General features: G+C 44.7%; 1 protein-coding gene across 1 annotated transcript; it reads right to left on the bottom strand.

The window, feature by feature from the left end:
- Positions 1 to 11,097: 11,097 nt before the first annotated feature.
- LOC135223737 (ras-related protein Rab-18-like) lies at positions 11,098 to 119,746 on the bottom strand. The gene is made up of 4 exons (XM_064262496.1): positions 119,570 to 119,746; positions 49,640 to 49,831; positions 40,549 to 40,674; positions 11,098 to 11,604 (listed from the first exon to the last, which is right to left on the bottom strand). The coding sequence occupies exons 1-4, from the start codon at positions 119,729 to 119,731 to the stop codon at positions 11,491 to 11,493; spliced, it is 594 nt and encodes a 197-aa protein (XP_064118566.1). The 5' UTR covers positions 119,732 to 119,746; the 3' UTR covers positions 11,098 to 11,490.
- Between the last annotated feature and the right edge of the window lie 2,280 nt (positions 119,747 to 122,026).

Here is a 122,026-nt window from a genome sequence, read left to right as displayed (position 1 = left end):
GTCGATAAGAAATTTCTCTGATCATGGGCGCGAACCATCAACACCAACAAATCCAGGACACACAGTGAAACCTTAGACCACTGTGTGTCTTGGATTTGTTGGTGGCTGTGTGGTCTAAGGCTTCACAGTGCATCCTGGATTTGTTGGTGTCGATGGTTTGCACCCATGAGGTGAGAAATCTCTTACCGGCTAAAAAATTCTCCTTCAGTTAAACATACATGAAAATATATTAATTCCGAGGTAGAGCGAATTTGATAACAAAGGACATTTGTAGCTTGATGTATATATATGTTAATATTTAAGTTTATATATATATATATGTATGTATATATATAATATTGTGTGTACCATAATCTGGAGTTGAAGACTATATTTTCTAAAATGAGCCTCAGAAATTTACACAAAAAAGGCCAAAGGTCATATTTTTAAAGGCTTCCCTAACACCAGAGGAAGGGTATATTTTGCTAAACAGTTGTGTGAATTACTCTAAAGAGCCCTGAATGAAATTGCAATGGTAAAAAGAAGTGAAGGTGGTCTGGCACAAGGACACCCCTGTGCAATACCCACTGAACCGACAGGTTTTTAGGAAATGCAAAAGTCAGGGGGATACCCCTGACTATGTGAGTGCTTGCCTAGACTGTTTACCTTCTTCCTGGGTAGAGGTACTTCTATGTAGACCAATGGATAGGAATTTGAAAATACGCATTCTTGAGGTCTACCAAAAGCATGAAGTCGCCTTTTCTGCTGAAATATAATACCAAGCCAATGTTTTCCATCTTGAACCAGGTCTGACAAATGAACTGGTTCAATGGAGAAATGTCGATGACCAGCCTCCACTAAAGACAGGTAGCTGTAAAACCCAAAAGAATAATCTTGCATGATTTCCTCTGCACCCTCCCTCAGCCCATAAGCCGATCACACTCACCCAATTTGACTTCCTATCCTGGTGGAATAAGAAATAACAATCATACATTCGAAAGTATGTTAACAATGAGTGCTTCCCTTTTCAAATTACTCAAACGTAAAAGGTATCCTTTACAGTACCCTTTTTTTTAACAAGGTAATACTATGCTGTAGTGAGTCGAAAGTGAGACTCAAAGTTATCTGAATTTTTTATTTTGTTAATTGATTTTCTGTTTAAAAATTTGGTTTTTGTTGTACTTGATGTGTGTCAGTATTTCATTCCAATACTAACTGTCAATTGGTTCTTCCCCACAGGTGTAGAACCTTGCCATTCAGGTGAGCTTCCTATTCAAGAGCTATAAACTTGAAACTTGGACACCGAATATTTCGTCTAAATTGATATGAAACTAACCTGAGTCATTTAGTTTTAAATGTTCTGGACGAGAGTTCTTGGGAAAGTAATGTTTATATAAATATTGTGCACCAGTGTTCCTTTTCGTTGATTATTGGAACTTAAGAGTATTGTTTCCTTTGTTTAATAAAGAAATATTCTTATACAGAAGGATTTCACTTGTATAATAATGCTCTCCTTGATTTAAAATAAGTCCTTTTTTATTTTTTTTTTTTAGAGAAAATAAGTTACTTTTCCACTCTGGTTTTCATGGCATAACATACAATAACAGACCATATTTTACCAAAACTACCATTTATGATCATACTGAAAATTCTAGAGGACTCTTGGGCCAGTTTAATCCTGAAATCTAACTCAAAATATTGGGGCTCTTCAAGCTGGTGCCCAGAAAACTGAAAACCGTGACAAGTATGCTGTGACCAGAAGAACCTGTAGGAACTAGGTAACAGCACTATACGGCATCTTGTTACTTCATTGGTGCCCAGACCAGGGACACCTTGAATGTTCGAATTTGTTATGCACTAAGGTGGACGAATCTTGGAAAAAATGGAGTCCCAAGAGTCCACGGATCCTGTTGCAAATATGAGCCAGGAGGAATTGCTAACAAAGCTATCAGAGCATGTTGAGATAATTGTACTCCTCCAAGGAAGGCTCCTCCGATTAGAAGAGGAACTTCAACCTCTGAAGTGGGAGCATTCCCTGGAGAGTAGTGGTGCCTGTGCCACCCATATGGCACAGTGCACAAGTACTACCTTGACATGGGGTCAACCTGTGTCTATGGTGGCAACGGACACCTCCAGTACCTGGTTCTTAGGTGAGGGTTTGATGTCGTGTCTGTCTGTGTGGTGCTTTTACGTTGCATGGTACCACTGGTTATTCAGCAATGGGACCAACGGCTTTACATGACTTCCGAACCACGTCGAGAGTGAACTTCTATCACCATAAATACACATCTCTCACTCCTCAATGGAATGGCTGAGAATCGAACCCGCGACCACCGAGGTGGGACGCTAATACCATACCAACCACGCCGCTGAGGCACTTTGATGTCCTGTCATGATAGTCCTGCTTGTGTCTCTGACCCTCCTGAAATGAATGGCAAAGTTCCACAGCCGACAAGGATTCCCTCTACCTATGCACCAGTAGATGTTTCTTTTAGTGTCCGTCCGAAGACAATGCATAGGAGACAAGTCCCTCTTCAAGATGCTTCACCAGAACCTTCTTAGTCCTCCTCATCTTCATCTTCATCTGAGGTATCAAATACTGTACTAGTATAAACCATGGAGATTGGTCATCTTGTTCAGGCTTTGGACAGGAAGGGATGTCCTAGACCAGCAGTTCACAACTGGGATTCTGGACACTTTCTCCCGTTTCCTCACCTCCTTTGAAGCATACTGTTCAGCCCGGTACTCCCAGGGCAGTACACACTTATGGACAGCTGAGTTTGGCAGGTATTTGGTGGGGGAAATTCGTTCAATGTTTGAAAGAGTAGGAGGAACAGAGGTAGACTACCATGAGATGAAGAAGGAGCTCAAGGCCTGGTACAGCAGGGCGAAAGAGCAGATTGGAACCAGACGGAAGGTTCAGTTCAAGGAGGCCCGATTGACAGAAGGTGAGTCCCTGTCAATATTTGCTACTCATCTTGAGCATTTGTACCAGGTTGCTCACCCTAACCAGTCATTAGATGGGGCAGAGCTTAAGAGACAGCTGCTCAAGTCCATACCTGTAAATGCTAAGGAGCAGGTACTGAGGGACCTGGCAGTCATCAAGAACATCTCTGGTTGTAAGAACACAAGGCAGGATGTGTTAGACCTCTTGGAAATTCAGGACCGTACCAAGAAGGAGTGCCGAATGAAGCCTGAAGAATTCTTCCATTTTAAGATGGGTCAGTCCTGGCAAGGTGCTAGCCCTGTTCATGTTGCTTTGACAGCCCAGCGATCCCCTCATTGTCCTCCCAGTGCACTACGACAACCTAGACCCTCTCGGAGCCCGAGAATTCTGGCAATCTCAGCAGTGTGCTTGGTGTAAGCGACCTGGACACCATTTTGAAAACTCGTTGTCGGCTCTATCTTTGTCTTAGGCGTGGGTCAGACAGCCATCTGTTGGCTCTCTGTCCAAGTGCCTCCTGTAACAAGGACACCAGAAAGAAAGCATCTAAAGTCTTTAAAAACCTGCTAAGACTTGTGTGGTATCTCCCGTTCCCACAGCCAGGCAGCATCATGTATCGCTTGCTCGGTCGTTATCCCAGAAAACATCTCATCGGAGGGTGAAGACAACTAAAACAGTTAGACCAAAAGACCGGAAACAACGCTTGGTTTCGATAACACCAGCTACAGGGTCTGACAGCAGTGAGAGCAAGCAGGGATATCAGAACCCAGCTGCTCATTCAAGAAGAAAGTCCCGGAGGAACAGAAAGGGAAGCTATGAGACAAGGACTGTCTATAGCACCAGTTCAAGGTCCTCAAGAACTGATAGTGAAAATGAGGGGTTAAACCTCAGACCTCTAATGTAGATGTTGGGGTTACGTTAGAGGATTTCTTGGGTGGTGAAGACTGTGTTAGCCCACTGATAGCTTCAGTAGCCGGTAGTGCTGAAGCAACCCCACACTTGCTCCAAGCAGTCTAATCGGAGCAAACAGACTTTCCTGTAGTACAAGAACCTGGAGTGGTTTTCCGTACCCTCCGGAGGGTGAACCTAGCTCAGCTTGACCCTGCTAGCCTAATGGTAGTCCCTGTTGCTGTCGCTGACAACCGGGTTCTGGATGCTTTGTTGGATTCAGGAGCAGACTTAGACCTGGAAGTCTTACCTACCACAGTGGGACTCAAAGGTCTAGGTAACTCAGGACATAGGACGTTGGGTACTGTTGAGCTTACCCTCAAGGTGCATAGGATGAGGTTTTTGCCAACAGTGTATTTCGTCGTTCCCCAAGGCTCAATGACGGAGCACGTTGTTCTCGGTGTTCCATTCCTGAGAAGAAATAGGGTGCTTGTAGAGTGTGCCAGAAATCTAATCAGTGTCACTGATCCATACACTGACTCTTTATGGGAGTATTACTTCCCCAAGAAAGGAGAACCCTGCAGGCAAGTATTATATAGTGTTCCAATGCAGGCAGCAGAGCCGGTAAAGTTGCCAGAAGATGAGACTGTCATGGTGCCGACTTCCCTGGTTTTTCCTGAAGGACTTGATGCGAGTTTTAAGTGCCCTTCATGTTTTGGTAGAGATCTTCCTGTTTTCTTTTATGATGGCAACATCATAAAGGATGGTTTGACTAGGAAGGCTACATGACTAACAGGTGCCCTATATCTTAAGGATGATGCGGCATTAGTTCTGGTGAAAGGACCGGGAGGTAAAAGCTCCTGGATAAAGACTGGTGATACCCTGTAGAGTTTTCACTGTCGTAGAGATAGACTTTCCATCATCTTGTATGCCAGTCCAGATAGGTGAACCCACCAGTAATGAAGGTATGCTTGAGGCTATCCGTACTTTTTCCTGTTGCGGCAGACCTGGATCCCTTGCAGAAAGAGCAGTTCCAGGAAATACTTCAGTATCTCCTTCCTGTCATCAGCACTGGAGATGATGATGTAGGAGAGTGTGCAGCTTTACGATGAAACTCCCATCTTCCAGCGACTCCGGAGGTTCTCTCAGCCCATAACAGATGCTATTGAACAACAGTGCAAGGAACTGTGTGCCCTGGGGATAATTGAACCCCATATGTCCCCATGGTCTTCTCCTGTTGTTCCAGTCCTCAAGAAAGATGGTAATATTAGGCTGTGTGTGGACTACCATCAGCTTAATAGTGACAGGACCTGAAAAGTTCCCAATGCCTAATATGGATAGCGGTGGATAGCAAGGAATACACTGCATTCTCTACTGCCTTTGGTCACTGGCAGTTCAAAATGGCTGTCCTTTGGACTTAAAAATGCTCCAGCCGTTTTCCAGCGTGAAATGCAGCGTATCCTACAAAAATTCCCAAAAGCCAAAGTAATTGTTTATATTGATGATATCCTTATTTTGGGAACCTCTTTCAAGGAGCACCTTGAACTAGTTGACCGTGTCCTGACAACCTTACAGAATCATGGGCTGAAGATTAACCTTCAGAAGTGTTCATTGGTTCAGTCTGAAGTACAGCATCTGGGACACCTAGTGGGCTGTTCTGGTATGAAGCAGCTGCCAGATTATATCAAGAAGGTGGAAACCTTCCCAAAGCCCATTACCGTGCACAAATTGCGAAGTATGTACCCATGCGTTCTGTGGTTGCTAAACCATTATCTTACCTTACTGGAGGCTGTAAGAGACTTGGGTCCAGGAAATTGACTTGGACACCTGAGATGGATTGTACCTTTAATTGCTTGAAGGAGCTAATTAAACAAAAATTACCCTGTCATACCCCGACTACTCTCCTGAAGCTAAGCCCCTTAAACTATACTATGTGGATGCATCTGGTGAGGGGCTGGAGCCTGTTTGTGTCAGGAGCAGAATGGATCACGGTTACAATCGCTTATGACTCAATGTCCTTCCTTAATTGTGAGACCCGTTACTCCACTATAGAGAGGGAGCTAGCTGTTCTTAGGTGGGGTGTAAAGACATTCAGGTCATTTTTAAATGGCCAGTTCTTTGTAATTGATTCAGATCATCATCCACTTGTTTACCACCAGGACATGAAAATGGTAGATCGTCGATTAGCTAGAACACTGGATGAACTGTCAGAGTTCAAATTTCATTGTGAAGTATTGTCCTGGTGGCCTGAACACTGCAGCTGACTATTTATCCCGACTTTCTGGTATCATAAGTTCTCATGACCCTAGCCCAAGTATGACACTACTTCCTGCTGGCCTGAAAGTATACACCAAAGTCGGTGGTGGTCCAGATTCTATGACAGAGTCTCTTGAAATCGCACTGGAATTGTTGCATGAGGAACAAGGCTTGCCTGATAACTCCTTGCTGAAGGGAGAAAAGCTTCATGAAGCTTTGATGCAGCAATTCCTTAAAGGCGCAGATCGTCAAGGTTTCAAACTCAACAAGGCCAGTAGAAACCGGATCAAGGCCATGAAGTATCCAGACACTGTTCCTGCTCTAGAATTATTATTAGCATTCTCCAAAATATTCAGCCTGGAAATTCGGGTTCATTTTGGACCAAATCATCCTGTGGTATATTGCAATCCCTTGGTCAAGGATCTCCTTAGGATTCATCTTCAGTGTCTGGCTGGAATACATTTTAACCCAGTCATTGAATGAAATAACTTTGTCTGCCCTACCACTGAAATTGAAGGGTGTTAGGTGAGAAGTTCAAAACCTGAAGATGGACCAGAGGTTTTCACTGCTGAAGAGGTTGAGTTGTATCCAGAGTGCCCTGAAGTGTTGTATGCCATTGAAACTGTTCCTTTGGTGTCTTACTGTCAACATAATACCTGTCATCCTGCAGTAGGTATTGTGACCCTGGGAAGTTTTCATTGTTGTGCTCTTATAGACACAGGAGCTCAAGTATGCCTGGTGAATGAGTCTGTGCTTTACCAAGGCTAATATTTCATATGACACTTCAACTGTTGATGTAGTTGAGGGGTTCACTGCACAGAATAGTAGAGTTCTGGGAACAGTCCAACTAGCTATGGAAAGATCAAGCGAGCAAAGGTGACCGCCTTTCCCCCTTGCCGTTGTCTCAGCTGGGGATAGGGATTTTTGTGTTATCCTTGGCAAGAATTTGCTGATCAAAGCTAACTGTAGTTGTTATCCAGTTGACCACTCACATACAACCTGTCACATCAACCAGTTCTGTCATGATGGTGACAAACTCGACACTGGATGGCAGGAATCATCCTGACTTCTCGCCCTTATTTCCCATGATGAGTTGAGAGAAATAGAGAGAACACAGTCAACTCTAGGCCATTAAAAGGATGGTGCACTCTGGAGTACCTGCCTCTCAACTGCCTCGCTCCTTTAAGAGATTGAAGAGCAAGTGGTCGGAATTTAGGGTACATCAAGATCTCCTGTTCAAGAAATTGAGTGATGGTCACTTCGTTCCAGTTATATCATTTAAGGTTCTAATAGAATTGCCGAGACCCATTTACAGAATGCTTACTTGGGAATAGGCAAAATGATGTCCAAGCTAAGGTGGTTAGTTTGGCATCACTCCCTTACTAAAGTCATTAGGGATTTGTGCCGCACTTGTAAGGAGTGCCAGATGTGTAAGATGTCAAGGGAAGTAGTCATTCCTCCAACCCTTCACATCTCCACTCGACTCCATTCGAGTTGATTGCTATGGACCTCATCAGCCTTCCTACTTCACCTACTGGTTAGGTTGGTTGCCTCATGATAGTCAACCACTACTCCAAGTGGGTTACTGCAATTTCCATTCGGAATAAGCAAACTCAAACAATCTGCCAGGCTATTGAAGAATGTGTTTTCCCGTCTATTCCTAGAGTGCCAGTCCAATTTTTGACAGACAATGGTCCAGAATTCATTTTCCGGGAATTCAGTGCTCTGATGGAGAGGTATAATATTATTCATGTTAAAACAACACCACAAACCTTCCAGTAATGGAGCTATCGAACGTGTACATTGCACCATTGGTGAATTATTACGGGTCCTAGTTGATGATGCTCGTAAATGGGATAAGCATTTGCCAAGAGCCCTCCTCAATTACAAACACTTTGCATTTCGAGTTAGGTTGTACACATGCTGAAAAGATTCTGAAAACACCCCATGACATGGAGTCTCCCTCTCTTGTCTGCTGAAACCAGGAATCCTTGGGCTGAAGGTCACCCGCACTACCAGCCTTTCAGGAAGGGTACCCTAGTCCTGAGGAAAGTTGTCCTTATGGGTCATCTCACGACCAATAAACTGTGTCCAAGGTTTGATGGTCCCTATGAAGTGATACAGTTCCGAAAAAATAGGGTAACCCATAAATTGAGACACCTAGACAGTGGAGAGATAGTCAAGGCACACCATATTCAGCTGAAGTCTTGGTTGGAGCCACCAGTCTATGTAAAGGGGCATTTCCAATGCCCAAAATCATTCCGTTTTGCTGGAGAGTCCCAGCATATTCCAGGCCGTGATGGATACTCTTCAGTTTTTGTTCCTAGAGCTATTAATAATGATGATGATTCTAGCTCTAGTTCAGAGGATGATTTTTAAGAAGTGGTTGATGTAGTTCTTGCAGGTCTGCTAAATAAATTATCTACCATGACATACCAAAGAAAAATGCCTAAGTCTATTTCAAAAGCTCCCAGGACTTATGAAAGGAGACTAGTAGCTCTAAATAGTTGGGAAGATACTCCCGAAATCCTGGATCTGACCATTCCTTTATCTGCTACCAAATTATCAACTATGACAGCTGATATACCTGATACATATGTAACTTTATCTCCTACAGTACTTGAATTGTGGGAAGCAAACCCTGCAACTCTTGACATGACTGGTATCCTCACTCCTGAGCCAGTAGCAACCTCTTGTTTAGTCAAGCATGGAAGTATTGCTCTTGCTGTGGATGATCTGATCTCTATGCCTGTAATGTTTGAGTCAACTGTTGAAACCTTAGTAGACCCTAGTATCCAGGTCTCACCATTGTTAGAAGGATCACCACAGCCATGTTAGAAGGGTCGCCTCAGCCAGTTTTGACTGTCATTTAGAAATGGAGAGTTAGATTAACCATTGGACACTATGGATGTCTGTGATGTTTTGCTATCTAGTCAAGAAGAGCATAAAGGTTCTACTCCTTGTGCTGACTTGGCTAAGTACCTAGAACCAGACATTTCAGTTTGTGATAGCTCTGTAGCTGATTTTTATGGTTTTGAAACCCAAGAGGAAAGTATTACCCGGAAGCAAGAATTACTTAAGCAAACATTAAAACCTGAACAACCTAAGCCTAGTTCATCCCAGATAGCTAAAAGACGCTAGAGTCTTTTTCCTGTTTTGCAGGAGCTCAGTGAGGCACGCTCTACCACTCAGCAGAAAAGAGCAGAATCTCAAGCTAAAACTTTAACATTTAGGAGAAGAGTGGAAAGAGGTCCACCTGCTACACAGTCTAGGGGCTCAGTTCCCCAACTAACCCATGTTATGCCTGAAAGTTTGGAAATGGAAAGTAATTGAAATCAGTTAATAATCCCTTTCATAAATTATTTGAATTAAGAGTGAAGTCCCTTGGAAAAAACTGAAACAATTTTTGCTCATTACTTGTAAGTCTGATATAGTATTAGGTCTTAGCCTATTATGTACCGTATAGTGAACAGTAGTAGTAGTGCCTCAGGTTATGAAATTAATCAGTTCCGAAGCGGCCTTCGTAACCTGATTTTTTCGTATCCAGAACTACGTTTTACATGTAAATTGCCTAATTTGTTCCAAGCCCTACAAAAACACCACAGTAAATTTTATAATAAAGCTAAATTGACCAATAAACAATGAAATATAACAATTTGGACCATTCAATACCTAGTGAACGAACGAATTCCACGTGTATACAATAACGCTGCCGAAACAAAATGGTCGAGGGACTAGGGGAATGTAGCGACTCGAAAGTGAGACTCAAAGTTATCTGAATTTTTTATTTTGTTAATTGATTTTCTGTTTAAAAATTTGGTTTTTGTTTTACTTGATGTGTGTCAGTATTTCATTCCAATACTAACTGTCAATTGGTTCTTCCCCACAGGTGTAGAACCTTGCCATTCAGGTGAGCTTCCTATTCAAGAGCTATAAACTTGAAACTTGGACACCGAATATTTTGTCTAATTTGATATGAAACTAACCCGAGTCATTTAGTTTTAAGTGTTCTGGATGAAAGTTCTTGGGAAAGTAATGTTTGTACAAATATTATGCACCAATTTTCCTTTTCGTTGATTATTGGAACTTAGAGTACTGTTTCCTTTGTTAAATAAAGAACTATTTTTATACAGAAGGATTTCACTTGTATAATAATACTCTCCTTGATTTAAAATAAGTCCTTTTTTATTTATTATTTTGTTTGTTTGTTTAGAGAAAATAAATTACTTTTCCACTCTGGTTTTCATGGCATAACACACAATAACAGGCCATATTTTACCAAAACTACCATTTATGATCAGACAGATAATTCTAGGGCTATTGGGCCAGTTTAATCCTGAAATCTAACCCAAAATATTGGGGCTCTTCAAGCTGGTGCCCAGAAAACTGAAAACCGTGACAAGTATGCTGTGACCAGAAGAACCTGTAGGAACTAGGTAACAGTATTACACGGCATCTTGTTACTTCAGTGCTGCAAGCCCAGAATTAAGCTTGTATGTTTCACAGCAATTCAGTATCTTCACAATGGAAAAATATATAAAAATTCAAGCAACTTTTAAAAAAATATGTAACCAGAGATGAGACAGAACTTTTTAGTGTACTACTCTCAACTTGATATATTGCAATAGAAATCCAGTTTTTTCTTAAGAAACCCAATTAACGCATATTAAGTGCTTAGATAATATCATCATGTAACTGATGAGAAATTGCTTGTTCTCTAATCAACAAACTACATAACTTGGCTATTCATCACCACCACAAAAAAAAAAAAAAAAAAAATATCACTAAAATCATAAAAATCTGACAGTCTTTGACAACAATTAAATGAGTTAATTTTAAGAATAAAAATAGTTACAACCATTAGTCTAATGTACTTTTTCTTTAAATAATATTTTCATATTTATGAAATCTTAATACAAAATAATTTGCTACACCAATTACATGCTAAACAAGAATCTCAGATGGTAAAATACAAGATTCAAGTTCAAAGGCTTCAAGAAAAAAATAGGAATATCACTGACAAGTCTTAATAATCAAATTAATTTTATTAATACAATTATGATGAGCTATAAATATTAAAAACTCATGGAAAAATCAAATGATTAATGTTATTATGAACATAAGGACAATGTATTCTGTACATATTCAATTTCCTTAAAGGTACCATTATTACTATTATTATTATTATTATTATTAGCAGTAGTAGCACTAGTAGTAGTGGAAGTAGTAGCAGCAGTATTATCAGTATTATTATCAACATGATTTAATGAGACCTTTTAAAGTGTCTATGTACGTAGTATGTGCATAATATCTTTGAAAATAGAATATCCAACACTGACACATTATTTCTATTTTGGGAATAAAAAAACAGACTTCCTTTAAAACTATCATAATCATGACATCACATTACAAAACCTATAATTCTACAGTACTGCACAGTAACCACAATAACTCGGTTCTTCATTCTGCTGACTGGAAACACTAAAGCCACCCTGTGATCTCTGATCCATCTCCCAAAGCCCTGGAGTTTGAATGATCTGTGTGAGAAATGAAAATAAAATGATAACATCCTATTTTTAATCAAGAAAAATCATCTGCATCTCCACTAAAGTTACATTTTATTACTTATTTGTCTTGTCCTCAGCAGCAACTACCCCTGCTCTGTTCTAATATGAATTTTATTGACTCCTGAATCACAATTCCACCAAAAGCTGTTTTTAACTTGTATATCTGTTCTCATCTCTTGTAACAGGATTTTTGCACACAATGAAGTTAGAACATTTAAAAAAATAATAATTGAAACAATTAGTTTTGTCAAGATTTTAACACCAGAAACACTTTAGAAACATCATTTCACATGAAGATACAATGCAATGTATGATTATGGAAGAAAGTCTTGAAAAAACTGCAAACATCTTTAAGTTTTAACAAACATCGTGGCTTTCACAAAATAAACATTTCTTTATTCCTGGAGGGCAGCTAAAACTGAAAATAGAGGAAGGTGATCTTCATTACACTGATTGGGGGAAGAATGAATGAATCACTGGAATTATCTAGCATCTTAGCATCAAAAGTCACTGATGCCACATCCATACTGTGGACCCCCTTATTCGCGGGGATGTGTACCAGACCCCTGAACCCCCGACCCCCGAGAGAGAGAGAGAGAGAGAGAGAGAGAGAGAGAGAGAGAGAGAGAGAGAGAGAGAGAGAGAGAGAGAGAGAGAGAGAGATTTTATTATTATTTTATCTCATTATTAAACTTAATTTTATTTGAAAATTAGTACTGTAAATAATTATTCTATAAAATGAAGTATAGTACCCTTAAAGATATTTACATACACTTCTAACACTTCCAGCCGAAACAGAGGGAGAGAGTTACCACTATGACATGATGGCAAACATTAACACACTGAGAGGAGGTGAGCATGATCCCAACCTCTTGATGCAGGACATTGCAGTCGTGTTGTCTAGGACCAACAGAATGTATCTCTTCTGGAGGTTTGAGTTACTTGAGAGACAAAAAGACAGCCATCAGCTCCAGGAAATTGATATGACAATTTTTTTTAGGGTAGATGACCATCTCCCTGCAACCTGACGATCCTCCCAATGTCCTCCCCAACCAATCAACGAGGCATCTGTGTGTATCGTCACTTTTACAGATGAAGGAGTCAGAGTGACCTGTTTTGCCAGGGATTCCTTCCGGGTCAATGGCTGAAGTATCTCCCCAACTCTGCTTCATTTTGTGAGATTTGTCTCACCTTTTCCTTGCATGTAAGAGCCAAAATCTGGTCACATTTTTCAGTTACAATCTGAGTGTTGTTGGATTTGTTACTGATGCAAACTGCAGCAGACCATCACACGTTCCAACTGCCATCTGGAAACAATGGGCTGCGTCAGGAACCTTTTGAGGTTTTCCTTATTCTGTTCTGTGTTTTGAAAAGCTGTAAACAGCATCCCAACTCATCCCCAGCCACTAAGACTGTCTGCTGGTTGTGACACAGGATTTTCTCCAATTTTTTATAAAACATTTTGATTGGAATCTGTTGACCACTGCTCTTAGGTTTTTCAAGCACTTTTTTCTTATGGCCCCCCAAATTCACCATTCATCTAAATACGCTATTAGATATATTCCTCCTTTCCCGTGTTCCCGGACAACTACCATCACCAATTTTGTAAAGACTCCTGAGGCAATGATTAGCCCAAAAGGCATGAACTTGAAGCTATACATATTTTTCCCTATCCGGAACCCTAGGCAGGAGCGGAAGGGAACGGCAATAGGGACATGCCAGTATGCATCTTTCAGATCTATAGAAACTGTTAGGTCTCTTTTGGAATGACTGAATGTACTTGGGCAATGGTAGTTATTCGAAACTTCTGGCAAACAATGTGTTTGTTGAAGAATGTCGATAGATCAAGGATCTCTCTTTGTTTGGAAGAATCCTTTTTGGGAACACTGAAGAGACGTGCTTGGCGACGAATATAAGAATGTTTTTCTATGGCTCCTTTTTAGCAGGGCCTTCAGCAATTAATCTTCCAGAGAGGGGTCTGGTTTTTGAAAGAACCCTTTCAAAGGGGGGGAGGGATGAGACCATTGCCACCCCCATTTAGGATAATGTTGTGGCCCCAAATGAGAAGACTTCCATTCCTTGTGATATCTTTGAAGCCGGCCCCCAACCAAACAGTTCCTGTTGGTATTCCCCTTTCCCCTACCTTTGCCCTTGATGGGCATGCCAGGTGTTGCTTTTCCTATTCCTTTGATGATGGTTTTTGGACCTTGTGAAAAGGATGTACCTTTGGCCGAGTAGATTGCTGTCTCTTTTGAGGGAGTTGTCCCTTCTGACCACCTTCCTCCTTATAAGGAGAACTATTGGAGGTGACTGAAGGCCTATATGATTTTTTATCAAAGCGAGCCTTTCTTGAATTGGATAAGGGAAAATTTCTGGTTTTTTGTTTCCTGAAATATTTTCCCAGGAGAGCATACACAGTACAATTTCGTTGACGTGATGCTCTTTGACTTGAGTCACAATAAAAACCTCAAACAGGTCCTGACAGAAGGCCTTAGACTGTAATAAAGTATAGTCACATTGGGAACTAACTGTTGGAGTTTTCCAATACAGTGGTACCTCGAAATTAATCCGTTCTGAGGCGGCCTTAGTAACATGAGCTTTTCGTATCTTGAACCACATTTTACATGTAAAATGCCTAATCCATTCCAAGCCCTACAAAAACACCCCAGTAAATTTTATAATATAGCTAAATTGACCAATAAACAATGAAATACTACAACAATTTGGACCATTCAATACCTAACTTAATACGTACTAGTACTAATATGTACCTGTAAATAAAGTGTATTAATGTACATGGTATACAAGAAATACTGCACGTACATGCGTACATATGTAGTAAAATGTGGAACCTTACCTTTCGAGTGAGGCTATCTCCAAAAGTGGCAACAGAGGAGGAGGACAAACAGCAGAAAATTCTTATAGTATGTACACTTGACTTTACGAAACACATTAAAAAATGTAGGGAAACATACTAAACTTTACGAAACACATTAATAAAACTGTAACACTTAACTTTACAAAAAACTTAATATTATATATTTATTTTGTCTTTTTTTGATTTTTACATCACCACTTTTAACTTTCTGTTTTTTTGTAGTATCAATTGGATCTTCCCTTTTTGCTTACTCCTACTAAAGGCCTCTTTAAAAAATAACTATCTAAGGAAGATTGGATCTGCCTACTTTTCACAATGTTCCTGAAACGATTCAGGCAAACGTCATCAAACTGTGCAAGCATACGACCTGTGTAAGCCTTTTCGGGGTGTCTCTTTTCTACAGATGATTGCACCTTATGAAAAGCTGCTAGAGCATCCTTAATTTCTGCCGTTGTCATACGGTCGTCCTCCTCCTCCTCGCCGCTGCTAGAGAACTCTTCTTGAACGACGTTATGTTGCATGGCCTCCAACTCCTTCAGGTCATCCATCTTAAGCTCCTCTTGGTGCTCCTCGAGAAGGTCATTGATGTCGTCCTTGTCGACGACCAGCCCCATGGACTTGTCGAGTGCAACGATCTTGTCAAGATCTGGTTGTGAAACAGTTTCAGGATTGTCAACTGTTCCTAAATCTGCAGCACCAGCTTCGCCCACATCGAATCCCTCGAAGTCTCGGGCAGTTACGGCATCAGGCCAGAGTTTCCTCCACGAACAATTCAAGGTTCGCCTCGAAACCTCCTGCCAAGCTTGATTGATGAGTCGGATGCATATCACAACATCAAAATGCTCCTTCCAAAATTCACGCAAGGTGAGGTTTGTGGTATCGGTGATGTCGAAACATCTCTTAAACAAAAGATGTTTCGTATAGCTTCTTGAAGTTCGATATCACTTGCTGGTCCATGGGCTGGAGGAGAGGGGTGGTGTTAGACGGAAGATAAAGAACCTTGATAAGAGAATACTCCGCTAGGATATCTTCCTCGAGGCCAGTAGGGTGAGGAGGGGCATTGTCCAACAACAGCAGACATTTCAGAGGGAAGCGCTTCTCTTCCAAGAATTTCTTCACTGTCAGGCCGAAACACAGATTTACCCACTTCGTGAACAAAAGTCTTGTTACCCAAGCTTTTGCATTAGCCCTCCACACCACTGGAAGCTTCTCCTTTAGCACTTTGTGGGCCTTGAAGGCTCGAGGAGTCTCCGAATGATAGACAAGTAGAGGCTTCACCTTGCAATCCCCACTGGCGATCGAACAAGTGCGAGCGTAAGCCTGTCTTTCATATATGCCTGGGTAGCTTCTTCTCTTCCTGCGTGATGTACGTCCGACAAGGCATTTTTTTCCAAAAAAGGCTAGTCTCATTACAGTTGAAGACTTGCTCAGAACTGTAGCCTTCGTTGATCGTCATCTCGTCGAACGTCTTAATAAAGGCTTTGGCCGCTTTCGTGTCCGAGCTGGCTGCCTCCCCATGCCGCACCACACCGAATGGATGCCAGTCCATTTACGGAATTTCGCACCACCCACAAGAAGCCTTGAAGTCTGGGGTTGGTGTCGATGTCCCTTCTCCTCCGTCGTCTTCGGCTGCTGAGTGGCCAAAAAAGCACGCCGCTACGTAGATGCATGATGGGATCATGGGAGAGATGCAGACCAATAGGAGAGCAGGATCTTATGGCTGTGACTAGCATCAGGAACCAATGGGAGAGCGGGAGGATGGTGGCAAGTCTACTCAGTTGGCGGCGAGCGAGTTTTAAAATTATTATCGTTGGTCCGGGCGATTCTCGGGACTTTACAGCAACAACCTTTCATATCCTGAACTATTTTCGTATGTAGAGCCAAAAAAAATCTTCGTATTTGCTTTCGTAACTCAAATTTTTTGTAAGTTGAGCCTTTCGTATGTCAAGCTACCACTGTACCTCCATGCATGCTTTTATGTGCCAGTCTAAAAAGTCACAGAGTGCTTCCCATAATGTTCTCATAAGGCTTTTAGCAATATCTGCAAAAATTGTCCTGGATTCTTCTGGAGGCCTTTTTGTGGCAACTTTTAGGAAGGAGGAAGTGGTTAAGATACTCAGGAAGTGGGTCCTAGCACGAAACGCTGATGCTGATGTCCCCTGATATCCTTCTCATTAGGGTACCAAATTGCTGAGTTGCAATATCTAGGGGGAGCTTTTTCCTATCAAAAGGGAGTTGAAGCACTGCCCATTCTTCAGTGGAGTTTTTTGAAACTGGGATAACCAAAGCAAATAGTTTTAGTTCTGCCAATGATTCCTGCTTTCTAGTTATTACATAATTTTAAAAGTGTACCTTCACATGATGAGCAACCTGAGTTTTATTCATAATATAAGTATATTAGATCCATTTTCCATTCACCTGGTAAAGAGGGTCGTGTACAGCTTTCAATGCTATATTCCCTGGTAAGAGAATAGTTTCCTTTTGAGGTTTCTCTATGTCTAGTGAAGGTGGTATCAGGTGCTATTCTGCGTTAGGAAATGCTGCCCTGTCTCTAAACTCAACTTGTACAACTTCTATCATGGTCTTTCTCTCATTGATGAGATACTTACCATCTGTAGAGAAAATGCATGTTGAGGCATCTAACGCAAGGATTATCAGTATCAGAGTAGGATTTTGAAGTCTCTTATGTTTTGATCTAAGACTCATAATCTGAACTGGCCACTTTGTTGGTTCCAGTTGGGATTGTATTCTTAGCTCTTGTTTGGGCAGATTTGGTTTCCACTCCCCCTATTCTGTTGCAAGATGTAGGGTGTTTACATTTTGGTGTATACATTTCTGACTTGATTTCTTTAATTCCATGTTCAGAATAGTGTGGCATGTTCATCATCTGTTTATGTTCAGTGGCAAAAGCATCTTTAACGTTACTCATTATTTCCTTACAGAATTGATCAAACGCTGCAAACTGTGTATCCCTTTTGGGGGAGCTTATGTAACCTGACTGAGTATCTATAGCTGAGCTGCAGCTGCCTGTTCCCGAGGGGGCAAAGGTCTTGGGAGAATTACTAAAACCCTCTGAAATTGTTGTCATTTCCATTGGGTTCAGGTGGATCCTTGTATCCCTTTAGGGGGAAGGATCCTGACCAGTTTCTGAAAGCTGCAAGGGGGATTGACTTACTTCTATAATGTTTCCCCAATGGCTAGTTGAAATTTATCCCTGTCCTTCTGGGTTCAGCAAGGTTCTTTTGGTATCAATAGCTACCTCAAATTCCTTTAAGCAATTCCCCTCCAAGTGAGGATTCCTCTATTTCCTCCACAGGATGCACCTGGGGAGTAGTGGGGACTGATGTTACTGGGTTTTGACCTGAATATGGATCTTCAGAGAAGGGGTTAAGTATATGCTGCCGGAGTTCTGCTGGATAGGTATAATCTTCCCACTTCCCGAACCCTAGGACCCATCAAGACAGCCTAAACGGGCAGTTTCATCCTTAAAGCTTGCTGCTGAGAGCATGCTACAAATTTTGCACATATCTGGCAACCAAACAAATTTGTCCTGATTATGACAAGGACTATGTTTATGGCAGGTAGTATGGACTGTGTCCACTTGCAAAAAATGCACTGAGCAACCTGCTGTGGAGCATTTCAACTGTGGGTCATGTCTCAAGATGGCCCCGTAGTGAAAAAATCAAGTTGTTATTAGAAATTTTATTTAGTATAAATTATTTTCTAATCAAGGACACCTGTAAATATTTACTAACTGTAAATCTCATTACAGGTCAATTTGACTATAATTGTACATTTTTAGTACTCCGCTCGGACTGCAAGAAATGGGCCCACGAATACAAAAGCCAATGGGGATTGGGGCATCAAATGTATTTCGTTGTGTATGGTACTGGTCCCTGGGGGTTAATTACTATCGACCCCTAAAAAACAAAGGTGAATTCTCAATAAGCAACCCACATACTAAAGGAAACTGTAATTTCCAAAGAAATACCCAACGCAGGATTATTACCTAGATCTACCAATATCTCTGTTAACTTAAGCCTTTTAAGTCTGTATTACTTAAACTTAGCCCTTTTGTAATGGTTATGTCAAGTTTTAATTTAAATTATAATACTAACAAGTTAGTTTATGATTAACCTGTTCATCTAATCCAAGCCACTTTTTCATATGGCTTAGGTTAATATCCCTATATAATAATGTATGCTAAGCTAATCATAAAGGATTTTTTAGGGGTTCTCAGTTAATAAGATTCCACTTACATTATGGTTAAGCAAAACCTTTGTTTTATTATATATCCCAGTCTACCCTCTTGTTTGATACTCAGCCATATTGTTTCTAGGCTAATAGAAGGATATTCACCTTAAAAGGTGATTCCTACTTAATCTGGTTAGGCTACTACTTATTCTAGACAAGATTTTAATAAGTAGCCTTATCAATTAGGTAAACTCACAGTCATAAACCAAGTTACTTATTACTGAGCCCAGTAATTTTTTCATCTTTAATATACTGGTTTGTAGTCTTACATACAGTCTAGGCTGTTAATCAGCTCAGTGGTCTGGTAAAACTAAGATATATTTTTTTTTGGGGGGGCTGACAATTGACAGTTGGTCCCCCCCATATTTGCGTTCTCCTAATTCGCGGACTCACAGATTCGCAGATTTCTCTCTGGACCATATCTACCCATTATTTGCAGGAAATTCGCCTATTCGCTGGGTTTTCCGACAAAAATCATCACTAATTAGTGTATTTTTATGTTATTTTCATGAATAAATACATTTTTATGATACAATAATGATTTACTAATTTTCAAATAGTAATATTGATTAATAGTGTATTACTAAGTTTAATAAGATTAAATGATATTACAATAAAAATAATAATTCTCTTTCTCTCTCTCCTTACAGAGATGTATGTTTTTTATATGATAAATAAATGATTTACTATTTTCAAATATTAATATTAATGAAAACAGCAATAATATAAATTCATTAAAGAAAATAGTACTGTGAATTAGTAAGATTTTAGTTTATAAAAAAAGTATATAAGAATGAAGGAAATCCCAGTCCTCTCTCTCCAACTCCAAGTACTAGAGCTGTCAAATATTTCAAGTAATGTGAAGGAGGGAGCAGAGCTGTTGTGTTGTTGTCACGAAGTGTTCATGTAATTTCTCTCTCTCTCTCTCTCTCTTTCTTAATGAGACGAGAGAATTTTTATAGTACATGTTTATTAAAACTTTCAAATAATAATAATAATAGACCAGAAAACGAGGAAACATAGGACAATACACAAAGCACTACGCCCAAGAGCAAATACGGACAGACTATACATAACACGAAAGGAAGGAGGGAGAGGACTACTAAGTATAGAGGACTGCGTCTAACATCGAGAATAGAGGGGAGAGCTCCAGAAGGAAACGAGGAGTGATAACTGTGGCACAAGATCAGGCCCTAAGAACCAGATATGTCTAAAGAACGATAGATGGAAATAACATCTCTCCCATATGTAGGAAGTGCAATACAAAAAATTAAACCATAAACCACATAGCAAGCGAATGTCCGGCACTTGCACAGAACCACTACAAAAAGAGGTATGATTCAGTAGCAAAAGCCCTCCACTGGAGCCTGTGCAAGAAACACCAGCTACCTTGCAGTAAATAAGTGTACGAACACCAACCTGAAGGAGTGATAGAAAACGATCAGGCAAAGATCCTCTGGGACTATGGTATCAGAACAGATAGGGTGATACGTGCAAATCGACCAGACGTGATGTTGATTGACAAAATCAAGAAGAAAGTATCACTCATAGATGTCGCAATACCATGGGACACCAGAGTGTAAGAGAAAGAAAGGGAAAAAATGGATAAGTATCAAGACCTGAAAATAGAAATAAGAGGATAGGGGATATGCCAGTGGAAATTGTACCCATAATCATAGGAACACTAGGCACGATCCAAAGATCCCTGAAAAGGAATCTGGAAAAACTAGAGGCTGAAGTAGCTCCAGGACTCATGCAGAAGAGTGTGATCCTAGAAACGGCGCATAGTAAGAAAAGTGATGGACTCCTAAGGAGGCAGGATGCACCCCGGAACCCCCACACTATAAAAGGGATTTTGACGGAGGAAAAATCTATTTCTGGGCAATGACCTGTGTCGTCCATTGAAATGGATCCTTGATCCTCATTTCTAAGGCATAAATATTGCTAATATATACCAGAGAAAAAAGAGAAACGATAGTGCCTGAATATTCTGGCTCGCTCACCTTTTAATAAAGGTGTCGGCATAGTAAAAAAGCGAGTGGAAACCACTACCAGAGATCCCTTGCCAATTAGCTTCTTCCTCCGCCAAAATCCCCCATCTACAGAGGAGCCGAACTAAAGCCCCGCTACCCGCTACTACTACAGTGAGCGTCTCTGGCGTCATTCCTGAAGATAGCACCCAAGCTTGGGCCAGACAGGGTGAGGAATGTGAGAAGAGGGTGGGATTTTACTGGGCGACACAGGTCATTGCCCAGAAATAGATTTTTTCCTCCATCAAAATCCCTTTTCTGGGCTCAGCCTGTGTCGCTCCAGTGAAATGTGAGGTTGAGTGGTGGGGTGGGGGAGGGAGTGAAAGGTGGGGGGGTGGGGGGGCGGCCCCCCCGCCCGCCAAGAGCCCACCACCTCCAAATATGCGTGGCGGGTGGGGTGGGATGTGACCCCCCCCCCCCCCCCCCCCGCACCCCCCACCAGAGAATTGCCCCACCAAGCTTGGAAAGTTATGCATTAAATATTGTAAAATACTGTAAAAAAAATTAGGCAAATTAAAACACAAGTCAGGTTAGTTGCTATAATATAGAACTTAAGATTACAACAAAGTGATAAAAATATAAAGAAACAATGCGTTTTAATAGACCTTAACGTAACTTAATGATAAGAACATAAAACCATAGCAACAGATATGGTAAGGATATACAAAATAAACAAGGGAACTAAGTCCAAACATAAAGCAACAATATCCATTATATGTAAAACTACATCCAAGGTAAAATATACAGAGACGACCGAGCTAAGTAAGGGTGCTAGTGAGGCAGGCAGAAGAGAAAGAGCTACAGAGATAAGGTTAAGAAAGTATATATCAAGCAGTATCAGGGGAAACTGTGTTTCCAGCTGCCACTGCAGAGAATTTAAGGGCTTCTAAAGACTTCAAATAGTGGCGTTTAAATACTGTCGGAGATTTCCAGCCTGTGTATTTCTTGAGATCGTCAAGTTCATATGTTGAAAGTAATTGATGGAGGTGGCAACTGCCCTAACATCATGAGCCTTGGGAAAGCCTCCACGGAGGTTGGCCTGTTTTATGAAATACAAAATTTGTTTGATTTTCCTATTCCTTTTAAGGAAATTGACCACCTTTCTCCCTAACAAAAAATAATGAGCCTAAGGATATCAGGGTAGTCCTACTCAAGTAGGCTTTTAGGGAGTTGACTGGACACAATGACTGGTCCTGTGGAAGTGGTATGATTTTCCAAGGGGCCCACCTTTCTTGTGGATCTTCGTTTTTGGCTAAAAATTGACGATCTGGAGAAAGGAGAAGTTCTCCTGAGGGAAGGAATTCAATCCTTTGGGAGAAACAATGACCTGGATCCCTCGAAAGAGCCGACAGTTCTGAAATTCCTAGCTCCTGAGGCCAAACTTATTAGGAATAACGTTTTTCCTTAAAAGAGCTATATATTCACGAAGTCATTATTGATTTGTGAGGCCAGTTTAAGGACATCATTTAAAAACCATGAGACTGACTTAGGTCTCTCAGAGGGTCTGAGTCTAGTGCAAGCCTTTGGAATAGAAGAGAAATAAGAATCTGTCAGATCTATATTAAAACCAAATTGAAAGATCTTTTTAAGAGCCGATTTGGTAGTAGTAATTGTGCTTGCTGCTAGGCCTTTCTCGAACAATGTCCTGAAGAAAGTTATGGCCAAATTTGTGGTCATGGTTTGTGCATTTGAACCCTTGAGGAACAAAGCCAGTTTCTTAATGGCTGAGTCATACTGACACAATGTGGATTCCCTTTTATCAGATTCTAAGAATTTCATATTTTGGGGATCGATGTCAGCATCCCTTTGTGCCGCAAACTTCATAAAATCCATAAAGTTAGGGCTTTCTGAATTCTCGAGGAAGCGGACACAGTCCGCGTTTGTACTAACTGACTCATTTGGGATTGGGAATCTGCTGAGGCTGGAGTCCCAATTCTAGGAGTAGGGGAAACCAATTGCTTTTGGGCCAATTGGGGGCTACTAAAGCAATGCGTCCTTTGAACGTTCTGAGCTTGTCCAGTACTTTCAGAAGAAGATTCACTGGAGGAACAGATAAATCTTCTTCACGTTCCAATCCAGAGCCATAGCGTCCGTGGCAATAGGCCAGAGGGTCCAGGTTGGGAGCCACATAGCAAGGGAGTTGGTGATTTGACTCCATGGCGAAGAGGTCTACCTGAAGCCCCAGGACCTTGTGACAGATCCATTTGAATGACTCCTTGTCTAAGGTCCACTCCGACTCCAGCGGGGTAGAGCATGATAGAGCATCTGCTACCACGTTTCTTACCCCAGCTAGGTGGGTGGCTGACAGGTGCCATTTGTTCTTGTCCGCCAAGGTAAAAATGGCTATCAGTACATGATTCAGGTGACTTGACTTGGATCCGCCCCTGTTTATGCAGTGGACTACTACTGCGCTGTCTAGAACTAGCTTGACATGTATTTTCTTGGGAGGCCGGAGCCTCTTCAGAGTGAGAATACTGCCATGGCTTCCAGTACATTGATATGCAGCTGGCGAAATGTTAAGGACCAGGTTCCCTGGACCTTTTTGTACTGTGAGTACCCGGCCCAGCCGCTTAGTGAAGCGTCCCTGTGGGAATCACTAATGATGGCAGGGGAAACTGGAGAGGTACTCCTCTTGACAAGTTCTTGACTTCCGTCCATGGACGGAGACGTTTCCGTAGAATCGCCGGGATGGAAGCTAGTTTGTCCCGAGACCTGCGGTTTGCCCCTTGAACGCCAGACCCGGTTTTATGTCCTTCAGCCTGGCTTTCAGAAGGATGTCCGTGACTGAAGCATATTGGAGTGAGCCTAAGATTCTCTCTTGGTTCCTCCGGGAAGTCTGGACGTGTTTGAGAAACTGCCTTGTCGGACTTGGCTATTTTCTTTCTTTTCAAACAGTGGGATTGATAGAGTATGGGATCTCAAAGTCCCACTGCAGGCCTATGGAACCCTAAGTGTTCCAGGAATTTGATTACTTTGACCGTCGCTTTTTGGCATTCCTCGGGGTTCCTTGTCCATATAAGCCAATCGTTCAGATAGGCCACTAACATTATTCCTTTCTTCCTCAATTCTTGGACAACTGCTGACTGCTTCCGCCAACTTTGTGAAAATTCTGGGTGCAATGTTGAGCCCGAATGGCATCACCTTGAAGGAATAGCTATCCTTCCCAGTTTGAAGCCTAGATAGGGGGTGGAAGTGTCTGGCTATTGGAACATGATAGTAGGCATCTGTAAGACCTATAGTAGTTGTGACGGCCCCACGGGGAAGTAAGGTCTGTACCTGCGAAAACGGTCAGCATCCTAACTTGTCCGCAAAGAATGAATGAGTTTTAGATGGGACAAGTCTAGTATAATTCTTCGCTTTTCTGAGCCTTTCTTTTGGCACGCTGAACAAGCGTCCTTGAAACTTTAAATTCTTGACCCTTGATACTACACCTTTGAGAAGAAGATCTTGGGTATACTCTATCAATTCTGCTGTTGGTTTTTGATAGAAGCTGTTGGATGGAGGAGGACTTTGAAGCCAACTCCGTCCCAGACCTTTGGTCACAATGCTCTGAGCCCAAGGGCTGAACCCCCACCTTTGACGGAAAAGGTACAGCCTCCCTCCTACCTTGGGACTCTCACTGCTGGTTTGCCGATGGGTGGCCTCCACGTGCTCCTCGGAAACCCCTGCCCCTGTTGGCGGCCCTTCCAGCTCCTCTTTGGCGGAAGGCACCTTTGGCCCGGCTACCTCTGGCGAACCTATTGAACGGCTGAAAGGACTGAGCCTCAAAAGCTGCGTTATAGTGTGGCGAGACAGCGAAGGAGGTTGATGGCTGGGGCTGTTGTGGAGGTTGCGTCAGAAGCACATACTGCTGTTGCGGTTGTGTCTTTGACGCAGCCTGTTGCGGTACTTGAGATACCTGTACCGTTTGGACCAGAGCTTGCTGAGGTGCCTGGAAGGACTGGAACTTCTCCTAGGTTTTTTCTGCCTGGGCGTTGGATCCGGTGGATTCGGGTTTCCATTTCGCAACAAGACCCCACCTGACCCTCGAGCTCTGATTAACTTTAGAGGCCTCATACAGAACCTCATTCACGACCGGAGTGGGGAAGAGGTCTGTGCCCCATATGGATGAGGTGATAAGCTTATTGGGTTTCGTGGCGGATCATGGCCTCCGCCAGAATGTGCTTTCTACAATTACGCCTCGCGATGACAAAGTCATAGAAGTCGCACTGCATTGTATGCAGAAGCGACTTAGCCATAACCTTAAATAACGGCTCTTGTTCATAAACAAGGGCTGTCATCTTCGCCATCATCAAGGAGTTGAGGGACCAGCTGAGCCTAGTCCGGGCATCATACTCTGTCTGGATTAGCATATCCGAGAGCCTAGGTAGTCTCTCGCTAAACAATCTTGTGGCACAGTCAGGCTTGAGCTTTCCTACAGTGAAAGTAGGAGCTGCCCCTTCAAAATAATTTTCTGAGCCGGGAATTAGGAGAGAGGTCGGCTCTGTCTCCCAAGAGCTGGGGCATAGGCTCGTCCTTTAGAGCTGCCTGGTAGGTGGCTTCCACTACTTTTCAGAGTGAGTGGAAGTGGCGTACCTTCCACCGTAGTGAAAATGGTGAAGGGGCTCCTAAAGGCAGTGAGGCGAGTATTCTCGCACTCCCACTCCGCTAAACTCCGTAGCCAAGCTTGCTGAGCCTGTTCCCGGGGGAGAATGACTGTCCTCCTTAAGGACCTTGTCTTCTCTCATCATGCTGTCGGTTAAAACGAAAAACGTAGCCCATGAATGGTGGTTGCAAGGTTCTCGGGGTAGAACTCGAAGTCCCTCGAGTCTCCGAGTTCCACAACCCTCAATAGAGAGCATCCCTTCTGAGAAGGGAGCGTGTAAAGCCACCCTCCAAGGGTTGTTGGGCTTAAATGGAGGGAGGTTAGAAGAGTCCGGCATAAGCAAGGGTAAGATCGCTTGACCGGCACTGGGAATGCCCTGCCGCCAAAGTATCCTGGATGCCCGTCATTGCACTCTCCTGGGCCGCGACCCTCTCCATCAGGGATTGGATCGACTGACCCGAAGCCTCGACTGAATTGGAGAGTTTGCGAAAACATCTGGAATTTGGACTGCACCAAATTCCCGATGACGTTGCCTACTTGTTCCAAAATGTTGGAAGAGAAGGCTTCGGAGTCGAAGGAGGAAGCATGAGCTTTCTCCTTGCGAGGCTTGTGTCTAGGGGACTTGGCCGAAAGAGACCAGCCTTCGTCTTGTCAGCCCGGGATGGTGAGCCGATGGCTTAAGGACAAGAGAAGGGATCAACTTCTTTGGCAGGGACTTAGCCTTTGGTTTGAAGCCTGAATGACCGACTTCACTTTGGGGATTGTCAGAGAAGAACTTTGGCCTAACATGACCTCTGCTTCTCCGAGAACCCCCGGAAAGAAGTAGAAGTGGAAGGAAAGTGAAAGGGAAGGGCTCAAGGAAAGCCCTTGAGCCCCTACAGGACCTGCTCACTCACACCTTACCGTTGCCCATGACGTCGACAGTCATGAGCTCCAGGTCCAAATCAAGGGCCACAACTTCTTCCTGTTGACCTCCACCGTTGTCCGGGGGTGCTACCATGGCCTGGATGTCGGCTATGAGGGGGGGCAGCTATGTCCAGCTCTACCACTGACCCCTTCTTGGCACTGGGGAAGATCAGGTCCGCCATGTCCTGGGCCAGAATGTAGGGACGTCCCTTGGGAAAGTTCCTCCCGAACCCTTCGACCCAGGCTTTCAGGGAGGCCAGTGCTGCTGTCCGGACTTCTTCCAAGCCCTGAAAAGGAGGGTTAGTGTTAGTACTTACAACTAGTATAGAAAGTAAAATTAACAAGAATGAAACTCATTGTATCAAAACAAGGGTGGTCTAAAATGAGACGTATCTCGGCGGAGGCTTCGTTTACTAGGATGTAGCACATGGAGCAGTTTTCATGGTGCCACACAGTGAAGTCCTCCACCCTCACAGCACACCCCGCGTGAGACCGGCATACCTCGTGGCCGCAGGGGTCTTGAAGAACTGCGTTGCAGCCCTTCTCTTGACAACAGGTAACCTGTAAGTCAATGATACATGAGTATCATTGAAAACCTCTGGAGAGGTTTAATGATTAATTATAAGACGCTGCCGGAGTGTCCGGCATGCACCGAATGTTCTGTATACATATAGATATATATGTATGTGGTATATATCTAATAAATTTATACATGAAGGGTAAGTAAGTGTCACCTTGTCACAACTAACTCCGGGGCTTGTATTATAACACCTGATGTCACGAGCGGAACGTGGGGAGCATGACTTTAAAACAACTCCAGCGGAGCCGGAGTAAAACTTCATAGAATAATGAACTCAAGGCATACCGGTGCCGGAAAGTAACATTCAAGCAATCAGGGAGAGGAGTGATGAGACCGGGAGACAAATACCTGGCGGAGTAGGAACTCCGTTGTAAAAAGATATAATATGTGTGTGTGCTATGGAAAAGGATATAATATATATATATATATATATATATATATATATATATATATATATATATATATATATATATATATATATATATATATATATATATATATATATGATGGAGGAGGGGGAGGGACGAGTCCCTGAACCCTGTAGTAAGGCGGCTGGGTACGGTACGCCTGAGCACCAAGTGTGTCCCCCTCCCTCTCAAGGACTCTCCCCCCTTCACCTAGGTAGACTCGGATAGGCTAGCTAGGTAGCGAGCGAGTCGTCACTCCACCGAGGTGGGTGAGCGTGTAGGTCTGGGGGGGAGAGAGGGGGAGGATGGTGGGAGGTCGGTAACAGGGTGGCTCGTACGCAATCAACTGGAAACCTTCTCAGCCGGTGAACAGACACGCACGGTGTGAAAGACCAGTCGATCGAGGGGAGGCCTATAGGCCAACCCAAAGCCGCAAAGCATAGCAACACAAAAATAAATTCAATATAGTAATAATGAGAGCGGTACTAGCCTAACATGGGGGTGGAAAGATGAAGTAACAATAAAAGGATGAGAGAAAGGTATTGTCCTGGAATGCTAGTGCTAATCGCAAACCTAACGATTTGGGTGTGTTAGCCTCGGCATTCATGCAGCTAGTCAGTTAATGCCGTACCGAAGGAATAGGGGGCAGGCAACTAAGGGAGCGGAAGGACAAGAATAAGAAGGGACAAGGTCCCAACGTAAGGTATGAGGGACATAACTCCTAATAACCCTCGTGAAGGCTAGGATGTATAAAACCAAGCTAACTGCATTAAACATGAATGAATTGTATAAATAAAGAAAAATCTGCTAAACATCGGTTGTTCCCAGATGGTTATATGGGGACCAAATGAAGCACGATGAAACCGTCAATTGCGGTCCGGAACGAAGTCGGTTAGAAAAGGCAGCGCGGGAACAATGATGCTCCCGCTACCTCACTTCTAAGACTCAAAAAAACGATGGAGATCTTCATAAATGAGATCTAAAAACTTGAAAGCAGTACTTAACTTGGATGCAGAAGCTTGAGCCATCTTGGATCAGGAAAAAATCCAAACGAGAATGAAAAGACACAGCACAGAACAAAAATGCGTGTGACGCTGACAATGCTATCGAAAGGAATGTCGCCAGAGATGCTCACTGTAGTAGTAGCGGGTAGCGGGGCTTTAGTTCGGCTCCTCTGTAGATGGGGGATTTTGGCGGAGGAAGAAGCTAATTGGCAAGGGATCTCTGGTAGTGGTTTCCACTCGCTCTTTTATTATACCGACACCTTTATTAAAGGTGAGTGAGCCAGAAATTATTCTGTCACTAATCATTTCTCTTTTTTTCTCTGGTATATATAGCAATATTTATGCCTTAGAATTGAGGATCAAGGATGCATTTCACGGAGCAACACAGGCTGAGCCCAGAAATACCACTCAGTCAAATTAGAGGACTGTGATAGTGCAAAAAAAAAAAAAAAAAATAAAAAAAATAAAAAAAAATAATAATAATGATAATGATAATAATAATAATAATATAACAGTAATTACAAACTTCATATGTGATAGTATTTAAAAAAAATATAATAATCTATCCATTTCACTATTTTAAATAGGATAACTCACTCACTCTCTCTTTCTCTCTCTCTCTCTCTCTCTCTCTCTCTTTTTTGCCACACAAGATATGTATGTCATAGTGGTAACTCTCTCCCTCTGTTTTGCTGGAATTAGAAGTGTATCTACATCAATTAACATTTCTGAGAGAACAGAGATAAACACTCTCTCTCTCTTTTTACTGAGATGAAAGAATTTTTATGGTACGAGTATGTAATATGTTTATTGACATTTTCAGTTAATAATAATAACAACAACAATAACAATAATAATAATAAAATAAAGAATAGTAATAATAATATAACAAATTTTTTTTGCAAAATTTTTTTTACGTGGTAGTATTGTTTTACCTCAATATTACGCCCGACTGGTAGGCGTATTTTAACGTCGACTTACAAAAGTTTTTTTTTAATTCGCGGAAAAATACTTATATGCCTACCAGCCTAAAACTTTTGAATCATACGCCTTGTGGGATGCTGGGAGTTCACGGATCAAGGTGTTGTTTTGTTTACAATCGTTACGCAGGCGCGCAAGCGCAAATTTCTTTCTTGCCGCACTAAAAAGTTATCTGTACTACATCTTGGAAATTATTTCGTCACTTTGACATAATTTTTGTACCATTGTAAATTAGCCGTTACATGAAGTAATATATATGAAATGTGCAAATTTTTTATGTGGAATACAACAATAAAATACTCATGATTGTAGCTTTTATCAGTTTTGAGATATTTTCATATAAATAACGATAATTGCCAAAATTTCACCTCGGTCAACTTTGACTCTACCGAAATGGTCGAAAAACGCAATTGTAAGCTAAAACTCTTATATTTTAGTAATATTCAATCATTTAATTTAATTTTGCAACTAATTGGAAGTCTCTAGCAGAATATTTCGATTTATGGTGAATTTATGAAAAAACTTTTTCCTTATGTCTGCGCGGTAACTCTTCCGAAAAAAATCATACATGCGATTGTGGTGATGTTTGCACCATTTTAAAATTAACCGTTATATAGTTTTATATATGGAAATGTGCACAATTTCATGCACAATACAACTAAAAATAACCCATGGTTGTAGTTTTATCGTTTTGAGAATTTTCATCAGTTTTGAGATATTTTCATCGTTTTGAGATATTTTCATATAATAACGATAATTGCCAAAATTTCAAACCTTCGTCAACTTTGACTCTACCGAAATGGTCGAAAAAACGCAATTGTAAGCTAAAACGCTTATATTCTAGTAATATTCAAGCATTTACCTTCATTTTGCAACTAATTGGAAGTCTCTAGCACAATATTTCGAGTTTATGGTGAATTTATGAAAAAAATATATTTGTGTAATGTTTTGCCAGAACCCATTTTAATTAGCCGTTACTAAAGTTTTATATATGAAATGTGTGCAATTTCATGTAGAACACAACAAAAAAAATAATTGAAGGTTGTAGCTTTTTCTCATTTTTGAAATATTTTGCATATAAATCACGATAAATAGAAAAAAAAACCACGTTTCGGTCAACTTTGGACTCTACCGAAACTGGTCGAAAAACGCATGTGTAACTTAAAACTCTTACAGTCTAGTAATATTCAGTCATTTATCTTCATCTTGAAATAAATTTGAAGTCTCTAGCAAAATATTTAAATTTATGTTGAATTTAAAAAAAAATCTTTCCTTACCTCCGCAGCGCAGATCTCTGCCACAAATCTCCGAAATACGTACGTCCCATTCTCGGAATATTTGCTCCGTTTCATATTAGGCATTTCATAGAGTTTTATATATGAAAATGTGCGCAATTTCATGTAGAATACAAAAAATATATTTGAAGGTTGTAGCTTTTCTTATTCCGAAATAATTGCATACAAAAATATATATACAAAAAAATTCGACATTTGGTCAACTTTAACTCGTCAGATATGGTCAAAAACTGCAATTGTAAGCTAATACTCTTACAGTATAGTAATATTCAATCATGTTTTCTTCATTTTGAAAGAAATTGGAAGTCTCTAGGACAATATTTAGATTTATAGTGAATTTTTGAAAAAAATATGTTTACGTCCGAGCGTTACGAATTCATGCATTATTTTGTGATAATATTTTCTCTGTGTTGCTTTTATCGTTTTACAATGTGTTATATACCAAAATGATTGCAATTTAGTGTACATTACAATGAAACAAAAAGTAACTTGTTACCTTTAACCGTTTTGCGCACAGCGTGATTTGAATACAATTATATATGAAATTTCGTTTTTGCGCTATCTTATATCGCATTATTTATATAATGATAATGATAATTTTTTTTCATTTCTGATGGTTGCATACTAAACTTCAGCCAATGTCAAAAAAAGGAGCCAAAAATGAACTCTTAATCTTGAAACTAAGCGCGCTGTGATTTTTTGAAAAAAATATTTTTTCCGCTTCCACGCTCACTCTGAAACACCTCCGGCACACAGGGAGACAATTTTTTTTTTACCGCTTCGGCGTAAGAGGGTTAAAGAGATAAAAATAACCTTTCATTTCACTTACATAAGGATAACTCCCTCTCTCTTACTGAGGTGAGAGAATTTTTATGGTAGATGTATGTGTTTATGTATTAATATTTCAAATAATAATAATAACATAACTGTAATTTCAAAAGAAAATTCTTCCCTTCTCTTATTTCTTTGTATCCATTTCCTTCCTTCTCTCAACTCCAGAGAAGCTCGGACTGGGAAGCTGTCAAATATGTCAAGTAATGTGACAGGGGAGGGGAGCAGTGCCATATAATGGTAAAACAATTTTAATGGTTTTTATCTCTCTCTCTCTCTCTCTCTCTCTCTTACTGAGATGAGATCATATGGTGCATGTAATAAGTTTATTATTAATATTTTCCAATAATAATACTATAACTGTAACTACAACATTCATATGTGAGTATTCTAAATACAATAATCTTTCCATTTCAGTCTTTTAAATACTGTAAGGACAACTCTCTCTCTCTCTCTCTCTCTCTTCTCTCTCTCTCTCTCTCTCTCTCTCTCTCTCACAAGATACATATGTTGGGTAACCTCTCTCTTCTCTCTTGGCTGCAAGTGTTAGAAACATACATGTACGTATATACCTTTAAGGTTACTAATGTTTTTAGATTACTTTGAAATTATATTAATACAATCTCTAAGATTGATATAGTAATATGATAATAATTTAAGGTAAATTTGATGTACATCGGCGCAAAAAAAAAGCGAACGACTCCCTATATTATTATGTAATAAGCGTTCGGACTTTTCTTGCGATTTCCGCCCGAGAAGTATATATTTTCCCCAATTTATCGTTCGTCTGGCAGCCTCTATTGTCTCGCTGTTCGGTACCATGAGTTACTAATGCACTTCAGTGATACTCAAGCTGTCCCGAAGGTCGGATGTCATTGTATGCGCTCCTGCCCCATTCACGCTTTCGTCACCGCTATTTGCTCTTGCGCTAGCTAATGAATTATGGCTTAAACTTCCTTATCCTTGGTTAAGAAAGCAGAAATTGTGACCCTATGGAAAACTGGCAAGTCAATGTCAGCTATTGCAAGAGAGCTCGGGAATCTCTAAAAGCACCGTCTCATTGTGGTGCAACGCTCCAAGACAGGAGACCTTGATTCATCACTGAAGCGGAAGAAAGGCTCAGGGATGGCCACGAAAAACTACAAAAAGAACGGATAACATTTTAAAAGGATTGTTATGGAACATCCATCAATGCCAGCCAAAATTTTGAAGTCTCAAAACCCTGATCTGCTTAGGAACGTATCTGAACGGACTGTGCAACATCGATTGCAGAAAGACCTTGGTCTCCCATGTCGTGTTTGCAGCAAAGAAGCCACTCCTCACTAAGCCTATGAAAAAAAAAAGGATGGCTTTTTGCAGAAAATATTTGAAGTGGACTGAAAAGGATTGGGAAAGGGTAGTTTTTTAGCGATGAATCTAACTTCCACATTATTCATAGCGCTGGCAAAAAAGTAAGGAGGCCCCAAGGATCTAACCGCTATGCATCAAAATACACAGTCAAGACTGTGAAACATCCAGCTTATGTGATGGTATGGGGATGTTTTCAGCGGATATGGGGGTAGTGGGGGATTATATTTTCTCCCAGAGAGCACGACAATGAATGGAGAGATTTATGAAAATGTCTTAGAAAATGAATTAGTCCCTTACAAGGAAACTTTTGGGCATGCATGTATTTTATGCAAGATGAGCACCTTGCCACCGATTTCACAAGGTCACAAACCTTCTTAAGGAATTTAATATTCAGAAATTGGACTGGCCAGGCAATTCACCAGATTTAAACCCAATTGAAAATTGCTGGGCATACATGAAACGGAAAACTGAAGGCACTAGCAGATGAGAAAACGTCCCTCCCCAAATTGAAGGATGCCATCCGTAAATTTTGGTTTGAAGACATGGATGCACCAATATTTCAAAGATTTAGCACATTCAATGCCAAGAAGGTTAAAGCTGTACTCAAAAATAATGGAGAAATGTCTAAGTATTGAAAAAAATATAAGTGAACTAAAAATTTTTCCCTTTTATTTTCCTTTTTTTATATCATTGCTATGATCTGTTTTACAAATGTAGTGGGCGTTCGTTTTTTTTTTGCGCCGACTGTAGGGTGATACATAAGGTATGCATTTGGTGTCTCTCTCTCTCAGCAAAAGAACTGATAGACGACATATATAACTTGTTCAGCCCTCTTACTCTCTTCTCTGGAAAAGATATACAGGCAGTCCCTGGGTTACAATGGGTCCGTTCTTGAGACGCGTCGTAGCCCAAAAATAGTCGTAAGCCGGAACGACGTTGGAAATATGTCTTAAAACTAATAAAAAGTTATAAAAACCTACTTGTAATCCTTTGGTTACACTACATGTTGTTTCCTGTAGTTTTATGTACAACCTGGAGTTATTTTTTCATCAAAAAATGCTGGTTCTTGAAGGTAAAAACTATTGTAATCCTCTGGTGACACTACATTCTTGAAGTTTTATGTACAACCTGCAGTGATTTTGCCAAATCTTGAGGGCTACAAGAACAGTTGATTACTATTTACGTATCATATAGACTAATTAAAGTAAACGTATCTTTAAATAGGCTTATATATTAGTATCAACAAAACATTTCACCTGGCATGAGTCAGAGGCTTGTGTTTAATGAAACGAACACTTCTCTGTCCTATCTGTTCAGAAAAATAAAACGTTACGTCAATCCCCAAGACCATTGTTGCCAAGCCACCTCTCTCTCTCTCTCTCTCTCGAATCTCTCTGCTCTCTCTCCTCCGTCTCTCTCGTCTCATTCTCTCTCTCTCTCTCTCTCTCTCGATCAAATTACACTGGAACCTTGACATACAATTGCCCTAATATACGAATGTTTTTGAGATACAACAGAAAATTTGCGAAAATACATGCTTTGATATACAACGAAATATTTGAGATACGATTTTACAATGTGATAGTTGTATAGGCGACCGATAAATGGCATTCAGTCTGTTTGTTGGTGCTGCATCGTAAAAAAACACGTTCACGTCGTTGTTTAATTTTCGGGTGTTGTATTTGTGCCTATTTTTCGTGTTATTTTGTCTATTTTATTATTAACCATGGGTCCCAAGCTAAATACATAGCAGTGATAAGAAAAAACCCAGAAAAATTATTTCGATGGAAGCAAAACATGAAATTATAGCAAAGCATGAACGTGGCGTTCGTATCATCGATTTGGCAAACGAGTATGGTCGAAATCCTTCTACAATATCCACGATCATCAAGCAGAAGGAAGCTATAAAAACCTTCCAAAGGCATCACCATTATTTCTAAACTATGAACTGATTAAAAAATATAAATAAAAATTAGTTTAGCAATGTTATTTCATTTGGTGTTTTTACGTAGTTATTAGTGTACATACGTAAATAAAAAAGAGAGCAAAATCGTTCCCTGCCACCCTTCCCTACCTCCTCGCCCTGCTGGCCTCACGTCATCTTTCATTGTGATTAAGTAAAATTCCTTCTTTCTTTTTTTTATTGTGTGTGTTATTACTCGTTTATTTGTGTACAATTGTGTATATTATATGTAATATAGCGTGTTTTTAGGTGTGGTTTCATAGCGCTCGAACGGATTAATACATATTACATTATTTTTAAAATGGGGAAAAATGCTTTAAAATACAAGTGTTTTGATATACGACGATGGTAACAGAACAAATTAAATTCGTATGTATGTCAAAGATTCCAGTGTACTGGATAATGTCTCTCTTGGATACTTCGATTTTGCCAAATCTTGAGGGCTACAAGAACAGTTTGATTACTATTTACGTATCATATAGACTAATAAAGTAAACGTATCTTTAAATAGGCTTATATTATTAGTATCAACAAAACATTTACTGGCACGAGTCAGAGGCCAATTTAACGAAACGAAACACTTTTCTGTCCTTAACTCGGAGCGTCGGAAGACGCCTCTCTCTCTCTCTCTCTCTCTCTCTCTCTCTTCTCTCTTCTCTCTCTCTCTCTCTCTCTCTCTGATCAAATTACTGGATAATGTCTCTCTTTGGATACGGTTGAATTTGCGTTGTAATCTAACCAGAAACTTCGTTTTTGTTATTATTACTGGAAACAAGCAATGATTTTTTCATTATTTGCGCTTTTGGACTGTTATATGTAAACTTTGCGCACCGCAAGCTAGTATATATTCATTCGCTCGAAACTAGTTTCCGCATATGAGGCGTCACTAAAAAACAGAAAAATACGACATAAAAGTGTCGAAAATCATCATAACCTCAAAATTTTTGTTGTAATCTAACCAGAAAACTTATTATTAATATACTGTGCTAAACTATTAAGGATTTTTATCTTAGTATGCGTTTTTTTTAAAAGCGTCGTTCACGTCGGAGCGTCGGAAGCATGTCAGCGTCGTAACCTCGGAAACAAGCGTCGTAACCCAGGACAGATTTTTCCATTGAATATTTAAGAAAAAGCGTCGTAACCTCGGAACGTCGTAAGCCGGACCGTCGTAACCCGGGGACCGCCTGTATGTATTTATGGGAGGGGAAGAAGTGTTGCCTACAGAAGTTATTTCAATCTTTTGATATCGTAAGAAGTCTCTCTCTCTCTCTCTCATCTCTCTCTCATCTCTCTCTCTCTCTCTCTCTCTCTCTCTCTCTGTTATTGGCTGTTATATATATTTCTAACGGTAAAATGTTTCATGACTTTGAAATTATATAAATAATACCAATTCATGATATATGATTTTTTGTAGATATAACTTTAAGTATTTGAACTTTCAAGATAGGAAGGTATAAGCATTTTTTTAGGAGAGTTCTAACTATTCGTGGGTTCGAGCTATTCGTGGGAGTGTCTGCGGTAGGAGTGTCTGGTACCCATCCCCTGCAAATACGGAGAATACTGTAGTCTGATATGGTCATTCATAAAAGTTTACCTCTTGACATAAGGAATTACCCAGTCTTGGGTTTTATTTAGGTCATGCTAGATATGTAGGCTATATAAAAACAAAATAGTGTAGCCAGTTTACTGACTTCTAGGACTTATCACTGAAACATTTGGTAACTACCTGTTTTAGGTAGATATATAATCTTAGGATATGGACTACAAACAATAGCAAACATAACCTCAAACCATTGTTCTACAGTTTTTAATCTTAAAAATATGCACTTAACTTTCAAATTTTGGAGATTTCATGATCCCTAAAGAAAAAAATTAACTGAAACGTCTTAAAATGAGGAGCACTGGCTGGAGACTCCTTAGTCTGTGTTGACTACAGAGGTAATGGTTCTTGGTTTTTTAACCAGCCAAATAATAAAACAAGATGGCCAATGCATATGCACAATAGTCACCTTCTTCTGCATTTGATGTAGGAAACTGGATACAGCTTCACTCAAGACAAGACAAAATGCTTTCTTGTCTTTGAGTTCATTATACTGTATCACTGTCATAGTGTTGATCATTATGGATCATATCTGGCTACAAGACCAGGCTAAAAGATATTTCTTTGATATTAACCCTTAAACAACGAGCCGGTATTTCCGAAAGTGTCTCTCGTATGCCGGCAGCGTTCGCGAGGGAGCGCCGAAGCGGGGAAAAAAAAGTTTTTTTTTTAAAAATCACAGCACACTTAATTTTCAAGATTAAGAATTTCATTTTTTGGCTCCTTTTTTTGTCATTGCCTGAAGTTTAGTATGCAACCATCAGAAATGAAAAAAATATTATCATATACAAATATTGGAATACGTATATGACAATGCGGAAAAAAAATTTCATATATAATTGTATACAAATCGCGCTGTGAGCAAAACTGTTAAAGCTAATGAGTTAATTATTTTTTCGTTGTATTGTACACTAAATTGCGATGATTTTGGTATACAACAAATTGTAAAACGATCAAAGCAACACAAAGAAAATATTATCACAATATGATGAATGAATTCGTAACGAGCGTACGTAAAAAAAAAAGCTGTTTTCAAAAATTCACCATAAATCGAAATATTGTGCTAGAGACTTCCTGCTAAATAAAGTAATTGTTTGAATACTACTAGACTGTAAGTGTTGGTAGCTTACAATTACAATTTTTTTGACCATTTCGGTCGAGTTAAAGTTGACCGAAAGACAAATTTTTTCTATTTAGCGTTTATTTATATGAAAATATTTCAAATTGATAAAAGCTACAACCATGGGTTGCTTTTGTTGTATTCTACATGAAATTGCGCACATTTTCATATATAAAACTTTATGTAACTGCTAATTTAAAATGGTGCATCGGACGAGAAAATTCATGATTTTTTTGGAAGAGTTACCGCGCGGACGTAAGGAAAAAGTTTATTTCATAAATTCACAATAAATCGAAATAATGTTCTAAAGACTTCCAATTTGTTGCAAAATAAAGGTAAATGATTGAATATTACTAGAATGTAATAGTTTTAGCTTACAATTGCGATTTATTACTATTTCAGTCGAGTCAAAGTTGACCGAAGGTTGAAATTTTAGCACTTATCGTTATTTATATGAAAATATTTCAAAAATGATAAAAGGTACAACCATGGATTGATTTTACTTGCATTCTATATGAAATTGCACACATTTTCATATATAAAACTTTATGTAATGGCTAATTTAAAATGGTGCAAACATTACGACAATCGGACAAAAAAATTTCTGATTTTTTTCGGAAGAGTTACTGCGCGGACATAAGAAAACTTTTTTTTTTATAAATTCACCATAAATCGAAATATTGTGCTAGAGACTTCCAATTTGTTGCAAAATTAAGGTAAGTGATTGAATATTACTAGAATGTAAGAGTTTTAGCTTACAATTGCGTTTTTTGACCATTTTGGTGGAGTCAAAGTTGACTGAAGGTTGGTATTTTGGCACTTATTATTTATATAAAAATATTTCAAAACTGATAAAAGCTACAACCATGGGTTTTTTTTGTTGTATTCTGCATGAAATTGCGCACATTTTCATATATAAAACTTTATGTAATGGCTAATTTAAAATGGTGCAAACATTACGACAATCAGACGAAAAAATTTAGGATTTTTTCGCAAGTTACTGCGCTGACGTAAGGAAAAAGTTTTTTTCATAAATTCACCATAAATCGAAATATTGTGCTAGAGACTTCCAATTTGTTGTAAAATGAAGGGAAATGATTGAATATTACTGGAATATAAGAGTTTTAGCTTACAATTGCGTTTTTCGACCATTTCGGTAGAGTCAAAGTTGACCGAAGGTTGAAATTTTGGCACTCATCGTTATTTATATGAAAATATTTCAAAACTGATAAAAGCTACAACCATGAGTTGTTTTTAGTTGTATTCTACATGAAATTGCACACATTTTCATATATAACACACTATGTAACGGCTAATATGAAATGGTGCAAAAATTATGTCAATTATGTCAAAGTGACGAAATAATTTCCGAAATGTGTCGCTGATGCTTTTTAGTGCGAGAAGAAAGAAATTTGCGCTTGCGCGCCTGGGTAACGATTGAAACAAAACAACAGCTTGATCCGTGAACTCCCAGCCTCCCCCAAGGTGCGTGATTCAAAAGTTTTTGCCTAGTAGGCCTAGTCGGCACCCGACAGACAATTTTTGTCGATGTTTAATACGTCCAATTGGCGTTAAAGGGTTAATCTAGTCACCATCGGGTGCTGGCACACACCATGGAGGGTAACACCTGTCAGGACGAAACAGCAATTACGCTATAAACAATAGCCCAGTTTTAATGCTATCTGAAGATCCTGGGGCTAAATTATTAAAAGTTGGACCAAAAACTACAAAAATATATAAACATAAAGCAGCCACTGAACTTATGCAAAACACTAAAACTTACCGAAATTGTAATAATAAACTATAATAAGTGTAACCCAAACATCAGACTTTACAACCCACATCAAAAGGACATACTACTGTAATTTCAAATAAAATACATATTAATGAGACACATTTCACCAAATTTACACCAGATGTACATACACTAAAATTCAATTGAAATGTGAAAGAAGAAAATTTATCAATCTAAAAAATAAATGTGCAAATTTAATCATTTTAGGGAACAAAACCAACAAGCTGTTGCTTGCCTGATGATGTGGTGGGATCACAAGCTTATAAAACAAGTGGCAAATTCCCCCCACATAAACCTAATCAATCCAGCTACCAAACTCACCTTCAGTCACACTTTCCTCTTTACACTACTGAATACACACAGGACAATTGACCTACCCACACAAAGAACAAAAGAAAAAAAAAACACACAAACACATGTACTCACCCAACTCCAGATACTCCAGGCTATGCTGTGCTGTCCGCTGGTCAAGGTCGCTGAGACACTAACAACAACCAAGAACCGACACAGCAGATAAACAAGGATCACAACCACAACTCAACAACACAACAACAAACAAGGAATACTACAACCACAACAAAGGACCACTGCACAACCTACCACCAACACAAAAACAACAAACCAAAAGGTTACACACACACCCACTAACAACACCAAGGAATCACAACAGCTCACCAACAACAACCCTCAACAACTCACAACCACACCAAGAAACCACAACAGCTTCCCAACAACCCTCAACTATAACAACTCACAAATAACTCAACAGAAACCCACAAGCACAACAACTCCAAAGCAAATACATCAACTTAACAACAACTAAACAACAAATCAATAACACACAAAACTTAACTGACTTCCAATGCCTTCAATAGACTGCTGCCAACACTACTGACCATCACCAATTTTGACCAAAAACTCTCTGAAACACAGACTCTAACAACTAACTCCAGCTGCACTAGCAGACAACCCAGAACTCACCAACAGCCAATTCAATCATTAAGTATCCATACAACAATTACATCCTCTCTCTCTCTCTCTCTCTCTCTCTCTCTCTCTCTCTCTCTCTCTCTCTCTCTCTCTAGGACGTTGTCAAATGAAACTCCCATAACTCCTCCACAATGAAAACAAAGGAAATTGCTTTAATTTCAACTCAATTACCACCAAAGGCACAGCCCACAGGACTCCCTGGTCAAGTGAGTTGTCTTTTTCTTCTTTTAGTGACCATGAGATGCTGACTACAGGTTTAGGCACATGCAAATTGATGGAGTTGGATTAAACAAAACTGAAAACAATTTTGTTTGTTTGTTACATGAATGTTTCAAGTTCCATTACCTTTTGAACAAGTTCCTCAAAGGCACACTGCACACCATCTTTTGTTTTAGCCGATGCTTCTATGAACAACATTGCATGTCTCCTGGCAAAATTAAGGCCTTCTTCTCTGCTAACTTCTCTTTTCTCCTGAAATAACACTAAATATTAAAGTATTGTAATGCACTTTAATAAATTTAACAATATACAAAGACCCATGTAAAATTAATTCTTAATGTTCCATAAATACAAACCCTTGCTCTATTCATATCAAACATTTTAATACAACACAATGAGCTCTAATATGAAATGGCCCCAAGTACTGTACACAGTTCCCAGTCTAGATAGCCTTTCCTAACAAATAAAATATTATTAAAGTAGTTTAACCAGATCAATTAGCTGCCCAAAGGATTAGAATAAAATACCAGGTCTAAGCCTGAGGCCAAGTACTCTGACCCAATAAGTCATTCTGTATAATGATGAACAAATAAAAATTAAATTAAAAACTACACATAGGCACATGCTCTCATACTGGAACACATACACACAATAAATACATTTTTTCATGCTTCCATAGATACACACTAAAAATAGGTATGGGAGGACTGGAATCAGACAAGGAGAAAGCTCTAACTAACTTTATTGAACAGGGACGGCTGTATATGAGGCAGCTGTACGGACAGAAACATAGTGTCCGTCACGCACGCACATACAAAAGGGTACGGAGCCCCAGTTGCGACTGTTTTTTTGCAGCTGAAAATATACATATATTTTTGTGCAGAGTATATTTTTACATAGTATATATATCGGCAGACAGGCCGTAAAATGCTCTACATTTTAGTACATGGCATAAAAAGTATGTACAGAGGAAGGACGGACATTTGGCAAAAAGCTGTCCTTATAAATACTCCTCTCCCACCCCACCCCCCAAGACAATGATTAACCTTAAGGGGGCCGGCCGGCTAATGCCCTTTTTTAAGGACAGGACTTTGATATTCATTCCACTTAATAAGGTGACTTGGGACATCTCCAAACCGCATATGATTTTCACCTCTGACCTTCGTTTTGTGACGCCAGGGGCGATTTATCCCGAAATAACCATTTTTCAAATTCTATCTCCTCCCTTGATATTTAATATTAAGACCTGGGATTACTACCATATATAGACCTGATGTAGACCTCCAATCAAATGGAGAGTTTTTTTTCTAAAAGTCATTTTTTTACTAGATATGAATTTTTCAATATGGTCAAAAAATAAACCCTATAAATCAGGAGAAAAAAATTTATAAAAAAAATACGAAACAAAAATTGGAAAAAAGGGCTCTATTTGATTGTTCTATAATGTCTTTCTGAGTTATATACCAAATTCCAATGTTATAGCTTTAAAACTAAGTGAGAAGATAGCTTTTGAAGGTCAATAAGTACAGTTTTGAGATACGGGCGTTCAAAGTTTTCCTTCGTATTTCTATAAAGACAATATTAATAAATAATGATTATTATGAATGTATATTTGTTTTTTTGTGTATTAATAACCAAAACTATTTTATTTATCATAAATCTAATCATAAATGATGATCCCTTTGCTCATATATCGCAGCCTGGGGCACTGCTTGAGGCAAGATGGGGGCACTCCTTCCTACGCAATTCTCTCTCTCCCCTTCACTAACTCTGCTTATTACAGCGAATTTTTTCTTTTTCTGTGTTAGCGAGATGTTTTCCTTGTATTTTCCTCTTTGGTATGATGAAATTCTTGCCCGAAACAAAGATAAACAAACGTAATTGCAAGAGAATATCAAGAGGTGAAACTCGAAGGCGTACACTTTTTTACAAAGACAATTTAATAATCATGATAATTATGAATTTCATATTCCATTTTGGGTATTAAAAACCAAAACTTTTGTTATTTATCATAAATGAAGATCTCTTTGCTCAAAGATCGTAGCCTTAGGCACAGTGTGACGTGTGCTGTCAAGCAAGACGGGGGCGTTACTAAGCAACCCTCCCCTCTCTCTTCACTAACTAAGCATATATTCACTAACTACGCATATATTATGATATTCTGTAATAATACTTGAGCGATTTTTCTTCGTCTGTATGTTAGCGAGATGTTTCCCTTGTCTTTTCCTCATTGGCATAATGAAATTCTTGCTGAAACATACATAAACATACTTGAAAGCAGGCGAATGTCAGACGTGAAATGGAACGTGTAGACTACTTGACGTCTGTGATCGCACTAAATCAGGACTGGACTTGGTAGCTTGAGCCTGAAGTCTCCTTCTCGACTCGGGGAATGTCTACAGATGCCATTTCTTTCTCCCAATTTCTTTGACAATAATTATCAAAATTTACGATAATAGAAGAAATATTGCATTTTCTTGTACGGATCAATGTTTTAGGCTTGTTGAGTTACGTTAACTAATTACCCTGTAACTACGAAAGTAAGAGGAATTTTGACGAAATATTTCGTATACGTATTCTCAATTGCCATATGAAGCTCCATGAATTTTTTCATGACTTTGCATTTTTTGCCCTATACCTCCATATATAGAGGTTCCGGCCGGCCCCCTTAAACGCTGAGCCGGTATTTCCGAAAGTGTCTCCTGTATGCCGGCGGCGTTCGCAAGTGAGCGCCGAAGCGGAAAAAGTTTTTTTTTTTAAATCACAGCACACTTAATTTTCAAGATTAAGAGTTCATTTTTGGCTCCTTTTTTTGTCAATGCCCTAAGTTTAGTAAGCACCCATCAGAAATGAAAAAAATATCTATCATATATAAATATTGGAATATATGGCGGCGCGAAAAATAAATTTTATATACACAAATCGCGCTGAGAGCAAAACAGTTAAAGCTAATGCGTTAATTATTTTTTCGCTGTATTGTACACTAAATTGCGATGATTTTGGTATATAACAAATTGTAAAACGATCAAAGCAACATAGAGAAAATATTATCACAATATGATGCATGAATTCGTAACGTGCGGACGTAAAAAAAAGCAGTTTTCAAAAATTCACCATAAATCGAAATATTGTGCTAGAGACTTCCCGTTTAATTGCAGTTTTCAACTATATCGATCGAGTTAAAGTTGACCAAAGGTAGAATTTTTTCTATTTATCGTTACTTATATGAAAATATTTCAAAACTGATAAAAGCTACAATCATGGATTGTCTTTTGTTGTATTCTACATGAAATTGCGTACATTTTCATATATAAAACATTATGTAATGGCTAACTTAAAATGGTGCAAACATTACGACAATCGGACAAAAAAATTTAGGATTTTTTCAGAAGAGTTACCGCGCGGACGTAAGGAAAATTTTTTTTTTTCATAAATTCACCATAAATCCAAATATTGGGCTAGAGACTTCCAATTTTACAAAATGAAGGCAAATGATTGAATATTACTAGAATATAAGAGTTTTAGCTTACAATTGCGTTTTTCGACCATTTCGGTAGAGTCAAAGTTGACTGAAGGTTGAAATTTTGGCACTTATCGTTATTTATATGAAAATATTTCAAAACTGATGAAAGCTACAACCATGAGTTGTTTTTCGTTGTATTTTATATGAAATTGCGCACATTTTTATATATAAAACTCTATGTAACAGCTAATATAAAATGGTGCAAAAATTATGTCAAAGTGATGAAATAATTTCTGAGATATGTCGCTGATGTTTTTTAGTGAAAGAAGAAAGAAATTCGCGCTTGCACGCCTGGGTAACAATTGTAAACAAAACAACAGCTTGATCCGTGAACTCCCAGCATTCCCCAAGGCGTGTGATTCAAATGTTTTTGCCTAGTAGGCCTATAACTATTTTTCCGCAAATTTTTAAAAAAACTCTTTCGTCAACGTTTCGTACGTCGGTTCGGCACACGACAGACAATTTTCGTTGACGTTTAATACATCCAATCGGCGTTAAAGGGTTAAGTAACAATTGTTGGCTGATGGTCAGCGGAATGTTGCGGGGAGGAGTCCGGGGGTTTGAAATTCCATCTGTCAGGGAACGTCTTCCGGGTCCTCCTTGTCTGGTGAGTCGGGAAGCAGGATGCTGCCCCTGGTGGTGGGCCTAGGGGGTTCAATTGCTTTCCTCGGGTGGCCCCAGCCATGTCTGGGGGCGCTGTCGGATTCTGGTGGGGCTGTGTCCTGCAAGGGCCTTCTGTGGGGTCGTCTTCGTTCTGTCTATCGAGAGATAGTCCTCGCAGCTGCCGAGTGAAACGAGGATGACGTGGTGCAGTCCTCGGTAGGGTCTCATTAGGGGTGGATGGGATGGTTGGCGTGGTTCCGTATGAAGACGTACTTACAGGAGTCCAGGGCCCTCGGTCGGAACTGCTTCCTACTGTCAGTGTAGGTCTCTTGGCAGGGAACGAATTTCTGGGCGGCTGGCCAGAGTCTTGCCAATGGGATATCGGGGTCATTGCTGTCACCGGGGAAGAATTCACCTGGCACTATCAGGGTCTTGCTGTAAACCTTCTCTGGTGGTAACGGGTCGCTGTTGACTCTTGGGGTGGTGTGGAGGCCAAGGAGGACCCAGGTAGCTGTGCCTTTCAGTTGGGGCCTGTGCAACGTGCCATCAAGGCCTTGAGGGAGCAGTGGGTCCTTTCCACCATGCTGTTGGCTGTGGGGTTGTAGGCCGTGGTTGTATGGTCTTGTTCCCAATCAGGCGTGCCAGGGAGGTCCAAGACTTCTGAGGTGAAGGTGGTTCCCCAGTCTGTAGTGATGTCATCTGGCACTCTGAAGCAGCTGATTACCGTCAGGAGGTATCTGGCGCTGTCGGATGGGGGAAGGGGCCGACGATGTTGACGTGGATATGCCTGAATCTCCGTCTGGATACCTAATCCCGATTTGGTGTACCTTCCTGTCTTGCTGCTCTGGCACACAATGCAGTTCCTGGCCCACTCCTGGGAGTACCTCTGGATGCTGTGCCAAACTAACCTTTTTGTCACGAGTCTGGTTGTCGTACGCAGATCATGTTGAATACCTGCTTCCTCCAGGAGGTGGATATCAGGGATTGTGAGTGGCCGGTGCTGGTGTCGCAGAGGAGCGTCGCCTTGGAAGGGCCAAAGGGAATGTCCTCCCATTACAGGGTGGTGATGGTGGTACGGAAGGCTGATACTTCGGGGTCAGAAGCTTGTTCACGCACTAGGTCCTCAATGGAGCACCAGAACTTGGAGACGGCTGCGAGGTGACATTGCTGTCTTGCGGACCAAGCATCGCCTGCCTTGACAAATGCGTGGACCAGCAGCTGGTGGTCTGTCTTTATGGTGAATGGGATACCTTCCAGGAAGTACTTGAAGTGGCAGATGGCCTGGTAGACAGCGAGGAGCTCACAGTCGAAGGTGGTGTAGTGGGTCTTGGTGGGTTTCAGCTTCCTGCTGAAGAAGGCTAGAGGTGTGGTGACCCCGTTGACCAGCTGTTTCAGGATGGCGCCCCATGTGGTGTTGCTGGCATCGGTGTTGAGTGCTAGGGGCGTGTTGGGGTCCTGGTGAGCCAGGGTTGTGGCTCTGCTGAGGGACGACTTGGTGCAGTAGAAGGTGTGCTGTTGTGCTTCTCCCCACGTCAGCTTCTTTGGCTTTCCCTTCAAGACCTTGGTCAAAGGACACACAGTGCGGGCGATGTCCGGGATGAATCTTCTGTAGTAATTCACCACCCCAATGAACTCTTGGAGGGCCTTGACTGTCGTCGGTGTTGGGAACTTCTCCACTGCAGCCACCTTCGATGCCATGGGATGTACTCCTGCTGGGGTGATCTTGTGGCTGAGGAAATCCACCTTCTCCGTGCCAAAGGTGCACTTGTCGAAACGGACAACATGCCTGTTCTCCTGCAAGCGCTTGAGTACAGCCCAGACATGGTTTAGGTGCTCCTCCAGTGATCTGGGAAATATATTGTTCACATAGCAGACGCAGAGGGGTAAGTAATTGAGGATGCTGTCCATAAGGCACTAAAAGGTGGCTCTGGTGTTCCGCAGGCCAAAAGGTGTAGGAGGTGAAAAGAAGGATCTGAAGGGTGTGATTACCACCGTCTTTGGAATGGACGGGAACCTGAAAATAGGACTTTAAGAGGTCGATCTAAGAGATCTTTACTCTGTGGAGAGGCCTGGTGAGGTCCTACGTGTTTGGCAGGGGCTAACTGTCGGGCATGGTGACGAGGTCAGGTGGTGGTAGTTGCCACAGGGACTCCACGTACTGTCTGCCTTCTTCACCATGTGGAGGCGGGACACCTTGGGGCTTGCGGCCTTCCTAAAGATGCCCATCTGCTCCATTTCCGCATTCTTGGCTTCCTGAAGGAGCTTCAGCGGGAGGCAGAACTTGGCATGGGTCGGGGGGCCCTTGGTGTAGATGTAATGGTATACACTGTGCTTGGGCGCAGTCCCTGCCACCTGGCGAAGCTCGGGTTGGAAGACATCCAGGAACTCTTGTAGGAGGGAGGCGTGCCTGTGGGAAAAAACGGAGCAGATGGTGGGCGCCATGGGTCCTGTGGTGAGTGGGAAAGAGAGGCAGGTCTTGGTGTTCAGGAGGTGCTGACAGGGGCAATGATGAAGGGCCAGGAGTACGTCTGGCCCAAGAACGCGATGGTCTGGGTCCTAGTGCCATAGGAGCGGATGGGGGTTCTGTTGGCGGCTACGAAGGCGTCGGGGGCACAGCTGCGGCCCTCTGCTGATGGCAGGAACACCGACTGCATGGCACCAGTGTCAACCAACACCCCGTGGCTGGAGATGGTGTCCTCGACGTAAAATCCTCTGGGGCGAGACTTTGTTACTGCTGCTACCAGGAGGAGTGGCCTCTGTCTTTTTTTGGAGGCAAGAAGGAGCAGGGGCTCTTGCAGTAGAAGCTTGACGTTCCATGACGAATAATAAGGAATTCCAGGGAAAACACAACACAGAGCAGAAAACAAAGGTGCGGTGTGGGTCGTGCTATCGAAAGGATTGATGTCAGAGGCGCTAGCCGTAACGGTAGCGAAGTGGGCCTTAGATCGGCTCTTCTGTAAATGAGGGATATTGAAGTAGGATGAATCTAAATGGCAAAGGACCTCTGGTAGTGGTTTCACTCGCCCCAGAAACCATACCGACACCTTAAAATAAGGTGAGCGAGCCAGAATACTCTGGCATTTCCATATTAGCTTTTTTCTCTGGTATTATAGCAATATTTATACCTTAGAAATGTGTGCTAAAGGGACATTTCACGTAGCGACACAGGCTGAGCCCAGAAAAATTTTTTATGATGAAAAAAGGTTTATTAATTTTCAAATATTACAGTTCTGTAATCTCGTATATACTCGCATATCATGCGACTTTTGAACACCTAATTTTGGAGCTAATTTTAAGGGGGACGCATGATACATGAGATATAAAATTAGCGTATGTAATATTCTGGTATCGTTTGATAAAATACAAGCATAATGAACATGCATCTTATCCATAGATCTTTTAAAAAGTTATGCTTTACTTCACTGCATCCAATAATATTGAATGTATTTTCATATTACTATTGTTGTATTATAGAAATAAAAAAATAGCAGTCAATGTTTTAGTTTGGAAATCAGCCGAGGACGATTGCGAGGTAAGTTTATTTTTGTGTATTGAAGTCATATCAAAGCGATTTTCTTGCTTCTACTTAGCATAAAGATATTCTCTTGATATAGGACAATGTTATTTTGAATCTCAAGATACTCTACTAAAGTCAAAATATCACTTTAATTCGTATCGTTGTGAAAGATTTTTATTTATTTTTTTGTTAGTAGATGGCGCTGAGGGCATGTTTATTGTGTAAAAAATCAACAGATTAATTAAATATTTTCACTTGACTTCATCAGAATACTAAGAGCTCTACATATTTATCTTTTACCAGAGTGAACACAGTAAAATATGTTCTTTCATATGCCAAAGTTTTGATTAAAACACATTTCTCTCAAATTTTGTTGACGGTCGAGTTTGATGGTGCTATACCAAACTTTCTAGGAGGAGTAAAGGAGTTATAGGACCCAATGCTCAGTTGAATCCACTACATGAGTGTAGGTGTAAAGAAGCATACACTCCCTGCAGTGGACTCCAAAGCGGCTCATCACCCACCTCCACCTCGTCAAGGGGGGGGACATACATGGTACATATAGCTAATCATGAGAATACTTGGGGTAATTAGGGAAGGGGTTATAGGAACAGGTTCTTCTTCCCTGTGTTTTTCTGTTCTTTGGAAAAATTCATAACAGCACAATGGGTGCTCACAGCAAAATTTGAACTTGAGACTTCGTCTGTTCATATCCTTGAATGTTCATAACCTGAATATTTGAAAGTAGGGCGGTGACCGTATATAGGATATCTGTTATAAAATGCCTATAACAATCACTTTTAAAAAATATGCAGACAACTCATTTAGCATAATTACAAGTTTCATACATTTTACAGGATGGCTGCTTAATATATGCGTATATTGTTTTAAAAACAAGAAACTTTACATCAGATAAGTGCAAACCGCCACATTGGAAAACAGCAATATACCAGTCTAGATTCAGCTGAAGCTCTGAATCTGAAAGTTAGGTTAGATCATTTCCTGCAGCCCTCTTCCTCCCCCTCTTCTGGTTGTTCTTACTGTTCTTTCGTTTTATATCATTAAGGACCAGGTGCATATATCTGTAGGAACTCAAAAGGGGCATAGTATTTACCAATAAAGTTGTTTTTGCATTTTTGGGTATCATCCCATGTCCTCCATATAAAGGAGTACTTTGGTAAGATTTCAAAGTCTATTTGTTTGCATTCAAATAAGATGGAATTATGCCAATCAACAGCTGATACCATGAGCAGTGTTGCCGTGACAAACTTGAATGAAGAGAATATTCCAATGACAGGTCAGCTGACAGCAACTATAGGTAACAGTAATACCAGTACATACCAGAACAAATACACGGTATTTGCATATAATTAAGAAAATTAAGTAGTCTCCATTAAAATAAACAAAACCTCTTTATTTCTTTCTATTCCAAGTAAAAAAAATCAAGAATTATTTATCCAATTCTTTAATTTACTTTCAAGGAACAATGGTTTTAAAAGCAAACCAACAGAAATAACATCCTTGATATTTAATTCTGTAAGTTAACACAGTAAAATGACTGGAAGAATACGAACCTTGTCAATTTTGTTACCCACTAACATCTTCACAATATCAGTTTTGGTTGAATATGTATCTAACTCATTCAGCCACATATCCAGCTTTGCAAAAGTATTCCTGTTAGTTACATCATATACCAGTATCACACCCTGAGCACCTCGGTAATAACTTGGTGTTAATGTTCGAAATCGTTCTTGTCCTGCTGTGTCCTGTTGGAAAATAATAAAAATCTTTATCAACACTACAACTTACCAATTACATTCTGGCATACTGTTTACTTTTACTCTGTTTAAAATTACAAATAAAAAATGATGATGAGTGTGTTTGATAATTGTAGAATCAACTTCATTTTATCAAAACAGCAAAAGTATGACAATTTGTCGAAAATTGCATTTTTCCTAACTATACAAACCTGAGGTCCTTTAACAATAGGAAGGTAACTAGCGGCAGCTGGGATGGTCGTAAGCTTCGAACAAGGGGAGAACGGTAGTTAACTGCTTGTCCGATCGTGCGCGCGCCCGCGAGGTGAAGAATCACTTTTGCTTTAGGCCCATGCAAAAAGTTGCAGAGTGAGGGGTGGAATGAGGTGGGACTATATGTAAAGGACCTCAGGTTTGTATAGTTAGGAAAAATGCAATTTTCGACAAATTGTCATTTGTTCCGATACGTAATACAAACCCTCGGTCCTTTAACAATAGGAAGACTCACTTATTGGTGGGAGGAATCTGAGTCGTTTTGGTGAACAGTCTGGTGTTCGTCCAAGCCTGGAGTGCCTCCCTGGTCGTAAGAGCAAGGGAGGGATCCAAACCTCTGTCCAATTGATCGGGGTGTGCACCGCAGGATCAATGGTCAGACCTCTGGGCCAAGTACTAAGAGAGGCAAGCGTATCTCTTCGTACCAGCAAGCAGAACTTGTTCCTGTTTGCAAGAGACAATCATAAAATGATGGGTTTGTCTCAAGTTGGCATCCACTTCCTCCCCCTTGTTGGAGGAAGTGGTGGATATTACTCCTATCCCTACTGAAAGGGATAGGATGGTGCTCTATTGAGTAGCTCACCTGCATCTCGTCCTTACCCAGCAGGGTGACGACCGTGTCCCTCTACCCAGAGGTAGAGGGGAGAAAAAGATGGGAAGAGAAGCCAGTCACACTCTCATTCACTCATCCATTCTTACGGTCACACCAGGACTCCGATGCTGTTCAGCCTGCGAGGGTCTGGGTTAACTACACAACTTGTTGAGCAACCACCACGGTTCCCAAGGAAAAAGATCCAAGGACATGTGGGCAATATCCCGAAGGTAGAAGGAGGTGCATGCGGTCCGGTTTGGACCAGGCCCTCCCCTGCCTTCACTACCTGCGCCACGGAGAAGTTGTTGCGGACGCGAGGAGAATGATGAAGAGGCGTCCACACTCATCCTGGGTGTCGAGTTTCTTCAGACAGCTCCGTCGCGCCTTCACAGGACAAAGCAGCATAGCCTTCGTATCGGAGGCGGTGAAGTCCATTAGGGAGGGTATTGTGAAAGACTTGTTTAACCAATCGTCAGTTACCAAAGGGTTCTGAGTCTTCGCTACGAAGATCGGTACGAAATCGAGCGTCACAAATCCCCATCCCCTGTGCTTGACTTCGCAAGAAAAGTCATGCAGTTACCTAAGACGAAAAGAAGGGAATAGTCGTATGACCTATCCCTCTTCTCGGACTTTGGTTATGTACAGTACTCATACTGACAAGCTATTAAGACGAAGTAATGATTGCTCTGGAACAACCGAACTAAGTCCACAGCATAAGTTCGTAACTGACTCGGGCGCTCTGACAGCTGCCGACTGACTGGTTCGGAATCGGTAGTGAGGCAAGTTGTCCAAGCATCCGGGTAAGTCACGTCACCTGCGCCCTTTAAGAGTTATGCTGAGTGACCAAACAAATAATATATTTGTTAGTCACCGATGCGGACGGCGCGGGTGATGATTCTCTTAATGCATAAGCTCAAAAGGCGAAAGTCAATTGCCTTCAAAAGACCGAGGTCCCTGATGGCAAGATAATCTCATAGACGTTGAATCTCAGCTTAAGGAGAAACAACACTATGTGACGTTGAAGACGAAGGTAGGCAATGAATGCAACCTACGTCTTCCAGCTGAATCGAGAGAAGGAATCTCAAGATTTCTGAACCTGTGCTTACAAATGACTGAAAACGCTAACCGCACATTTCATTGCTGTCCGGTGTGCAATGAAAGCGGGGCGTTCTTCAGTAATGAAACACACAGGGGAGAGCCGCCTGAAGAAACTGCTTCTCATGGGCTGAACGTTTGGAAGTAGAGCTGGCAGGTGTGGGGAGTAGGCGATGTCTTTCAATACATCTGCTAATCCGGGGTGAACAATGACAATTGCACCACCTCCGAATCGAGATATTTTGAGGACAAACTCAGATTCCGCAAAAATCATTCGCATTATCGCGATACGATGCAGCAAGAGACTATTACAGAATTCTGTTACCGTGCGGTAAACAGAAAGATAAGAGTTGAATAGATCTCTGTTTTAAATTCTTGCAATACCGAAGACGATGAATACTAGTGTCACAGCAGTAGATGGTCATTCATGTATGCGAGAATCCCCGTTAATCAGAGACCTAAGTCCGTGATTGTTGGGCAGAGATACGGTTGGTATTCAATCAAAGCAGGTGAGAAAGACATAACCAAACCGTGCATCTCGAAGCGGCAGCTGGTACTGAAAATCTCTCGGGCAATTCAATACGGCAGTAGCTGTCGCTGACAGTCGTCATCCTGAGTTGCCAAGTAATCCTTTCCTTTCCACGAAGGAAATGCGTTCGGCTAAGAAAACCAGCCGAGCATAAAAAGATATGCTCGAGCAATTTAATTATTTATTTTGCGAAAACGAATGTTTCGGGTAAATATAAAAGCTTAGAGAAATGGTCTGTTGTTGTGAAAACAACCAGCCATAAGTAATAAAATGAAAATTCAAAAACTGGAAACCTCCAGGGAGGTTGCAGGCAACCCCGACGTTGCAGTTTCAATTCGAATACTTCTCCAGTCTACGTCGCAAATCCGTAGAGTAACCCCCACATATGCGCCTACCCCTCGGACCATTCAACTGCTTAGCAGAATCATGTCGCGAGGTTAATATACGTAGTATATTTGTAGGATTCTGAACAACGATCTCCATCCTAAATTCTTTCCCTTCAAGAAAACAAAATAAGGATGGAGATCGACCGCCCTTCGATCTCTAAAGAAGAGAGAGAGAAGAAGTCTTCCCGGAAGGAAAGCTTCAATGGTGCACAGAATAACGAAGACGAAAATTCAAGCCAAACTGGATATTCCCGTCCGTTCTCTCTAATCCAGGGCTGGCCGCCACTGTGAGATATCTTCCTTCGGCGACAGTCTTCTTCCAACGCTAAGAACCCTCCGAGGAATTCGAGCATTTGGCGAGATCCCCGATTATCGTGGTAACAATTATCGGGAATACTCTCTAACTCCCTTGGACAGTGGTCTCGCCATGTGTGCTAGAAATTCTGCAGAATTCTAAGCGCCCAGCGAAACCCCCACCGGATTCGTTAAACGAATATCGGTTGGTGTTCTCTCGATTCCCGTAGAAATCGGAGATGGTGCAGGGTCCCTCCTCCACGACTGGGGTTACGTCAGGTAGGACCCGAAGGTCCCCACCCCCGGTAGCGCAGTCCCCAATCGTGGGATCCTACAGAGAAGTCTGTAGGATCCTACCCCTTTCCCTCGTAGCCGTAAGGTAGAGAGGGAATGGGAAGGAAAAGGATATTGCTCGCCCTTCCAGCGGCACTAGCATTTGGAGACGAGACTAGGAGCAGCCATCACCTTGCGGCGATGGCCTTCCTCCCACCCCCCATTCCCCGAGGAGGGTCACGAACTAGTGCTGTAGGTAAGCATCTGCCACCACTGTGAACTTCGTCTGAGTGGGGCTGATCGACACCTGACGGAGAGCCAAAACCGTCCTCTGACTCATTCCAGTCCTCGTCGAGATCGAAACCTCTCAGGAGGACGGAAGGGGGGGGGGGGGGGGGGGTGGGGGGGGGGGGGGGGGGGGGGGGGGGGAAGAAGAGCTGCAACACCCCTGAAAAACGCCGCTGTCGCGGCAGAGGAGGGGAAGTAGCTTGCCCGACCGGCTAGACCTGAGCGAGCCTTCTCGTCCGGAGACGAGAGGCTCTCCTGGTTCAGAACCGAATCGAGAAGCTCTTATCGCGGCAAGCCCACCGTCAGTCTGGTTCCCTACTTGGGCTCGAGAACGACTTGAGCTGTGGAGCGGCGATCCTCTCCCCAGGTCGTTGTGCTGACGAATCAGTGCAATAACCTGGGCAAAGTTACTCTGAACTCGGAAGTTACAGCATCTTGAGGAGTAGGACCGTCCAGTCCTTCCAACAAGAGCAGCTCCCAAGACCTCCTCCTTCCCAGAAGAAGGACCAGCACAGATCCCTGACGGTTGCCTCCATCAAACTTGCGCGACGTCCTGGCTGGTCCTAAGACCATACCTGCACGTGCGGCGTCGTGACGGGATCGTGAGCGGCGCAACCTCTCACGATCACTCCTAGCTACCTCGCTCTTCTCGGCGTACCCGAGGAAGTTGAAGGTAGTGGAGAGACAGACCTGACGCTCCCACCAACGCTCGCTGGCAGGACCAGTGTAAACGGGTGGGGGGCTGCAGCCGATCACCACCAACCCGCGGTGGGGATCGATCTGCAGCCTGGCCGTGCCGCTCACCTGTGGCGAGCGGCTCGACTGAGCACGTCGACCCCGTCCCGTGCGTCAGACGAGCTGCTGCTGGTCGCCCTATCAGCGCGGTCCCTGTGGGAGCGGCGGTCAGGTGACTTGCAGAGCTCGTTTTCCCCCGCGGTGAGAACCGGTGAGCGTCCTGAATGCGCGTCAAACCGCTGGTACCAGCCTTGGTCGGGGGGACCTATTGTCAGCCTCAGCCCGTGGCTGGTCAGAGACCGTCACGTCTACCATGGTTACCAGCTGGTCGCTGCAAGAGCGGCCGCTGGCCTGGCGAGAGTCACATGAGCGGCTCTCACCAGCTTCTGCTCCGTGCCGCGGTCCTGGCGCCGAGCGAACTCTGGCGCCAAAATTTAAAAATTTTGGCTATACGCTCTCCCGCTGGGAGATCGTATACTCGGAACTTCTCAGCGAACGAGAGACCGAGCCAGAACCTGGCGTAGCGCAGCGCCGCAAACACCAGGCGAGGAAGTACCGGTGGTAGTTGGTACGCCTCTGGTCCCCGTCTTCTTCTTCCTTGTGGAAGAGGAGACGGACCCTGTTCCCGAAAGAGCAGGAGGACCGGCAGAAGAACCCCCCCGTCCAACGGCGTGGAACGAGCCCTTAGAAGTTCCCGAAGGAGTCTTCTTAGGGGGAAACCCGGGTTACCAGCTGGTCGCTGCGAGAGCGGCCGCTGGCCTGGCGAGAGTCACTGAGCGGCTTTCTCACCAGCCTTCTGCTCCGTGCCGCGGTCTTTTCGCCGAAACTTTGGCTGCACGGTCTCCCGAAGGAGAGCGTACACTCAGGATCTCCCGTGAACGAGAGACCGAGCCGAAACCTGGCGTAAGCGGCATCGCCGCTCCACCACCAGGTGAGGAAGTACCAGTGCTAACCGATACTCCTCTGGTCCCCTTCTATCTCTTCCTTACGGAAGGGGGAGACGGGCCCCGCTCCTGAAGGAGCAGGGGGACCAGCAGAAGAACCCCCCGTCACACCGGAGTGAGACGGGGCCTTCGAAGGTCCCGAAGGAGCCTTCTTAGGGGGGGAGGAGGCAGCCTTCTTCTTCTTTTCAGCTTGGAAGCCTTAGAAGTTGAAGGGGAAGAGGCGGCAGCAGACGACGAAGAAGACGATGAAGACGACGAACGGACAACCTTCAGCTTCTTCGTGCAAGCCTCTCCTCAGGACAGACATCAGGTCTTCCATCCACGGAGGAGCCGGGCCAATTGCCGAAGCAACACGCCCCTGACTGAACCTGTCCGGAAAGACCTGAGTCCGGGGGGCCAGCACTTCCATGACGCGACACGACTTGGGGGCAGGGGCAGACACGGCAGGAGCGGCAGGAACATCAACAAAGCAGGACCAGCACCAGCAGGACCAGCACCAGCAGGACCAGCAACAGCAGGACCAGCAACAGCAGGAGCGTCACGCACAACACGCCTCACAGGAGCGGCGCGAGCGGCTGGGCCACAACAACATCAGCGGCAGGTACAGCAGGCCCAGCCATCGCCTCGTAGTCATCGGCAGCCAGCGGGAACCTGGGTACTGGCGGCCGGTCCAGGGGCGAGCTGCTGGAACAGCGGAAGTCTGGGGCAGGCAACAAGAAAACACAGGCGGCGGCGGCATACCCCCCTCGGTATGGCGGCAACCGGCCCTAGTAGCGGCAGACGGCGTCACCGACACAGCATGGGGAGTGTAGACCAGCTGGAGGTTGTAGTGTAGACCGTGCCAAGGTCACCGCCCCAGACCTCGCTAGACGCTGCAGCAGATCGTGGATGCTAGGCACGCCCTGCAGCCGCAGTGGTCCATACCTGTCCAAGGTCGTCTCCCACGGATGTAGCACCTGCGGTAGCACAGACAGATTAGTAAGAGGGGTTCCCTCACGCACGGGGGGGAGACATGCCCCACCCCGAATGCAAGGAGACCCCCAAATACAAAATACAACGAGGAAGCTGAGCGGGGGTCAGGAAAGAAGACGAAGAATCGGATACCAAGGGAGTCGCGGGAGAGCTTCCCGACGACTTCCTGGCAGACCTTCGCTTCCTCTACCCCCGCACAGCAGTGAAAAGTAATATGAAAATGAAACAGAATACTGCACTTGCGATTCACTTCATAGAACTAATGGGGGAAAGATCAATTCCCGGGTAAGAGCGGAAACTTGATCCATAATAATATGATGCTATCATAAAAAATATATGAAAATGAAACAGAATACTGCACTTGCGATTTCACTTTCACAGAAAATAAATCGTAAGGATCAATTCCCGGGTAAGAGCGGAAATTAATCCAAAATTAAATTTGATGCAATTAATAAATGAAAATGAAAAGAATACTGCATTGCGTATCCACTTTCATGCATTGTATCCATAAAAATAAAAGGCTCGTGCCGAGCGCAATCACGCTCTCGGTAACGAACGCACAGGGCAAAATATAATGGAAAAGATACTTACATCTTTCAATTACACACTTTCGCCCAAAATACATGACTTGGCGCGAGCGAGGCCCGCCTCGGCACCGAGACATAATTCAAGGGTATCAATTAATTTCATGAAAAGAGCGGAAATCGCCGCATCTACGGCGATAGCTCAATGTTGGCTCATAATTAAGTAATAAAGGAATGAAACAGTGTACTTACAGTTTCATTTCAAGTCAAACAAACCATTAGTAGAAAACACAATATAAACAAAGCATACGACGATGAAGCGGGCAGAGAGCGATGATGAACACGTCCTTCACACCCGCGGCCGAAAGCAAAAGTGATTCTTCACCTCTTGGGCACGCGCTACGATCGGACAAGCAGTTAAACTACCGTTCTCCCCTGTTCGAAGCTTACGACCGTCCCAGCTGCCGCTAGTTACCTTCCTATTGTTAAAGGACCGAGGGTTTGTATTACGTATCGAACAAACAAGGATTCGGCTGATCTATTAACAATGAGTTTGGCATAACATGCATCAAGTCAACATCACAAGCCAATAGTGATGAGTTCTGTCAGAATCCTCAAGGAAAAAGAGGGATGAAGCACAATTGAAAATGAGCATGACTGATGAAAAATGATGTGACAATGATCCTTGCAAGAAGAAAAGCGGACATTTGCTGCATACAGGCGCTAATGTTTAAGGGAACAAAGAACGGAAAAACATGGCAGTGGCACAAATAAACAAACTTTGACGGAATGGAGTGACATAAGACAACAAAGTAAGAGTATTAGTCAAAGATGAAATGGCAGATGAGATACTAATAGGATGAATATAGAAGGGAAAGCAAATATTAAAAAGCTTTTAAGAATAACTATGATGCATGTGCTTCCAATAGATGAAAAAAAAATGTATACCAGAACAAGGAAAACAGATTGGAAGGTTTGGGGTACCATAAGGAATAACTTCAGTGCAATAGTCAAAATGTCTGCTAAAAGGAAAAGACCTAACAGGCAAAGGAACTGACAGAGTTTGTTTTGACGAAATGAAATGATTGACTGACTTGTGACAACAAAGGTCAATGAAGCTGTTACTACTGAGTTTCAAAATAAAACTGCAGTAGTGCAGCTATTATAAATGTACTAAAATAGCAAATTTTAAAAGCAATTTGTATTTTTTCAAAAAGACAAAACCTGATGGTCTTTACATTAGGGATAAGTGCATCCTTTTTGCATTAGGGATAGGAGCAGAATATCCACCACTTCCTTCTACAAGGGGGGGGAAGTGGATGCCAACAAGAGACAGACCCATAACTTTATATTTGCTCCTGTACAGGAACAAGTTCTTACATTGCTGGTACGAAGAGACACGCTTGCCTCTCTCTTAGTACTCGGTCCAGAGGTCTGACCATTGATCCTGCGGTGCACACCCCGATCAATCGGACAGAGGCTTGGATCCCTCCCTCGCTCTTACGACCAGGGAGGCATTCCAAGGTTGGGCAAACACCAGTCTGTTCACAAAAGACTTAGATTCCTCCCACCAAGAAGTAAGTCTTCCTATTGTAAAAGGACCGAAGGTTTGTATTCCGTGTCGGAACAAATGACAATTTGTCTAAAATGCATTTTCCTAACTATACAAACCTGAGGTCCTTTTACACATAGCCCCACCTCATGCCACCCCTCACTCTGCAGTTTTTTGCTTGGGCCTAAAGCAAAAGTGATTGTTTACCTCCCAGTCGCGCGGCGCACGGCGCCTGTCGGACAAGCAGTTAACTACCGAACCCCTAGTTCGAAGCTTACGACCTTATCCAGCTGCCGCTAGTAACCTTCCTATTGTAAAAGGATCTCAGGTTTGTATAGTTAGGAAAAATGCAATTTTGGACAAATTGTCATTTTAAATGGGAGAAATTCGTTTGAGATACGAGCCGATTGACTTACGAGCTCGGTTCTGGAACGAAATTAAACTCCGTATCTCGAGTTACCACTGTATAAGCATTCTTAGGGGGAGTTTTCTTGATTTTGAACTAACAAAATACAGGCAGTCCCGGGTTTAACGACGGGAGTTTCGTTTTGAGACGCGTTGTAAGCCGAAAGTCGTCGTAAGCCGGAACATCATAAAAAATCATAAGAAAACTTTACTTGTTCCGACACGAATACAAACCCTCTGTCCTTTAACAACTAGGAAGGTAACTAGCAGCAGCTGGGACGGTCGTAAGCTTCGAACAAGGGGAGAACAGTAGTTAACTGCTTGTCCAACAGTGCACGCGCCCGCTCGCCTGAGAGGTGAAGAATCACTTTTGCTTTCGGCCGCGGGTGTGAAGGACGTGTTCGTCATCGCTCTCTGCCCGCTTCATCGTCGTATGCTTTGTTTATATTGTGTTTTCTACTAATGGTTTTGTTTGAATTGAAAATGAAACTGTAAGTACAGTGGTCCCCCGTATTCGCGGGGGATGCGTACCAGACCCCCCCGTGAATAGTTAGAATCCGCGAATGTTTGGAACCCCTATGAAATACTAAAAACAGCCTATGTATTTTGTTAGTTAAAACTCAAGAAAAACCCACTAAAAATTTTCATACTTGGTTTTTTAATAGTTTTATCAAAAAATGTTATTGTCATGATACAATAAAGTTTTATGCATACTTACCTGGCAGATATATACTTAGCTATAGACTCCGTCGTCCCGATAGAAATTCAAATTTCGCGGCACACTCTACAGGTAGGTCAGGTGATCTACCGCCCCGCCGCTGGTGGCGGGAATAGGAATCATTCCCGTTTTCTAAGACAGATTTTCTCTTCCACCTGTCTCCTGAGGGGAGGTCGGGTGGGCCATACACCGTATATATGCCAGGTAAGTATGCATAAAACTTTATTGTATCATGACAATAACATTTTTTATGCATTCAACTTACCTGTCAGATATATACTTAGCTGATTGGCACCTTTGGCGGAGGTAAGAGACAGCTAATCTACTGAAATAGACAGGAAACAACATATGTTGTAGGTAATAAAATTAAAAAACCTTGATTCCTACCTGTGTTAGCGAAAGAGTTCATGGCTACTGCCTAGGAGCCCGTATCGCTTCAAGAGCCTCAGCGAGGTAGTGACCTCATGCTAAGAGTTCTTGATGGTCTGTTACAGGGGTTCTTACCCACTTACGCTTCAGAACCTTGGATCTTTTGTCAATGGGGTCCTATCCACTTACATGACAAAACACCTTGCCTATTGGCATGATCATAGAGCACGACACTAATCCCGATCACCTGATCCTAATTGGGGTTAGTACTAGATTGAAAGGAGTCATCCCCGAACATCCTTTCAAGCAACCCACAACTCAACAACAATATTAAAACTAATTATTAAAAATATTAAAAACAAATTTAAGGATCAGCGTCTGCTCCATTTCCCAGCATAGTATCCGCTGATACATAAGGTCCAAGAGTGAAACATTTATTGTATGTTATTCTAACATCCTTTAAATAGTGGGATGCAAATACTGAATTGCACCTCCAATAAGTTGCTGCTAAAATTTGTCTCATGGACATATTCTTTGTAAAAGAAAGGGAAGTTGCCACAGCCCGGACTTCGTGAGCTTTCACTCTCAGCAGCTTTAAAGAGTTTCTCTTGGCAATTCCTATGAGCTTCGGTAATTAAACATTTCTGACAAAGAATGCCAATGCGTTCTTGACATAGGTCTCTTGGGTTTCTTACCGAACACCACCAAAGACCTTGTCGACATCCCTGAAGCTGTGTCTTCTTTTTTTCTAAATAAAATTTTGAAGGTCCTGACTGCAAAGGGACCGATCCAACTCTCTTCCTACCAGAGAAGAGAGTCCCTTGACTTCGAAACTTCTAGGCCAAGGTTAGAAGGGTTCTCATTCTTTGCTAGGAAAAGATCCTGGAAAGAAATGACAGCCGGGTCTTTTCTAAATCCCACCCGAGAGTCCAAAGCATGCAATTCACTGATCCTCTTAGCAGTTGCGAGGAGCCAACAGGAATATGCATTTGCTAGTAAGATCTCTGAATGAGATTTTATCTATAGGTTCGAACCTGTCCGACATCAAGAACTTTTAGGACAACGTCCAGGTTCCAACTCGGGGGAATCGACGATCTCAATTTCGTAGTCTCGAAAGACCTGATGAGATCATGAAGATCCTTATTATTCTCGAGATTCAGCCCCTCTGTTTCTAAAAACAGCTGAGAGCATGCTCCTATATCCCTTGATAGTTGATACGGCCAATTGGATTCTTCTCTTAAGAAGAGGAGAAAATCCGCGATTTCGGTTACAGAGGTATTGGAAGAGGACAGCTTCTTCGACCTACACCCATCTACGGAAAACTTCCCACTTCAATTGGTATGAGCCCGCAGGGTAGAGGCTCTGCGGGCTCTAGCAATTGAAGTTGCCACTTTCTTTGAAAAGCCTCTCGCTCTGACCAGTCTTTCGATAGTCGAAAGGCAGTCAGGAGAGACTTTGGATGTTTTTGTGGAACCTCTCGAAGTGGGGTTGTCTGAGCAGATCTGTCCTGTCTGGTAGAGATCTGGGGAAGTCCACCGTCCATTCCGTACCTCTGTGACCAGATTCGGGAAGGCCAAAAGGGAGCAATTAGAGTCATTCTCATTCCTCCGATGCCACAAATTTCCTTACTACTTCCCCCAGCAGCTTTGAATTTGAATGGGGGAAAGGCGTATGCGTCTATGCCTGACCAATCCATGAGGAAGGCATCGATCGCTGTGGCTCTGGGATCTTCTTCTAGCGAGCAGAAGTTGTCTATTTTCCTGGAGAGGAACGTGGCAAACAGGTCGATCTGGGTCTCCCCAGAGTGACCATATTTGTCTGCAGATCCTGAAGTGGAGCATCCACTCTGTCGGGAGAACCTTGGTTCTTTCTGCTCAACCTGTCTGCCCTTAGGTTTTTTACTCCTTGGACAAACCTTGTACGCAGAATAATGCCCCGTTCCTCTGTCCAGGTTAATAGAGCTCTCGCTATTTCGTTCAGAGAGAAAGAGTGAGTGCCCCTTGATTCCGGATGTAAGCCAGAGCTGTGGTGTTGGTCGGAATTGACTTGAACTACACCCCTCTGACTTCCGCTTCGAAGTATTCCAGGGCTAGATGAATTGCCAGGAGTTCCTTCACATTGATGTGCAGAGTAGTTTGTTGTCTGGTCCAAATACCTGCTACTTCCTTTGGACCCAGTGTTGCTCCCCAACCTGTTTCCGAGGCATCGGAAAACAACACTCGGTGAGGGTTCCGAATCAAGAGGGACACCCCTTCGGTTCCTTGTTTAATGGGTTAACCACCACTTTAGGTTGGATTTATCCCCCCTGTTGGGATGGGAAAAATGTCTGACAAGTCTCCTGTCTTTTGACTCCACATCCATCTTTAGATAAAATTGCAGAGGTCTGAGATTTAATCTTCCTAGGGAAATGAACTGCTCTAACGAGGAAAGGGTGCCCAGCAGACTGAGCCATTCCTCGCCGAGGGTCCGTTCTTTCCCCTAAGAAGTTCGAGATCTTTTCTAAGCTCGAGTAATTCTGTCTTGAGATGGAAACGCCCGACACCCCGAGAATCCATCTGTATCCCCAGATAGACTATGTTCTGTCTGGGGATCAATTGTGATTTTCTCGAGGTTCACGAGCAGTCCCAGAGATTTTGTCAAGTTCAAAGTCTTCTCCAAGTCCTTCAAAGCACTGAATTTCCGATTTTGCTCTTATTAGCCAATCGTCCAGATAAAGGGATATATTTATCCCCTCTAGATGTAGCCATCTCGCAACATTCATCATTAGCCTCGTGAACAACTTGAGGGGCCGTAGAAAGGCCGAAGCATAGGGCTCTGAATTGGTATACTTTCCCCTGCAATCATGGAATCGGAGATATTTCTTCGATGATGGATGCAGGGGGACATGAAAGTATGCATCTTGTAGATCTAAAGAGACCATCCAATCTCCTGGACGAAGAGCCGCAAGAACCGATTTTGATGTTTCCATAGAGAACTTTGTGTTCTCCACAAATCGGTTCAATGCACTCACATCCAGGACCGGTCTCCACCCTACTGAGGATTTCGGAACCAGAAAAAGACGGTTGTAGAATCCTCGGGAATGCGGATCCCGAACCACTTCGATGGCCTCCTTTTGCAAACATCTGTTCTACCAGTTGCAATAATGCTTCTTTCTTGGCAGGGTCCCTGTATTTGGGCTGATAGTTCCCTCGAGGGTTTCGTAGTCCAAGGGAGGTCTGTCTCGAAAGGGGATCATGATATCCCTTTGTTACCACGGAAAGGGACCAAATTTCTGCCTGTCTCCGAGTCCATTCTTCGGAAAATTTCCGAAGTCGGCTCTACCGGTGCTTGAAGGACTGTTGTCTCATTTCGCTCTCTTGATAGGTCTGAAGGAAGACCTACCTCTCTTCTGCACTCCTCTCTTCTTAAAAAGAGGGATCTGGCCGAGGAGCTCCCTCGAAAGGGCTGTTGAGGAGCCCGATTCTCTCTCTTAATAGGACCCGAAGTCCTCGATTTCTTTGCAGATTGGGCCAAGAGATCTTGTGTGGCCTTTTCTGTCAAAGAATGAGAAATATCTTTTACTAGATTTGAAGGAAACAATTGGTCCGACAGAGGAGCATACAGAAGAGATGACCTCTGAGTAGGAGTAACGTGCTTTCGTCAGAAAAGAGCTAAATAAGACTCTCTTCTTCAGATACCAGTTCCAAAACAGATGAAGGACTTCTGGACTAAGAGATTCATTCTCTTGTGTCTTTTTGGCCAAAAACACCCCCAAGGGACCAGTCTAAGAAGTTAAAAAACTTCTAAGACATTAAACAATCCCTTGAGGAGATGGTCCATCTCAGAAGTCCCCCATGTGATCTTTGCTGATGACAAGGCTTGTCTCCTAGACGAATCTACCAGATTCGAAAAATCTGCTTCGGCAGTGGTCGGGAGAGCTAGACCCCGTGGTTTGCCCGTCTCGTACCAAATTCCCTTCTTTCCTGATAGTCTGGAAGGAGGGCAGGTAAATACTGTCTTCCCCGCTTTCTCCTTGGATTCCAACCAATTTCCTACGAATCGGAGAGCCTTGTTCATGGAAAATGGTTGGCTTCATTTTAATAAAAGATGATTGTTTCGGGACCTTCGTGCTTGTAAAATAAGGACCTTGGAGAAGGAGAGCAGTCGGGCTTAAAGAGTCCCAAACTCTTGAAGTAAGAGGGCTGCCAGCGTCTTGTAATCTGACAAACCCGGAGCCGAGTGGTCTCCAGAGTCCGAAATCTCTTCCAAATCCATTCCGAAGAGGATTGTTTATTTCCAACAGGAGACTGGCCTCTTGCAACATTACACCCCACTCTCGCAAGAACGACGACCGCCTGTGCGATAACTTGCGTCCCTACGAGAGATAGGTTGATCCTGCAAAACGACCTTATCCTTCTCCTGGCAAGAGCGATGGCCGCCTGTGCGACACCTTTCTCTCCTGTCAGAACGAAGGATGTCCTCTCCTATCGCTTTCTCCGGGGAATGAACCACCTATGTCTTGACAAGGGCTACGGCCGCTTGTGCGACAACTAGAGTCCCTGTCAGGTAAAGGTTTATCCTTCCGAAAGCTAAACAAATCCTCTTGGCTTAATTGTCTTTTGGAAGAAGTCCGTCTCTTATTTGTCACTTGTGGCACATTGCGCCGGGTTGGCGCTCGTGATTCCTTGCGCCAAGCTGGCGCTTTCTGGCGTCATTTCGGCAGGTGGCGCATCTGGCGCATTTCGGCAGGAATGGCGCTTCTGGCGCATCTGGCGCATTTCGCCAGGCTGGCGCTTTCGGCGCATATGGCGGTTCTGGCTCTTCTGACTCGTATGGGAGTCTCAAACGCATCTGGCACATTGCGCCAGGTGGCGTTTTTTGGCGCATTCTTCATACTCCTCTGAGTATAAGCCGAAACTTTCGTTTCTTCTTTCCTTCCCTTCGTCTTCTTTATAGGAAGGAAAGAGTCCTTTCTACCTGGGAGTCCTCCTTAGTAAAAAAAAAACTCCTACTAAGGCCGCCAAAGTTTGCTCCTGCAAACATTTAGGATAATTTCGCAGCCGCATTCTCTTTTTCCTTCCCTGATCAGGTGAGGGATGTCTAGAAGCGGAAGGAAACTCCGATTTCCGTTTAGGAACCAATCTCCTTTTCTTCTTCTCACAAGGTGATAGATCGGAGAAAAGCTCAGGGCTTGAATCCAAAGTTGGAGCCTTCCAACTTCTCGTTTAAGGGGCGTGACAGTTCATCAGAACTCCATCCCCTTACATTCGGTGAAGAATCTGACGAAGAAAACATTCGTTCTTTAGGATGCTTTTTTCGATAGCGATCCTTGGCAGTTCGGGTCGTCACAGAATCTGCCGAGGGGACGCCTGATCGGTGGGGATTTCCATAACCTCCGTAAGGCTTTGACATTTCTTCTCCTCTGGGCCTGTGAGCTTGGAAGAGGTCTAGGCCTAGGAGCGAGATGAAGCCGATCAGACGCACCTCCACTGCACTAAGGACACTTAATTCACTATCACTGTGCTTACCTTTCAACGTCAGCATTTGACGTTCCATCCTTTGTAGCGCAGCTTTAAGATCTGCAATTTCCGTTGCCGGATTTGCAGTCTTAGTACTAGAGGAAGAAGATACAGGTTTAGGGTTAGGTGTTAATTTAATAGGCTCGTTAGAGCGAGACCTACTTACGCTTCTGGAGGAAGCCTTCCTAGCCCTATCCATAACTAATTTCCTTAAATATGAATTTAAATTCTTCCATTCTTCCTCATTCATATTTACACATTCATCACAGGTGTTAGAAATTGAACATTCATTCCTTCTACACACCCCTTACAAACTGTGTGAGGGTCTACCGAAGCTTTCGGTAGCCTCACCATGCATCCCTCATTTACACACTGTCTTCTAACCGTAAAGCTAGAATCCGACATCATGAGAAATATCCAAAACCAAGTCCAAAAACCGTCCACGAAAGAGTATGCCAAACCAAAGATCCAATACGTCACCAAAATAACCGGCTTAGAAGATCAATAGCGATGAAAAAAAAACACGAAAATCAAATCAGGATAACAACAACAATGTTGCTGTCACGGCCGATAGAGAAAATCTGTCTTAGAAAACGGGAATGATTCCTATTCCCACCACCAGCGGCGGGGCGGTAGATCACCTGACCTACCTGTATTGTGTGCCGCGAAAATTCGAATTTCTATCGGGACGACGAGTCTACAGCTAAGTATATATCTGACAGGTAAGTTGCATGCATAAAAAGTGCATTTTATGATGAAATTCATCAAAAAAACCAGGAATTTGTGGATATTTATCATAGAAAAATTCCGCGAATGAGCGAATTACCCGCGAATAATGCAGGGAAACATTCCCCAGAGAAATCCGCGAATGTGTGAGTCCGCGAATCTGGAGAACGCGAATAACGGGGTCCACTGTACTCTTGTTTTCATTTCCATTACTTAATTATGGGTCAACATGGAGCTATCGCCGTAGATGCGGCGGTTTCCGCTCTTTTCATGAAATCGATACCCTTGAATTATGTCTCGGTGCCGAGGCGGGCGCGCTCGCGCGCCGAGTCATGTATTTTGGGCGAAAGTGTGTAATTGAAAAATGTAAGTACTCTTTTCATTATATTTTTGCCCTGTGCGTTTGTTGCCGAGAGCGTGAATGCGCTCGGCACGAGCCTCTTATTTTGTATGAATAGAATGAAATGGATGTGGATTTGCAATTGTAGTATTCTTTTTCATTTTCATTTATTTCATTGCATCAATTTTAACTTTTGGATCATTTCCTCGCTCTTACCCGGGAATTGATCCTTACGATTTTATTTTCTGTGAAAGTGAAAACGCAAGTGCAGTATTCTGTTTCATTTTCATATATATTTTATAATAGCATCATATTATTATGGATCAAGTTTCCGCTCACTCCGGGAATTGATCCTTTCCCCCTTTATGTTCTATGAAGTGAATCGCAAGTGCAGTATTCTGTTTCATTTTCATATTATTTTTCACTGCTGTGCGGGGGTTAGGGGAAGCAAAGGTCTGCCATGGAAGTCGTCGGAAAGCTCTCCCGCAACTCCCTTGGTATCCGATTCTTCGTCTTCTTTCCTGCCCCCCCCACCCTCGGCTTCCTCGTTGTATTTTGTATTTGGGGTCTTCCTTGCGTTCGGGTGGGGCATGTCTCCCCCCATTCGTGAGGGAACCCCTCTTACTAATCTGTCTGTGCTACGCAGGTGCTACATCCGTGGGAGAGAAGGAGAAGTCTTCCCCGAAGGAAAGCTTCAATGGTGAACAGAATAACGAAGATGATAGTTTCAAGCCAAACTGGATGTTCCCGTCCGTTCTCTCTAATCCAGGGTTGACCGCCTACTGTAGATATCTTTCTTCGGCGACAGTTCTTCTTCCAACGCTAAGAATTCCAGGAATTCGAGCATTTGGCGAGATCCCCGATTATCGTGGTAACAATTATCGGGAATACTCGTCTAACCTCCCTTGGACAGTGGTCTCGCCATTGTGTGCTAGAAATTCTGCAGAATTCTAAGCGCCCAGCGAAACCCCCACCGATTCGTTAAACGAATATCTGTTGGTTGTTCTCTCGATTCCCGTAGAAATCGGAGATGGTGCAGGGTCCCTCCTCTATGACCGGGGTTACGTCAGGTAGGACCAGAAGGTCCCCTCGGTAGCGCAGTCCCCAATCGTGGGATCCTACAGAGAAGTCTCTGTAGGATCCTACCCCTTTCCTCGTAGCCGTAAGGAGAGAGGGAATGGGGGAGGAAATGGATATTGCTCGCCTTTCCAGCGGAACTAGCATTGGAGACGAGAGTAGGAGCAGCATCACCTTGCGGCGATGAAACAGAATACTACTGCACTTGCGTTTTCACTTTCACAGAAAATAAAATCGTAAGGATCAATTCCCGGGTAAGAGCGGAAATTGATCCAAAATTAAAATTGATGCAATTAAATAAATGAAAGTGAAAAAGAATACTACAATTGCGAATCCACATCCATTGCATTCTATTCATACAAAATAAGAGGCTCGCCGAGCGCATTCACACGCTCTCGGCAACAAACGCACAGGGAAAAAATATAATGAAAAGAGTACTTACATTTTTCAATTACACACTTTCGCCCAAAATACATGACTCGGCGCGAGCGCGCCCGCCCGTCAGCACCGAGACATAATTCAAGGGTATCAATTTCATGAAAAGAACGGAAACCGCCGCATCTAGGGCGATAGCTCCATGTTGACCCATAATTAAGTAATGAAAATGAAAACAGAGTACTTACAGTTGTTCATTTCAAGTCAAACAAACCATTAGTAGAAAAACAACACAATATAAACAAAGCATACGACGATGAAGCGGCAGAGAGCGATGACGAACACGTCCTTCACACCCGCGGCCGAAAGCAAAAGTGATTCTTCACCTCTCAGTGGCGAGCGGGCGCGCGCACTGTTGGACAAGCAGTTAACTAACGTTCTCCCCTTGTTCGAAGCTTACGACCGTCCCAGCTGCCGCTAGTTACCTTCCTATTGTTAAAGGACAGAGGGTTTGTATTCGTGTCGGAACAAGTAAAGTTTTCTTATGATTTTTTATGATGTTCCGGCTTACGACGACTTTCGGCTTACAACGCGTCTCAAAACGAAACTCCCGTCGTAACCCGGGGACTGCCTGTATTTTGTTAGTTCAAAATCAAGAAACTCCCCCTAAGAATGCTTATACAGTGGTAACTCGAGATACGAGTTTAATTCGTTCCAGAACCGAGCTCGTAAGTCAATCGGCTCGTATCTCAAACGAATTTCTCCCATTTAAAATGACAATTTGTCCAAAATTGCATTTTTCCTAACTATACAAACCTGAGATCCTTTTACAATAGGAAGGTTACTAGCGGCAGCTGGATAGGTCGTAAGCTTTCGAACCAGGGGTTCGGTAGTTAACTGCTTGTCCGACAGGCGCGCGCCGCGCGACTGGGAGGTAAACAATCACTTTTGCTTTAGGCCCAAGCAAAAACTGCAGAGTGAGGGGTGGCATGAGGTGGGGCTATGTGTAAAAGGACCTCAGGTTTGTATAATTAGGAAAAATGCAATTTTAGACAAATTGTCATTTGTTCCGACACGGAATACAAACCTTCGGTCCTTTTACAATAGGAAGACTTACTTCTTGGTGGGAGGAATCCAAGTCTTTTGTGAACAGACTGGTGTTCGCCCAACCTTGGAATGCCTCCCTGGTCGTAAGAGCGAGGGAGGGATCCAAGCCTCTGTCCGATTGACCGGGGTGTGCACCGCAGGATCAATGGTCAGACCTCTGGACCGAGTACTAAGAGAGAGGCAAGCGTGTCTCTTCGTACCAGCAATGTAAGAACTTGTTCCTGTACAGGAGCAAATATAAAGTTATGGGTCTGTCTCTTGTTGGCATCCACTTCCCCCCCCTTGTAGAAGGAAGTGGTGGATATTCTGCTCCTATCCCTAATGAAAGGGATAGGATGGGGCTCTGTCATATAGCTCACCTGCATCTCGTCCTCATCCAGCATTGTGACGACCATGACCCTCTGCCCACAGGTAGAGGAGAAGAAAAAGATGGGAAGAGAAACCAGTCACTCACTCATTCTCCCATCCATTCCCACAGTCACACCAGGACTCGATGCTGTTCAGCCTGCGAGGGTCTGGGTTAGCTACACAACTTGTTGAGCAGCCACCATGGGTCCCAAGGAAAAGGTATCCAAGGACCTGTGGGCAATATCCCGAAGGTAGAAGGAGGTGAAGGTAGTCTGGTTGGCCCAGACACCTGCCTTCAGGACCTGCGCCACGGAGAAGTTCTTACGGAACGCCATTGACGGGCCAATACTTCTGACTTTGTGGGCTCTCGGACGGGGCGTACGGATATCGTCACTACCATCAGCCTCATACGCCCTCCTGATGACCTCACGCAGCCAGAAAGAAAGAGTGTTCTTGGATACCTCTTTCTTGGTTACCCCGGTGCTAACGAAGAGGCGTCGACACTCAGGCCTGAGGTGCTGAGTTCTCTTCAGATAGCGCCGTAGCGCCCTCACAGGACAAAGCAGCATCTCATCCGCATCGTTATCGGTGAAGTCCATTAGGGAAGGGATCGTGAAAGACTCGAACCTGTCGTCAGGGATCGACGGCTTCTGAGTCTTCGCTACGAAGTTCGGGACGAAATCGAGCATCACAGATCCCCATCCCCTGGAGTGTCGTACATCGAAGGAAAGACCATGAAGTTCCCCTACTCTCTTTGCCGATGCCAGGACCAGCAAGAAGAGGGTCTTGAGGGTCAGATCCCTGTCTGACAACTCTAGGAGTGGCTCGAAGGGTCTTCGAGTCAAACTCCTAAGGACGAGAGTCACGTCCCACTCAGGGGGCCTGAGTTCCCTGGGTGGGCAAGACTTTTCGAAGCTCCTCATAAGCAAGGAGATCTTGAACGAGTTCGAGATATCCAATGCCCTCAGTTTCAGGACTAGTGCCAGGGCGGCTCTATATCCTTTGACTGTGGGGACTGAGAGGAGCTTCTCTCGGCGAAGAAATACAAGGAAATCCGCTACCTGCTGAAGAGTGGCTCTGAGAGGAGATATACCCCGTCTACGACACCAACCACAGAAGACGGCCCACTGGTACACAGCTGCAGAGGACTGACGGACGTGTCCAGCCATCTCTGTTGCTGCGCTACGAGAAAAGCCTCTCGTTCGCAAGAGATGGTGGATAACAGCCAGCGTGTTGAAGTCGTAGGGACTGACTGTTTGTGGTACCGCTTACGTGTGGTCTCTGGGGACGAGAAGGTTGTGCCAAGGGGGAATCTCTCTCGGCTTCTTCCTCCTGCGAGAAGAGCCAGCTGGTCCGGATACCAAATGGCCCCAGAGCCACCAGGATCATCCTGAGATTCGGGTTGGCCAGTGCTCGACTGATCACCTTGCGAATCAGGCTGAACGAGGGAAAGGCATACACGAAGAGGTTGTCCCACGGATGTTGAAGAGTGTCCTCTGCAGCTACCCATGGGTCCGGCACGGCTGAAAAGAAAACCTGAAGTTTCCTGTTGTGCCGGGTGGCGAACAGATCCACGACTGGTCGCCCCCACAGGTCGAAGAGCCTTTCTGCCAAGTCCTGGTGTAGAGACCATTCGGTCCCTATCACCTGATCCTGACGGCTGAGCTTGTCCGCTACTACATTCCTCTTCCCTGGAATGTAGAGTGCTGACAGCTCTATCGAGTGAGCCTCGGCCCACTCGTGCACCTGCCGAGTCAACTGGTACAACGGGAGAGACACTATGCCCCCCTGTTTGTTGACGTAAGCCACCACCGTGGTGTTGTTGCACATCAACACCACCAAGTGTCCCATCAAGCGGTCCTGGAACTCTTGGAGCGCGAGAAACGCTGCCTTGAGCTCCAGTACATTGATGTGAAGGTGCTTGTCGTGATCGTCCCACACGCCTGAAGTCAGCAACTCCTCCAGGTGTGCGCCCCACCCCTCGGTCGATGCGTCTGAGAACAGCTGCATCTCCGGGGGGGGGGGGGGGGGGGAGTGCGTAGAGGCACCTCCCTTTGAAGAGGTTCCTGTCGTCCAGCTACCAGGCTAGGTCCTGCCTCACCTCCGGTGTCAGGGAGGGACTGGAAGTTTGGGGGATCCGTTGCCTGTGACCAACTCTCCTTTAGTCTCCACTGAAGAGACCGCAGGTGAAGACGCCCGTGAGGGACTAACTTCTCGAGTGACGACAGGTGTCCAATCACGACTTGCCACTGCTGAGCTGCCTGGTTTCCTGCCGAGACAGGAACCTGGTTTTGGCTGCCTCCCCACCCCTGAATCTGCTGATCCGGGAGTCTGCGGGGAAGACTCGCCCTGCTACCGTGTCGATCAGCATACCCAGGTACTTCATCCTCTGCTTGGGTTCGAGATCGGACTTCTCGAAGTTCACCACGATCCCTAGATCGCGACAGAACTCGAGTAGTCGATCCCTGTCCTGCAGCAACTGCGAGCGGTAGCTCGCCAGGACTAACAAATCATCGAGATACCTCATCAGACATATCCCGTGCGAATGGGCCCAAGCAGACACCAGAGTGAACACTCGCGTGAACACCTGTGGGGCGGTTGAGAAACCGAAGCAAAGTGCCCTGAATTGGTACACCGTCCTGTCGAGGATGAAGCGGAGGTACTTTCTGGAGGACTGATGGATGGGTATTTGGAAATATGATATTGTTATTGTACAATAAAGTTTCATACATACTTACCTGGCAGATATATACTTAGCTATAGACTCTGTCGTCCCCGACAAAAAATTAAATTTCACGGCACACGCTACAGGTAGGTCAGGTGATCTACCGGCCTGCCGCTGGGTGGCAGGAATAGGAACCATTACCGTTCTGGAACCAGATTTTTTCTTCCACCTGTCTCCTGAGGGGAGGCTGGGTGGGCCATTTAATCATATATATCTCTGCCAGGTAAGTATGTATGAAACTTTATTGTACAATAACAATATCATTTTCATACATTCAACTTCCCTGTCAGATATATACTTAGCTGATTGGCACCTTTGGCGGAGGATAAGAGACAGCTAATTACTGATTAGACAGGTAAACAACATACGTTGTAGGTAATAGATAAATAAAACCTTGGTTCCTATGTGTTTAGACGAAGGATTGACTTCCTAGCTATTGCTAGGAGTCTGCTTCGTCTCAAGAGCCTCAGCGAGGATGTGACCTATGGCTAAGAGTTCTTGTAGATCTGTCAATGGGGTCTTATCCACTTACTCGACAGAATACTCCTGGCGCCTGGAAGGAGTATTAAGTTCAGAATACTCCTGGCGCCTGGGAGGAGTATCGAGATCAGAGTACTCCTGTCGCCTGGCAGGCGCATCTCTTTACGAATACTCCTGAAGTTTGGTAGGAGTATCACACATGGAAGGCGCATTCCGTTTGACAAGTATATTGCGCCTAGCAGGCGCTTTACTCCTATCAGGAGATCCCTCTTCTCCATTTGAATCTTGTTGCTTGGATGAAGTTCCAGTTCTTGAACGGTCTACAGGAAACTCAGGCTCTTTGCGCCTACTTGGCGCCTGGCTCCTGGTTGGCGCCAGACGCTTGGCAGGAGTTACTTCCTTTTCCACTTCTCTCCTGCCTAACGCACCGTTTCCCCCAGAGATGGTCGCCTGTGCGACACCTCCCCTGGAAGGTTCGTTGCGCCTGACAGGAGATCGGTATTTAGATCTCTTAATCGGAAGCCTATCATCCTTCTTACGAGTAGGCTCTTTAGAAAGTACTCCTACCAAAGACGCTAATTGCTCCTGTACATTCATCAAAATTCCTTGGTCGAAGGCTCATTCAAATCGAGGAGAGGAAGATCTGGAAGGCGCTCGAGGATCTCTTTCAGTCCAAGGATCCAAACTGCTTCCTAGCCTCTTTATTACGAAGGGCGCATCTTCTTCAGAGAAGCGCTCGGGGCTAGAATTGAGCTCAGGTTCTTTCCAATTCCGTTTCAGCGGACGTGAAAACTTAGACTCCTTCCATCCTCTTCTCGGAGAAGGCGAACTAGATGACGAAAAGCACTCTCGTAGGACGCTTTTCCTATAGCTGTCCCTGGCAGTCTGAGATGCAATAGATTCTGCCGAAGGGACATCTGATCGTTGGGGATTCTCCACGACCCCACCCCCGAACGGCTTTCGACTTTCCTTCCTCCTCTGGGCCAGGGAGCTTGGAAGAGGTCTAGACCTGGGAGCGTCGCAGGGGACACTAAAATCACTTGAAAAAACCACATCACTTCTCTTACCTTCCAATGCTGCCATTTTTTCTTGCATTTTCTGAAGGGAAGCTCTGAGTTCCGCATTTCTGAGGCAGAATCGAGGGGTTAACAACTTGTGAACGGGCTGAAATAGAATGGGCATAATTATCAAGAGAAGCTACTGAACTAGATAAAAGTTCACGAGATTTAGACCATTTTTCGGCTTTTGTCAAGCCGCCTCTCTCTATCTTTCTGTAACTTCTTCAAGTAAGAAGTTAGATTCTTCCATTCTTGCGCACTCAGTTTCTCACACTCATTATATGTATTCTCAAATGAGCATTCAAACATTCTACAACCACTGCATGCAGTGTGAGGATCTACCGAAGCTTTCGGAATCCTCACCTTACAGCCCTCATTCACACACACTCTGAAACTAACACTAGAATCAGACATATTCATGAAAATCCAAAGCCAAGTCCAAAAAACAGTCCACGATAGCGAATGCCAAACAACGATCCAAGTACGTCACCAAAAATCAGTCGAAAGATGATCAAAAGCGTTGTGAAAAAAGAATTCTAGTCAGAGGAAGTAACAGCAATGTTGATACCACCGGCGACAGAGAGAATCTGATTAGAAAACGGAATGGTTCCTAGTCCTGCCACCCAGAGGCAGGGCGGTAGATCACCTGACCTACCTGTAGCGAGTGCCGCGAAATTTGAATTTCTGTCGGGGACGACGGAGTCGATAGCTATGTATATATATCTGACAGGTAAGTTGAATGTATGAAAATGATATTGTTATGATACAATAAAGGTTTCATACATACTTACCTGGCAGATATATACATAGCTATCGACTCCGTCGTCCCCGACAGAAATTCAAATTTCGCGGGCACTCGCTTAAAAAAGCTACAGGTAGGTCAGTGATCTACCGCCCTGCTCTGGGTGGCAGGACTAGGAACCATTCCCGTTTTCTAATCAGATTCTCTCTTCCACCTGTCTCCTGCGGGGAGGCTGGTTGGGTCTTCAATCGTATATATCTGCCAGGTAAGTATGTATGAAACTTTATTGTATCATAACAATATCATTTTCATACATTCAACTTACCTGTCAGATATATACATAGCTGATTGACACCCTTTGGTGGAGGGCAAGAGACAGCTAACTTACTGACTAGACAGGTAAACAACATATGTTATAGGTATTAATAGACCTTGGTTCCTACCTTTATTAGGTGGAAGACTTCGTGGCTTCTGCCCAGGATCTGCTTCACCTCAAGAGCCTTAGCGAGATAAGTGATCTGTGGCCAAGAGGTTCTTGTGGGTCTGTCGATGGGGTCTCATCCAATTACTCGGCAGAGCCTAACTGGCATTTGTCAATGGGTGCTAATCCGCTTATATGACAACACACCTTCTTTAAGGAGCACACAACCGATCCCGATCACCCGATCCTAACCCGTGTTAGTTCTAAGATTGCCAAGAGTCATCCCCCAAACTCTTAGCAAACAACCAAAAACTCGATAATCACACATGCAAAATTCCAAAAAAATAAATTTTGTACCCCTCTAAAAGTCAGTTGTCACTCGATCTCCTAATGAAGAGAAGTGAAGGCATCTGACACTCTCATGCACAGGAAATACAAGAAACACATCCGACAAGAGGGTTACGTACATATATTTAAGGATCGGTGCTCTCTCCTTTACCCAGAACCGTCTGTGCTGACACAAACGGACCTAGAGAAAAACATTTCTCATACGTAACTCGCACGTCTTTCAAGTAATGAGATGCAAATACTGAGTTGCATCTCCAAAAGGTTACATCCAGAATATTTTTAGGTGACATATTTCTTTGAAATGCAATAGATGTCGCGATTGCCCTTACCTCATGAGCTCTTACTCTTAATAGATTGAAAGAGTCATCTGGGCAGTTCTTATGAGCCTCGGTAATGACACTTCTAACAAAGAAGGCCAAACCAAAGCAATTTTTAGACATAGGTCTCTGGGGTCCTTAACCGAGCACCATAGACCATGTTGTGAACCTCCCAACTGCTTCTTTCTGTCCAGATAGAATTTCAGTGCTCTAACTGGACAAAGTGATCTTTCTATTTCTCTGCCCACTAGGCTAGTAAGTCCTTTTACCTCGAAGCTCCTGGGCCAGGGATTCGAAGGGTTTTCATTCTTAGCAAGAAAAAGTATTCTGGAATGAACAAACTGCAGAATCTTTCTTGAAGCCAACTCGTGATTCAAGGGCGTGCAACTCGCTGACCCTTTTAGCCGTGGCAAGAGATAGCAGAAATTTACACTTTCTAGTGAAATCCCGGAATGAAGCCGTATGAGGTGGTTCGAACTTCTCGGAGGACAGAAATTTCAGGACCACATCCAAGTTCCAGCTTGGAACCTTAGGTTCTACTGACTTCAATGTTTCAAAGGAGCGAATGAGGTCGTGCAAATCTTTATCATTCGTCAAATCTAAATCCCTGTTTCTGAAGAACTGCTGAAAGCATACTTCTGTACCCCTTAATAGTTTGGTACAGAGAGATGCGACTTTTCCCTCGGAAAAGAAGGAAATCCGCAATTTTGGTTACAGAGGTATTGTAAGAGGGCAGCTTCTTCGACCTGCACCAGTTTCTAAAAGAAAACTTCCCCCCCACTTCGATTGGTACACTCGCCTAGTAGATGTTCTGCGGGGCTCTAGCAACTGCGCTTGCGGCTGTTGCGAGAAAACCCTCTCAGCTCTGACAAGTCTTTCGATAGTCGAAAGGCAGTCAGAGCAAGAGCGGGTAGATTTTGATGGTACCTCTCGAAGTGGGGTTGTTTGAGCAGATCTATCCTGTTTGGAAGAGATCTGGGGAAGTCCACTGTCCACTCCATCACCTCTGTGAACCAAATTCGGGATGGCCAATATGGGGCTATCAGAGTCATCTTGGTTTCCCTTCGAGGCCACAAACTTTCTGACTACTTTCCCCCAGTATCTTGAATGTGGGGGGAAAAGCGTACACATCTAGCCCTGACCAGTCCAGGAGAAGGGCGTCTACTGCATAAGCCCTAGGATCTTCCACTAGGGCGCAAAATGTATCTATCGTTTTGGAGAGAAATGTGGCGAATAGATCTACCTGCGGTTTCCCCCAAAGATACCAAAGGCTCTGACAGACTTCCGAGTGGAGGGTCCATTCTGTAGGAAGGGACCTGGAACCATCCTGCTCAGTCTGTCCGCTCTCAAGTTCCTCTCCCCTTGGACGAATCTTGTTAGGAGAACCATGTTCCTTTGATTCGCCCAAATCAGCAGATCTCTTGCTAGTTCGTATAGGGCGGGCGAGAGTGAGTTCCTCCTTGTTTTTTGACATAAGCCACAGCGGTTGTATTGTCGGAGTTTATCTGTATTACTTTGTCTCTGACTATGTGCTCGAAGCTCTTTAGCGCGAGGTGAATTGCAAATAGCTCCTTGCAATTTATGTGCCATGACACCTGCTCTTCCGACCAGGTGCCTGACACATCTTTGGACCCTAGGGTCGCACCCCAACCTGTCTCCGACGCGTCTGAGAACAATGTCAGGTTTGGGTTCCGTACTTCCAAGGATACTCCTTTGTTTTCTTCTAAGGGGGTCAACCACTACCTCAATTGATCTTTTATTTCCGATGAGATTGGAAACGTGTTCGAGAGCTGTCCTGTCTTCCAACTCCAACTGCTTCTCAGGAAGAACTGAAGCGGACGGAGATGTAGTCTTCCTAAAGGAAAGAACTGTCGAGCGAGGAAAGGGTCCCCAGAAGGCTCAACCATTCCCTCGCTGAAGTACGCTCTTTCTCTAAGAAGCTCAACTACTGTGGGCACAGCCTTTCTATATTCTCTCTTGAGACGGAAATACTCGAAAACCCGAGAATCCATCTGAATCCCCAGATAGACTACGTTCTGGCTGGGACCATCTGAGATTTCTCGAGGTTCACGTTAACCCTAATCTCTTCGTCAATTCCAGGATTGTTGACAGATCCTCCAAACACTGCTTTCGAGACCTGGCCCTGATGAGCCAGTCGTCCAGGTATAGGGAGACGTTTATCCCTTTCATGTGCAGATGTTTTGACACATTTTTCATCAAGTCTGTAAAGACTTGGGGAGCCGTAGATAGGCCGAAACACAGGGCCCTGAACTGATAGATCCTTCCCTCGAACATGAAACAAAGGAATTTCCTCGACGAATGGTGAATGGGGACGTGGAATATGCGTCTTGAAGATCTAGGGACGCCATCCAATCTCCCTTGACGGAGAGCTGCAAGTACTGAGGCAGACGTTTCCATTGCTGAACTTCTGTTGTTCTACGAATTTGTTCAGCGAGCTTACATCCAGTACTGGTCTCCATCCCCCCGAGGCTTTCGCTAACGAGAAACAAGCGATTGTAAAACCCACCCCGGGGAGCTGTGATCCAGTACCAGTTCTATTGCTCTTTTGTCCCACATCTGTTCCACCATCTGACGAAGAGTATCCATCAGAACAGGGTCCCTGTATCTGGCGGACAGTTCCCTCGGTGATGTTGTCAAGGGGGGCCTGTCCCTTGAATGGGATATAATAAACCCTTTCTGATTATTGACATCGACCAAGGATCGGATCCTAGATTCTTCCCATGCTCCCGCAAAGAACTGTAACCTGGCTCCTACAGGTGTCTGGAGGAAAGATTTCTCATTTTCTCTTCTTAAAGGGACGGAAGGAAGATCTTCCCCTTCTCTCCGTTGTCTTCCTTCTGGCGATGGATCTAGCCTGAGGGCCTCCTCGAAAGGGCTGCTGTTGCTGAGCTGGGCCTAGTAGCTTCTTTTCCTCACTGGCCACGGTCTATTCTTCCTTGAGGATTGTCTTAGAAGATCTTGAGTGGCCTTCTCAGTTAGTGAATGAGCAATGTCTCTCACCAACTGAGAAGGAAATAAATGCTCTGAGAGAGGCGCAAACAATAAAGCGGATCTCTGCGAAGGAGAGACGGCCTTCGTGAGAAAAGCACTATGAACCGCCCTCTTCTTTAGTATTCCCGCACCAAAGAGGGAGCATACTTCCGCCGATCCATCTTGAACCGCCTTATCAATGCATGCAAGGTTGCTATGTAAGGTTTCGGGGTTTAGCTGTTCCTTTTCATGGGACTTCTTTTAGCAATAACCTCAAGGGACCAATCAGGAAGTTGATACTTCTAAAGTGTGGAAAAGTCCCTTGAGGAGATGGTCCATTTCCGAAAAGACCCCATGTTGCCTTAGCTGAATTTAAGGCGTCTCCTCGAGGAGTCTACGAGACTCGAGAAGTCTGACTCAGCCGAAACGGGCAGAGACAATCCCATATTCTCTCCCGTTTCGTACCATATGCCTCTCCTACCCTTTAGTTTAGCAGGAGGCATGCAAAAGACTGTCTTTCCTAACTCCTTCTTCGTCTTGATCCAGGAGTCAAGAGATTGTAGGGCCCTTTTCATAGAAATGGCCGGCTTCATTTTCAGGAAAGATGAAGATTTGTGCGCTTTCGTGCTAGAAAAGAGAGAGCGCGGAGAAGGAGGAGCAGCTGGAGTCAAGGCATCTCCATATTCTTCTAAGCGAAGAGAAAAAATAACTTTATAATTTGAAAGTCCTTCCTAGTTAGTGATTTCGTCCTCCGAGACGTCTTCTAAAATAGGCTCGGAAGGAGAAGGCTCTCTTCTCTCATCTGTCTCCTCCTTTGATCTCTTCCTTTCCGAAGAAGAAGCACTTCTATTAGGAGAGGGACTAAGAGTAACTCTCTCTCTACGTCTATCATTAGGCAAGACATGAATAACCGTTTTACTCCTTGTAGACTCCTGTCGGATATCAAGCTCTTCATGAGGAGAATGCGCCTGGCGTTTAGCAGGAGTATCTCGCTGAGAATACTCCTGGTGCCTGGTAGGAGTATCGTGTTTGGAATACTCCTGGCTCCTGGCAGGAGCAACGCGCTTCGAATACTCCTGGCGTCTGGCAGGCGCATCGCGCTCCGAATACTCCTGGCGCCTGGTAGGAGTATTAAGTTCTGCATACTCCTGGCGTCTGGTAGGTGCATCGCGCTCCGAATACTCCTGGCGCCTGGTAGGAGTATTAAGTTCCGAATACTCCTCCTTGAATACTCCTGGCGCCTGGAAGGAGTATTAAGTTCAGAATACTCCTGGCGCCTGGGAGGAGTATCGAGATCGGAGTACTCCTGTCACCTGGCAGGCGCATCTCTTTCCGAATACTCCTGAAGTTTGGTAGGAGTATCACACATGGAAGGCGCATTCCGTTTGACAAGTATATTGCGCCTAGCAGGCGCTTTACTCCTATCAGGAGATCCCTCTTCTCCATTTGAATCTTGTTGCTTGGATGAAGTTCCAGTTCTTGAACAGTCTACAGGAAACTCAGGCTCTTTGCACCTACTTGGCGCCTGGCTCCTGGTTGGCGCCAGACGCTTGGCAGGAGTTACTTCCTTTTCCACTTCTCTCCTGCCTAACGCACCGTTTCCCCCAGAGATGGTCGCCTGTGCGACACCTCCCCTGGAAGGTTCGTTGCGCCTGACAGGAGATCGGTATTTAGACCTCTTAATCGGAAGCCTATCATCCTTCTTACGAGTAGGCTCTTTAGAAAGTACTCCTACCAAAGACACTAATTGCTCCTGTACATTCATCAAAATTCTCTTGGTCGAAGGCTCATTCGAATCAGGAGAGGAAGATCTGGAAGGCGCTCGAGGATCTCTTTCAGTCCAAGGATCCAACTGCTTCCTAGCCTTCTTTATTACCGAAGGCGCATCTTCTTCAGAGAAGCGCTCGGGGCTAGAATTGAGCTCAGGTTCTTTCCAATTCCGTTTCAGTGGACGTGAAAGCTAAGACTCCTTCCATCCTCTTCTCGGAGAAGGCGAACTAGATGACGAAAAGCACTCTCGTAGGACGCTTTTCCTATAGCTGTCCCTGGCAGTCTGAGATGTAATAGATTCTGCCGAAGGGACGCCTGATCGTTGGGGATTCTCCACGACCCCCGTACGGCTTTCGACTTTCCTTCTCCTCTGGGCCAGGGAGCTTGGAAGAGGTCTAGACCTGGGAGCGTCGCAGAGACGACCAGACGCCCCCTCCACTACACTGGGGACACTAAAATCACTTGAAAAACCACATCACTTCTCTTACCTTCCAATGCTGCCATTTTTTTTTTGCATTTTCTGAAGGGAAGCTCTGAGTTCCGCCATTTCTGAGGCAGAATCAGAGGGGTTAACAACTTGTGAACGGGCTGAAATAGAATGGGCATAATTATCAGAAGAAGAAGCTACTGAACTAGATAAAAGTTCACGAGATTTAGACATTTTTCGGCTTTTGTAAGCCGCCTTCCTCTCTCTATCTTTCTGTAACTTCTTCAAGTAAGAAGTTAGATTCTTCCATTCTTGCGCACTCAGTTTCTAACACTCATTACATGTATTCTCAAATGAGCATTCAAACATTCTACAACCACTGCATGCAGTGTGAGGATCTACCGAAGCTTTCGGAATCCTCACCTTACAGCCCTCATTCACACACACTCTGAAACTAACACTAGAATCAGACATATTCACAAAAATCCAAAGCTAAGTCCAAAAAACAGTCCACGATAGCGAATGCCAAACAACGATCCAAGTACGTCACCAAAAATCAGTCGAAAGATGATCAAAAGCGTTGTGAAAAAAGAATTCTAGTCAGGAGGAAGTAACAACAATGTTGATACCACCGGCGACAGAGAGAATCTGATTAGAAAACGGGAATGGTTCCTAGTCCTGCCACCCAGAGCAGGGCGGTAGATCACCTGACCTACCTGTAGCGAGTGCCGCGAAATTTGAATTTCTGTCGGGGACGACAGAGTCGATAGCTATGTATATATCTGACAGGTAAGTTGAATGTATGAAAATGGCGTATATTGCTACCTCTCTTGGTTCGAGAATAAGGAAGCAGTCTAGAGGAAGCCTGTTCGTCTTCCACCTTGCGAAGAGATCTATGAAGAAGACATCTCACAGGTTTCCACAACTCTCTAAGATTAGACATAAGTCAATAGTTATATCGTCGATCGAGAAGGTTCTCACGGACGTGCAAGATCGTGCAGCCAACCTCTTAAGGATCGTTACATTCCGTGTCTGTGTTCCAAACAGGTTCTCTCTTGTTAACGCGAACATGGGCGAAGAAAGAGATTCTCGATGCTCCTTGAGATATGAGAGAGCTGTGGAATTAGTCAAATTGATTTGAAAAAATCATTTCGTCCCTCCTTGGGATCGAACACCCCTCCAGTTAGACGGGGAACGAAATCAGGAACGAACCGTGCCGTTACCGAGCCTGCTGTCAGAGAGGTTACTGAACCCTTCGATTAATAACTCGCTATATCGAAAAGTTAGTAAGTCCATTATTTTGCTTGTGTAAGCATGAGAGCATCAAATAATATATATAGCTCTAGTGCATTAAATTCCTATTGTTGTCTCATTCCTATAATCCTGTTACATTGCGGTAAACATTACCGCAAGGTTACAAGGTTGGGATCTTTTATTGAAAACTCCTTAGCAAAACAAATACCATGTTATTCATGTTTGCCTATAAATCCCCTCAAATCGAGGGTAAGTCCATGATTGTAGGGGGAAGATACGGTTAACCATTCGATCCCGTAGGAGAGAGATGTAACCAACTGCTACGGTTAACCATTCGATCCCGTAGGAGAGAGAGATGTAACCAACTGCTCATGACCGAGAACTGGATGGTACTGTATTGGCTTACAATGACAGCTGTCTTGTTCGCTGCCTGGCTGCATTCTTCCTGAGTTGCCAGTTACTCCATTCAATGAAGGAATATAATAAAATTATTCTCGAGCCTAAGGAAGCTCTCAATAATGCATATTTAAGCCAAACAACCTATGTTAAATGCCGAAGCTGAGTAGGTATTGTCGTAACAAACCTTTTAGGCGAAGTCCCTTACTAGGAAATTTCCTGTAAGGATATAGATAATTCCGTAGCGAACCAAAAAGGCAACTATGGTATGCGTATATGACTTGTCATTCAGTAGTCGTATACACCAAATCTTCTTACTACATTCTTTCCTCTCCGATGCAGAGAGAGAATGGAAATCTTACTCTCTTCGTTCTTTTCGTCAATAAACCCGAATTAGTATTAGTCGAAAGAGATCGCAAATGAAAACCAAGGATCGAAGAGAATCTCTCAAGCTTTTATTCTCTTGGAGATAAGGCCGTATTCTACGCCTCTATTATCGAAGAGCCTCTAATCAATGAATGAGAGCTTGTACGAATCTTGTTCAATTTCCAAACGATTGCCACTCTTTCTGTAAATGGTTGGTTGCATTATTTTTTAGAGGGAGGATGATTTTAATATCCTCTTACTAGTAATGAACTAATTCTCTCAATAAAAAAAGGTCGCTAAGGTCTTATAAACTGAGAGACCTGCCCCCTTATTGGCTTCCAATTCCGATCTATCTTCCATTTCCTGTCCATCAAGTTGGAGAATTGAATTATGCAACCGGAGGAGAGCGCCTCCTTTTGTAAGGTGAAGGCTTTTAGCAGTACCGACTCTAACCTGACAAGGGCTACGGCTGCCTGTGCGACATCTTGAGTCCCCCGCCAGGAGAAGGCCGATCTTGCTCTTGCCTTTACTTGCATTAAGACTATCCTGACAAGGGCGACGGCCGCCTGTGCGACAACTCCCGTCCCTATCAGGAGAAGGCCTCGAATGTCTTTCACCTTTCGCAGAATCAGGCATATCCTGACAAGGGCTACGGCCGCCTGTGCGGCATCTAGAGACCCTATCAGGTGAAAACTGATCCTGCGAAAATTCCCAAAGAGGAGCCTCTCGGTCCACCTCTAACTCCATTTCCGATGAAGATCCTGGTTCATAGCGCCTGGAGGCCTGCTTCCTGCGAGCTTCAGGCGCTTTGCTGCCTCCTTTAGCCTTTTCAGCGCCTTGTTTGCTTTTCCGTTTCAGCCTTTCAGGCGCTTTGCGCCTCGTTTCAGGCGCTTCAGGCGCTTTGCGCCTTGTTTCAGGCGCTTTGAAGCCTTGTTTCAGGCGCTTTGCGCCTTGTTTTTAGGCGCTTTGCGCCCTTTGTTGGCAGGCGCTTTGTGCCTCGTTTCAGGCGCTTTTGCGCCTCGTTTAAGGGCGTTTTCGCCTCATTTCAGGCACTTCAGGCACTTTGCGCCTCGTTTCAGGCGCTTCAGGTGCTTTGCGCCTCGTTTCAGGCGCTTCACGCCTAGTAGGAGTTTCAGGTCTTGCTTTAGAACTCTCTCGCCTTGTCGGCGTTTTGCACCTGGCAGGCGCCTCGCCCGAGCTGTCAAAGACTTCCATCGGACGGGATTTCTTAACGGAAAGGAAGTGATCCTTTCTCCTGGGAGGATCCTTCTTCAAAACTCCCATTAACGAAGATATCTGTTATTGCATTTCTCTTAGGATCTTCGTAGTGGCGTCTTCTCTCCGTATCCGATCTAGGGGAAGGAGGATTTGATGAATAAATATCTTTCTTCTTCTCAGGTGGATAGTCCTCCGGAAAACTTTCCGGGCTAGAATCCAAGCTGGAGATTTTCTTTTAGAAGGTCTCGATAGCTTGTCAGAACTCCACCTTTTTTTCCTTTCGATGAAGAATCGGATGACGAAAAATGACATTTTTATAATAATATAAAGTTTCACTTATACTTACCCGGTGGTTACATATAGCTGTCGTCTCCTGACGTCACGGCAGGAATTTGAAATTCGTGTAGCGCTAATGGTTTGACAGGTGATCCCTCTATCACCCGCCCTCTACCGGGTACCGGGAAACCATTCCAACCATAAATCAGAAGTTTCATGCCTACCTGTCCATATGAGGGGAGGAGGGCGGGCTTCGTTATGTAACCACCGGGTAAGTATAAGTGAAACTTTATATTATTATAAAAATGTCATTTTCACTTATATAACTTACCCGGTGGTTACATATAGCTGATTGACACATTTAGGTGGTGGGACAATGGCAGCTAAAATAACAACTGTTGGAATTATCCGAAGATATAGGTTCCTTACCTTTAAGACCGCTGACTCAGTGGTACTGCCTCTGTAGTCTGCTGGCCTTTATTGTACCGACAGGATATATGGATCCGTGCATCGGACACAATAATAAGTACTTGCCGTTGAGGGACGTGACCGTAACGGACAAGACTATAATGCCCCTGCTCAGGGCGCAGTACAAATCACCACAAAATACAATGAAAAACAAGGGATCACCACAACCGTTTAAGAAATACACCAGACATTAAAGACTGAAAGATACTCAAAAAACTCCTGTATCTTCAGACAACTTAAAAATACAAAAAAAACATAATCAAATAGAAAGTTAGTGAGGTGATGGGATACATCCTTCTCTCCCTCACCCAATACCGTGTCAGTCACAATGAATGGCCCCAATGTACTGCAATTTTCATATGTGTTTGCAAATCTGTCAGATAATGAGATGCGAAGACAGAATTGCTTCTCCAATATGTAGATTTAATGATGTCTTTCAAAGACAGATTACGTCTAAAGGCCATAGACGTAGACACTGCTCTAATTTCATGAGCTTTGACTTTAAACACTTTGATATCTGAGTCCTGACATTGTCCGTGTGCCTCAGAAATCAAATTCCTTAAAAAGAAGGAGAGCGCATTTTTAGAAAGAGGACGAGAAGGATCTTTCACTGAACACCACAGGTTATCACTCTTACCTCTTAAACCTTTGGTCCTTTGCACATAATGTCTAAGTGCTCTCACTGGACAGAGAGACATTCAGGCTCATTAGGCCCCACTAACTCCGAAATGTTCTTTATGAGAAAGAACGAGGCCAAGGACGTGAGGGATTTTCATTCTTAGCCAAAAACCCCAGCATTGATGAGCAAATGGCATTGCCCTTAGCGAATCCAACTCTCTTATCAATAGCATGCAGCTCATGATTCTTCTAGCTGATGCTAAAGCACAAAGAAAAAGGGTCTTCCTGGTCAGATCTCTAAAAGAACTAGAGGAGATCGGTTCGAATCTATCTGACATCAGCCATTTAAGAAATACATCCAGGTTCCAAGCTACTGTTTTTTGACTCCTTTGTCTTGGTCGTATCAAAGGAACGAATCAGGTCTGAGAGGTCTTGATTTCTGGGCTCAGCTCGTGTCGCTGCGCGAAATATCCTTTAAATCTATTATTTCTAGGGTAAATGTACTAACACATACCAGAGAATAAATAAAATAAAGAAAAAGGTCAGTATAACTGACTCGCTCACCCTCCAAGAGGGTGTCGGTATGAACACTATGGCGAGTGAGACCACTACCACGAGCCAAATGCCAATAGAAATCTCCCACTACAAAAACCCTCCATGAGGGGAGCCGACCCACAGAGTGAGCAGCACGTACTACTACTACTCCATCCCATGCTGCCGACTGCTGCGCCTCTGGTGGCCATCCTTTTCAGTTAGCGCACACGATTCACACGTGCCATTTTTTCTCTCTGTGTTTTTTGTGCCCTTTCGTTGGATTTATCTATAATGGAGCGTGCAGCCATCGCAGCAGCTAAGTTAAGTACTCAGTATTTATGGTTAGTTGGTTTTTTCCGGCCCTGAGACAGTATTTGCCGTTTTTTAGGTATAAATACGAACTCTGGGTCGGAAGCATGGCAGCATGGTTCTGCCTCGTGGTGGGTTCGTTCTTGGTCTCCCATACCCAGAACATCCCCGTATTTATGTACGCTCTATATTAGTTATCCGCTTTACTTAGGGTACTGTCTACACAGGTTTGTCATGCATGCATGTCTTTTACCTTATGTAGGCTCCTTCTATCCAGACCCTAGTCACGGCTCTTAGTATCGGCCCCTGACTAGCTTTGAGTGGTAGACTTGCCTGCGGGTTAGTCGTACACTCCTGGATTTTTTCTCCTACTATATTGTTTTCTTTCTTTCATTTTTATTTATTTATACTATTTATTTTGTTATAGTTAGGTTAGTTAGGCGTCTGGCTTAGCCTAGGTCCTGGCTCATTGAGCCTATACTACCGCTCATCAGTTCGGTTGCTTCCCTATAGCATCTCTCTGATCAGTTGGTTTTGGTCCAGTGGGCCTATATGCTACCGCTTTTCAGTTCAGTTGCTTCCCGATAGCATCTCTCTGATCAGTTGGTTTGTCCTAGGCTTAGTTGTCTTGTTTTGGTCTTACCGCCCCGTGGTCACTACGTGATCACGAGGCAGCCAGACGCCTGTCCAGTCACCTTTCCCCCCCCTCCCGCTCTTCCATAGAGTCGGGGGAGGGTGGGTCGGTCTACCCATGCTCGCTCCACATACCCGAGCCTGCCTCCCTCTCTCCCCCCATGCGGAGGGAGTAGGGGGACGGGACAGACCCAGACTGGACTCGACCTCTCCGGCTTCTCGGTCCGGCCGTGTGGTAACGTGTTGGGGGGACTGGCCTTTCCCCCCCTCCGTTGCTACCCTGTCGCTCCGTGCTAGCTCGAGCCTGTATGTCTTCTCGCTCTTTCCCACCTTACTAGGGCTCCTTTCCACCGGAGTCCTGGCATCCAGCGGAAAGATGTTAGTCCACCCAGCAGAGTGGACCGGAACATACAGTGGGTCCCTGCTAACCTCTCCGTATTGCTGAGTTACTACACTCCGCCACGCACTGGACTTAGTCCGGTTCGTTTGAGTTTTAGGTTTAAGTGTTATTAGATTAACTATAAGTTTATCTTAAGTACCTTAAACCATCCCCCCTCCCTTACATGTCTTACCGGATCTCTCCGGGATTATAGCCTATTCAGGCGATTCAGGGAGGGGTTATGCCCAAATTTTTCCGACTCCGGCATGCAACGGAGTTCTTCTGTCCTTTAGCCTGTAAGTGATATTCTTTAAGATACTCATGTGTCTTCCACTTACAGACCACCACTGTGAGCATCCGGGATGCGCCGCCACACTTCAGGACCCATGTGGACACGAAGTTTTGCCGGTCCCATGCTCCATGCGCGACTCCGCACGGGGACATCCAGGTCTGGTACCATGAGACGTGTACCATATATTACGATCTGGTGGAGCCAGCTTTAGACGGGGTAAGTATTCCATCTTCGGTAGCTGCTCCGCTTCTGTTATAGTGCTTAAGTTTCATCATTCACATCTAACTTAAGGCCTATAAGTTTAAGTTATACTTTAAGTTTTAGTTTTAAGTGATTCTTAAATCTAATCTATACCCTCTCTTCCAGGCGCCGGCAGTGAGGGATACCGCACTGGCAACCCTGCGGGCCTGGGTCGGCGGTTTCGGGAAGAACGCCGCCAAGGGTATGCCCTACATCCTAGAGAAACGGTTGGCGGTAACTAATCTTCCCCACCCCGGAGGCAAGGCGACAGGATACGTCGACCAGTAGAGCGGCCCCGACTATCGCCTTCATCCAACAACAGCTGGCTGCCTCATTAACTGACCAAGACAGGACATCTCCACGGACATCGCGACTTTAGATATTAATGTAGAACCTATGGTAGGTGTAGACGACCTGTGGTCGAGGTAGGTAAGGTGGACACCCAAGGGTCACCCTTGGGCGTAACTGTTTCTTCTACTCTGCAAACCTCTCCATCCTTCCAAGGCTTTACGGGTGATGAATTGTATACTCCTCCTGACGCTTCGGTTAGACCTAAGGTCAAGGGTCAAGCAGTGAAATCCTTGACAAAGACGTCGTCGTCGTCTAAGAAGACGGCTTCGGCGTCATCCTCCTCGCGTAAGTCTCCGGCTGGGAATCCCGGAGCAGACAGGTCTAAAGCTTCTGGCTCCGGCTCTAAGTCCTCGAGGAGTAAATCCTCCAGAGAGAGATCTCGCACTCCGGCAGAGTCGCCAGTTCCGCTACCCCTGGTTCCGATTCAGAGCCACCCCTCCACCTCCGCAGCAGCTCCGGCTTTGGACTCCAATGCTGGCCTGTTGCAACAGGTGGGCGACCTGGTTGGGTCCCTAAAGAGTAGCATGGAACAAATGATCTCTCGGTTGTCGGATAGGATTACTTCTCAAGACTCCATTATAGCCGGACTGAGAGAAGCTCCTCTAGCCTCTCCTCCACTTTCCAATACAAGTGGAACTCAGCTTCCTCCGTATGACTCGCTACCTCCGTTCTCGATGAACAACCCATGGAGAGTAGCGTCATACGCCCCCTTCCAAGACGGTCTCATTTCTATACCGGAGTTTGGAACTCGAAGGATAGAGGACTTCGAGTTCTACCCGGAAGACCTCCAGCCTCCGTTCATAGGCTACGCAAGGCTCACAGCTTCAGCCATGGTTCGGGACGACAGGGTACCAAAGGAGACAGTCCTCTATTCACGAGACCAGGCTCAGAGAGAATGGCTCAGGTGTTTAGAGGACATGGATTGTTCTAATACTAAGATACAACCTTCACAATGGATGAGAGTACCCCGCTCCCGTTCCTGACAAAGATCGCGAGGTCTACCATTCCAGCGGCCCAGAAGGGGGACCCCATACCTCAATTGAAGGAAGCAGATCCCACATCTCCGTTACTTCCCTCAGCCGGAGAATTGTGGGAAGACTTGCCGAACACCTTCTCAGCTGGCAAACTCAAACCGGACTGTGCTATGGAGCAGTTTGGTGAAAAGCTACCCAGGCTCCCAGATAGCCTTATTCAGGCTGAATTTGACGCTAAATCGCGATTAGCCAGATCAATTAATTCTATGGCTATGACCGAGGTGGCCACCATAGCCTATGGCTCAGAGCCGCTTTTCAAGCTCATGACCAAATCCCTGACTCAAACGGTACAGTCAGATATGTTTGAGTTTGCCACTGCTAGAACGAATTGTAGGAAGCATGTCCTACAAGAGGCAACCATTCGGCATGAGCCGAATAGGTTACTCTCGTCAAACATCTGGGGAGCAGATCTCTTCCCAGAAGCTATGGTGAAGGAAGTCCAGTCAGAGGCTACGAGGTTGAACCAGAGCCTTAAGGACCGTTGGGGCCTTACGGCTAAGAGGAGGCAAGACCTAACAGCTAAAGGTAAGGGGCAAAGGAAACCCAGGCGTTTCCAACCTTACCAGAAAAAGCAGCCACGCTTTCCTCAACAAGTTCCAGCGGTTCCCTTAGTGCAAACAGCCCAACCTTCCACTTCTAAAGCTCAATCACAGCCAATTTATGTGATCTCCCCTCAGCCTCAGCCCTCCACCTCTTACGCCATCTCTCCAGCTTACAATCAAGCCTTCGAGAGTCAAGCTTCACAGAAGTATGACCGCTCGGGTAAGGAGGCAGAGGTAAGCGTTCCTTTCGTGGAGAGGATCGGGAGGCCCCTTTATTTAATAGGGGAAACACTTCAGAGGAGGGCGATGGCGGTTACCAGAACCAATGAAGAACTTCAGGTAGGAGGGAGGCTGTTTCACTTTCGCCACCGGTGGAACTTCAGCGAATGGGCTCAGAGCATTGTGTCAAAAGGCCTGGGTTGGAGCTGGTTGACGAACCCACCTCCATCCAGACCTTTTCGTCAACTTCCTTCCAAGGAATTGACAGAGTACGCGGAGGATCTCCTTCAGAAAGGAGCTATAGCGAGAGTCAAGAGATTAAAATTTCAAGGTCGCTTGTTCAGCGTGCCAAAGAAAGGCTCACAAAAAAAAAAAAAGAAGGGTAATCTTAGACTTGTCCCTGCTTAAACTTAGCCATCCGCTGCGACAAGTTCAAGATGCTCACGATCTCGCAGGTGCGGACCTTACTTCCCCGTGGGGCCGTCACCACCTCTATCGATCTTACAGACGCTTACTATCATATCCCTATTGCAAGACACTTCCGTCCGTATCTGGGTTTCAAGATAGGAGACCAGACATTCTCCTTCAAGGTAGTTCCTTTCGGACTCAACGTGGCACCCAGGGTGTTCACGAAGCTAGCGGAAGTGGTAGTGCAACAACTCAGGTCACAAGGGATTATGGTAGTAGCGTATCTCGACGATTGGTTGATCTGGGCTTCAACAGTCGAGGAATGCAACAGAGCTACACTGAAAGTGATTCAGTTCCTGGAATATCTAGGCTTCAAGATAAACAGGGACCAAGTCAAGACTCACTCCAGAGTCAAACTTTCAGTGGCTGGGCATTCAATGGAATCTATCCTCCCATACTCTGTCGATTCCATCAACCAAAAGAAAAGAAATAGCGAAGTCAGTCAAGCAATTTCTAAGTCACAAACTGGCGTCAAGGAGGACTCAGGAAAGGATCCTGGGTTCACTCAGTTTGCATCAGTGACGAACGTCTTAATGAAAGCCAAACTGAAAGACCTAACCAGAATCTGGCGCTCACGAGCAAATGTCAGGTCCAGGGACAACTATCCTCAGTCCCTCTGAGTTCTAAAGAATCGACTTCGGCCGTGGGCGAAAAGTCCAAGAATTTGTCGGTGTCAGTACCCCTTCAGTTCCCTCCACCAGGGATCACCATCCACACAGACGCGTCCTTAAGCGGTTGGGAGGGGGGGTATTCCCAGTTCAAAAAGGTTCAAGGAACTTGGTCACCTCAGTTCCGTCAGTTCCCATATAAACGTACTGGAGGCAATGGCAGTGTTTCTTGACTCTAAAAAGGTTACGTCCCACCAAAGTACTCCCACATAAGCTAGTCCTGGACAGCGCAGTGGTAGTACATTGTATAAACAGAGGAGGCTCCAAGTCACGTCATCTAAATCATGTCATGGTAGCCATCTTCTCCCTGGCAGACAAGTTCAGTTGGCATCTCTCCTCCGCTCACATAGCTGGAGTGAGAAAACGTCATAGCAGAACGGCGCTATCCCGATCAGTGCCCCTAGAGTCGGGAATGGTCACGTGGACAACAGTTTCGGTCCAATGTGATCCTTCAAAGAGTTTCCAGGGCTACAGGTGGATCGTCTTCGCATCTCAAGCGAACCACAAACTACCGTGTATGTAGGCCCCCAAACCTGGACCCTCTGGCCTATGCCACGGACGCCCTGGCTTCTAGACTGGAACAACTGGAAGAACATTTTATGTCTTTCCCCCAGTGAATCTTCTCATGAAAGTGTTAACAACTCAGGAATTCAGGTCAAGTGGCTCTAGTAGCCCCAGACTGGCCGAATAGCAATTGGTATCCCTAATTCTGGAACTGGGGTCTTCCGTCCTCTTCGGAACCCCAATTCCCAGGCTTCCCCGTCAGTTTTACAAAGAAGACTGTGTTCGCTTCCGCAGGATTCTCAAACCCAACTTTATGGATTTCATGAAGTTTGCAAGTCGAAAGGATGCGAATATTGACCTCAAATATTCTCTTCTTGGAAATCCCAGATACAAGGGATTCAACTTTGAGACATTGATGCTGCTGTCTAAAAAAGTTAGCAATCTTCCTGAGAGAACAGATATTAGAATCATGACAATCAGTCTCTATACCGTTTTCAGATCCTATTCGAAAAAGGTTTGCAGCTAGCACGATTCGCAAACAAGTCAGCCTTGAAAAATATATTTCATTTGGTTCAACATAGACTTACGGATTCCTACTTCTCGTCTATTCCTAGGCATGTGCTATGACTTAGACCTTCTGTACAGGCTCCGTCAGTTTCATGGTTTCTTAAACGATGTTCTAAACTGCTTCAGAAACCGATAATGACACTGCTCGTTTATAATGCTCTTAAGAACAACTCTAATTTTTCTTAAAGCTTAGCTTGCCGGATCCATATTTCAGAACTGTCGGGCTTTATCCAGAGATCCGGATCATATTCAAGTTTTCTTCCCACAGGGGAAGTCCTACTTTCTCCGGAACCGTAGCTTTATATCAAAGAATGAAGATCCTTTGATGAGGTGGGAACCTTGGAAGGTACTACCCCTTACACCAGATGTAATCTCTTTGCCCGTTTTCAACCTTACTAGCCTTTCTGTCCAGGACCTCCTCATCCTCATCGGGTCCCCTCTTTATAGAGTGAAAAAGGTGGATACTTTATCCTTAAAGGCATCAGCCAACAAATCCTGTACTTTATTAAGCAGGCCAATCCTGACTCCTTTCCCGAAAGCACATGATGTTCAGGGGCAGTAGCCACATCAATTATTATTTCCAACATTGAACTTCGCTGAGTTGAAAAAGGTGATACCGGATGGAAATCGCCGACAGGTGTTCAAACGTCATTACCTTAAGTCCTTGGAAGCTCTGAAAATTTTCAAGCGTACAGCGGTAACATAGTTTCCCCTGACTCTAGGCTAATCTGTAGTAGAATAGGTCCAGTCCTCCTTTCTACCTGCCGCACCCAACATTTCGTCCTATTCCTCTGCTGTTCATGTTACATTTTTTTTCCAAAAAAAACCTTGGTCTTAGCTGCTTTAATGATGATGTAGTGGGTGTCCCTTATTTTTTTTTTTTTTTTTTTTTTTTGCTAGGGCACTCACAGATGATTACACGATATTGATCTCATGATGTTATCCCCTTCGTTTTATGCTAGGGATACATCTTAATTATGAATGGTTACGGGTTTTGTATATTAAAGTCATATACAATTCCCTTTATATATTATTATTGTTGAATGGTTGTGTTCATTTGATTTATCTTAATTGCTCTAGTATTTTTGATACATGCTTTACACAGATACCATTTTGATACATGTTAGCCATTTACCTTCTGTATATATTAAATTAACCTTATGTTAAGAAACATATTAGAAATTAAGTTTAATTTTAAGCATATTTCTATTCTGTCTCACTGTGTATAGTATCTTTTTAGCAATTATATCTTTTTATTTTTGTTATCTTTTTATTTGAGACCTGTTCTGATTTTATTTTATTAATTTTGTTTACAATCTTGTGTCTATTTCTCTTCTCTGGTACGTTTCGCCAGCGACAACGAGCTGAGCCGAGAAAAGGGATTTTGACGTAAGGACAAATCTATTTCTGGCGATGTCTCGCATCGCCAGCGAAATCCCGCCCTAACCCATCCCTTCGCCAAGATTGGTCTGCTACCTTCAGGATGGCCACCAGGCGCAGCAGTCGGCAGCATGGGCTGGAGTAGTAAGTAGTCGGCTGCTCACTCTGTGGGTCGGCTCCCCTCATGGAGGGTTTTTGTAGTGGGAGATTCCCTATTGCATTTGGCTCGTGGTAGTGGTCTTCACTCGCATAAGTGTTCATACCGCACCCTCTTGGAGGGTGATCGAGTCAGGTATACTGACCTTTTGCACATTTAATTTTATTTATTCTCTGGGTATGTGTTATACATTGTACCCTAGAAATATAGATTAAAGGATATTTCACTGCGGCACGAGCCATCGCCCGAAATAGATTTTTCCTTACGTCAAAATCCCTTTATTAGAAAGTCTAATCCTCGATGGTCTGATCACAGAAGACAACATAGCTCTATAACCCCTAATCGTCCTGGTAGAAAGCTTCTTATTCCTCACGAAGAAAAAAAAGATGGGAAAAAAGGAAGTTGCTAACTGAGTCTATAGAGGTCTTAGAAGGTACGAAATTCCTTCTTCTTTGCACCAACTCTGAATTGTGACCCACTTAGTTGGTACACTCGATCAGATGATTCTCTTCTGGTCTAGCATACCCTTGAAGCTCTCTTTGAAATCCTCTTCTTTCTGAGGGGGGAGTATGCTCCGACAGTCTGAAGGCGACTATCTAAGGAGCGACAAGTTGTGATGGAACCTCAGAAAGTGGGGCTGTCTTAGTAGGATCCTTCCTTAAAACGGTAACTCTCTCTGAAAGTCCGTCAACAGTAGTAGTAGATCCGAAACCATTCCGGCCGGCCAAAAGGGGGCTTCAAGTCATCCTGACGTTTCTGCTGACTCTGAACATTGCCAGAACTAATCTTAGCATTTTGAAAGTGGCAGGCGATACAGATCCAGATTTGACCAGTCGAGAAGCATGTCAGCCACTGTAAACGCCTCCTCGTCTGAACTGGGGAGCATACAGTGGGTAGACGAGCTGTCTTGTTTGTGCGAAGAGATCCAACTGAACGGACATCCCCCAAATCCCCCAAAGCTTCCTGCATTATTTGAGGATGTAACGGCCACGATCTGTTGAGAGGACTTTTCCTCTCCTAGCTGGAAATGTCCGCCTTTAACATTCTTCAGAGCCTTGATAAATCTTGTGCTCAAGAACAACCTTGTTTCTCTTTCGCCCAAATGAGTAGGTCTCTCGCCGCCGTCGCACAGAAGAACGAGTGTTCCCCCCCTGTTTTTAGATGTAAGAGAGAGCTGTGGTGATGTCTGCTTGAAACCAGCACGTACTTTCCCTCTTACCTCTGTCCTGAAAGTGTCATTAGAGCCAAATGAATCGCCTTCAACTCTTTTAGATTTAGTGCCAGCTTCTCTGATGAATCTGCCCAAGTCCCGACACTTCCTTTTCTCCCCGAGTAGCTCCCCACCCTTTGTCCGATGCGTCTGACAAAAGCGTAAGGTTGGGCGCTCAACTGCTTAGAGACAGCCTTCCTCTAGCCTTTCCTTCTGATTTCCACCGAAGGTAGGTCCTGTTTTGATTCCTTCCCGAGATGGGGACACGAAGGAGTCTGGGAACTTTCTCCTTTGCCCTTCTGCTTCAAGTAAAATTGAAGTGGTTCTCATGTTGAGCCTGCCCAACTTACAAATTGCTCTATTGAAGCCAAGGTTCCTAGAAGTATCCACTGATTCGCTCCGAGCAAGTTGTCCTACTAGAATTCCGTTCTATTTTGTTCAGGCGCAGAGTCGATCCTTTTGGCGAGATGGAAAATCCTGAAAAAGAACTGAATTCAGTCCGTCACTCCTAAATAAACTATCTCCTATAAGGAGTGAAGACATGGACTTTTGTCCTTGTTTACTAACAAAACCTGGGCTTTCCTTTCCGTCTCCTTAGTCTTTTGTAGTCCCCACACACTTCTTCTGGACCTTGCCCTGAGAAAGCCAATCCGTCTAGATACATGGATATTCGTATCCCGTCTAGATGAAGCCGACTTTGGGCTACTGACGACAGTACTCTGGTGAACACTTGTGGAGCTGTTGACAGGGCGAAGTCAGAAGGGCCCTGAACTGATAAATGCTGCCCTGGAACACGAAGCTCAGGAATCCCCCTTCTCGATTCCGGATGAATCGGAATAGAAAATAAGCGTCCTGAATGTCTATGGAAACCTCCAATCTCCGGGTGAAGAGCTGCTAATACCGATTTTGGTCCGTTTCCATAGGAAAACTTCGTCTTCAGGACGAAGACGTTCAGGGCACTGAACGTCCAACAACACCGGTCTACTCCAACCCCCCGTGGCCTTCCTTTACCAGGAAATAGGCGATTGAAAATGATATTGTCCATGTTACATAAAGTTTTATACATACTTTACCTGAACCGATATATGCTTAGCTATAGACTCCGTCGCTGCCTGACGAATTTCAATTTCGCGGGCAGACCGCTAACCGGTAGGTTCAGTGTGATCTACCGCCCTGCCCCTGGGTGGCAGGATCTCGGAACCATTCCCGTTTTCTAATCGAATTCTTCTCTTCCACCTGTCTCCTGCGGGGAGGCTAGGTGGGCCTTAATCGTATATTCTGTCAGTAAGTATGTATAAAACTTTATTGTAACCTGACAATATCATTTTTTATACGATTCAACTTTCCCTGCCAGATATATCTTAGCTGATTAGCACCCATTGGTGGTGGGTGAGAGACAGCTAACTAACTGATATACAGGTAAACACATATGTTTTTGTATTAATAAACCTTGGTTCCCTACTTATTAGGCTGAAGACTTCGCGTCTACTGGGGCCTTGGAGTCGGCTTAGGCCCAGAGCCTCATCGAGATATTGATCTAATGGCTAAGAGTTCTTGTGGGTCTGCCAATGGGGTCTTATCCACTTACTCGGCAGAGCCTAAAGGCATTTGTCCATTGGGTGTCTATTCCACTAACATGACAATACCCTTGTTCAAGGGCAACAAAACCGAATTCCCTATACCTGATCCTACCCATGTGTAGTTTCTAAGATTGTAAGGAGTTATCCCCCGAACTCCTACAAACAACCACAAAAATCGAAACATAATTACACTTTCTTACAAAACATACAAAAAAAAAAAAATATATTGTCATGTTTACAATAAAGTTTTTATACATACTTACCTGACAGATATATACTTGCTTTATGACTCCCGTCGTCTCCGACAGATTTCAAATTTCGCGTGCACACGCTACCCGGTAGTCAGGTATCTACCCGCCCTGCCCCTGGTGGCAGGACTAGGAACCATTCGTTTTCTAATCAGAATTCTTCTCTTCCACCTGTCCCTCCTGCGGGAGGCTGGGTGGGGGCCATTAATCGTATATATCGTCAGGTAAGTATGTATAAAAAACTTTATTGTGACAGACATATCATTTTTTATAAAACCTCAACTTCCCTGCCAGATATATACTTAGCTGATTAACACCCATTGGTGTGGGTAGAAGACAGCTAACTCTGAAAATAGACAGGTAACAAACATATGTTGTAGGCTATTAATAAACCTTGGTTCCGACCTTATTAGGCCTGAAGACTTCGCGCTACTTGCCTTGGAGTCCTGCTTAGCCTCAAGAGCTCAGCGCGATATTGATCTATGGCTAAGAGTTCTTGTGGGTTCTGCCAATGGGGTCTTATCCACGGCTTACTCGGCAGAAACCTAAAGGTCTTTGTCCATTGGGTGCTATTCCACTAACATGACAATACACCTTGTTCAAGGAGAACACAACAGATCCCGAATCAACCTGATTCTTCTGAACATCCATGTTAGGTTTTCTAAGAAATTGTAAGGAATTTACCCTGAACTCCTTACAAAACACCCAAAAACTCGAACATAATTATCACTTTCATTCAAAATATACAAAAAATTTTTGTACTCCCCTACTAGCCATACATACCCTTGATCCCTACCAGCATGACACTATGCTGCCCGTGCGACATCATGACTTGCTAATAGAAAACAGCACATATCTGACAAGAGGGTTTTATTTACTATAAAACACAATATTTTAAGGATCAGATCCTTTGCTCCAAGGACACAGCACCTGTATCTGCTTGATACAAATGGACTACGAGAGCCCTTCTCATAGGTCACTCTCTCCCATCCTTCAGATAATGGTATGCAAACACTGGAATTGCCACCTCCATATTAGTCTCAATTAAATTTTTTAGGACATTATTCTTTTGAACGCCAAGGACGTTGCGACTGCTCTCCAACCTCATGGGTCTTGACCTTTAGAAGACCGAAGGATTCTCTGAGCAGTTCTTGTGAGCGTCCGTAATTACGCTCCTCACAAAGAAAGCCAAGGCGTTCTTGGACATGAGTCTTTTGGGGTTCTTCACCGCACACCACAAGGACCTTGTTGACAAGCTCCTCTGTCTCTTCCTCCTCTAATAATATTTACGAGCTTCACTGAACAGATAGACCTTCTATCTCTCTGCCTATGGACGATGGTAGATTAGGCCTTTTACCCTCAAAACTTCGGTGGGCCACGTTTTGACGGGTTTTCGTTCTTTGCCAGAAACATTGTCTTGAAAGAACGATGGCAAGCATCTCCTTTGAACCCCCGGTGGACTCTAGAGCGCAATTTCGCTCGTCTCTTGCTGTAGCGAGAGACACCAGGAAGAACATTTCCTTGTGACGTCGCGGAAGGAAGCCAGATGTAAAGGCTCGAATTTATCCGTGAAAGGCATTTCAGTACAACGTCTAGATTCCAACTAGGTGTTCTAGGAGTAGCTGCCTTGAAGTTTCAAGGATCTAATTAGATCGTGTAGATCCTTGTTGCTTGAATATCTAACCCTCCGATTCTAAATACTGAAGAAGCATCTTCTGTAATCCTTTTATTGTTGAGACAGAAGAGGTGTGATTCCTCTCTCGGAAAGAGGAAGGAAATCGGCATATTCACTATAGAGGTACTGGAGATGACAGCTTTGACTCTACACCACCTCCTAAAGACTTCCCACTTTGATTGGTATACTCTTCTCGTCGAAGCTCTGCGGGCTCTAGCGAGTGAGCCCGGATCCTTGCGAGAAAAGGCCCCTCGCTCTGACCAAGTCTTTCGTAGTCGAAAGGCAGTCAGAGCGAGACCTGGGAGGTTGTGATGAAACCTCTCGAAGTGGGGTTAGTCTGAGTAGATCTGTCTGTTTTGGAAGAGATCGGGGAAGTCCACTATCCCTCCAGTACCTCTGTGAACCATTCTGGGCTGGCCAAAATGGGGCTATTATCGTCAACTTCGTTCTTCGAGCTACGAACTTCCTGAGCACTTCCCCCGATCTTGAACGGGAGGGAAAGGTGTATGCGTCCACACCCGACCAATCATGGAAACGCTCTATTGCGAATCTCTCGGATCTTCCACTAGAGTCAAAAGGATCTCTAATTCTTTTGGGAGAGGAACGTCCAAACAGGTCTATGTGAGGTACTCCCCCAACGGGACCAAAGACTTCGACACAACTTCTTCGTGTAGAGTCCCATTCTGTGGGAGGGACCTAGATTCCTCCTGCTCAGTCTGTCCGTCCTCACATTCTTGATGCTTGAACAACTCTTGTGAGGAGAGTTTATGCCTCTTTCTTCTGTCCAGGTTAACAGGTGTCCTTGTTAACTGAAAGAGGGAGAAAGAGTGCGTGCCTCCTTGCTTTGCGTATGTAATCCAGAGCCGTGGTGTTGTCCTAGTTTATGCTGTATCACCTCGCCTCTGACTATCTCTCGAAAACTTGAAGGCTAAGGTGTTGGCCACTATTTCCTTGCAATTGATGTGCCAGGACACCTGTTCCTTTGGTCCAGGTGGCCTGACACCTCCCTTGCTCCAACGTCGCATCCCCATCCCGACTCCCGAAGCAGTCGGCATATAACACTTGGTCTTCGTTCTGCATGGCAAGCGATACGCCTTCGTTCTTTGAAGAGGAAGGATCCACCCCTTCAAAAGATCCTTTACTCTTGTGGAAGCGGGAAATGTCCGAGAGTTGTCCCGTCTCCCAATCCACACCCCTTTCAGGATAAAACTGAAGAGGGCGAAGGTGGAAGCCTCCCAAGAGAGAAGAACTTTTCTAGTGAGGACAGGGTCCCTAATAGTTCAGATAATCCCCTCGCTGAAACTGTTCTTTTCTCCAAGAAGCTCGAGATTTTCGACAAACCTCGAGTGATTCTTTCTCAGCGAAGGAAATACTCGAAAACCCGAGAATCCATCTGAATCCCCAGATAGACCAAGCTCTGGCTGGGGATAGCTGCGACTTCTCTAGTTCACCGATTAATCCCAGCGATTCTATCCATGTTCCTTGTTTACTGATGAAGTCCTCCAAGCACTGAATCTCCGACTTGGCCCTGATCACCAGTCGTCTAAGTAGAGGGAGATTTTTTATTCCCTCTAGGTGAAGCCATCTTGCCACATTCGCCATCAGGTTGGTGAATACTTTGCGGAGCTGAGACAACCGAAGCACAGAGCCTGAATTGAACAGATTCTTTCTCCTATTACAAAACGAAGATATTTCTTTGACAAATGGTGAATGGGAACGTGAACAATGCGTCTTGCAAGTCCAGAAGAGACCATCCAATCTCCTGAACGAGAGCCGACATTACTGAGGCGGACGTTTTCCATGCGAAACTTCTTTTCTGACAAAGCGATTCAGAGCGCTTTACGTCCCAGAACATGGTCTCCACAAAACCCCCCGATGCTTTGTACTAGAAAAAGGCGATTGTAAAAACCCGGGGAGTGTGGATCCTGCCCACAAGTTCGATTGGCCTCTTTTTCCCCACATTTGTTCACCATTTGAAGGAGAGTCTTTCTCATTTCCGGGTCTCTGTACCTCGCTGACAGTTTTCCCGAGGCGAGATGTTAGGGGAGGGCTGTTCTCGAGGATTACCTATCCCTTTCTTTAGGACCGACACTGAACCAAGTCGGGCTCCCCTTTTTGCCCTACTCCCTGCAAAGTTTCAGGAGTCTGGCGCCCCCTGGTGCTTGAAGGAGCAAACAAGTACATTATGGATTCTTGAAGGGGCCTAAATGAAGAACTCCCTCCTCTTATCCAGCTCTTCTTTCTGGCAGGGGGACGAGCCGCTGTAGCCTCCACGAAAGGGCCTGCTGAAGGAGGACGAGAGTCCTTCCTTAATCGCCGACACTAACGGGCGTCCTTTCCTGGACGTTTTGTTAGTAGGTCTTGTGTCGCCTCTCACGTTTAGCGAGCGAGATATATCCTTCACTACCTGAGATGAAACAGATGATCCTATAGCGGGGCGAACAATAAAGCAGTACCTCTGGCTCGGAGAAACCCCTTTCGATAATAGGGTCCGCTACTGATCTCTTTTTCAGGACAATACACCAAAGAAGCCACTTCACCCGAACCGTCTTGGTACTGCCTTGTCCTCAGACAGGACGCTATGGATGAATCTCTGGGTTTTTAAGAAACTCCGTAATCTTTAGATTGTTGGCCAGAGCTCCGAGTGACCAATCCAGAAAGTTGAAACATCCTCTAAGGTGACAAAAAGTCCCTTTAGGAAGTGGTTCAAACTCTGAAGTGCTCCACGTCGCCTCTGACCGTCTAAGGAGTGACGTCTAGAGGCCTCCACTAATTTGAAAAGTCCGCATCTGCAGAGGCAGGTAAGAAGACCCATAGTCTCTCCTGTCCATACCAAATACCTCTCTTTCCATGTAGTTTGGAGAGGCATGGCAAAATACCCGTCTTTACCCTAACTCCTTTCTTCTTGTCCATCCAAGAATCCTAAAGAATGGAGTGGCCTTCTTCATATCGATATAGCAGGCGTCATTTTCAAAGGCCGAAGATTTTGCCGTAGCCGAGCTCAAAAAGAGAGAACGAGGAGGGAGGAGCTCCGGAACTAAGAGAATCTCCCAATTCTTGAAGCATAATGGGCTCAGACTTTATAACTCGATAGTCCCTCATTAGCAGGAGGTTCGTCATCAGACAACTCGTCTAACCCTCGATCAGACGAAGAGAACGTTTCAACGTTTGGAGTGGAGTCCTTCCAAGACTCCTATGCTCTGAAGGAGAGGAGCTCCATATTTGGAGGAGAGTCCATAACTCCAGGAACGAGTCTCCGACTCCTGCCCTCCTTCTCTTGACTCTTGCATCCTGACTCCTGCCTCCTGGCTCCTGACTCCTGCCTCCTGACTCCGGGACTCCTCCTCCTGACTAACGGACGTCCTGGCTCATGCCTCCTGAACTCCTGCCTCTTGGCTCCTGGCTCCTGCCTCTGAAATCCTGACTCCAAATCCTGCCTTCTTGGCCTCCTGGCTCTTGCCTCCCTGCTCCTGCCTTCCTGCCTGGATGCCCTCCCACTCCTAGGCTCTGGGCTCTGCCTCCTGTTGATCCTCACATCCTGGCCTTGGCTCCTGCCTCCTGGTGACTCCTCACTCCTGTCCGGTGCCAGACGTCTGAAATCGTTTTCATCCAGGTTCGTACCGAAACCTCACCTCGAGTAGGAGTATCGATCCTGGCGGCATATAACCTCCATGCGTCTGGAGGATCTTTTGATCGGACGGGAAGAGTCTTTCCTTCTAGGAGGCTCCTTTGACAGAACTCCTACAAAAGACTAAATCTGCTCTGCTCGCCATCATGAATCTCCTTCGTAACCTCCTCTTTATCCTCTTTCGGAGGAGGGGAAGGAGGAGGGGAGGAGTCCATAACCCTCACCTCCTGCCTCCTGTCTCACTCTGGTTGAAAGACGGCTCTTCTTGCCTCTTCATCAACATCCCGAGGGATACTCCCTCAGGGAAGTTTTTCTGGGCTCGAATCAATAGTCGGGAGCCTTCCACCCTCTTGAGTGGCCGGATCAATCTGAAACTCTCCAATCACGTTCTCGGGATGAAGATCCCGACGACGAAAAACATTCCCTCCAGACGCTTTTACAATAGCGATCCTTGGCAGTCTGGTTGTCACAGAAACTACACGCCGAAGGGACACCTGATCGGTGGGGATTTCCCAACTCCCTTTTCGGGCTTTAACACGACATTCTTCTCCTCTGGGCGATGTGAGCTTGGAAGCTTGGAAGATGTCTAGACCTAGGAGCGTTGCTGAGCCGACCATATGCCCCCCGTCCCTACGACTGGGGACACTCATATCACTGTCCTACGTGATAATCACTGCCTTACCTGTATGGCAGCCATTTTGTTTTCCACATCAACTTGAAGGCTGCTTTTAGATCCGCAGTTCTTTGCTGATCTACAGGTTCTGCAATAGGGGAAGGGGCTGCCAATGGAAGAAAGTAGCAATACTTACCCTTAGGGGGAAGTATCCCAAGCTAAGGATTAGTTTCAGTCTAGAACTACTAAACTTCTTTTATAGAAGCCTTCCTCACTCTTTCTCTCTCTAAAACTTTTTAAATAATTAGTTAGATTCTTCATTCGTTCTCCTCAAGTTCTCACATTCTTACAAGTATTAGTAAAAGAAAATTCATACTCCTGCAACCCTTGCATACCGTGTGAGTTCTCCGAAAGCTTTCGCAACCTTCACCTTACAGCTACTTCACACAACGTCTCACAACCATTCCAGAGTCAGAATATATTAAGAAAATTCCAAAATCAAGTCCCACAAAACAGTCCACAAAAGCGTATGCCAACTCCAACAATACCAGATGACGTCACCAAAATTCGGTCAAGAGATCAATTGCCGTGGGAAACAGAAAAACCAATCGAGAAGAACCACAACATATGTTGATGCCCGGCCCCGGGCGACAAGGAAGAATTCTGATTAGAAAACGGGAATGGTTCCCTAGTCCTGCGACCCAGGCAGGGCGGTATATAACCTGACCTCCGGTAAGCGTGTGCCGCTAAATTTTGAAATTCTGTCGGCGACGACGGAGTCATAAACTAAGTATATATCTGGCAGGGAAGTTGAATTATACAAAATTTTGTACTCCCCTATAAGCATACTAACTCCTGATCCCCTACCAGCATGACACTATCTCCCCTGCGACATCAGTGAGCTTGCTTCATCAAGAAAAACCAGCCCATCTCTGACAAGAGGTTTTTATGTACGCATAAAACACAATATTAAGGATCATTCTTTCTCCAAGACCCAGCACTGTATCTGCTGATACAAAAGGACCTGGCGGAAGCCTTCTCATAGGTCACTCTCACTCCTTCAGATATGAATGCAAACACTGATTGCACCTCCGAATATTGTAGTCTCATGATATTTTTTAGAGACTATTCTTTTGGAACGCCAAAGACGTTGCTACTAACGCTCTCTACCTCATGGGTCTTGACCTTTAAATGACCGAAGGTATTCCTTCCGAGCAGTTTCTTGTGATCGTCGTAATAACGCTTCTCACAAAGAAAGCCAAGGAGTTCTTGGACATGGTCTTTTGGAGGTTCTTCAACTCGCACACCAAGACCTTGTGACAGCCCATCTGTCTCTTCCTCTCTAAATAATATTTAAGAGCTCTCACTGACAGAGAGACCTCTCTATCTTCGTGCTACGAGTTAATAGGCCTTTTACCTCAAACTTCTGGCCAACAACGGTTTTGACGGGTTTTCGTTCTTTGCCAAAACATGTCTGGCAAGACAGATGGCAGCATCTCCTTTGAACCCCACCGTGGAATCCAGAGCGTGCAATTCGCGTCGTCCTCTTGGCTGTAGTGAGAGCCACAGAACAAGCAGTTCCCTAGTGACGTCGGGAGGCGGAAGGAAGCCAGATGTAAGGCTCGAATTTATCGATGTAAAGATTTCAGGACCACGTCCTAGATTCCAACTAGGTGTTTCTCGGAGTACTGCCTTTGAAGTCTCAAAAGATCCTAATTATATCGTGTGATCTTTGTTGTCGTTGCAATGTCTAGGCTCGATTCCTAAATACTGAAAACAGATGCTTCGTATCCCTTTATTGTTGAGACAGATATGTGTGATTCCTCTCTCGAAGAGGGGAAATCGCAATATTCACAATATGAGGTACTGGAGGCAGGACAGCTTCTGACCCCCTTCACCACCTCCTAAAGAACTTCCCACTCTGATTGGTATACTCTTCTCGTCGAAGCTCTGCGGCCTCTAGCGATAGAGCCCGCAGCCTGCAAAAAGCCCCTCGCTCTGACAAGTCTTTCGATTAGTCAGAGAGGCGAGTCCAGAGCGAAACTGGTAGTTTTGTGATGAAACCTCTCGAAGGGGGGTTGTCTGAGTATATCTTGTTCTGTTTGGAAGCGATCTGGGGAAGTCCACTATCCACGTCCAGTACCATACGGAACATTCCTGGCTGGCCAAAATGGGCTTATTAGCGTCCCAATTCGCTCTTCGAAAGCTGACGACTGTCCTGAGCACTTCCCCCACCAGGATCTTGAACGGGGGAAAGGCTTATGCGTCCACACCCGACAATCCAGGAGAAACGCGTCTATTGCGAAGGCTCTCGGATCTTCCACTAGAGAGCAAAATATCTCTATTCTTTTGGAGAGACCGTCGCAAACAGTCTATGTGAGGTCTCCCCCACATGGACCAAAGACTTCGACACACTTCTTCGTGTAGAGTCCATTCTGTGGGAGGACTGATTCCTCCTGCTCAGTCTGTCCGCTCTCCACATTCTTGATCCCTTGAAATAAACCTTGTGAGGAAGTTATGCCTCTGTCTTCCGTCCAGTTAACAGGTGTCTTTGTTAACTGATAGAGGGAGAAAGAAGTGCGTGCCTCCTTGCTTGCGTATGTAAGACCATGAGCCGTGGTGTTGTCCGAGTTTAATCTGTATCCCCCGCCTCTTGACTATCTCTTCGAAGAACTTTAAGGCTAGGTGTATGGCAACTAGTTCCGTGCATTGATGTTGCGCAGGAAGACCTGTTCCTTTGTCCAGGTTCCTAACACCTCCCTTCTCCTAGCGTCGCTGCCCCATCCCTACTCCGAAGAGTCCGGTATATACACTTGGTTCTGTGGGTTCTCTGCAGGGCAAGCGATACGCCCTCGTTCTTTTGAAGCGGAGGGATCCACCACTTCAAATGATCTCTTACCTCTTGTGGAAGTTGGAAGATGTCCGAGTAGTTGTCCCGTCTTCCAACTCCACACCTCTTTCTGAAAAACTGAAGAAGGCGAGGTGAAGCCTCCCCCAAGAGAGAACTTTTCTAGGTGAGGACAGGGTCCCTTAAAAGTCTCAGATAATCCCTCGCTGAACTGTTCTTTCTCTCTAGAAGCATCGAGATTCTCGACAAAACACTCGAGTGATTCTTTCTCCGAGCGAAGGATATACTCGAAACCCCGGCAGAATCCATCTGAATCCCCAGATAGACCAGTTCTGGCTGGGGATCAGCTGTGACTTCTCGTAGGTTGACCGAGCATATCCCAGCGAATCTTCATGTTCCTTGTTACTGATATAATCCCTCCAAGCACTGAGTCTCCGACTTGGCTTCTGATCAGCCGTCGTCCAAGTAAGGGAGATGTTTATTCCTCTGGTGAAGCCATCTTGGCCACATTCGCCATCAGGTTTGGTGAATACTTGCGGAGCGTGACAGACCGAAGCACACAGCCCTGAACTGAAAGATCTGTCGTCCTATTACAAAACGAAGATATTCTTTGACAAATGGTGAATGTGAACGTGGAAATATGCATCTTGGGGAGGCAAGTCCAGAGGACCATCCAATCTCCTGGACGAAGAGCCGACATTACTGAGGCGGACGTTTCCATACGAAACTTCTTTTCTGAACAAAAGCGATTCAGAGCGCTTACTTCCCAGAACTGTCTCCACCCCCCCGATTTCTTTGGTACTAGAAAAGTCGATTGTAAAATCCCGGGAGTTGGTGATCCGTGCAACAAGGTACGTGGCCTCTTTTTCCACATTTGTTCCACCATTTGAAAGAGGAGTCTTCTCATTACCGATCTCTGTACCTCGCTGACAGTTCCCGAAGGCCGTAGTATGTTGGGGAGGGCTGTTTCTCGAGGGATTACTATCCCTTCTTTAGGACCGGACACTGACCAAGGGTCGCCTCCCCTTTTTGCCCATACTCCCTGCCAAAGTTCAGGAGTCTGGCTGCCCACTGGTGCTTGTAAGGATCAACAAGTCTTTGGATTCTTGAGGGCCTAAATGAAGAACCTTCTCCTCTTATCCTAGCGTCTTCTTCTGGGGCAGTGGTACAGGCCGCTGTACTCCACAAGGGCTGCTGTAGGAGGACGAGATTCCTTCTTAGTCGCCGACACTACAGGGCGTCCTTTCTTGGACGTTTGTGTTAGTAGTCTCGTGTCGCCTCTTCAGTTAGGCGAGCGAGATATCTCCTTTACTAACTGAGAATGAAACAGATATCCGATAGAGGGGCGAACAATAAAGCAGTCCCTCTGGCTCGGAGAAACCCCTTTCGATAATAGGGATCCATATCCTGATCTCTTTTTCAGGAGACCAGCACCAAAAAGGGAAGCCACTTCACGCCGAACCGTCCTTACTGCCTTGTCCAGCAAGCAGGACGCTATGGAGAATCTCTGGTTTTTAAGAAACTACCGGATATTTAGATTTTGTGGTCAGAAGCTCAAGACGGAGTTGACCATCCCAGAAAGTTGACACCCTCTAAAGTACAAACGTCCCTTTAGAAAGTGGTTCAATCTGAAAGTGCTCCACGTCCGCTCTGACCGATCTAAGGAGTGACGTCTAGAAGGCCTCCACTAAATTGGAAAAGTCCGCACTCTGCAGAGGCAGTAAGGAAAGACCCATTAGTCTCATCCTGTCCCATAGCAAATACTTCTCTTTCATGTAGTTTGGGAAGGAGAAATGCAGAATACCGTCTTTCTAACTCCTTCTTCTGTCCATACAGAATCTAAAGAATGGAGTGTGCCTTCTTTCTCGATATAGCATGGCTTCATTTCAAAAATGCCCGAAGATTTTGCCGTAAGCCGAGCTCGAAAAGAGAGAACGAGAGAGGAGGAGCCGCCGGACTAAGAGATCTCTAAATTCTTGAAGCAATAATGAGGCTAAGACTTTTATAACTCGAGAGTCCCTCATTAGCAGGAGGTTCGTCATATACAAACTCGTCTAACCTCGATCAGACGAAGGAGAAAGTTCACGTTTGGAGGAGATCCCTTCCAATACCTCCTACGCTCTGAGGCAGGAGCTCCTATTGTGGAGAAGACATTACACTAAAATTCCAGGACGAGTCTCCGACTCCTGCTCCTGGCTCTTGACTCTTGCCTCCTTGACTCCTGCCTCCTGGCGCCTGACTACCTGCCTCCTGACTCCGGCCTCCTGCTCCCTGACTCCGGACTCCTGGCTCCTGCCTTCTGACCTCCTGCCTCTTGGCTCCTGCTCCTTCCTGCCTATTGACCTCCTGACTCCTGCCTCTTTCCTCCCTGGCTCTTGCCTCCTGGCTCTTGCCTCCTGCCTGATGCCTCCACACTCCTGGCTTCTTGCTTCCTGCCTACCCCTGGTTGACTTCCTCACTCACTGCTCTTGGCTCCTGCCTCCTGGGTGACTCCTCACGGCTGGCCGGTGCCAGACATCTGATAGGTTTCATCCAGTTCGTACCGGAAACCTCCTCGAGTAGGAGTATCGGTCCTGCGGCAGATACCTCATACGTCTGGAGGATCTTTGATCGAAGGGAATAGGTTCTTTTCTTCTATGAGGCTCCTTTTGACAGAATTCCTACAAAAAGAGACGAAAATCTGCTCTTGCATCGCCATCATGACTCTCTTCGTAACTCCTCTTTATCCTGCGCTCCTGTCTCACTCTGGTTGAAAGAAGGGCTCTTCTCCTTCTTCACCTCCCGAGGGAGACTCCTCAGGGAAGTTTTCTGGGCTCGAATTCATAGTCGGAGCCTTCCAACTCCTGCTTGAGTGGCCGAGGATCGATCTGAATCTCTCCAATCACGTCCTCGAGATGAAGATCCCGACGACGAAACATTCACGAAGGACGCTTTTACAATAGCGATCCCTTGCAGTCCTGGGGTGGTCACAGAAACCGCCGAAGGTAACACCTGATCGGTGGGATTTCTCCACAACCTCCTGTCCGGTTTTTCGACATTCTTCTCCTCTGGGCTGTGAGCTGGAAGAAGGTCTAGACCTAGGAGGTTGCTGAGCCGACCAGATGCCCCGGTCCACTACACTGGGGACACTCATATCACTGTCCACTGAATAATCACTAGCCTTCCTTGTATGGCAGCCATTTTTGTTTTCCATCACATTGAGGCTGCTTTTAGATCCGCAAGTTCTTTTGCTGAATCTACAGGTTCTGCCATCAGGAGAAGGGGCTGCATGGAATGGAGGGGAAGTAAGCGAATACTTACCCTTGGGGAAGATCCCAAGCTAGAATTGTTCAGATCTAGACTACTTAACTTCTATAAGAAGCCTTTCCCTCACTCTTTCTCTCTCTAACGTTTTTAAATAATTAGTTAGATTCTTCCATTCGTTCCACTCAGTTCTCACCTTCCTTACAATATTAGTAAGACATTCATACTCCCTGCAAACCTCTTGCATACCGGGTGAGGGTCCTACCGAAGCTTTCGGCACCTCCCTTACAGCCTTACATTCACACAACGTCTCACACCATTCCCAGAGTCAGACAATTATATAAAGAAAATTCCAAAATCCCGTCTACAAAACAGTCCACAAAATGGCGATATGCCAATCAACAATCCAGATACGTCACCAAAAAGTCTGTCAAGAAAAGATCATTGCGTGAAAAAGAAAAACCAATCGAGAGAACCAACAACAATGTTGAGGGCCGCGGGCGACAGTAATAATTCTGATTAGAAAACGGGAATGGTTCCTAGTCATGCCACCCGGGCAGGCGTTAGATCACCTGACCTACCGGTAGCGTGTGCCGCGAACTTTGAATTCTGTCGGATACGACGGAGTCTATAGCTAAGTATATATCTGGCAGGGAATTTGAATGTATAAAAAATCCTGTTCCTGCGCAGAGTCCACTAACTCTATGGCCCTCTTTTGCCAATGAAGGCGAGAACTTTTGATGGAGGCCGCAAATTTTTTCCGGAGTTCTCCGAGTAGGCTCTAACAATTTCACAAGGAAATTTCTGTGAGAGGGGGGGTGATTGAATGAACGGAATGGTTATTCCTTCCTTCAGGACCACTGGACCGTCCAAGGTCCGCTCCGGATGAACCAGGTCTGCTGCCAAAAGGTGTAATCTTGCTCCTACTGCTGTGTGGAGGACCTACGGGCCTATCTTCTTGATGTAAGAATGAGTGGTTTTAGAAGAAGGCTCTACCTCTCACACGAAACCTGGAGGAAATCGAACGGGAGCGTCTCCCCTCGAAATGGTTTTAGGAGCTTCCGTGGAGGAGCACTCCAGAAGCAGAAGAACCGAGCTATCTCCTGGGCTTTCTTCACTGACTGTGATAACAGATCCTGGGTCGCTTTCATGTGTCAAGATGAGCGTCTCGCTCACAATCTCTTGCGAAAAAATAGTGTTTCTTGGTCCCAAGGAGAAAGAGCAAGGCAGTACTCTGGTCGATGAACCCCTTTCGACAAGAAGGAGCACCAAAGCTGTCTCTTCTTCAACACCTCCAGTTAGGCGAAAATGGCAGCGGCTCCGACTCCATCAAAGATGCCTTTATCGATACAATCCAGGAACCGTGCAAAATCCTTCAACTGCTGCTCCTCAGAAAGTCCAAATGACTTGAATTTCCTGGCCAGCGAAGATTTTGGCCCAATCCAGGAAGCTAACAACTTCCCGAAAACACGGAACCTCTGCAAAGATGCTCCAGGGTCATTTGTTGAAAAGAAATCTAGCAGTATTAAGGGCTGCTCTGCAGGAGAGTCCACTAGACTAGAAAAGTCTCCCTGAGCGAGGCAGTCACACCCATGGAAAAAACTTCTCCAGTGTCTACCAGATACCACGGCTCCTGTGACGAAAGTCTCGAAGGGGAAACAAAAACCATTTTTCGCCCCTGTTTCCCTCTTCTCCAAAAGCCAAGCGTTAACTTTCTTGATGCTTCTTGCCGAAATCATAGACGAGACGCGTGAACGAAGGACGAGGAGTCAGGCTTACTGTCCTTTTTTCAACTGCGAAACTAGAGACTGGCACGAAGCCAAAAGCATCTCCAAAAGTTTGTCAACGAATGGATCGTAAAGGAAAGTTTTTTGTGTTTTTTTTTTTTTTTTTTTTTTTTTTTTGTTTTAAAAAAAAAAAATACCCCGACAAATGATTGTCTTTTTCTGTAAGTCCTTCTCTTTCTTCCTCCCAATCCGAAGCTCCTTCGAACGAAACTGGCGACCATTCCATCGAAGAGAATCCTGTTCGTCAAGTCACACCCATGACGCGTCCGAGGAGGGTGTGAGAAAGCAGGATCCGACGTCTGATGCCTGTACTGACCGTTCCTGGGCGGCTTGAGCTGGCGGCCCAGCGCTGGCGGGCTGAGGTGGCCCTCGAGCGAGAGCCTGAGACGGTTGCGCCATAGACGGAGTGCAAAGGAGTCCGTCAGGCGCCTGAAGTGGCTCTGAGAGGAGTCACATGGAGAGTCTGAGCCGAAGAGGGCGACCTGCAAAGGAGCCTGCGAAGAGTACTGCACAGTAGTCTGCGGAAGATGTAAGTCGGTCGGGAGCGCATTCGTGGACGAAAGAGACTTGCCGAAAAAGCTCAAGATACTGCATAACTTGGCATTCATCTGTCAAACACCGAGGTTTGAGGCCATACCAACCGACGTAGAGGCCGCGGGATGATCCACAAACACGTCTGGAGCCGCCCGGAGTTTATCGCTTGAGGAGGCTCTGAGAAGGCTTGAAGGATGTGCGTGTTCGGCTTCTCCCTTCTATGAGAAAGGGCAATAAATCCTAAAGCCCGCCGGAGAAAAGCTTCAGATCACCTCCCAAAAACTACAAGGAAGTTTATGCAGCCGCCACCTTCTTGGAAACCGCCGCAGGCGAAAATCGCGCGACTTTTCAAGGCGTCCGAAGTCTTATTACTTCAACCTCTATAAGAGAAAACATCTGAACTAGAGTCACTTGACGAAAAACACTTCCTCGAACACCTTTCCAATGGTGCAGTCGACAGCATCCTGGGATCGGCTCAGGATTGCTTGAGGGGTGGGCTGCTCGGGAGCAGGTCCGCTCGCCTCCCTTCGGTTTTCGGCATGCCTCCTCCCAGGATCTGGGTAGTTTGAGACAGGGGCACTAGACCTAGGAGAACGAAGTGCCGAACAACCACCTCCTCCACTACACTTTGCACTAAGTTAATTTATCACATTACTACCACTTCTTGCACTGTCTAACCCCATTTTTCTGCTAGTGTGAGGAAAGCGACAAAATTTCGAGTCCATATCGCTTCGTAATACTGACACGTGGAATCGGGATTGGGAGATACAGATTCGAGGCAGGAGCAACCACTACGGGGTTATAGGCACAGGATTAATAGAATTCAGAGGAATATCCTGGCTACTCACTAACTTAGAAAAGATTCTGTGAGGCCTTTCTGTTCTATCTTTTTCTAACTTTCTCCCCCCATTATACTTCCCGTGCCTTCCACTCCTGGAATGTTAGAGACTTACATTCTTTCACACGTATTCTCAAAGAACATTCACGTCCCCTGCCTAACACAAGAGAATGAGATCAAGTGAAGCTTTAAGAAGTCTAGTCTTACACCCTACTACACACCCTATACTGAACAGAGCCCGGTGTCAGACATCGTGAAGAATTCAAAATAATTCCTGAAAAAAGGACAAAATATATCAAAACCAAATAATATCGCTAGCAAAAGATCAGTAAACTCAAGTACATCACCAAAAGGAGAAACCAAGATGATCAAAATCCAAATTCCAACCAGCAGAGGAAACCGTGGGTTACACGTTTCCCGGACGGCAGTAAACTTCTGATTTATGGTTTGAATGGTTCCGGTACCCGGTAGAGGGCGGGAGTAAGAGGATCACCTGTCAAACCATTAGCGCTACCGCGAAATTTCAAATTCTGCCGTGAAGTCAGAGAAACGACAGCTTATATTAACCACCGGGTAAGTTATATATCGTGAAAAACACTATTTTTAGGATGTCTTTCCCAACGGCTATCCTTGGCAGTCCTGGTACGCTCCTACAACCTGCGCGAGGGGGACTGCCCGACCGGTGGGGAGTCATCTGCAACCTCCGTGCGGCTTTCGACGTTCCTCTCCTCTGGCTTTGTGAGCTTGGAAAAGGTCTGGGCCTGAGAGCGAGACAGAGCCGATCGACCGCATGGCAAAGCCCTCCACTATTTAGGACAACCTTTCCAATGGCGAACTTGGCAGTCTGGGACGTTCTTCTACAGAATCTGCCGAGGGGACGCCTGACCAAGGTGGTGGATTCTCTAACCTCCGTGGCGGCTTTCGGACATTTCCTTCGCCTCCTGGGCTTGTGAGTTTGTGAAGAGTACTAGACCTGGGAGCGAGACAAAGCCGATCAGGACGCACCCTCCACTGCAATGGGTAACACTGTAATCACTCAATCACTTCTTTACCTTTTAATAGCTCGCATTTGAGCTACATCCTTTTCTTCAAATTGCAATGATGGAATTTGGAAGTTTCTGTGAATAAGAAGGTGATTGAGATGCACACTACCAGTACTGTTAATACTCTAACTCACGCTCGTTAGTAAACGATTAGCCAACAAAACTTCTAAAGGACGCGTATCTAGTTATATTCTTTTCTGACTCCCTAAAGTAGAAAGTCGTATATTTCCTCAATCATCTACCTTATAACACGTATTAATGAATAATATTACTATTTCCCTTTCTTGCAAACTATGTGAGTGTCTACGAGAACTTTCGATAGTTACACGTCATATATTCTTCTAAATTTTCGAAGCCAAATTCATTAAAAAGTTAATTAAAGCGTATGCCGAGCCAAAGACCCAGTACTTCCCTGCAAAAGACAGCCCAGATGATCGATGGCGATGAAACACGAAAATCAAGTCAGGAGGTACCGCAAACGTACGTTTACAATACGGCGACAGAAAAAATCTGGTTCCAGAACGGTAATGGTTCCTATTCCTGCCACCCAGCGGCAGGCCGGTAGATCACCTGACCTACCTGTAGCGTGTGCCGCGAAATTTGAATTTCTGTCGGGGACGACGGAGTCTATAGCTAAGTATATATCTGACAGGGAAGTTGAAAGTATGAAAACGCATCCTTCAGATCCACTGAAAGCATGAAATCGTTCTCCCTGATGGAGTCGAGCACAGAGCGTGCCGTCTCCATCATGAACTGGGTCTGGCGAACGAACCGGTTCAGGGGAGAGAGATCTATCACTGGGCGCCAGCCCCCTGTAGACTTTTCCACCAGGAAAAGACGACTGTAGAAGCCCAGTGACTGATCCGTAACAATGTCTACAGCTTGTTTGCTCAGCATGGCCTGGATCTCCTGTCTTCGTGCTACGTCCTTCGAAGAGCCTGGAACGTACGATTGCTGTTGGACCGGGTTGGAGGTGAGGGGTGGCCGAGATTCGAAGGGTAATAGATATCCCTCCCGAAGGACATCTTACTATCCAGGTCTCGGCGCCGTAGCGCTGCCAAGTTGCCCAATGGCTGGCCAGGCACCCCCCCACTTCCGGCAGCAGGTGAGGGGGAACGCCGTCCCTAGCGTTTCCCCCCTTTCTTTGACTTCTTCCCTGACCCTCCTCGCGAGAAGGAAGGCTGGGAGGAGGGCTGGTTACGGCCCCCCTTGGCAGAAGACAAAGAAGACAGAGTCTTTCCACAGGGCTTCGACGAGGCTACCGTCTTAGCTGCCGAGGAAGCGCTAGCCGAGCTCTTTGGCTTGGCCGCAGTTCGAGGCTGCCCAGAAGCCTTCAAAACTGCCTGGTGTACCAGATGGTCACTGTCATCAGTGCGCTGTCTGTCCACCGCAGAGTCCACCATCTCTCTGGGAAGAGAGAGGAGGAACTCCGTAAAGGTCCATTACGAAGCCCTAATGCTGCTCACGCCCAGCCGCCCTGGATACTCGTGTAAGGACAGCGTCCCTACGTCGGAGTACCAGGTTGGCCCACAGGTTTACCGTCTGGTGGGCTAGGAAGGAGATGGCTCTTCCTCCAGACTGGCAAAGCCTCCTGAAGGCCGAGTCTTCTTCGGGGGTGGGGGAAATTCCCCCGGAGTTTGGCTGCGACCTTAGACACTGTGAGGGACCACAGGTCTAGCCACGAGACGGCCTGGAAAGCTGCCATGGCAATATATTCCAGACCAAGTGCCTCTTGCTGCGAGAACCATAGGTTCACTGACAGGAGCTGCTGCAGAGACACCCCCGGTGTTAGCCTGGCTAACTCGGGTTTACCGTTTCCTGTTGGGCGGCATCGGGTCTTCAGACGGCACGTAGAATCGCCGCTGTCGCAGTAGAGGAGGCGGAAGTAGCTTGCTCGACCTGCCCGACCTGAGAGAGCCTTCCTGTCCGGAGACAAGAGACTCAACCTGGTTCAAGACGGAGTCGGCGAGCTCTGATCGCGGCAATCCCACCGTCGGTCTGGGTTCCCTCTCGCGGGGGCAGAACGACTCGAGCCGGGACGTGGGCTCGGAAGGTGGGGGAGTGGCGACCCTTCCCCGAGGTCGTTGTGCTGACGAATCAGCGCAATAACTCGGCAAAGTTCCTCTGGATCTCTGGAGTCACTGCATCCTGAGGAGTAGGACCGTCCAGTCCCTCGAACAGGAGCATCTCCCGAGACCCTCCCCCCTCGAGGGGGGGAACAGCGACAGACCCCTCTCGGTCTCCTCCAGCCACTTGCGCATACGTCCTGGTCGGTCCGAGAACCGTGCCTGGCACGTAGGGCGTCGTGGTGGGATCATGAGGAGCGCACCCCTCACGATCACTCCTCAATACCTCGCTCCTCCCGGTGTAACCCGAGGAGGTTGAAGGTACGGGAGAGGCAGACCTGACGCTCCCCCCTCGCTCACTGGCAGAACCAGCGGGCTTGGAGGGCTGCAGGCGATCGCCAACCCGCGGTGGTGATCGAGCTGCAGGCCTGGTCGAACCGTCTCGCTGTGGAGAACGGCTGGACTGAGCACAGCGGCCCCAATCTCGTGTGTCAGAGGAGCTGGTGCTGGTTGCCGTACCCGATCGCTCTCTGTGAGAGCGACGGTCAGGCGACCTGCAGGCTCCACTGTCACGGTGAGACCGGTGCTTGTCCTCACGGCACGTCACGACCAGCGGACCGGGGGGTGGGGGACCTCTTCCCAGCCTCGGCACGTGGACGGTCGTGGACCGTCACGTCAGCCCGGGTAGCCAGCTGGTCGCCGCGAGAGCGAGAGCTGGTCTGGTGAGAGTCGCTTGAGCGGCTGTCACCAGTCTTCCGCTCCGTGCCGTGAACCTGATGCTGAGCGAGCTCTGACATCTGGTTCTTGGCTGCACGGTCGCTGGTAGGCGACCGTACACTCGGTACCTCTCGCGAACGAGAGGCCGAGACGGAACCTGATGCAGTGGCAGAGCCTCTGGCACCAGGTGAGGAAGTGCCGGTGTTAGCCGGCACCCCTCTGGTCCCCGTAGTCTTCTTCCTTGCGGAAGAAGAGACGGGCCCCGCTCCCGAGGGAGCAGGAGGACCAGCGGAAGAACCCCCTGTCTCACTGGAGCGAGACGGGCCCTTAGAAGCTCCCGAAGGAGACTTCTTAGGGGGGGAGGAGGCAACCTTCTTCTTCTTCGGCTGTGAAGCCTTAGAAGTCGAAGGGGGAGAGGCGGCAGACGACGACGACGAAGAAGACGACGAAGACGACGACAACTTCCTCCTCTTCCTCTCTTCTTCGTCAGCTTCTCAGGAACCGATGTCAAGTCAGCCATCCAGGGCGGAGCCGGGGCTGCTGTTGCTGAAGCAACAGGGCCCGGACGCGCCATGTCGGGACAGACCGACATCGGGAGCAGCAGCAGCGCCACGAACAGGAACGACATCAGCAGGTGCAGGCATCACAGGAACAGCAGGAACAGTCACGGCAGGAACGGCAGGTACAGTCACGGCAGCAGCGGTCGGCAACGTCTCAGCAATCGTCAGCGGCTGGGCAGGTACGGCAGGTACGGCAGGTGGTACACCCAAGCCAGGAGGACGGACCAGCGTCACCGACATCCTTGGCATCGGCGGCAGGTCCAGGGGTGAGCTCTTCGGACATACGAAGTCTGGCTTCGGCAGCACGGCAAACCCGGGCGGCGGCGGCATCACACTCCCCCGTGGCACGGCGATCGGACCCTGAACTGATGAAGTTGGTGTAAACAGACACCGCATGCGGGGAATACACCAGATGAGGGGCAGCGGCATCCAGCCTGGACGTGGAAACAAGTAGTGGTGGTGGTGGTCACAGTGGCATGCGTGACCGCAACATAGCCAGCCAGATGGTAGAGCAGCCCCTCCCTGGACAATTGGCACGCCCTGCAAGCCCAACGATGCCCACACCTGTCCAAGGTCGTCCCGCCCTCGTAGCAGCAGCACCTGGGGAAGCAAAGGTTGGGTGGTTAGAAGGGGTCTACGCCCGTCCGCGCGGTGTAGACGAACGGGATAGAGGTCCCAGAATACAGTTCCACGTCAGGGTACCGACGCCCTCCTCCACACTCGACAGATCGGGTGAGGAGAAGGACCTGGTCACCCCCCCCGAAGGGGAAGGAGCCAACCGTGGGAGCTGAGCCGGGGGCAGGAAAGAGGACGAAGTGTCCGTAACCAAAGGAGTCGCGGGAGAGCTCTCTGACGACTCCTTTGCAGGCCTTCGCTTCTTCCTGCCCTCGTACAAGCCCCACTGCACCTCCGACCAAGATACACATACATCGCACGGCTCGGTGCGGGTGCACTCGCGCCCCCGACACCGAGCACATAACACATGGGGATCAATCTCAGGGAATGAGCGGAACTTACCGCACTTACGCCCCTCAGTTCCTGGGCACAGTCGCCGGATGATAGGAGGGCGCGGAGAATCCATGATTGATCGACTCAATTAAGTTCACTTTAACCAAATTGACAAAAAAAGGGAAATGATTGTACTCACAATTGCTTGCAAACACAAAGAGAAACACCACCATACAAAGGAAAGCAAACGACGATGAAGCGGGCAGAGAGTGCAGAACACACGTCCACTAGCTGTGAGGCCGAAAGCAAAAGTGATTGTTTACCTTCCAGTCGCGCGGCGCGTGCCTGTCGGACAAGCAGTTAACTACCGAACCCCTTGTTCGAAAGCTTACGACCTATCCAGCTGCCGCTAGTAACCTTCCTATTGCAAAAGGACCGAAGGTTTGTATTCCGTGCCGGAACAAATAACTGAATTCAATTTAATCCGTTCCGGACCTATGAAAAATCCCCAAACCATTGTAAATTATGAATAAAGATATGTTTTTAAATAACAAATAAACATGTATAATTAACAAATACATAACAAAATATGAAATAAAGAAATAAAAAAGTTATTTAGCATAATAGTCTCACTTTGGAGACAGACGAGTGCGGCTAACGAAGGTGAACGGCGAGAGGAATTTTCGTAACTTTACTTTACTACAAAACTACACTTTCCTTATTTCAAATGAAAGAAAAAACTTAAAGCAATGCACTTAACTTTAAACTTAAACTAAGCTTAACATTTACGTAAATTTAATTATCACTTGTTTTTGCCTTCTTGGCTGCACTTTCTGTACTTTCAATCACAGCTCTTTTCAATAAAAATGTATTCAAAGAACTTTGCTTTTGCCTGCCTTTCAAAATGCTTCGAAAATGTGACAAACAAGTGTCATTAAAAAGCGCTGAAGCACGACCAGTTGCCACTTTTCTGGGTGTTTCTTTCAATGAAATTTGACAGCTTTTCCCACATTGCCAGCATATCTTTAATTTCACCTGTAGAAATCACTTCCTTCCGGCTCTTCTCCTCCTCACTCGTGTTAATCTCTTCCAGAAACCTTCGTGTGTTGCATCATCTGCAGCTCCTTTCAACTCCTCAGTTGAGAGTTCCTCCTCATGTTCTTCGACGAGTTCGTTGACGTCACCCTCATCTACCTCCAGACCCATCGACTTTCTGAGAGATACAATCTCCTCCAACTCTTCTTGCTCGGTCTCGGGCTCATACCATTCGAAATCTCTTTCTGCAACAGCATCAAGACATAACTTTTTCCATGCAGAGTTCAACGTTCGTCTTGTTACCCCTTGCCATGCCAAGTCAATGATATGTAGACAGATCACGATGTTGTAGTGATCTTTCCCAAACTCTCGAAGGGTTAGATTTGGTTTTTTTTTTTTTTTTTTTTTTTTTTTTTTCCGTCACTTCAAAGCAGCAGCGGAAACAAGTGCTTCGTGTACAGCTTTTTGAAGATGGAAATGACCTGCTGATCCATCGGCTGTAGGATTGAAGTCGTATTGGGTGGGAGGTAGAGAACTTTGTATAAACTGGAAACTCCTCCAGAATATCATCTTCAAGACCAGGTGGGTGGGCTGGAGGCATTATCAAGGATGAAGCAATGCTTTCATCGTGGAGTTTATTTTTCTTGCAGATACATCTTCACTGCAGGGCCAAAGACGAGATTTACCCAGTCAGTAAAAAAGTTGATGCTTCTTCTTCAATCAGTCGCATATAAATACTCCGTGCCTTCTCGCATATTACCGTCTCCGTCACTGTATCTCCTGCCAACTCCTTCTCTTTCACCCACCCGAGCAGAAGCTTCTCCATTTCCTTTTTGTGGGATATCTGTCCTTAATTGGGAAAGAATTGTGGTTCCTTTTGCTGGTTGTAGCACTCTTGATGGCATCCTTCTGCTTCAATATCGTACAATTGTCGATGTACTACGGTCATAGATCTTTGCGAGTTCAATCACTCGTGCGCCACGCTCATGTTTTTCTATTATTTCTTGCTTTAGTTCTATCGACATCATCCTCTTCTTCCTGTCACCATTGTCCTTAGCACTCACTTTCTTCGGCACCATGATATCACACAAAAAAGTTCAGTACTCACGCAAAAATCAAGCAAGAAAAAAGAGTACAGCGCACAAGATACACTTTGATTTAAGCGGGTAACACGTGCGAGTGAGCGAGAGATGCTCTCGGATGATGCTCGACCCTGCGCGCCAACTAGCGGGACGCTCTGGAAACACGGCTCGTATCTCGGATTTGGGCTCGTATCTTGAACGAAAATATGGCCCGAGCTCCGGCTCGTATCTCAAAAAACTCGTATGTTAGGCTGCTTGTATCTCGAGGTACCACTGCACCTGGCTTTCTTTCATAGTTCTATCATAAAAGTGCATTTAATCATAAAAATTTATATGAAAATACAGTAATTTGTGGATATTTCTCAGAAAAATACCATGCAAGCGCGAATTTCCTATGAATAATAGGTAGATATGGTCCTTAAAGAAATCCACGATACAAGTTTAATTTTTAACAAATTTGGTTATTTTGATAAAGAATGTTAAATTAGGAATTTATAGCATTGCACTGAAGAATACTCACCCAAATTGCAAGCTTGGTACAATTCCCATCAACTGTAATGGTTTTCACCTTGAAATCAACACCAATTGTTGCACTTTGCTCAGGATCAAATGTATCATCTGTGATCGCAGAAGTAAACTGAAAATAGAAAAATGATATTGTTATGATACAATAAAGTTTCATACATACTTACCTGGCAGATATATACTTAGCTATAGACTCCGTCGTCCCTGACAGAAATTAGAATTTCACGGCACACACTACAGGTAGGTAGGTCAGGTGATCTACCGCCCTGCCCTGGGTGGCAGGACTAGGAACCATTCCCGTTTTCTATCAGATTTTCTCTCTTCCACCTGTCTCCTGCGGGAAGGCTGGGTGGGCCATTTAAGGGATTTTGACGAAGGAAAAATCTATTTCTGGGTGATTGGCTCGTGTCGCCCTATGAAATATCCTTAAGTTCATTATTTCTAGGTAAAATTAATCCTAATATTACCAGAGAAAAAATAAAATCAAGAAAATGTCAGTTAAACTGACTCGCACACTCTATAAAAGAAGTGTCGGTATGGTAATAGGGGCGAGAGTGAGATCACTACCACCACGAGTATTTACCATTTAGACCTTCCATCACAAAAATCCCCCACCTGAGAGAGCTGATACCAAAGGGTGATGCGTCCGCTACTACTACTACTACCGACGCCAAGCGGAGAGCAGCGCCTCTAGCGGCCATATCCTTTATAATTGTTCCATCTTGTCCTGCAGGGTGGGTAAGGAAAAAAACAGGGTGGGTTTCATAGGGCGACACGAGCCAATCACCCAGAAATAGATTTTTTCCTTCGTCAAAACTCCCTTTTCTGGGCTCAGCTCGTGTCGGCCTATGAAATAGTACTAGAGAAACAGACAAGATGGAAATAAAAGGTCAAAAATGAAACAAAATTGTAAAAGATTGGTATATAATATAAGTGAATCAAAAAACCAATTACACCATATTAACATAAAGTACTTAAAATTAGCTTATACTAGATAATGGTAGTACAGAATTGTATAATGGTAATCACAACAGTATATAAAGATTCACTAAAATTAATAATTATTTACAAAAATGATATTGTTATGTTACAATAAAGTTTCATACATACTTACCTGGCAGATATATACATAGGGACGACGGAGTCTTAGCTATGTATATATCTGACAGGTAAGTGATTGTATGAAAATATAAAAAACTCATTGTGTTCTACCCTAGCATAAAAAATAAGGGTAGAAACACTGAAGCACATTTATTTTATGCATACAATGTGGTGCCCTAGCAAAAAAATAAGGGGCAGTCCACCAATAAGAATCCTAGCGGCTAAGGCTAGAGTATCACGAAGAGCATAGCAGTAGGGTGAGGCATGTTGGACGAGGTAGGTAGAAAGGAGACCTGGATCTTATACTACAACTACTGTGCAGAATCAGGGGAAACTATGTTTCCCGCTGCTACTGCTGAAAATTTTAATGATTCCAAGGACTTCAGGTAATGACGTTTAAAGACTGTCGGTGATTTCCATCCAGTATACTTTTTAAGATCCTCAAAGTTCAATATGTTGGAAATAATTAATTGAGGTAGCTACTCCTCTGATATCATGCGCTTTTGGAAATGATTCAGGGTGGGCTTGTTTAATGAAGTAAAGGATCTGTTGTCTGATTCCTTTAACAGATAAAGTTTTTCAGTTCCACCCTTTTCTCTCATAAAGAGAGGACCTGAGGATCTAGAGGATGTACGAGATAGAAAGGCTCTTAAAAGTTAATACTGGGCAAAGGGAAGGATCTTGCGGAAGTGGGATGACTTTCCAAGGGGCCCATCTTGCAAGAGGATCCTCATTCTTAGCTAAAAAGCTGCGATCCGGAGAAAGTAGAACTTCCCCTGAGGAGAAAAATTCTATGTGACCGCATCTCTGGATAGAGCCGACAGTTCTGAAATTCTGGCTCCTGAGGCCAGACTTAATAAAAATAACGTCTTTCTAAGTAGCATTATGAATGTGCAAGACAAGGTCAGTATCTGAGGCTAGTTTGAGGACATCATTTAAGAACCATGAAACTGAAGTAGGCCTTTGAGAAGGTCTAAGTCTAGCACAGGCTTTGGGAATGAGACGTAAAGTAAGATTCTGTTATTAAGTCTATTTGGAAACCCAACTGAAAGATTTTCTTCAAAGCCGATTTATTAGTAGTTATGGTGCTAGCTGCTAAGCCTTTTTCAAACAAGGATCTGAAAAAGGATATAGCTAAATTAACTGTCATGGTTGTAGTGTTTGTTTCTTTCAGGAAGGATGCTAACTTTTTTGACAGCTGAGTCATATTGCCTAATAGTTGATTCTCTTTTTATCTGATTCCGAGAAAAGGATGTTTTGTGGATCAATGTTAGCATCTTTTTAGCCGCAAACTTCATGAAGTCCATCAAAGTTAGGGTCTGAAGAATTCCTGAGGAAGCGAACACAGTCC

This window comes from Macrobrachium nipponense, chromosome 10, assembly GCF_015104395.2.
Source record: "Macrobrachium nipponense isolate FS-2020 chromosome 10, ASM1510439v2, whole genome shotgun sequence".
Taxonomy (NCBI): domain Eukaryota; kingdom Metazoa; phylum Arthropoda; class Malacostraca; order Decapoda; family Palaemonidae; genus Macrobrachium; species Macrobrachium nipponense.
The sequence above is the reverse complement of the archived record's forward strand: the minus strand, read 5'-3'. Positions and strand labels throughout refer to the sequence as shown.

What these genes read in the sequence shown, in the direction of transcription:
- LOC135223737 (XM_064262496.1), bottom strand. Translation starts at nt 119,731, where the DNA reads ATGAAACTTTATTGTATCATAACAATATCATTTTTCTATTTTCAGTTT. An exon ending in GTACCAAGCTTGCAATTTGG is followed by an intron (nt 49,832 to 119,569) that starts GTGAGTATTCTT and finishes ATTTTCCAACAG; the next exon opens with GACACAGCAGGACAAGAACG. An exon ending in TTGAGGAACTTGTTCAAAAG is followed by an intron (nt 11,605 to 40,548) that starts GTAATGGAACTT and finishes TTTCTCACACAG; the next exon opens with ATCATTCAAACTCCAGGGCT.